The 144179-nt window shown below is 37.4% G+C and overlaps 1 protein-coding gene across 2 annotated transcripts; it reads right to left on the reverse strand.

Moving 5' to 3' along the window:
• Positions 1-4902: 4902 nt before the first annotated feature.
• Positions 4903-61627, reverse strand: FAM3C (FAM3 metabolism regulating signaling molecule C). Of its 2 annotated transcripts, none has more exons than XM_058297287.2 (10): positions 61517-61627; positions 46086-46141; positions 37829-37933; positions 32614-32643; positions 31831-31954; positions 19467-19525; positions 18220-18270; positions 15783-15867; positions 7049-7175; positions 4903-6661 (listed from the first exon to the last, which is right to left on the reverse strand). In XM_058297287.2, the coding sequence occupies exons 2-10, from the start codon at positions 46096-46098 to the stop codon at positions 6572-6574; spliced, it is 684 nt and encodes a 227-aa protein (XP_058153270.1). In that variant the 5' UTR covers positions 46099-46141; positions 61517-61627; the 3' UTR covers positions 4903-6571. The 2 variants fall into 2 exon arrangements, with proteins under 2 accessions (XP_058153270.1, XP_004459281.1); XM_004459224.5 differs by lacking the exon at positions 61517-61627 and adding an exon at positions 60963-61166.
• Positions 61628-144179: the final 82552 nt, after the last annotated feature.

Genomic DNA, 144179 nt, shown 5'->3' on the forward strand with positions numbered 1-144179 from the left:
ATTTACCAATATAAAGCTCTGATCTCAGAAAACAAAATATGATTTCAAATTCTGCTTCAAGATTCCTCCCTTGCCCAGGCAATACTGCTGATAAGCACAAACCTCTAGAGATCCTCTGAACAAGAAGCAAATGCTAATGTGTAAGGAGCCCCAGCAGCTCCTGATCCTTGCCTTATCCTGCTCCACCACAGGAGTTGGGGGGATGGTCAGGAAGTTCTTAGTTACTTGGAGCAGGCAGCGAGTTCTGTTCTGCGCATCAGTAAGAGTGCTTCCCCCATGAGGCTCAAGAGGCTGCTGTCTCAGAAGTCAGCATGCACTCCCTGCCTCTTTGGCTTATGCCACATACTTTCTTGCACAGGCCAGACCAGCGATTTGAATTATCGTATGAGAGTTGCCTGGTGGGATGGTTAGACTAATTTGTCAACTTGGCCAGGTAATGGTATGCAGTTGTTTGGTCAAGCAAGCACTGGGCTAATTGTACTGCAAGGACATTTTCTGGTATTAAATCATCAGTGAGGTGATTGCATCTATGATTGGTTACATCTACAATCAACTGAGGAGCTTGTCTGCAGCAATGAGAGACTGCTCATCCAATTAGCTGAGGGCCTTAAAAAGCATTAGGAGAGAAAATTCCCATCTCTACTTCAGTCAGCTAACTTCTCCTGAGCGACTCATCAAGGACCTTCACCAGAGTCTCTGGCTGGCAGCCTGCCCTATGGAATTTGGACTTGGGCACCCCGACTCATGTAAGATGATTTTATAGGATCTCATATTTGCTGGTATCTCCAGTCAGTTCTGTTTCCCTAGAGAACCCCAACACACTCACACAAAGTTCTTGTGTGTGTGAAAGGTTAATTTCTGTAATGAGTGAAAGGTAGTATGAAAGCCAGAGGCTTGGTGGTGAAGGAGAACCTCAGGTGAATAACTGCATCCTCTTACGTGACCTTACTGGCTGTTGTTTGCATTTCCTTCCAGCTCGGTATGAGGTTTGAAAACTATAAAGGCTGATTTTGCTAAGTTTTCTCTTGGGCTATGTGATGGTTAGGCTAATGTGTCAACTTGGCCAGGTAATTGTGTCCAGTTGTTTGGTCAAGCAAGCACTGGGCTAACTGTAATACAGGGCATTTATGGACTTCAGTCACCATTGATTTTACTGCAGTGGTAAATCATAGATAGCTGATTACATCAATCAGGAAGAGTGCCATCAGCAATGAGTGATGTTTTATCCAATCAGTTGAATGCCTTAAAAGGGGAAGTGATTCCAGGATTGAGTGAGAATTTCCTAGCTCGTCTGCAAGAGACAAGGTCAATAGTAGCAAGAATAGCAATTGCCATTTAATTGAATGCCATTTACTAATAATGTCAGGCACTTTGGTAGGCACCAAGTGTTATCTCTGTTTTATAAGCGAGAATGTTGAGACACAGAAACTCCAATGACTTAATCAAGATCCACGGTTAGTGGAACTGAAGGACAAACTCATGCACACCTCTATTCTTAGCCAGTATGCTCTACTGTCTCATTACAGAATTCTCTCCTCTTTAAGGTTTTAGGTCCCTTTTTCTCTCTGGCTATCAAGCAAAACCAATATTGGATGACTATAATAAGAAGGAATTCCTTAACATCTATACCTTTTATCAATTTCTTTTTTTTTTTTTACGATTTATTTATTTATTTAATTCCCGCCCCTCCCCTGGTTGTCTGTTCTTGGTGTCTATTTGCTGCGTCTTGTTTCTTTGTCCGCTTCTGTTGTCGTCAGAGGCACGGGAAGTGTGGGCGGCGCCATTCCTGGGCAGGCTGCTCTTTCTTTTCACGCTGGGCGGCTCTCCTCACGGGCGCACTCCTTGTGCGTGGGGCTCCCCCACGCGGGGGACACCCTTGCGTGGCAGGGCACTCCTTGCGCGCATCAGCGCTGCGCATGGCCAGCTCCACACGAGTCAAGGAGGCCCGGGGTTTGAACCGCGGACCTCCCATATGGTAGACGGACGCCCTAACCACTGGGCCAAAGTCCGTTTCCCTCAATTTCATCTTTTACACTAGTTCGATATTATTGATGAATTTCAAAAAGAAATATTGGATTATGTTTGTAAACTGGTCTTTTCCTCTGGGCATATTAGAGTGTACTGGATTCAGAGATTTTACTTTTACTTGATTAAATAATGATTAAGGCATTGATTGGGTCACATCAGTAGGATGTTGAGTCCCTACCCCCTTGGTTTGTTGGGACTCACAGAGAAACTGCACCGCAGAGAAGGGAGGTTAGAGTTTTGATGTTGGAGTTTTTAATGCTGGAGTTTTGAGTTGGAACCCTGGGAAGTAAGCACACAGAGGAGATTCATCTTGAGGAAAGAGAAAAGGCCCCAGGAAGAAAGACAAGTTTGCAGCTGCAGAAACCAGAGAATGAACAGCTGAGCCCAGAAAGAGGCAAGCCCCGGGAAGAAAGGAACCCAGAAAGCCTGAACCCATGCAGACATCGGCAGCCATCTTGCTCCAATACATGGCAGTAGACTGGTGAGGGAATTAACTTACACTTTATGGCTTGGTAACTATAAGCTTCTACCCCAAATAAATACTCTTTATAAAAGCCAACAGATTTCTGCTACTTTGCATCAATACCTCTTTGACTAATACATCTTTTAAATGTTCAGTGTGCTTAGGGATTGGCATAACTGGTAAATTAAAATGCAAACTTGTTTAGCAAGTTGTACCTGTGAACCACCTGTCCTGGGAAGATTGTCTTCCATAATAAATTTACTTATATAAGCAATTTACAGGACAAAGAGAAACCTCTCTTTTGTCTCAAATCTAGGGGCTGGCCAGTTACTTTTTTCTTTTTGACCACCCATAAAAGACATCCCAGATCGTGTTGAAAGCGTTTCTTCAATATAGGTGCCCTTTAATTGTCTGTATCCTCACTGGACAGGAGGAATATTTTGAAGAGCCTTGGACAAGCAGGCAGGTTTCCACCATACGGAACCTGGATGGTCCTGTGACCCTCACTCTGTCCAGGTCCATGCCAACTAGCAGGCACTCCTATACTAGGGCTACCTGCTTTTTTCTCTCTCTCTCTATAGCCCTTGACTTGACAAGAAGCTCCAGAAAGAGGCAAGGGTGGGGAGGCAGTAGAGCAAGCAGTGAGATGATCAAAACCTAGTTAAACTGAGTGAACCTTGAGGGGAATGGAGATTAACTAGTCAATGCCATGTGACAATCAAAAACCAAGTATATGGCAGAAAAATCACCTTGGGAAGAGAACAAGAAAAGAATCCTTTCTAACTAATGCTTTAGGAAAGATAAAATCTGTTACTTTATTCTTCAACTCTTAATTTACATGTTCTTGTTGCTGTCCAGGATTTAACTGTGGAGCTTAAGTGGCAAATCTCCTCTATCAACATAAGCAATTATTCCCTTTCATATTCATTTAGAATATATTCTAAATTCACTTACACTTTTAACTGCTCTACTAACTCATAACAAATTTCTCATTCTTTCATTAAGAAATGGGAGTGGGGTGGGGGTTGGGGAGAAAGGTCAACAGAACTGAAAGAAAATGTCAAATTATAATTTGAGTAAACTTTTAAAGTATAATTTAAAGTACAAAATAGGCTAAAAGGATTGGGCTTCATCTGGCAAAAATTGTAAAATATTGGTATATCAGCTTACTCATTTAAAAACAAATACAATAAAATAAAATACAGAAAGAACAATTATAAAGACTCTGGCTCAATTTTTCTTTGATTTCCCCCATATAACTTATTTCCCTACTTTCTTTTGTTCAATTTAATAACTATTATAGCAACATCCTCTGGGAAAACATCTGTGAATTTCAAATTAAAAATAGGCACCCAGAAGCCCTTACACACCATGAAAAATATCAAAATTTCAATCTAAATTTTGGATTTTAAATAGAGAAAATTCTTAATAACTGTGGCAGTTTATTTTTGAGAACCCCAAAAAGAGAGATTATGTTTGTAAACTAATCTATTCCTCTGGGTGTGAGACCCTTTAAATCAATTAGATTGAGCTGGCATATCTTAATTAAATTACTTGTCAAGATTAGGGTTTTGATTCATCAATAGGGCTTGCCTCAGACTGAGTCCTCACCCCATTTGTGGGCTGATGTTAATGGACATTCACTCAAGTAGACACATGGAAGAGGAGAGAACCTAGTCATTTTGGTCCTGTCATGTGTCAGAAAGGAGAAGGCTCAATCAACTAAAACCTCAGGAAGAGAGATGAGCCATTTGCCTGATAGTTTGTAGCTGAAGAAAATAGACAGGTGAGCAGTTGAAAAGGCCCAAAGACCAGGCAGAGATTGCCTGCCATCTTTCTTCAACACGTGGTGACTGACTTTGGTGAGAAAGCAGCCTTGAGTGGGACTCTTTACAGCTTTTTAACTGTAAGCTTTTACCCCAAATAAACACCATTTAAAATGCCAACAGATTTCTGGTACTTTGCGTTAGCACCCCCTTAGTCAATTAAAACAACAAATTTAAATGAGCATTGTTTTACTTATAATACTGTGTTTTTAAAAAGATATTTGAAAATGAAATGTATTAAAATTATTCTTCCAAATTTAAGTTGGCCCTATTACAAGATGGAGTTGAAAGAAAAGCAAACTGTATCAGAGACCACATGACCAATCTTTATCCCTTTTTTTTTGATGTTTCATGCACCTTTACACATTACATAGCCATTATTTTAGTCTTTGTATTCAAAGTGATACCCTGCCATCTAGATACTTTTAAGATATATCCAGAGGATATTAATGTGTTTAAACATAGGAATGATTTAAATTTTGCATACTAAGCGATACAATGAATGCTTAGCAAACCTTAAGGAGTTTTGTAGGTATATTACTTAGCTAGATAATACAAAAAAGATTCACAATGCAAAACCCAGAGTATTTTTATAATTTTTTAATGTAACATTTATTTCATAATCCCTGGAACTGCAAAATCGTTTTCTTTTAATTTGCAGAATCAAGGGAAATATTTTAAACATCAAAATATACATGCTGAATGTGATTTAGCATATAAGCACCAAAAATCTGAAAAGTTTACAAAAATTGTCTGAACATGTAAGATGTATGTATTCATGAATTACATTCAGTTTGGAGGAAGAAACTACCCCAGAAATGTCAGAATATCTTCTAACTTGGTTAGAAGCAAAAAAAAAAAAGCAAAATAACAAATACTGCTTTCAGTGTTTTATATAAGCCAGCTAAAATTTAGATTCAAAATTTAAGTGCTGCCTTATGTTGTGAATGGCAGTTTGATCTTTAAATTTGTCTACATTCCAGTTTAAGATACTTGATATACAATAAGTACACTTAATGCCCTAAAAACAAATTAAAAAACGACAACAACAAAAAAAACACCTTATATCATTTAGTGAACACTTGAAGCTAACAAAAAAACATTAGATCTCACTTCTATATTTTTATGTAGAATTGAGTAATGCCATTTTTGGAGTAAGTAAAATTATATTTTAAATGCCATAATTAGTCCTCTCAGTAATTAACACTTCTCTAATATGCCATTATAACTTCAAGCAAAAAATGCTCTTATGAAGTAACATGAAGTAAATACAGAATTAATTTCTTGGTTTACAAATCAAAATTACTGTGATATTAAAGCACATCCTGACTGCAAATCACTTCATCAATGCTGATAACAAGTAAATGAGGAAAATATATGACACTATTGCTCCAACTGGCATAGCCGCCCTGACTGACCTACTAAGGTCAAGCCGGGGACTTGGCCTGGCTCCCCAGTTCCATGGCATTGCCACCTCCAGCCTTGCTCTGAATAGCTTTTACAAAATCAAGTTAGTCACATTGCTTACGCAAAATCCAGCGAACTGCAGTTCTGAACACCATCTACACTATTATGTATTTTGTACTGTTTATGTGAAAAAAAGATTTCGTTGTGCTTTTCACATATCTGATATAAGTTTTCCTATCAAATATTTTACTTCTAGGTTTCTTGGGATGAGGGGTAGGGAAGGAAAAGACTACAAAAAGAGGTATATCAGGAGAATCAGACTGTAAAGTAATGTTATACATACAATTATTCAAATATCTTTTTAATTGAAAAGACACTATCATCAAAAGGCAATATATATAAAAGAAAATATAGTCGTTTCCCACCCCCCTCCCCAATCCTTATTATTCCATGGTCAATTTTCATAGCAACCAGTACATATATCCATGTTTATGGCTAATATATATATATATATATATATCAATACACTTTTCACAATCTGTTCTGTTCCATTATCTATTGAGTACGCGGTTAGAATTAACGTTATTACCATAGCAGTCTAAGTCTAAACACTGTACTAATATTAGGGAAATGTGCTTAGAAATAGTTGTGATTTATTCATAATGATGACTATTTACAAAGATACCTATTTATGTTAGCAATAAATAATCCTGATATCAAAAGAGATAATGCTCATGCATACACCAAGATGGCTGCATGCTCTTAAAATATTTACACAGAGCTTCTCCGTTACAGCTTTCCCATTAATAGTCAAAGTGCATGTCCTTCGATTTTCTCCACATTTCCTTTAGTCTTGCTTCTGGGGGATGCATCCTTCCATTTCTACGACTTCAGGCCATCCTTCATATTTATTTGTATCCTTATTGTTCTTTATGTGCTATTGAAATACAACAACAGTATAATTTTAATAAACCTTTCTGCACTGTTGATTTTACAAACATGTTTTAGTTGAGCTCATTTCAGTAACATTTGCTATATAACAGGTAAAAGAATAAGACATTGCCGATGATTTTAAAGGATCATTGTTAGTCAAAAAATAAAGTTTGTTTTTTAAGTTCTAAAGTATTTTCAAACTTAACTGATTTTAATAACAAATGCTCAATTTAAATCCTTAACTAATGTTTTCTAAAACGTTTGAAATAAAAGTAATCATGTTCCATTGCATTGTCATGTAGGGGAAAAAAAAATTTCCCACACAGCATTTGACTATTAAGTTTTATACAATTTGCTCGATTATTAAATATGAAAAGTCTAAGACACTAACCTGTTCAAAAGGGCTTTTTGTCTTAATGCCTTTTCCACCACAGAAGACCCAATTGTCTCTGAAACCAAGATTAGTAATAGACGTACTCCCCAATTCAGCAATGAGCCGCCGCGCCTCATCATTGAGTCTTGAAGAGAAAAGAAAACCATGTCTAATGCACTGTATGTTATCTACCTAATATTACTTTCACCTAGAATATTTAACATGACATGCTAAAATGAGAAAATGGCCTAAATAAGAGAACATAAAAATTAGATAAAGAAGTTTTTCTGTGTAACATTCCTATTTTAATTCTCTAGGAACAAAAGACATGAAATCTAGCAATAAATTTTAAGTTTATTCTATTGGGAAGAAGCTTCTAGGTGTCCTTATTTCACAATAATTCACCTCCATTTAATTATTTTCACTACATCCATCAAATAAATGAAAGCCCTGTTAGTAGATGTCTACCCAGGCTAATTCAAGGTCTTAAGCAAACAATACCTTTGTAAAATTAAAAATCACTTTGAATCTCCACTAAACCCTTTGTAAATTATATCTGAAAAGAATAATGGTAAATACTGATAGAAATCTGGATGTTTCCAATGAAATGTCTTATTTAAGATAAATCTAACTTTTAAAATAGGGATATAAATTGTACTTCAGTGATAACTGCCAAGTGATTATTTAATAAAAATGAAAATATTAAACACATAATAGCTAAGTACCTGCCAGCATGAAGGACAGTTACAAAAGTGAACTGCTAGGAAAAGTGACAAATGCCATTAAATAATTTTGTGTAGGTTATTAGGCTAATATTGAATGATTTTTTCTCTCCCCTTTGTCTCAAAGGGGAAGAAATTCAGTAAAAAAAATACAAGCTGTAGAGCTAAAAAAGAACAAAAAGATAATAACTAAAGGCCAGCTATACAAGTTATTTTGGCACTAAGCTTTATACATTACTCAAAAGGCAGTAACTATGGGTCTACGAGAGTGGTCTGTTCTGCTAAAACCAGAGGTAAAGCAAGTTTTATACTTGCAAAGAGCTGGAGAGTCAGTGAGTCTTGTATTTCTATATTCCACAGTGTTCTTTTAAACATGCCATGCTAATATCATTTAGCTTCTTTATTGATAAAAGAAACAACTAAATAAAACAATTCTCATCTGACAACAAAGATAAATGGGAAAATGTATATTTTTTTAAAAATTTAAAGCTTCATAAAAGAGGAAAGAACTACATTTATAATTACATTTCCATATCCACCACATCCGTGGGGAAGTAAAGCTATTTGGATCACAAGCCTGGGCACCACTGTCCACCTGAAGAAGCTTAGTAGATTCAAAGAGAAAATAAGCTATAGCCCTTGAATTATTTAGCCTTTCAGACTCAAATCTATAAAGTGAAATAAAAAGAAAGGAGAAGAAATGTCTCTGTAAAAGAACCAGCTCAAGTCTCAACGTCTGTGAAGATTTGGAGACCTTTACACAAAACCACGTGTAGGTGCTTCTGGCTTTTTTCCCAACGCTCCTCTGTAGCCTTAATTCCTGTGCCAATCCTCTCATGAGTTAGTCATCACTTTTCATTAGTTTGCTCACTTGTTAAGCAACTACTGTGTTAAAGGGAGACTCCCTGAAAGTACTGTCTGAACCCCGTTTTCTTATTTCCAAAGAGTGTTTTGATGCCACAGATCATAAACCACTGGCCAAATTCCACTTATTAGTTTATCCAATCTTTGATTTCCAGGCATGCATTATCAACACGAGTAGATGAATTTCTTCTCAAGACATTTAAGAACTGCTGCTTACATAACAATATGTAAAGAATAAAGTCAGGACTGAGCTGCAGAGCCTGGGCCTTAGATTCCCTGGGCTGCTAAGCAACTGCCTCCTGCAGAGCAGCCTTGAGGTTCCATTCGCATTTATATCTTAGCAAAATCACACATCACAGGCCCTTCGGGTTGCTTACAAATAGCTGAAATAATGAATGTTAAATACACAAGTGCCAAGGGACTGCTTTTATGCAAAAGCTTCCAGCCAAGTAAGCAGTTATCCAAAAGCAGGTCAGGCCTCTGCAAAAAGTAAGTAAAATTTTTCCTAAAAGAGTTTTGTGTCAATTAAGAAATATGTTAAAGGGCAGCCATGATTTACTCCTGCCGTTTTGGATTTCAGAACAGATAATTTAGCCAGAGATTTAGAAGCAACTAAAATTTAGCTTTATGCTTGATTCCATTAATCTCTTTCCTTACCTCCTCATGAGAACACCTTTATGTCCTTCCCAGAAATGAGCTAACATAGCAAGCCTGAGACTGCTATCCTTAGAAAAGACTGCTTGCCTGAGTGGCCCTGGGCTGGGTCTGGGAATTTGGATTTCAGAAGGATGCGCACTAATCCCAGAACTGATAGGCCCTAAACCGTTCAAACAAACGGTATCATTTATGCTGAACACCTGCTTTCCTTCTGGGAGTTTGGAATTTTGTACCTGCTATGCACAGGATGCCAATTAAAATACTGAGGGCTGAGTTTCTAATGAGCAATCCTGGTAGACAACATTTCCCATGTGTTGTCACAACTTGTTGCTGGAAGAATTAAGCACATCCTGTAGGACTCCACTTGCAGAGGACTCTTAGAAGCTCGGGCCTGGTCTCCTTGCCCCATAAACCTTTCCCTTTGCTGATTTTGCTTTGGGTCCTTTTGCTCTAACAAATCATAGCTGTGTGTATGACTACATGCTGAGTCCTGCTGAATCCTTCTGGTGGATCACCATACCTGGAGGTGGTCTTAGGGACCCCCGACACATACCCCGATGCATATCTAAGTGTAGTTTTAAAACAAGATAACTTTCTCAACGACTACTAAAGTTTTCCACCTGTCAATATAGTTGGAAATTATTTATTGCTCCTTTTTTGATATCTTCTGTTTAAATGACTTAATTTCATATCCCCAAAATAAATCTAAAACCATGAAGTATAGTGACTATTTTAGCACCAGAGTAAATCAATTGTAGGTGTCAAAATGCCATATTTCTTTAAAAACCAAGGAAAAACCAGTTGGGAAGTGGAAATGTCAAGAACTTTGCAAGAAAATCACCATTATTCCTCAAGAGTTTGAAAAATATGGAAAGACACGTTGGATATAGGTGACCATGTAGCCTTAATTTTAAAGAGAGCAGTACAGATTAGAAACTCTTATGAGAATTTGACTCTTCTAAAACAAACAAAAACTAACAAGTAAAAAACAGCCATTTTCACTGTGTAATCGCAAACAATCCCAGGAAAAAATAGAGGATCATTTCTTTTTTTTTTTTTTTTAAGATTTTATTTATTTATCCCCACCCCCCTCATTGTTTGCAGTCACTGTCCGCTCTCTGTGTCCATTTGCTGTGAGCTGTGTCTGCTCATCTTCTCTTTAGGAGGCACTAAGAACCAAACCCAGGACTTCCATGCATTCACCCACCTAAGCCACCTCAGCTACCTGGTTTGTTGTGTCTCTCATTGTCTTTCCTCTTTGTGTCTCTTTTGTTGCATCAGCTCGCTGCACCTGCCTGCTGCACCAGCTCGCCTTCTCTAGGATGGACCAGAAACCAAACTTGGGACCTCCCATGTGGTAGGTGGGAGCCCAATCACTTGAACCACATCTGCTTCCCAAAGATCATTTCAAGTTAGTGCTGTCACAGCGTGTTCTGTCATGGGCTCAAACATAAAATGGTGTATGCAAGGCAAACCACATTACTAATGATAAAACTTTTAAAATGACTGCAAGGAAGACCCATAGCACTCAAATGAGGAGAGATTCAGAAAACTATTAAAAGCCACAGAAAGAATGTGTGCTACCAAGTGTGAATAATGAAGGAACCCACACTATTTTAAAAGAAGAATGATACAATATATCATCAATGCATAACTATCTTCTCCAGAGAGGCAAATAATCTTTAATGAAAATAAAAAGGGAACAGTCATTCAAGAATGATCATAAGTGCTTTAAAATAAATTTAAGTCTCCAGGCCCACAGAAGTCACACACTTAGATACTAAAGATGTATTAGTTCTAGTAGAAGAACCATGAAAAACAGAGATAGGCCAGCAAAAGTTAGTAAAATATTCCCGTTATCAAAATAGGGGAGGAAAATCTTAGAAACAGTCCAATAAAACTGACTCTAATTCCTAGCAAAATTCTAGAATGGACTGCAACAAAGAGATTCTCTGAGAAAAGAAAGAAGGAAAGTGAGGGAGAGTGAGAAGGAGGGAGGAATAAGGAAAGCCAAGTTATTTCTACTTCAGTTATTTAGGTTTTTAAATAGGTTTTTGGGCAGTTGATCAGCATTTTATAATTAACATAGTCCTTGAATTTCAAGGGAGCATCTGATAGTCTCAGAAAATACCCTCTATGAATAAATTAATAAAATAATGGAATAGTAGTATTTGCAGTTGATTAACAGATTGAATCCTAAAGCCTGTTGCAGGTTGGCACACTGCTTTTGGTAAGCATTTTTATCAATGACTTAGATTTAGACATAAGAACAACTTTGGAAAGTATACAAAGCCTGGATCAGAAAGCGCTCATAGGACAAATGTCAAAATCAAGACCCAGTAGGACAAAATCAGCAAAATTAAATTTAACTTGGATAAATTAATGTAAAGTCCTTCATTTAGATTCATCAAAATCAAACTCTGAATGAGGAGACCTGACTTGGCAGTGGTTATTAAAAAAAAAAAACTGAGATCAAAGGAAAAGATCTAAGAATTTAACTTGACCAAAACCTCATGAGCCAAAAATGTGATGTGGCTGTTTAAAGAAAACTAATACAATACTAGTCTGCATGAATATTCAGAGGAAACATAATATCTAAAACATGGTGAGCAAGCATCTCCATTGTACCCTGCATTGGCCAGACCACATCTGGAATGCAGTGTTCATTCTGGGGCCACTCATTTTAAGAAACAAAAATCAACAAGAGAGTGCCTAAAGAAAAGCAGCTAGGAGGGTAAAAAGACCTAGGAACCTGACATGGTGAAAAGGTTAAAAGAGCCACATATTGAGCCCGGAAAAGAGAAAACTAAAAGCCAATTAGCTTCCAATACTTGAAGTATCAAATGATTACGGGGAAAATATTTGTTGTTCTTGTATGCCATTAACCCATATTAAGAACAATCAAGCAGAATTTAGAGAAAGAACACGCTAAGAACATAACATTTATTTTAAAAGTGTATTCTGTTTCAAATGACAAGGGTACCAGCACACTTAAGCAGTAAAGAGTTCAGAGCAGCCATTGATAGGGAAGTTCCAAGGGAATCTGACCCTGGCTGGGATGCTGAATCAGGTGACCTTTACAATCCCTTCTTACTCAAACAACCATGTTGATATTGATCACTCAGACATGAAGTTAATACTGTAGAGTGTTCTCTCCAAAAGGAGGAATAGAAAAAGCAAAAATTAGCTTACTCCATCAAGGTATTATTAATATATTCTTTATTAAACGGTTTTAGAGGAGATGGAGGAGAGGGGATGGAGGGAGCAGGCATCATTACAGACCTATTCTCCTCAACGTGGAACTCTCTTAGATATAAATTGTTTTCTCTCTCTCTTTTTAAAAAAAAATTATTTTATTAAATAGGTATCCTATTTAAAATCAAAAGATGCTGGATGAACAAATGTTAAAAGTTTCTTTAGGGCAGAACTCCAGAGCCTTTCATTGTTAATCCCTAAAAGGGACAAAACACAAGGTAGATATAACACATCCATAGGTGAACCACACAAAATGTACAATGTCAATGAAACTGCTTCAGTTTAGAACCATACATAAAGTGGTATTGTTTTCTTAGTACAAATCTAAAATTACGGTGCTGTACACTAAATAAATTTATAAAAATAATTCAATAGAAAGACACACTGCACTCCTTCCAAACTTAAAGTTTTAAATTCTTTTCAATATAAATCTGTAAGAGATTTTTTTTTCATTCTTAATAAAATACATCTGGAAAAAAACTGAGTATCACAAAAAAGGTTTCTTACAAATATTGAGAGGCTCAGCCGCAATCAGATAGGCAAGAAGTACACTTATTTCTATAAAATTTAGTTATAAAATAATTGAAATTCTATCTTATGGAGCAGGAATACACAGACCAACAGAACAGAAATTCCAGAAACAAGTCAAATTTACATAAGAACCTAGTGTTATATAGGCATTAAAAGTCACCATGAAATTATAAATGGATTTTTAAAAACATGCAAAAACCATGAAATCACTGGGAAAAAAATCTAATGAATGTCAGACTTAAGAGAAGGAACAGTACTTAAGAGGATATTTTATAGATATAAGAGAAACTAAAAAAGAAAATCCAGACTTGAGTATATAAGAATTAATCTAAACTTCCAAGAGCCAACAAGCCCCATAAATTAAAATTAAAAACAAATAATGAAAAATACACTTATAACATGAGAAATAGTTAATAACCTTATTATATAAAGGGCTCTTACAAATCAATATAGATGAAACTGAATGGTCAAAAGACAATTTTCAAGAGAAAAGTAAAAAGAAAAAAAAATGGTGAAAAAAATCCCACCTCACCAATAATAAAAGACAGAAGTGTTAAAAAAGATCCCTTTTCGCTTACAGAATTGGGAACTTTTAAAAAATAAAATGCAAGGTGCCATGAAACTTCTGAGAGGAATGTAAAATTAGTAGCAACTTTAAAAATCCTTTTAAAAATATATACAAAGCCTCTAATTCAATAATTTTACTTCAATAACTTTATCTTAAGGATACAGGCATGATTATTCAAATGTTTTAAAGAATATTACATTATTGTTAACTATTAAAAATTGGAAATAGCCCAAGTGTCCACCATCAGGCATTTTATTAAACAGATTATAAATCGTGGCACAAGTTTAAAAATTATAATAGGCCAAAATAAACAATTTTGTTATAAATACTTAATGATATGGGAAAATATTTACCACATAAATAAGTAAAATATATGCTGTAAATGTTACAATTCCAAATGTGTGTTTTTTAAAAATATATATATGTGTGTGTGTGTGCATTAGATAGTCTAGAAATGGAAACTAAAATATCATCAATGGCTATCTCTGGACAGTGGTTTCTGTATTTTCCTTATTTTTACAAAACATACAACTTTAACAAAAAAGTTCTAAAAGCACCAACTATTAAAATTTATGAAAATACGGGAAGTGGATGTGGCTCAAGGAGAGCCACCCTGCATGAAATAAAGTACAGCCCACCCAGGAGTGGTGCCACACACATGGAGAGCTGACGCAATGAAAAAGAGACGCAGTTTCCCGGTGCCACTGAGGGTGCAAGTGGACACAGAAAGCAGACAACAGGGAGTGGGGGAGGAGAGAAATAAATTTAAAAAATAAAATAAAATTTATGAAATATATTATACCTACATTCATTCTGTGACAATGAATTCCATGTCCCGGAATTTACCGTAATGACATAATCAAAGGTACAAAAACTTTATTTAAAAGGATATTTATCATAATGTGATTTATAATAATAATTTAAAAAAAAAGAAACCTGTAATTATACAGGAACATTTAAATAAAGGTAGGTCCATATCATGGAATGTTAGTGATTCATAAAAGTAATGCTACTGGGAAGTGGATTTGGCTCACCTGATAGAGCATCTGCCTACCATATGGGAGGTTCAGGGTTCAAACCCCAGGCCTCCTGAGTAGTGTGGAGCTGGCCCATGCGCAGTGCTGATGCGCTTAAGAAGTGCTGTGCCATGCAGGGGTATCCTCCGTGTAGGGGAGCCCCAAGCCCAAGAAGCGCTCTGTAAGGAGAGATGCCCCACGGGAAAAAAGTGCAGCCTGCCCAGGAGTGGTGCCGTACACACGGAGGGCTGATGCAGCAAGATGGCACAACAAAAAAGAGATGCAGTTTCCCAGTGCCACTGACAAGAATACCAGCGGACAAAGAATAACACACAGTAAATGGACACAGAGAGTGAGGGTGGGGGGAAGGGGAGAGAAATAAATAAATAAATCTTTAAAAAAATTAAAAATTACACTACTGAACAATATTAGTGTCAGGGAAAATGATTAAACGTTGATAAAAACAACATGGAAGAAAGCATAAAAAATTTTATATACAATTTGATCCTAGTTTCATAACAATAAATGCATGATAAATATTTACAGGAAGCAGACTTGGCCCACCGGTTAGGGCATCCGTCTACCACATGGGAGGTCCGCGGTTCAATCCCTGGGCCTCTTTGACCTGCATGCAGCTGGCCCATGCACAGTGCTGATGAGCGCAAGGAATGCCCTACCATGCAGGGGTGCCCCCTGCATAGGGGAACCCCACGTACAAGGAGTGCACCCCGAAAGGAGAGCCGCCCAGCACAAAAGAAAGTTCAGCCCGCCCAAGAATGGTGCCACACACACGGAGAGCTGACACAACAAGATGATGCAACAAGAAGAAACAGATTCCCGTACCGCTGACAACAACAGAAGCAGACAAAGAAGAACACACAGCAGACAGACACAGAGAACAGACAACTGGGGTGGGGGGGGTGAAGAGGAGAGAAATAAAATAAATAAGTCTTAAAAAAAAAATATTTACATAAGAAAGACAGAAAGGAACCAAACGAAACCAAAAAAAAAGTTAACTGTAGTCATCTGATAGTTGGGTTACTTTGCTCCACTTTACAAATATTTTCAATGAAAATGTATTATTTTTATAATTATAAATGTAGCTTTAAAAAGTTACTTAAAGTTTTAAGTTTACATACTTGGTTGCTCCATCATCATATGTTCCCATTAAAACTATTGAACCATCTGGTATGGACTTCAGAAACTCAATAAACGGTGCAACATCTAAAGAAAATAGAAGGGTTGAGGGTTGTTTTTCTTCTACTTAAATGAGTAAACATCACAATAATCTAAAAAAAAATTTAAATATGAAGGACATACAAATCAATACTTTCTAATGTAGAAAAATAATAATAAATGGAGACAAATCTTATGTACAGTTTAGAGAAATAGTCATTTGTCCCTTAATATGATGCCACCATCAACTTCAAATTTTCCAACCCCAATTCATCCTATGCGTCATTTTGTACTGATACTTCAAGGAGTAAATGAAAACAAACAAACAAACCACAACAACAACAACAACACAGCAAAGCAGCATGTCAAAAGTATACTTGCAATTTTAAAGCAAGGAACTCAAGGAATCTCTCAGGCATGACTAATTGAAACTTATGGAAAGCCTTATTCTGGGGTGCATGCGTAAGCTTCCTGGGGCGGGAGAGAGGCTAATGGACAAATTGAGTGCATATTAATCTATTATAAAGAGGATGCATAGCTTTTATCCAATTCTCAAAGGGATCTTAATTTTTAAAAATTATATAAATAGGTATGTATGCATGCATGCACACACATCTGCACTGATTTAAGGGATCTTTGCGTGCATCTACTTGCTATGATCTAGAGGAAGGAACCTAGATTAGGTTATCACTAAAGGTCAAAGGGAACTAATTACAGCAGATATTACAGTCACTACCCTCTTTACGTAGTATATCAACATCCAAAAGGACTTCAAAATAAACCACTTCAGTTCCTACAAACTGGTGATGCCAAATAAGGGCACAGGTCAGTTACTAAAAATCTTTTTACATCTTGAGCTCCTTACAATGCCAGGTTTCCTTACAACCCCCAAATCTAACATTACTTAAAAACTAGGTTAATTTAAATTTACTTTAAATTTAAGTTTCTTGCCACAGCAAGAAAGCCCAAATATTTTCTCTAATTGATTCTATTTTATAACAGAATTTTCAAAAAAGAAAAGATGTATCAAAGCTGACAGCAAAGAAATCAATTCCATTTAAATGCAAAGATGGCAGTATACTACAACTACTACTTAACTGGCAGTGTTTCCAAGCAAGCAATTTAGCCTAACTCGTGATAAGGGGGTGGGGGTTGTATGAAATATCAAAGTTTCCAGTAACATTACTGATTTCAACAACAGGCTTATAAGAACGTTTCTGTGTAATAAATTTTGGTAGGACCAATTATGCTTTTAGCTTTTGAAACTGATGGTAGCATTTTAGTTTACACACCTTTGTTAGCTGTGAAACGTTTTCCTAATCTTATTTAAGAAATAAATAATACATGGTACCTTATTACAAGCTGAAGAAATGTTAGAAAACCTAAACTGTCTGAAAACTCTTAACATAAATCTCAGCAATTCTAATAGCTGCTCGTTTCCAGGGAATACATAAGAGATATAGAGTGGTGCAGGGGCATTCCACATAAGGCAAATTTCTCAAACTAAAAACTTTGTTGGCCTTTCTTCTAAGTTGAGAAAGAAACTCCTTTCTTTCAGGCAGTATTCCTCTTTGATACCAATTCCTTGCCTCTGCATGCTGGTGACTTCTTCCTGCTCCTTGAAGGACTTTTAAATACAGAGGTGAAATTATCTGTAGACTGCCCTAAGTTCAAAGAACTAGGGAAAAAATCCTATTCCTTCTCTCCAATATTCATCTCCTTTGATAATTAGCCATATATCAGATGGTAGAACTGGAATGAAGTTTTTCTAAAATCTTATCTAAAATCTGGTAGTTTATCTTATATATCTAATGCTCCTTGTTATTTATCTTTGAGAGTGAAAAATCATATGTAAAAATAACAATCAACCAGTTTAAAATGTTTAAATTAGTTATTCTAGACTTTAAATCACTTATCCTTTTAAAAATTTCAGACAGAACCCAGAAAACCCAAAGCTTCTTGCTTAGAAATTTAGCTACCTAGTTTTACCAATCTTAGAACTAGTTCTGCAGAAAATGGAATTCAGATTTTTTAAACTTTTAATTCTGATACTATTTGTTTTTGTTTTTTCAGAAGGTACTGGGGATTGAACCCAGGACCTCATACATAGGAAGCAGGTGCGCAACCACTTGAGCTACATCTGCTCCCCCCCTTTTTAAAAAATTGTGATACATTTATACTCAATTACACATCACAAACTATTTTTCTAACAAAAATGAAGTATATACAATAGGACTGATGACTTAAATATAGCCGGATGTTCAGTGAAAAGAAAGTGAGAGAGAGAAAATGTACTAACACATAAGAGTGTTACTCCTTCATTAACGGGCTATATTATTTTGAAGCGATTAAGAAGACAGTGCTAACAGAACAGTCTTTGAATATGGTATTTATACTCACCTCCTCCCCACATGTCAAAATATTTAGTGTCTAATACTTCTCCTGTTTTTCCTGAAAAAAAATAAATTCATATCAAATTTTGCAAATGAAATTTACCATATACTATATAAAACTAACGATGTTACACCATGATCGATGAGAATTCATCAGCAGAAAATAAATAATTCAGAAAGAATTAAAAGTGGAATTACATATATCTGAAATATATTTTAAAGGGTAATGCTTAGATCCCTCCCTTAGGACTCTGTAAGTAATCTTTAAACAAAAAGAGTGGTAAAGAGAAATTCATTACTGACTCCAAACCACTTCAGTTAAAAGTGAGATTTTTTTTTCACCTTATTACTATCTTCCCTTATTCAAGAATTACTTAAAATTACATAAATCTTTTACAAAAAGTAAGTATTTCCTTGACTCGGATGCTATTTTCTATCAAGACCTTCTTTTCTCTATTTTTCAAAAAAATGTTATATTCAAAAACTATAAGAGGTTCCCATATACCCCCTCCCCCCACTCCTTTTAATTAAATTTATCTTTTAAAATACATTTTTTGTTATCAAATAGATTTAACAAGGAAAATGAGGAAATTTAGAAATGCAAAAATTTGCCTTGATTTAAAAAAAGTAAAAAATATTTTCCTGTACTATGAACCAGGCAAAGTGGCTGCTGTTTTCTAACCACCCTCTATAATTCTACAGGGTTACTGTACCAGAATGGGGAGGACCAGCATATAACATACAGGCCTCTTTTCATGGTTTCAGATTTTCAGATTTGATTTTGGTAGAACACCAAAGATTGTTAGTCAATGAACTGATTTAAAATAACGAACATATCAGAAAAATGGAGACAGGATTTAAAAATTAAAATAAATTCCTACTCTCCCTTCCCTTCCTTACTCCATCCAATAATCTACTACCCTTTGTCATTTTACATACCCTCATTCCTATCAAACTATCTTCATATTATGTTAAAATTCCAAAATGTGCAACAAGAAATCATTGATTTAATTTCAGATTGATCATTTCCTAACAGTCTCAGGGGAAGCTCTCCACACAATTCATAGCAAGCTGGGATGCTTCTGAGAAAGCATGGTATCAATATACAGGCACTGAATTTCCATCCATAGTTTTAGGAGACAATGTCAAAAGTGGTACTTTCTGACCTGATCCCTTGATATCAGAGTACATTTTACTTTCAGGGACATAAACACCCAGTGACTATGTCCATAAAGTTAAACAATTAATTCTTACCATTTACCAAGGCAACATTAATCCCTCTTCCAACATTATTCTTAACACCACTCATTAAACTGAAGGGTGAAAAAGTCAAGACAAACTTAGAATTAGTAACTTCACTTGAACAGATCACAGAAATAAAGTCATGCAAAAAAAGTGGGTATATTATATACACATACAATCCTTTTAGGACTGCAATGGATATTAAAAGATCTCTACTAAGTCAGAGAAGACAGATTAATATTGAATAATTTTAAAACACTGTACTTAATATCTCACAAATAGAAATATACATTAAAAAGTTTTAGGGGTCTTGCTGCTCTGCATCAATTATGAAATACTCTCAGAAAATCCTTAAGACACAAATGGATATTACACTCATATGACGCACCATTCACAAGAAATCAAAATTGATATAATCTCTTTTCCACATCATACAATATAAATGTGACATGAAACAAAAGTGAGATGTCAAACAAATCCTTTATATTCAAAAAGCAAGCCATGGGGAAGTACTCTTTCATGAATAAACATTCTTTTAGTGATTATCAATATAAAGTTTCTCTATATGCAGAGTAAAAAATACTATACTCAAATAATTAATGCATCTAAACATAATCACTAACACTGTCTCACCTAGGTAATCAACAGGCACTGGCAGCTCACAGACCAATACATAAAGACAATGATACTAGAGGGAGCAGATGTGGCTCAAGTGATTAAGCTCCTGCCTCCCACATGGGAGGTCCCAGGTTTAGTTCCCAGGGCCTCCTGAAAAAGCAAAGCAAAGCAAAACAAAACAAAACAACAACAAAAAACAAGCAAACAAATGAAAAATAAAAACCAACTCGAGGTAGCAAATTTGGCTCAACTGACAGAGCATCTGCCTACCATATAGGAGGCCCATAGTTCAAACCCAGGGCTCCTGGCTCACGTGGTGAGCTGGCCCATGTACAGTGTTGATGCACACAAGGAGTGCCATGCCATGCAGGGGTGTCCCCCATGTAGGGGAGCCCCACGCCCAAGGAGTGCACCCCACAAGGAGAGCCACCCATGCAAAAAAAAGCACAGCTGCCCAGGAGTGGCACTGCACATGCGGAGAGCTGATGCAGCAAGATGATGCAAAAAAAAGAGACACAGATTCCTGGTGCTGTTGACAAGAATGCAAGTGGAAACAGAAGAACACAAAGTGAATCGACATAGAGAGCAGACAACGGGAGGGGAGTGGGGGGAGAGGAGGAGAAATAAATAAAAATAAATCTTAAAAAAAAAAAAAAAAACAACTCAGAGAAGCCAATGTGACTCAGTGGTTGAGTGCTGGCTTCCCATGTATGAAATTTCAGGTTCAATCCTCAATCCCAGTACTTCAAAAAAAAAAAAAAAAAAAAAGACACTCACTGTGAAATTAAAGACACCAGTGAAACATTTAATACTGAGCTCACCATATAATCAGTAAAGTCTGTACAACTAGACTTATAAAACTAAAATAGTGGGTATCTTAATTTTGAGAGTAACACTCCAGTGGTATATGTTAAATGTATAACAACTGGTTGGATATTGGAGAAGAGGAAAGAATATTTATATGCATATGAATACACAAACATACACACGTATCCAACAAATATATACATATATATGTGCATAAGTTTATTAAAAATTTTACTGATATTAAAGGCTGTATAGCACATAATTTCTCAAAATGTTTTTTATCATAAATCCTACATAGCCAAATGATTCTCCTATCTGTAATCATACCCAGAGTTCCAATTACTAAATGAGTGTAGTTCTAACACAAATGTTGGCTGATATTTTCACTTACATTAAGAATTAGACAAAGGAAAAACTGAAACAATGAAGATGTATGTCAGAAATTTATTTATTTTTGGTCAGTAATGTGAGTGATAGCTTTGTGAATCAGATAATAGATTCTAAATACTGGAAGAATATTTCCTCAACATTTTGTGCTATTCACAATGTAAAAGCTACAGATAGGCCTTTGTAATGATTTACCCTGAATTACTAACATTTTTCCCTTACTCTTAAGTCAAGACCTTTAATCATCAAACTTTTTCATTAAAAATCTGCATAGTAATATCAAGAATAACCAAGAAAAAAAACACATACATATAGACATATATATTTATGTGTACACATAGACATACACAAATAGCTACACTCAGAAATACTTACAAATAAAGAAAAAATATTGGCACATACCCACTAAATAAGTAATTTAAGTATAAATGGTATAAATACACTAATCAAGACAGAAATTAGCATAATGTATTAAAAATATGACCCAACTACATGCTGTCTAAAAGAAACTTCGAATATAATGATATAGGTAGACAAAAAGTAAAAGGCTAGAAAGAAATATTCCATACAAAAATGACTCAAAAGAAAGCAGCATTACAATAATGAAAAGACAACCCAATTAAAAAATAGGCAAATGATCTGAATAGATGTTTCCCCAAAGAAGATATACAAATGCCCAATAATCACATGAAAAGATGTTCAACATCATTAGTCAAAGGGGAATGCAAATCAATAGAAAAAAATATGATTTCACCTCCACTAGGATAACTTTAATAAACAGTCAGATAACAAGAAACATTGAGGAGAATATGGAGAAATTGGAACCCCTAATGATGGGGCGAGTATAAAAATAGTTCAGCCACTATAGGAAAAAACCCTTGCATTTCCTCAAAAAATTAAATACATGGAGTTAACATATGAGCCAACAATTCCACTTCTAGAATATATCCAAGAAAAATAAAAATATTTATGCACATATAAACTTGTACATGAATGTTTCTAGCAGCCTTATTCCTAAATAGCCAAAATGTATAAACAACCTATATGTCCATTAACTGATCAATGGGTAAACAAAATGTGGTCTATCCATACAATGAAATATAATTTGACTATATAAAAGAATGAACTAAGGATATATATTACAATGTGGATGAACCTAGAAAACATACTAAATAAAGGAAATCATTTACACAACCACATATGATTCCATTTATATGAAATGTCCAGAATAGGCAAATCTATAGGGATAGAAAGAAGAATAGTCATTGTTTAGTCCTGTGGAAATGAATTTGGAGAAATGCTGGGATGGGGAAGGTTATAGCTAAAGGGTAAAAGGCTTCTTTTTGAGGTGATGGATATATTCTAAAATTGACAGTTATTATAGTTGCACATAACTTTGGATATACTAAAAACCACTAAACTATACATTTTAAATGGGCAAATTGTATGAAATCTCAATAAATCTGTTTTTAAAAAAGAATGGCTACATTAATATCAATTAATGTAGATTTCAGATCAAAGAAAACTATTAGAGACAGAAAGGGATATTACATAATCATAAAAGGGTCACTCCACTAAGAAGGCATAACAATAATTAAACATATATGCACCAAATAACAAAGCTTGAAAACACATTAAACAAAAACTTATAGAACTGACAGGTGACATAGACAATCCTTCCCCACCTCCCTAAAACTGGTAGAACAAGACAGAAAATTAGCAAGAATATAGACGACCTCAACAAAAGCATCAACCACCAAGGTTTATTGGCATTTAAAGAATATACCACCCAACAACAGACTATACATTCAAATACCCACTGACCGTATACCAAGATAGACAATACCTTTGGCCATAAAAGAAAATTCAACGAATTTAAAGAATTGAAACCATACAAAGTATATTCTTCAATCATAATAAAATCAAACTAGAAATCAATTACAGAACGGTAACAGGAAAGTCTCAGAGAAATTTAAAAATGCACTGAACTTAGTAAGAAGGAAATTAAAATAACAAAACTTGTGGAACACAGGTAAGAGTGCTAATAGAGCAATCCCTGTCATAAGAAAAGAAAAACCTCAAATGAATAATTTAAGTTCCCATCTCAAGAAATTATAAAAAGAGAAGCAAATAAACCAAAAGCAAAGAGGAAAGCAGAAATCAAAAACATTGAAAAAAAAGATGAAATTGACAAACCTCTTCAGAAGACTGACAATGAAGACACAAATCACTAATATCAAGAATGAAATGGGATATCACTACTATACCCTGAAGACATCAAAATAAGAGAATACTATGACTAATTCTACACACAAAATTTGACAACTGAGGTAAAAGGGAGCAATTTCTCAACAAGTACACACTACCAACAACTCATCCATTATGAAATAGATAACTTACACAATCCTATAACGATTAAAGAAATTGAATCTTTAATTTATAAACTCCCATGAAAGAAATCTGCCATACATTAAAAAAAAACAAAAACTTAACAATTCTATTACACAGTCTTGTCTAAAAAATAACAGAGAATGGAACATTTCCCAACTCATTTTACTACTCCAATACCAAAACCAGGATAATACAAGAATACTACGAATCAATGTTCTTTATTAAAATATATGCAAGAACTTTAAAATATTAATGAGTAGGATTCGGCAATATATAAAAAGAACTTTAAACCATAACAAGTGGAGTTTAGTCTAAGAATAAATGATTGTGTCAATATTTTAAAAATCAGTGAATATAATCAACCGATGCAGAAAAAAACACATAATTCAACACCTATTGAGGATAAAAAATCTCAGAAATCTAGGAATAGAAGGGTATTCCTCAGTTTAATAAAATAGCAAAAATAAAAAATAGTGATAATATCAAAAGCTGGTAAATAAATATGAAGACACTGATCTCTCATACACTGCTGGTGGGAATGTAAATTGATACACTCTGAAAAACATTTGGCAGTCTCTTACAAAACTAAACACATTTACCATATAATACAGCAATTGCTCTTCTAGACATTATCCCCAAAAATAATGTATATGTGCAAACAAAAACCTGTATGCGATTGTTCATAGCAGTTTTATTTATAACAGCCTGGAAACAACCAAAATATTTCTCAATTGGTGGATAAACAAATTGGTAAATCCATACTACAGAACATTACTTATCAATAAAAGGGAATTGACTACTAATATGCAACACCTGAATACCTCTCTAGGGCATTATGCAGATTTTTTTTTTTTTTAAAGCCAATCTCAAATGATCACATACCATATGATGATAATTACATATCATTCTCAAAATGTCAAAATTATAGAATGGTAAATAAATTAGGGGTTGCCAGGGATAGTGGGGTAACTATAAAAGGGAAGCATGAAAGAGAGTTTTATCACCACTTTGTGGTGAGGAATAATTCTCTGTACCTTGATTCTGGTGTTAGTTACATGGATCAATGTGATAAAATGACACAAAACTATATACACATATTGTACCCATGTAAATTTCCTGGTTTTAATACTGTACTATAATTACATAAGATATAACCGTGGGGAAAACTGGGTGAAGAGTACACGGGACCTTTGTATCTATCTCTGCAACTCCCTATATGATTTCCACAATTATTTCAAAATAAAAACAAAAGAAAGAACAACAAAACCTCTACTTGAAGGTCCATTACAGAGAAGCTTAAAATTCTCATTTTTAAAAGTTTAGTAGCATTAAATCATATATCAAACAATATTGGTGATATATCTTCCTTCAAAATTTCATTTATCATTCTCTAAAGTTTACATAGAATAAAGCATAGAACTTGTGTTCCTCAAGACTAATTCAGGGAGAGGCAATGAGAGAGCCAAATAAATCTGTCGCAGCCACAGAGGAGGGAGGTTTCAAATAGTAATTTGTTCTGCTCCTTTAAGAAATATATTATAGATAAGTAAATACCTTCATTAATACTAAAACGCAAAAAAAAAAAAGCTATGTTTAACTTGTAAGATTAATAAAGTGCCAGTGTCTTTTCCAAGTAGCGATCAACTCAGAATATGTTGTTTTGTTACAAAACTCCATCTATCGCAGTAACAGGAAAAAATAAAAGTAACATGAAGCACAATGGCACAGGCTTCCCACAAGAGGGCAGCAGGTTATCAACTTTTACACACACATTCAACCCGGGAAAACCTGTACCTAGTAAATGACATACCACTTAAGATTTTAATTTTTAGAAGTTAGTCACTCTTACTAATACAACTTGAAATATCTTCTTTTACCCTTCATGAATATGAGGACTTCCCCACCACCACCACCATCCCATGCCTCTAGGCAAAAGTCTGAAGATAATGACTGTAATCTGTAGATGCATTCCACCTCTAAAATAGTTTCAAAAATCTTCCAGATGTTCTAGTTACTACTTTTTAAAATTACTACTGTAGAGCAAGGACTGGCCATCTAATGAGCATGACCAACTCCAGCCAGTTGGCAGTTTTCTGTTTTATTTTCACTAGTCATGAGCTTAGAATGGTTTTTACTTTCATTAATGGTTATATTTTAAAAATAAGTACCCACAAAAAATCTTTAGTTTTACCTCTTGGTCCTCACAGCCTAAAATACTTACTATCTAGAATCATATGAAAAAGTTTGTTGACCCATTGTTGTTTAAAAAAAAAAAAATGCCTCAAAATAGTCTCCTATATATTCTTGTACCAAATATTAAGATTAAGGGAAGCAGACTTGGCCCAGTGGTTAGGGAGTCCGTCTACCACATGGGAGGTCCGCAGTTCAAACCCCAGGTGGAGCTGGCCCATGCGCAGTACTGATGCGTGCAAGGAGTGCCCAGCCATGCAGGGGTGTCTCCCGCATAGGGGAGCCCCACGTGCAAGGAGTACACCCCATAAGGAGAACCGCCCAGCGCAAAAGAAAGTGCAGTTTGCCCTAGAATGGTGCCACACACACAGAGAGCTGATGCAGCAAGATGACACAACTAAAAGAGACACAGATTCCCGGGCCGCTGATAAGGATAGAAGCTGTCACAGAAGAACTCACAGGGAAGCGGACTTGGCCCAGTGGTTAGGGCCGCCGTCTACCACATGGGAGGTCCGCGATTCAAACCCCAGGCCTCCTTGACCTATGTGGAGGCTGGCCTATGTGCAGTGCTGATGTGTGCAAGGAGTGCCCTGCCACGCAGCAGTGTCCCCCGCGTAGGGGAGCCCCACGTGCAATGAATGCACCCCGTAAGGAAAGCCACCCAGCGCGAAAGGAAGTGCAGCCTGCCCAGGAGTGGCGCCGCCCACACGGAGAGCTGACACAACAAGATGACACAACAAAAAGAAGCACAGATTCCTGTGCCACTGACAACAGAAGTGGACAAAGAAGACACAGAAAATAGACACAGAGAACAGACAACCAGGGTGGGGGAAAAGGGAGAGAAAGAAAGAAATAAATAAATCTTAAAAAAAAAAAAAGCGAATGGACACAGAGAACAGACAACTGGGGGGGGTGGGGAAGGGGAGAGAAATAAATTTTTTAAATCTAAAAATAAATAAATAAATCTTAAAAAAGAAAAATCTTAAAAAAATTAAACCGTGTGGTTAGCTTTCAAAAGAAGTTTTATTACTTAATAGGAAATTCAAGTAAACTCAAATCAAATGAGTATATGCACAAAATTAAAGCTATGAAGCTATGACTTGAATATTAAGTAAACTCTATGGACTCTCTAATACAAAAGAAAAGCTGAAATTCCTATTTTGAATCACACCTGATGCATATATCCAGAATTTTTCATTTCTAACTAACAGGAAGTTTCAAATCCAACTTAATTTCCATAATGTACCTTGATTCCAGCTACTTGTCCTTAAAACCATGGCTACAGTCTAATCTAAACCATCGTGTTTTGTCTGGGTCAGGGTTTCTTCACCTTGGCCCCATCTTAATAATACAATGGGCCCGATAATTCTTTGTTGTGGGGGGCTGTCCTGTGCACGGAAGGATGTTTAGCAGCTTCCCTGGGCTCTACCAGTAGCACTTTCACAGCTGTGAAAGCCCAAAATGTCTCCTGACATTGCCAAATGTCCCTGGGGGAGGGGGGGGAGGGAAGTGAGCAGTTGCCCCCAGTGAACAGTAATGATCTAGACTAACAGTTTCCAAAGTGCGTTTCAGGACCTCGATATATGCAAGAAAATATTTTAGTGGGTGTAAATGCAAAACATCTACTACCAATAGGGAGACAATATCAAAAGCTTTTTCAGCAACTGGCAATGGCCTTCCAATTGTTCTCCCTACTCTACTTCTCTAATTATTTCACACAGTGGCGAGATAAAAAAATTTTTTCACTATAAAATGCCAGAGTTTGAAAACCTTCAACAACTACTTAGTGTACTCAGAAGAAATCTCAACCTACATGGCCTACATGACCTGGCTCTTTATTTACTTCTCCCCAGCTCTTTCCCATCTTAGAGCCTTCAAGAATGCTCTTTCTTCTCTTTGGAATGTTCTTCCTCCAATTTTCACCCAGCTGCATTTCTTCTCAAGAGACTTCAGTTCTCAGACTAAACACCACTTTCTCATTCTCTAATCAACTCACTCTAAAATCAGACACCTCATCTCACCATGTTTCTTCATATTCTGCTGCCCTGCACAGCTTGTGTCATAATTTGTTGTTTAAAAAGTAAATACAAATATATGACATCTATCATCTCTGCTAAACCATAAATTCCACAAGAGCAGGGACCATGCTGAGTTAGTGAATGAATTATGCTAAGAAAATTCAGACTCTTCTGTTGGAAAAACTTTCAATACAGAAACACCAAGAAAGCACTAGATTATGACTTGACTTCTGCCGTGCCTCCACTGGGGAGCTCTTGTCCTAATTCATCCCTTCTGCAGGAACTAGATTTCATGATCTGAGAGCTAAGTATAAAATGCTGGCAATTATTTAATCCTTCATGGGGATGGCAAAGTGACTCCTGAAATGAGGATGGGTTAGCCACCTACCTCACTTTTACTGTGAAAAATCTAAAATACAAGTACTATGTAGCATGCCCATCAGGTTAGAAACAAATTCTCTGGTTCCAAGCCCAGTGTTTATTCTACTAGACCCTCCACTGCACATATGGTTTTGTTTTTAATCTACACAATCTATGAATAGAAAACCTGCTAGTAAAAAGTTTGATTTCTTCTTCTTTGCATTAAAATGTAAATGCTTCAAGGGGCAAGAGTAGGTATCCAAAGATAATCCACTGTGGGCTACCCATTCTAAGGGAACTTCTTGTTAATATTTAAGACTCAAACGTGGAGCCTCCAGCCAGAGAAGGTAAAAAGGAGGAATGAGAACCTTCTAAATTAACAGGAAGGGTATTATTTAAATTAATGGAAAATCTACAAACTTTCAAAACCTACAAACTTCTAAAATCAAGTGTTTTATTATCTAATTCAGTAAAATTTGGGGCTACTATAATGAGAAATCAGATTATTTAACAATGGATTATGATTAGCATGAAGGAAAAGAAAGAAAACGGGATTAGGCATCTTAAAGATAACCTAGTTCAAGCCCTTAGTTTTATGAGAAAACTGTTGTCCCAAGAACCTAAATGATGTCCCTATAGCTAACTGCAAAATGGGCTGGGATAAAAACATAAGAGCATCCATATTAAAAAGAAAAGAAAAGGCGCATTCCATGGTTATTGGTAAGAGTCTGATATTATCTCATAATTTGTAATAAATATTCCACGTTCTGGTGTTTTGGTGAAGGGGCACTGTATGGAAATTCTACACACGTGCATGATTGTTTTGTATGTTCACAACCTCTGAGTAGCAGTTTGATATTGTTTATGAATTCCAAAAATATTGGATTATGTTTGTAAACTGGTTCGCTCCTCTGGGCATATTAGATTAAAGCAGATTCAGAGGTTTCACTTTTACTTGATTAACTTATGATTAAGGCTTTGATTGGGTCACATCAGTAGGATATTAAGTCCCTGCCCACCAAGGGAGAAATGACACCACAGAGAAGGGAGGTGGAGTTTTGAGCTGGAACTCCCACAAACAGGAAAGAGCAGAGCAGCTGAGCCCAGAGAGAATTGAGCCCCACCCTGGGGAGAGAGAGACAAACTCCAGTGAGCCTGATAGTCTACAGTTGACCTTGTGAAGAGAACAAAGCAGCTGAGCCCAGAGAGAAACGAACCCCAGAAGAGAGACAAGACTCATCCCAACCTACAGCTGATATGGGAAGAAGCGGGAACCACCGAGACTTAAGAGGAAGAGGAAGAGGAAGGCTGAACATAGGTAGCCATCTTGCTCCAACAAGTGGCAACAGACTTTAGTGAGGGAAGTAACTTTATGCTTTATGGCCCGGTAACTATAAGCTTCTACCTCAAATAAATACCCTTTATAAAAGCCAACAGATTTCTGGTATTTTGCATCAGCACCCCTTTGCCTGACTAATATACTCCATAATGAAAATATATTTTAAAAATAATAATAGGAAGGATTGGGGGGAAAATACACCAAGTGTAAGAAATGGACTACAGTTAGCAGTAATATTTGAAGATGCTCTTGCATAGTTTGTAACAAATGTTTCACAACAATGCAAGATGGTAGGTGGAGGGGTGATATATGGGACCCCTGTATGTTATGTTTATTTTTTAGGTTTACAACTTTTACTATACACTTATTGTTTATGTATGTTGCTCATGTATGAATGATATACTTCAATACAAATATATATATATTTGTATAAAAGAAAAGAAAAGAAAAGGCACAGAAAGCTGGGAGAAAGTGCCTCCTGTAATACATCTTTCTATTTGCAAAATCACCCCACTCTTTTTTCCTACAAAATCAATGACATATTATTTCACCTGCAGTTGAAGTAAGGTCATGAATCTCATTTTCTAGCCAATAGCAAATTATAAGCAAACAATTTAAAAAAGCAGGCTTTGCAACTTCAGAGACTGGGACTTCAAGTTAAAAGTAACAGCTTACAATGACATAGAAGATTGAAAAATCTAAAAATTATACTTTGCAGAGCATCTCAGTATAGAGAACCATTCAGCTTAATGGCAAGAAGTTTTGTGACCAACAGGCATGAAGTCATCACTGGAATACTTCCCACTTCACTCAAATATTTAAAATCAGAACTGTTGGCTTATGTTTTAGCTTGTTAAAGGCTGTCAATGCAATATATCAGACATGGGTTGACTTTTACAATAGGGATTTATTAGGTTAAAAAGCTTATAGTTCTGAGGTCATGAAAGTGTCCAAATAGAGGCATCATCAAGAGATGCTGTCTCACCAAGTTGCAGCTGTGGACAATCAAGCACATGGCAGTGTCCATTCATATCTCCCCTCTCCTCTAGGCCTCATCTCTTTCAGCTTCTCGCTAAAGAGGCTTCCTCTCAGTCTCCTTGTTCCATGGATTCCAGCTTCTGGTCCCCAGGACCTTCAGCTTCCGGGTTCTTCTCCATCTCTGCAGTTTTTCTCTGTGTCTGTGGCTTTCATTCCTCCATTCATAAAGGACCCCAGTAAGAGGATTAAGACCTTGCCTGAGCTATGTCCTACTGGAACAATCTAATCAAATGGCCTTTAACTTGGGCAGCAGATTTGGCTCAACTGATAGAGCATCGCCCTACCACATGGGAGGTCCATGGTTCAAATCCAGGGCTTCCTGACCTCTGTGGTGAGCTGGCCCACGTGCAGTGCTAATGCGCAGGAGTACCGTGCTACGCAGGGGTGTCCTCCGCATAGGGATGTCCCCTGTGTAGGGGAGCCCCACATACAAGGAGTGAACCCCTGCAAGGAGAGCCTCCCCATGCGAGGAAAGCGCAGCCTGCCCAGGAATGGGGCCACAAACAGAGAGCTGATGCAGCAAGACGATGCAACAAAAAGAGACAGATTCCTAGTGCTGCTGACAAGAACGCAAGTGGACAAAGAAGAACACACAGGGAACAGAGAGAGTAGACATGGGGGGGGGGCAGGGAGAGAAATAAAAAATAAATCTGTAAAAAACAAAACAAAACTTACTACTAAAAAAATAAACAGTGGCCCTTAACTGATCTGGTCTTACCAAAGGTTCATAATATGTTCAATTTAAGAACATGATTATCTGTAGTACACATGAAAAACTCAAATCAACGTAGTCTCTTAAGATAAACCTTTCATTATCTGGGGGGGGTACTGTCTGCAAGGACAGAAATGGTTTCTATTTGTGCTGTTTAGGGTGGTAACCACTAGCCACATGTGACTACTGATCACTCGAAATATGGCTAGTACAACAAAAGAACTGAAATTTTATTTTTAATTAATTTGAATGAATTAACTTTTTCACTATATTGAACAGCCTAGATCTGGAGAATTCACTGAAATGAAATCTTTTATCTCCACATGAAGTTGATAAATGCTGTGTTCTTATTTAAGGACTTGGGGTATATGGGTGGCTAAACAGAATAATGAAAACTGAAATCACTTTCCTTTGGTAAAAGTATGCCCAATACATTTTCAAAAGATTCATTAAACTCAGGTTCAATCTGCTGCTTAATAGCACACATTATAGTTCTAAAACAACAAATATACTTACACATTGTCTTCTAGGCAAATTTTTGGTCCCACCACATTAGCTGCTCCACTTGCCATTTTAAATGCAAAATGCTTCTCAGGGCAAGCTTTTGAGATTCCACATTTATATCTGGGAGGCTTTGTAGCTTTGGGGAAGAAAATAGGCTTTTTTAAAGAATATATTAATAGGTTCTATAGTTTATTTCATATCTCAAACTACACACCATATGTGAAGCATCTGATTTACATATCTTAAAATACATGCTGGGAATTTTTTTCTAAAGATTTCAAAGAACCTCAAAAAAAAAAAAAAATCAGAACCTCCTACGAAACAAATTAATAATTAGCATAAAAGGAGCCAATAATGTGACAATAAGGAGAATAAAGACATTTTACCTAATTATTCTTGAGTTTGTTTTTTAAATTCAGGATGGGGGAAGGCTTTAAACCATTACCATGCATTTCCTATCTGTTTATACACAACAACAAACAAATACCTCTAAGGCCAGTGAAAATCTAAATGCACCACTATCCAACCATTTCCTAGTTCTAAGTAGGAAATCTGCTTTTACTTCTCCATTTCTTTCTGTAAGTACAGTACTAGATCTAAAGACACTAATGAAACAAAAAATCCATTATGAATAAATGCCAAAACTACTGGGCTATCTAGGGTGTTTTAGTTTTAAAAAGAAATTTCTAAGTCAGTTTTTGCTCATACTGAATTATATAGTTTGAATATAAATTCTCATAACTACGATAAGACAGAGTAAATCATCTGCAAAATATTTTGAGATAATATACTTACGACGTCCAACTGTGTCCAGTGCTGACCTTGCTAAGAAAAAGAAAGTTACCTTTGTTAGAAGGAATAAAGCTACTGACAAGTATCTACTTTCAAAACATGTTTAAGAGCTAATAGGCTTATTTTAATAAAAGTGTTTGAATTATTGCTCAGTATACAATCAATAAAGCACGAATATCACCTCAGAGACTAAGTAACTATGTTACACAGTTCACTAGTATAAACAATTATGTAGATGAATTATAGAGGACAGTATTTCATTACTGATAGAACTATTCATTTTTACCAATATCTTTGCTTTTACTTTTAGTTATTACAAATTTAAATCCCAATCAGAAAACTACTCTACAAACTTACCTTCAGTTTAAAACTTTTTGCAGCAGTATATAGTATTGTGTACATATGCATATAAAGCACCAGATAGAATATACATACATATTTTATTGGTTAGTTAGGAGAATGGCATAGGAAGAGGTTAGTTTCTATAAAATAGTGTTGGGTATAATTTTTAAAAATAAAGGTCATTAACCAAGAATTTTATAATTTACCAAGTTTAGGAAGACAGAATCTTCTGGTTAAATCTTCACTTGAATGCACTAGAGCACAGTTATTTTTCAAGCCTTTCAGAAGCACTAACAACCAGTCTTGGCCCAGAAGATTATAATTCAGATCATCAATGTATTGTAGCTATTTCTGTATTTGGCTAACACATATACAGTGTGAAGTTAGCCAGCTGTTAAGACTATAAATAACCACAGTTTTACATTCTGTACTATTTTAGATAATTGCGGATTTCCTGCAAGTCCAATACACAAACTTGAGAACAGAAAGTTAAAACAGAAAGCAATATTCTCTGTTTAAAAAGAAAATGGCCAAGTAAAGCATGGCTTCTTAACTCTTTGGAACACTTAAGTAGAATATTATACACCATTAAAAGTCATGAAGGCAATGTATTAAGTAACATGGAAAAAGTTTAACAAATAGAATAAAGCCAAATTGTACCTACAGTATAACTGTAACTACTAAAATTATTTATGGATAAGGACAAAAACTTGAAGGAAATAAAATAATCATTTGATAAATTAGGGTGCTGTGATTACTGAAGCTTATTCTTTCAATGTCTTTAATTATATCATTTTGTAATAAATAACAGTGAAAATTAATTACAGAGATCGTATAGTCCACTCTTTGGTAAATATATATATATACAACAAATAATTACAGAACTCATACAGTCTCACTTTTATAAATGAGAAAACGAAAACCCAGATAGAATGGACTTGCTCAGATTATGCAACCAACCAGCAATTAGCAGCATGAGGACTAGAAATTCTTAACTTCAATTTGTCCTGAACAAAAGTGTAACATCAGGCTCTTAAGATGGTTACAGAAGAACTTTGTCAAAATTAGGAATTCTGGTATACATAACTTATGGAAGATAGTAGGCTCAGAACAACAAAGCAGCTCATTCATAATGCTGGACACTGCATTTCATTTATTTTTATTGATTATACTGGTTGTACAGATAAAGAAACTGAGGACAGAGGGGTTTAGTGGTTCTGATTATTCTAAGCCATAACTAGAAAATGGCAGAGGTAGTTTTCAAAAGCACACTTCAGCCTAGCACTCAAACTCATATTATACCATTCCAGAAAATGGGACATCTCTGGGGTCTGTGATCATATGTACAAAAACATTTAGTCCTCTTAGGAGAATGAAGCTAGGACAGTGAGCTTTCAGAACAAACCCTCTGAGTGCAGAATGTAGAACAAAGTGCAGAGAGTTCAAGATCAAAGGGCTAACAAACAAACAACAACAGCAACAAAGGACTACGACTAAAGTCCACATGGAGAATGTCACAACTCCACAAAGCACAAGGACCCTAAAAAGGGTAGCAGCCTGAACAAAGACAGTGCCTATGGATACAAAAGAAGGAGAGCGATTCAAAACAACTAAGGAAGCAATACTGGCTAGACTAGGGAATTGACTAAAGGTAGGCAGTGAGGGAAAGGGAGGAATTGAGAACTGGCTTCAGGAGCATTCACTTATTCACTCATATGAGCCAGTGAACAAAAATTTTCATCTCTGCACTCAAGATGTCTCTAATCTAGAGAGGGATGGGGATAGGGGACAGAGGATGAGTTCAGTTGAGGAGCTGTTAATTTCAAGACACTTGGAGAAGATACAAGAGAAATGTCCAGAGGACAGCTCTAAATGAGATTTGGACTGAAAATATAAACTGGAAAATCGGCAAATGGGTAAGGCATCCAGGGAGAGGATTTAAAGGGAGAAGAGGAGAGTGCTGGGAACGCTGATCAGCAATAATGATCAGAGAATAAGGAAACCTGAAGAAAGAGGCTTAGAGAGAAAACCAGGGATGAGCTGCTAAAATGACCAAACTAGTTTGGCTTGTAAAATTTGAGATGTAAAAATGTAAATGCTATTCAAGTCAGAAAAACTTTACTGGGTTACAATTTAGGGAAAACCAGTTTCTTAATCATCAGGCTTTTAAATAAATAACATCACCTCCATTTAATTTGTGTGAAAAAGAGAAGATGCTTGAAAATAAAGCAACTCTTATGAAAAGCCTTTCTTTCCAGATGAAATTTAACTTTTATCCAACAAACCAAAAACCCTTTACTAGCTCTGTATTTCTGGGAATGTTAACACTTTGAGGCCAAACAGGTAAATTAATTTTCTTTAAATAAAATTGGGTGTTTGTCCAAGTGTATAGTAAGGACATAATGTACAAAGATGTAAAAATCCCTCCTCCTCTGCAGCATATAACCCTAAAACTATCCTGAGAAATTCAATCCTTAATTTCTTTCAATATATGCAAATTTCACTTCAAAGAACAGTATTAAACATTTCTGACTTGGATTCATCAATGAATGTTTTTCAACCAGCCACACTAAAGAATTAGAACTATTTTGTACTTCAGTTATAATAATATATCAAGGAATTTATAAAAATACTATTTATCAGTGGTTTAAATCTAAAATGGGAAAAAATAAATCAAGACAATAGGACATTAAGTACTTACTACAGGTTGGTGTCTACAGATTGTGTGCATTTTGGCACAGCAAGTATGAGACAAAGGGATAGAAGAAAAAGCAGGAATAGAAAACAGGTGAAAAAGCAGGTTAAGGATTCTAAGTACCCTCCTAAGGAGTTCAGATTTTTTTCTCTAGCAATGAGAAGTCACTAAAGGGTCAAGAATTTCAGGAGAATCATCTGGTAGAGACAAGATAGGCAAGCAAGCAAAAATGATTTAGATGTAAGGACATCACCATGATGTTTATAAATAAACGGTCCAGACTAGAGATGAAGATCCAAAACAGGGCAAATATAGAGGACCAACAGTGGGAACAGACACAGCAGCACGAGAGGAACAGAATAATGGATGTGTCAAATCCTCAATTCCTTCAAGTGATTTCTGCAGGGGCTTTCTGTTGCATCATTCAACTTAAACCAGCTGGCGCTTTCTCAGGCGACTAGTGATCTTGGCTAATTTAAAGAAATCCCGGGTTGGCCACTTATAACAACAGGAGTACAGACACCAGAACAAGGAAATACAACTCACTGTAAACACTCTACGTTTGATCCCGGATACTTCATTTTACAATGGGTGTTAACAAACAGGCTCAAAAGAATAACCAGAGGAATGGCTGGAGGGGATTCTATAACCTGAAAAGATGAAAACTTGCAAAAAGAAGGCCTGAAAGAACTGAACCATTTGAGAGATCATTAATGTGGGAGAGAGCTCCAGCAGGCAGAAGCAAAACCAGTGGACTGAAATGACTTGGGCTTACAAAGGCAGAATTCAGCATTTAATACAAGAAAATACTTTCAAGTAATTATTGTAAGAAAAGTCACTTGAAAATGTTTACATAAACTGATGACTCCATGTCAGAATTGTTGTCTAAAACCTTGATGTTCAGTATGTGGTCCATCGATAGGAACCTTAGCAGCACCTGGGAGCTTGTGAGAAAGGCAGAATTTCAGGTCCCAACCTAGACCTAGAATCAGAATTTGTATATATCAAGGTGCCCTAGTGATTACTTTGACATTAGTTTGAGAAGCATTGCTTTACGTGATTCTTGCAATTAGGTGTGAAAATAAATTGGGTCTCAGAACAAGTAAGTTTACTTAGGTCCTTGGGATTTTTTCCCAATGCTAATTTATGGGAAGCAAAATTCAAGCTTCCAGAGATCTCAAAGTAGTTTCACCTAAATTTTGCCTTACCAGGTCAAACTAATATTTCTAGGTTTCAGTCTCAACTTTAATGCTTAATTTTTTTAATACTTTAAACAATACTTCGGCCAAAGCTTATTCAGTATATATATGAGGACCTATGAAAAATAGGAAAAACTTCAGGTAGCTTCAAATAATGAAAACCTACAGAAAACCGTCTCCAAGAGAGATTCATAACTAATTTTATGGATTCTTAAATATAAATAATTATTTCCCACTGTCAATATGTAATCAATCCTATTCTTATTCTTATAATGGTATACTTATTAGAGAGAAATGTACATTTGGTACTTAATTACTTGTTGAGATTCAATAAGATATCCACATATCATCACTTAAAATCATTGTATATATAAATGTATGAAAACATTTCAAATTTAATTTGCTTTAGTAACATGAGGATTTTATTAAAAACTGATTTAAGGGACTTAATGGTGTATTCACAATACAGCAAGATTACATAAATGGGTAAAAAGGAAAATGAGGCAAATTGAAAATAAAGGTAGGTAATTAAGATAAACTTCTATGGTTACTATCTAAAAGCATAATTGTGACTCCTAAACACTTACTAATTGAATGTTAGATTTGGTTCTAAGTTTACTAGCAGCCAACTCAAGGAAAGAATTTAAGATTAGGGATGTAATATCCTTTAGAATGCACATTTATTGTGTTGTGATATACCCTTAAACATGCATAATACAAGCCCCTAGAATTGTATAAAATGTTGAATAGAAGAGGCCTGTTTTATACTGAATTCTAAGACCTCCTATTAAGTATTTGAGAATACTATTAAGTACTTGAGAATAGTATGTGATTCTAATGAATCACATATACTAATATAATTTCATTTCCTTTTTTAGAAAGCTTGATCAGCAGAGTGACTCATTGTTGATTACTGATGAAAACTTATGGGTAACAACATCAAAAATCAGAATTTAAAAAAGGGGAAACAAGGGAAACTTACCAAATAGATTTCCTAAACTTGCATCCATTTTTATTTCAAATACTTGAGATATAACATAAAATGTCAGTAAAAATACTGCCACAGCTACCACCAACTTTGCAGCACCTAAAGGGCAGAAATAATTCAGTATGAGCAAATGATCCCAAAGAATGTTTAACAAGCATTTTCATGAGAAATTTATTTTTAATAAAATAAAATTTGACCTACTTATTTCTATTTGGAAACACTTGATTAATACAGAAATGACACAGCAACAAGAAGTTAAAACTACTCGAATAATCAATTCCTCCCTGCCATTTCATTCCTTCTCCCTTCCAAAAACTGTGAATCCAGTTATCAAGAGCAACTGCAAGCTTACAATTTTTTTAAAATTAAAGAAGCTGTGGGCTTACAGAACAATCACGCATGAAATACAGGATTCCCACATACCACCCACCCTATTATTAACACTATGCCTTGCCCTTCCTAACACATTTAAACATATAATTCAGTGCTGTTATTATGTTCAAAATGTGCTACCATTACCACCATCCATTACTAAAACTTTTCCATGGCCCCAACTAGAAACACTACATTTTAAGCCTCAACCTCCTATTCCTCCTATGTGGTAAGGCTAACGCACTGTCCACCTGGTAGCCTATATTCTACATTCTTATACTATACGTTGGTTTATTCTAATTATCTCATATCACTAAGAGCACACATTTGTTCTTTTGTGTCTGGCTTATTTCATTCAACATGATGTCTTCATGGTTCATCCATGTTGTCATATGTATCAGAAATTCATTCCTTTTAACAGCTGAATAACAACCCATTGTGTGTATACCACATATTGTTTATCCATTCATCGGCTGATGGAAAATTGGGTTGCTTCCATCTTTTGACAACTGTAAATAATGATGCTATGGACATTGGTGTGCAATTATCTGTTCAAGTCCCTGCTTTCAATTCATCTTGGAATATACCTAGAAGTAAGATGGCTGGGTCCTATGGTCATTCTGTATTCTATTTCCAGAGGAACTAACAAACTGTTTTCCACAGAGATTCCACCATTTTACACTGTCACCAGCAACAAATGAGTGTTCCTATTTCTTCACTTCCTCTCCAACACCTGTAAGTATCCATTTTTTTCTGAAAGAAGCCATTCCAGTGGGTGTGAAATGGTAACTCTTTGTGGTTTTGATTTGCATTTCCCTAACGAATAATGATGTTGAACATTTTTATCATGTGCTTTTTGACCACTTGTACATCTTCTTTGGAGAAATATCTATTCAAGTAATTTGCTCATTTTTAAAATTGGGTCCTTTATCTTTTTGTTGTTCATCTGAAAGCATTCTTTATATATTCTGGATACAAAACCTTTTTCAGATATGCAGTTTCCAAATATTTTCTCATATGGTTAGGCTGTCATTTTACTTTCATAATAAAGTCATTTGAGGCATAAAAGTTTTTAATTTTAATGAAGTCCCAATCATCGATTTCTTCTTTTGTTGCTTATGCTTTGAGTATAAATTCTAAGAAACCATTGCCCAGCACAAGGTACTGATGATGCTTCCCTACTGTTTCTTCAAGAAGTTTTAGGTTTAGGTTTTGATCCATTTTTAGTTGATTTTTGTATATGGTATGAGATAAGGGTCGCCCTTTTTCTTTCCAAATGAATTGTTTCCCCAACACCATTTGTTGAAGAGAATATTCTTTCCCAATTAAGTGGTCTTTGCCCTCTTGTTAAAAATCAGCTGGTCATAAATACGAGGATTGATTTCTGAGCTCTCAGTTCTATTCCATTGGTTTATATGTTTATCCTTGCACCTATATGTCTATCCTACTACCACGTTGTTTTGGTTACCGTGGCTTTGTAATTATTTTTAATATTGGTGTCTTTGTTTGCCATAGGGCTTCCAATGAAAAGTAGCAGAAACGGGTTGGCTTTTATAATAGGGATTTTAGGTTAAAAGCTTACAATTTTGAGGCCATGAAATGTCCAAATCAAAGCACCATCAGAGACGTTTTCTCACCAAAGTCAGCTATTGGAGATGCTGGTGTCCTGCCACATAACAAAGCAAGATGGCCACCAATCTCTGCCAATTTCCCTGCCTCCACCTCCAGAATCTACCATCTCCCAGAGCTCAGCTGTGTGTAACCAAGCATAGGGCTTGTCTCTTTCCAAGTCTCCTCTCAGTCTCTGCTGCTCTGCTTTCTTCCCAAGTTTAGCTACGGACTATCAAGCGTATGGCTTACCTCTTCTGCCTTGAGTTGCTCCACGGGCCCAGTCTTTTGGGGCCTTCGTGCTCAAGCTTTGGCTGCTAGCGATCCTAGAGTGCTCTTTCACATGGCAGGATCAAAGGTGACAGCTTCCAGGAAGCAGATTTGACTAAACTGACAGCGCGTCCGCCTACCACACAGGAGGTTCAATTTTCAAACCCAGGGCCTCCTGGTTCATGTGGTGAGCTGGCCCATGCGCAATGCTGATGTGTGCAAGGAGTGCCATACCACACAGGAGTGTCTCCTGTATACAGGAGCCCCATGTGCAAAGAGTGCACCCCTCAAGGAGAGCTGCCTCATGTGGAAAAAAGTGCAGCCTGTCCAGGAGTGGTGCCACATGCACAGAGAGCTGAGACAACAAGATGATGCAACAAAAAGAGACACAGATTCCTGGTACCACTGACAAGAATGCAAGTGGACACAGAACATGCAGTGAATGGACAGAGAGAGCAGACAATGGGGCGGGGGAAAGGGAGAGAAATAAATAAAAAATAAATCTTAAAAAAAAAAAGGGATGGCTTTTCTTTTGCGTGTCTCTTTGTGTCTCCATTTATATAAAGCTTCAGTAAAAGGGCAGAGATCTAACCTGAGTCATACCTTACTGATGTAGTCCAGTCAAAACAGCCCCATATCCACAGGAATGGATTAATTCAAGAACATAATCTTTTTCTTTTGGGGATTCATAAAATAACTTCAAACTGTCACAATCAGGAAATGTGAGTCCTCTAATTTTGTTCTTCATTTTCAAGATGGGTTTGGCTATTAGGGGTCCCTTACCCTTCCATATAAATTTGATAATTATATTTTACATTTCTGCAAAGAAAGCTGTTGTAATTTTCACTGGTGTTGGATTGAATCCATAAATCACTTTGGGTAGACTCAACAGCTTAATAACGTATAATCTTCAAATCCATGTACAGAATGCCTTTCCATTTATTTAGATCTTCTTTATTTTAGCAATATTTTTAAGTTTCTGTGTACAAGTCTTTGTATCCTTGGTTAGATTTGTTCCTAGGTATTTGATTATTTTAGTTGCCATTGCAAATGAATTTTTTTTCTTGATTTCTTCAGATTGTTCATTGCTAGTGTATGAAAACACTACAGAGTTGAGGGTGTTGATCTTATACCCTGCCACTTAGCTGAATTCAATCATTAACTCTAGGAGTTTCGCAGTGGATTTTTCAGGATTTTCTGTATAGAGGACCAGGTAATCTACAAATGGGGGAAGTTTTACTTCTTCCTTTGCAATCTGGAAGCCCTTTATTTCTTTTTCTTACCTAATTGTTCTGACCAGAACTTCTAGTATGATATTGAATAAAAGTGGTGACAGTGGACACCCTTGTCCTGTTCCAGATCTTAGAGGAAAAGGTATCAGTCTCTCACCAATAAGTATGATGTTAGATGTAGGTTTTTCATATATGCTCTTTATTATGTTCAGGAAGTTCCCCTCTATTCCTAGTTTTCTAAATGTTTTTATCAAGAAAAGGTACTTGATTTTGTCAAACGCCTTTTCTGCATAAATTGAGATGAATGTGTATTTTTTTTCCCTTTTGTTTTGTTAATGTGGTGTATTACATGAACTGATCTTATGTTGAACCACCCTCGCATACCTGGGATCATTCTTCTAATGCTGTTGAATTCAGTCTGCTAGTATTTTGATAAGGATTTCTACATTTACAGTCATAAGAGATATTGGTCTGTGATTTTTCTTTTCTTGTGGTAGTTTTACTTGGCTTTGGTATATGAGAGTGATGTTGGCCTCATAGAATGAATCAGGTAGGGTGATGATGAAGTTCCTGCGTCAATTTGGCCAGGTTATGGTATCCAGTTTGGTCAAACAAGCACTGGTCTGACTGTTATTGTGAGGACATTTTATGGACTTAAATCATTAGTAAATTGATTCCGTGTTTGGCTGATTAATCTACCATCAATGAGATTTCTTTCAACAATAAGGAAGTTTCATCCATTGAAATGAAGGTCTGATAAGGAAAAGTGATGATTTTTAGTCCAAAGAAAAAATTCCCACCTCTACTTTAGCCAGCCATCTTCTCCTGGAGAATTCATCAAACACTTTCATTGGAGATCCTAGCATGTGCTTTGGACTTGCCCATCCCTACAGTCATGTGATATAATTCTTGTAAAAATCTCATATTTACAGATATCACCTGTCAGTTCTGTTTTCCTGAAGAACCCTGACTAATACAGGTATTACTCCCTCGTCTTCATTTTTTTAAAGGAGATTGAGCAGGGTAAGTGTTAAATCTTCTTGGAATGTTCTGTAAAAATTTCCCTGTAGAGATTAAGGGGAAGATAGCAGAGCAGAGAGCTCCAGGACTCAGATTTCCCAAAAAAACAGCTATTAAACAGGCAGGAACTGTATGAAACAACTGTTGTAGGGTTGCAGAGGCAGAGGAAGAGGAGGAGGAAGAGGCAGATAAACTACAGTAAAGAACAATGAATAGCTCTCTCAGTGTGGCAGCTATCAGTGCCCAACCCCCACTCAGGCGACAGGCTGCTTGGAGTCCAGTCCTTGGTCAACTCCTTGGTATCAGAAAGGGACATAAAAATCCTCTTCTCCAGGAACAGGGGTGGGTACAGCCAGTTACTGATCATGACTTTTGATAAGTGAATTCAAATCGCTGGGTCCTGGCTCTGAGCTACTCTTTCAATCCTGCCAGGACAGGGCCAGAGACAGTGGGGATGTAAAGATTCAGTGCCTCCTCAGGGCTGCAGGGAACAGTATGCTGGACAGGCCAGGAAAGCACAGCTTTGGCAAGCATCAAAGAGGCTTCCTGATCCTCTCCTCAAGGCACTTAGGAGCTGGTCTGTGTCCCTGGCCCTGTTTTCACTGGTAATACTAACTTGGGAAAGTCCTCTCAGGGGTGACCTTCCTGACAAAAGGAGTGTAAAAAAAACAAGTACAGAGGCAAGACAAAAACAAACAGAACAGATCAAGATTTCTGGAGAATGAACAGAAGAAAGGAAGCTATCTCCTGGAGGTGAAACAATTGCACAAGAAGGTAGCAATTCTGAAATCTGTACTGCATATCCAGGGCAAGAATCAGATGAAGAAGAGCTGAAAAATCTGATCATTTAAACACAGGCTATTCTGATGGTCTGGAATAAGTTGAACCAAGTATCAAAGAACCACCTTAAAACAAAGCCAATCGATAATAAAATCCTAGACGAGAGAGAAACTGACCTTCATTGTAAACTCATCAAGATAGTCTGATGCCTAGACATCAACAAAAAAATACAAGCAATACTAAGAAACAGGAAGATATGCCCCAGTCAAGGGACCATTAAATAAAAATAAAAATTTCATAGGAGACCTAAGTCTGACCCCTTAGAAAGCTATACTGAAACCACAGACCAGTCCCTCTCTGGTCTACCTAGAGCAGAGTACCAAACTCATAGAAAACCTATCCTATTGTTGCAGTGGCCCCCAAAACTCTGCCCAAACTGAAAAAAACAAGCTGGATTAATAAAATTTTTATCTCTTAGGAATTTTCATTGGAAATACAAAATCATGTTAAAGGGATGAACAGAGAAGGCCAAGAAGTAGAAAGAATGAGGGCCATATACATAAAGTTAGGATAAAATGAAAACAAGAAAGAAACCAAAAGCCCTAAGGGAGAGAAAAGTTATGGGTAGAGAAACTTAACTGATAATGGAAGAACCTAAAGATCCTTGAGAAGCAGTCAGGTGAAGACTAGGAGAGCCTCTGTAACGGTAACCCTCTAGAACTTCTATTATAGGAGGTCTCCTCCAGAAATGGCCTGAGTCCAGAACCACCATCTGGTTCTGAATTTGGAGGGGCCAAACAATAATACATCACCGTTCCTGTTCTTGACTTTCCACAAGAACCCTTTCCAGCCAGGGAACTAAGTGTCTCCCTGTTTGTCTTTATTTGTCCCAAACCAGAAAACACAAACTTCAGACCTTGATATCAACTTAAGAATATCACTATAAGGATATTTCAAAGTGATCAAGATAAATTTTAATATTAAAAGAGACTAATTATTTAAAAAATAAACGAATAACTAATCTTCCTTATTCTTTCATTAGAGGCAGTCAATCAGGACCTATACCAGCACAAAATAAACACTTAGTGAATAACCATTCATCAATTATCCTCGGTATTTACTGCCATGATCAGAGAAATAGACTAGATGAAAAAGTTCATTTCAACTAGATTGACCCTGGAATTATAGGGGACAGAGAAATGTGCTTAATAATAATGTATTTAAAAACATATATCTGCTTATTGACAGGTAACTGTATTCAAAGATCATCACACACACAAAAGACACGACAGTGTAACATTTTGTTTGCTTGTAAACCACAAACAAGCTTTTGGTTTATGGAATATTTTTCTTCAATAACTGTATAGCTATACTTAACAAAATAGGGATGCTTTTTAATTTCATGACAAAGGGATCCAGATTTTCAAACTGGTTTGTTTCTACTAAAAAAAAAAAAACTTGTGAATAATCCTCAGTTATCTTTGTTTAATAATCACTATGTTTACATCACCTATTCCTGATAGTATATATTTATAACCAAAGAATGAAGGCTTGTTTACCCATCTTCATTACAGGCACTTGTAAGAGGTGCCACCACTGGAAAATAATTCATTTGTTGGTAAGACAATGATACTTAAAAGAAAGACTAATTGTCTCGATTTTGAGACATTGCAGGCTATCTTCTATGTTGCACAATACCTATTAGAAATTTCTATGTAAAGCTTATATTTCTTCTACGGTTGTGGCTATTCACATGGAGGAAAAATTTATTCTCACTGTAAAGCTGTGAAGAGGACATCAGCCTCTCCAGTTATAGATGAATCAGTCTTTTTATAATATTTCAGACTAACTACCTTAATATAAAATAGCAAGTGGTGTGTTTTTCAATTTCCTCAATATGCTGTTTAGGGAATAGATTAATACTCTTAATACACATAACCTTTCTTGTACAGATTGGAGTTTAACTATCAAATATAGATTCACTTGAGCCAAAATATGTAATTTTACTGAATCTTTCACATAGACTAATTTTAAGTACATACATAGGAGAAGCTTGAATTTTTAAACTATATCACTCATTTTTCTTAACACACTAGAACTTAGCAAAAACAAAGAAACAGCCTCCCTATGTTTGCTAAATCCTTCTTTACATGGATGTTTTATACGTATCATTAGGAAGAAAAGTTTAATATGTAAGAACACCAAATATTAAAACCATAAGTTAAAACATTTAAGCAAAACTAACAACAACAAAAATCTGTGTGCAAAAAAACTATGTTAGAAATATTTACTGAATGTCCAATGTGATGGTTAGGCTAATGTGTCAATTTGGCCAGGTAACTGTGCCCAGTTGTTTGGTCAAGCAAGCACTGGGCTAACTATAATACAAGGGCATTTTTGGACTTGAGTTACCATTGACTTTACTGCAGTGGTAAATCATAGATAGCTGATTACAATTACATTAATCAGGGAGATTGCCATCAGCAATGAGTGATGCTTTATCCAATCAGTTCAATGACTTAAAAGGGGAAGTGGTTCCAGGATTAAGTGAGAATTTCCCAGCTCGTCTGTGGACAGCCTATATCTCCCAGAACTTGTCAAGAACCTTCACTGGACTTTGATCAGAGTCCGTGGTTGCAGCCTGCCTGCAGAACCTGGACTTGTGCATCTCCATGGTCACATGAGAGACTCTTAAAAATCATGTACTATTGACATATATCTCTTGCTGATTCTGTTTTCCTAGACAATCCTGACTAATACATCCAATTTGTGCTTTCCCAACTACATAAAAAAGTAAAAAGGCTAAATAATAACATAATTTATTATATTTTAGGTTTGTACTCACTATAAAAATTATTAGTGGTGCTGATATAAAAATTATTAGTGATACTGAATAATTTACACAAAAAGCATCATAAAAAAATAAAAACAAAAAAGCAGCAGCATTTTTACTGAGTTAAATATCTTACCTGCTACTCTCATGTTTGGCTTTTCAGTCTATGGCACTTTATCATTAAATAGGCTCCTAAAATCAAAAGAAAAGGCAAATATCATTAGATACAGAATGAACATTCCTCCTCAAACTGAGTTTGAGTTGGATTTTATATATTAAGCTAATTAAATATGCCATGACATTTCTAATTATTCTACCAATATTGACATTCAATGAAAAAACTCATCACTGAGCTTTTTTCCTATCACTGGACCATAAAAGCTCCTGAGAGGAGTCTGGGTCTTATATTGCTATGTTCCCAAGTCACCTAACTTGATGCACAAATGAGTGAATACCTGCCCTCAACTATGTGAATAGAAGATAATGCACTTTTTACAAAAGTAAAGCCCTCTTCCTTTCCATCTTTTTAATTTTAAGTTTTTAAAATAATATACTAGAAAGCATAGATAGCAATTTTAAATATTCCAGCAGTTATCATTGAATATATAATGTTATACACGAGATGAAGAATTGTTTTTCAATATTGTTGAATATTAATAAGAAACAGATCCTGGAAAAATATCTGTGTGTGTATGCTTCCCTCCCAAAAAAGAACCTAGGGTAGGTGAAATTTAAAAAGAAAATGGATTAACAAATAAATGAGTTTGGTAGGAAATCCATGCCCAAGTTTAGATGGACAACTTCTACAACTCTTAGACACCTACTGGACAGGAAAGGATGTCAAAGAAAATTTTGATTAATGAATCACATTAAACAAAACTACATAGGTCTTTATTTTTAGAATGTATTTTGATGCTTATGTTTCAGTGTGGATGTCTAATGTTGTAATTCATTGAATGTTTCAAATAAAAACAATGATGCTCCTGTAAATGCCAATGAAAGGATATGAGACATTCAGTTTCTTATTTACCAGTAAAAAGTAAGAGGAGGGAAAGAGAGATGGCCAGGACCCAAAGCTCCAATGCTCTTACGCTAATTCATTTTCTTCTACCCAATCTACCTTGAGGGAAATATCAAAATATAATCTAATATTAAGTTGGGCACTATTGATTTCTTTTTCTTTGTTTTGTTAACTGAACATCATAGTATAGAAAATCAGTGTCACATATCTGTTTAAACTAATTACTTGGCCACATGCTAGGAAAATATCAAAAGGAAACAAAAGATACTGAAAAAGTATCCACAAACCATCACATAAAAACACTGACTTCTCAAATGAAAGCCCCAAATGGTTATAAATCCTCTTCCGGCTTCTGGTGAAAAACAGCAAGCGTTTTCAGAAAGCACACATGCCTCTCCTCCCAACTAATATTCTGATAGAACATCAATTTTATCTTAGTGTGGCTTAGGAAAATTTCTTTGAAAGAGTGCTAAGAGTTGGGTAGCAGGCAGCTGCTGTTCTATTCCACTGTTTCCATGACCTGTCAAGGAGACCACACCTGTGCAATTAAAAGCCACTGCCTTATTTACCTGCCACCTGTTTGTACCACCACACACACCTGCTTCTAAACTTACCTAAGACCATAACACAGGCGACTACAATTATCTAACTGAATACAAATGTTTTTCATTAAAATTTCTCAAAAAATAACATTTAGTAAATCTCTAAACAAAAACCTCATTGATTAAAAATGCTTTATGCTTAGATTTAATTTGCTTTAAAAGCAAATTAGTAATGCAAAAATGTAAATCAGAACAAAGAAAGAATATTGAATATATCTGATAGCAAGTCCAGTGGCATCTAAGAAATGTTAATTCCAAGTCATTCTTAACTTGTCTTTTTAGCAGGGCATTTAAAGAAAAACAAAATCTTCCCTTATCTTTGAGGGGAAAAAAAAAATCAAGCGAAATCTTAATGGAATCTAGTATAAACCTTGGGCTGAACCTCCACCTACCAAGTGGGACCTAGACAGGCACACAAAAAATGAACACAACAGTCAAGAGTAAAGGCCTCTGCTAGAAAAGTATTCAGACCTTACTGATCCAGAGGTAACAGGTGAAAGGTTTTATAATTCAATCTCGTATATTCATTAAAAGGTAGAGATATAGAAATTAGAGTCATCTACCAAACACCACAATGTTGGTGGGTATGGGGCAGGATATTTTTAAGATAAAAATAAAAACAACCAGATAGCATATTTATGAAACACAATTTGCCCCCAAAAGTGTAGTATAAGCTAAAACAACAGTTACAGTATTTTAGATAAATACGTAAATGACTAAACCATATCGGGTTGTTAATATGCAAAGTGCGTAGCCATCTAAGAGTCTACAGGAAAGAGGGGAACCACGATGCACTGGGTGATGAAATCTAGAACGGATAAACACCAAATACGTGAGCTTACTGGAAAACGGGGTCTTTAGGACCTCAGATTGGCATATTGAATTTCTTGAATGTTTTCTAATTTAAACATTTCCCTAGATCAACTATGCACTTTAGGCTAATTTAGTGATGTTTTGTTACTCAAGTAAAGATCAGGCCATCATATGAATATTATAGAAAGGCATCATCTTATACTCAATCAACCTCAAGAACAGAGAGAAACATAGGGCAAAGCTTGAAGACATAATGCTGAGTGAAAGAAGCCAGACACAAAATCGCACATTTTGTATGATTCCACTTACATGAAATATCTAGAATAAGTAAATTCATAGAAACAGAAAATAGACTGGAGGTTCCCAGGGGCAGGGAGAAGTGAGGAATATGGAGTTATTGCTTAATGGCTACAGAGATTAAGATGATGAAAAGGAAAAAAAAAAAAAAAAGATGATGAAAAGGTTTTGGTAATGGATGGTGGTGATAATAGCACAAGACTGAGAATGTTAACAATACCACCAAATTGTATACTTTTAAATAAATAGTTAAAACGGTAAATTTTATAGTATAGATATATAATTGCAGTCTTTTCCCCCACTATGTAATTTTGAAAAACATACACAGGTCAAGTGGGCCAAGTGATACTTCCATTCTCTCCTTGAGAATTGGACTCAAGATACATCAGGTCAATTACTAGGACATCATTCTATATCAATAAAATAAACCATAAAAAGATTTACTAGGAGGGCAAAATCTTGGCAGTTACCATAAATTAAATAATAATGTATACAGAGGTATAATTCAGGCACATTATTTAGTGTAATCTTCCAAACAGCCCTCTGGTTGTTATGAGTACTACGACGGCATTATGGATGAGGTCAAGGGATTTGCTAAAGTGACACGAAAGGTAAGTAAAAAGGTGACACTTCAAAAACATCCACTTCCCTGGCACTAGAACTGCACATGGACATCCTCTAATATAAAAGGATTGCTGACAAAATGCCATGTCAATTTGGCTTTTGCAAATTGCTCTGGGAATTTTTAATCTCCGCTGCAAACTAGCCACTCCAGAGATCTGACACCTTGTCGAAATGACTAAAGTATTGTGTTAAGATCCCTCCCCCCAAAACAGTAATGGTAGGAAAGAATAGTGGTACACACACACACACACTGATGTGTTAATATTAACAAACAACAATCATTTAAATACTTCATAACAAATGTAAAGAAACTAGCACTCAAATCTATCACACTTTAACTCAGTGCTGGCCAAATAATTTGAACTAAACCAAATAAGTCAAGTACAGATGATTCTAATATTCACCTGAATTGGGGCTTTTCAAGAGGATTAAGAAAAATTTTAAAGACAAGCAGACAGATTTAAAGTACATTTAAGCCCCCTCAAAAACAGAATGTTAAAGGCTATATTTTTAGCCCTGGAGCAGTTAAAGCAAAAAAACAGGAAAATGAGATAATGCTGAAATCAAAAGGATGCAGCAGAAACTAGAAGAGTTATCAGGGAATTATTGGAGGTTATATTTACAAACAAAAGCATGGTATTAAAAAAACAAAATTCTACTTACAATAAAAACCTGCTCTTAAGTGAATAAAACACAGCAAGTGCTGGGCAAAGTTTTTCTGTAAAGGGCCAGACAGTAAATATTTTAGGTTTGTCTGTCACAACCACTCAGCTCAGCCATTTTAGCTCAGAAGAAGCCACAGACAATTCATGAATGAACAAGCATGATTGTATTCTATCTACTAAAACTTTACTTATGGAAACTGAAAATTGAATTTCATAGAATTTTCACATATCACAAAATCACCTTCTTTTTCCCAACCATTTGAAAATATAAAAACCAATCTTTGCTCAAGGGACATACGAAATCAGGCCCACACAAGTTGTAGTCTGTCAACCCCAGAAAAAGAGGAATAAAAAACTTTCCAAACCAAGCTCTCATATTTTAACATTTCTTGCTGGACTATTTGCAGGAAATACAACTCCCATGTGACTTTTACTGCTCCTCTTAGGACTTCTGATACAGAAGTAAAGGCATCCAAACAATTCTACCTGTGCTCTATCATACAGGCGTATCAGACCATCTATGCCTGGATTTGTAACTGTTATCTCAAAATCACATGGCTTTTCTTATTTTCTTAAGTAGCACCATACATTTTCATAATCAACTGCTCTCCATAAAGAAATATATATCCCACAGGAAACAACAGGATGGATCCTACACAAAGGGAACGAAAAAAAATCCTTTCCTTCCCTTATTATGGATGATATCCACCTGCGGCAGGTTGAGATTATTTATGAATCCCCAAAAGAGAAAGATTATGTTTGTAAACTAATCTGTTCCTCTAGGTATGATACCTTTTGATTGTATAATTCAAAGGATTAATTGATAAAATCAATTTAGGGCTTCTGATTTGACAAAGACAGGCATGACTCAGGCTGACTCAGATTGAGTCCCATCCCCTTACTGGGCTGATATAAACACTCAATCAAGAAGACACACGGAAGAGGAGATGGGCCATTTGCCTGACAGCTTACAGCTGACCCTGGGAAGACAGCTGAGACTGATATAGGAAGCCCTGAGAGATGAGCCCTAACCAGGAGAAAGAACTGGAAGCCCAGAGGGAAAGGAGAGATGAGGCAGAGATTAGGGATCATCTTGCTTCAATGAATGGCAACTGACTTTGGTGAGAAAGCGACCTTGAGTTGGAATCTTTAAGGTCTTGTAACTTTAAGCTTTTACCCAAATAAATACCCTTTTTAAAGCCAACATATTTCTGGTACTTTGCATCAGCACCCCTTTGGCAAAACTAATACACCACCTGTAACAAGGAAGAGGACAGAGACTCTGGAATCATTTCCAAAGCAATCCCAGGAGAGAGGAAAATAAAAATTAATCGTATTATATCCCCTTTCAATAACTGCAAAATCACACTAATGCGAGGAAATGGACATCACTGTTTCTTTTGTGTAGGCATTTGTATGAGATTATTTTTCAACTGAGCTTAAAAAAGAGGGGGATAACTACATCTGTTGTTTGAACAACTTTTAAAATGTCAAATATTTACCTTGAAAAATATTTTCTTTAATAAAAAGTTAATTGTTTAGTTGCAGACTGCCTTTAAGTACCAAGGTGTTACCCCCACACACATCTAGCTTTGCCAGACTAGCTGAATTTTTTAACTAAATTGATGAGAAGTGCAATGGGGCTTAGAGCTATGTACCCCAGAAAAACATGTTCTTATACTTCATTCCTTCCTGTATGTGTGAACCTATTATAAATTGGCTGTTTTGATGAGGTTACTTCAGATACCCAAGTGAATCAGGATTAGTCTTTATCCTATTACAGGAGTCCTTTAAAAGCAGAATGAAATTCAGATGCAGGGAGAGTGAAAGCATGGAAAGGAACCCACAGAAGCCAGGACAGACAGCCATGTGCACTGCCATGCCATAGAAAAGCCAAGAACCAAGGACCACCAACACCCAGCCCCTGAGTGCCACAGTCTTCTGGAAGAAAGCATCACCTTGATGACACCTTGATTTTAGACTCTGGACTCAAAACCGTAAGCCAACAAATTCCCATTGCTTAAACCAACCTATTACATAGTATTTGTTTTAACATTCAAAAGAAAAACTAAAACAAAGAGACTGCATTCATCTGAAAGAAAATATATTAACATTCAAAAATTTAGTAAGGTGTCTGAGCCACCATCATGTTATAATATTTTGAATTTAATAGAATTTGGTGTTAAAACTAAAGAACTTAAAAAAATAAAACTAAAAAAGGCATGCAAAAGAAAAATCCAATTACTAACTTCAGAAAATATTTCAGTACTAGTAGGACACACAGATACTGAGCCTTAGAAGATGCATACTTTTAAAAAAGAATCTAGTTTTTACATGCACACGCAAATATGACACAACTTTTAAAAATGAGCATGACTTGGTAATTAGAAAGTTTTGTAAGCACTATCTAACAACTAGAAAATGTCCCAGGTTTTTAAAAGACCAAACTAATCTTATACTTTGACTACTAAATAAAAGGAGCCTTTTTTTTTTATTTGGGGAGGGAGAAGAGATTTGCATGAATTCTAGAATGCTTCAATTTTTCAAAAGATCACTGAGGAAAATTATATAAATGATAAATGCATCTGTTCATTCTGAGATATGACAAACAAAATATGAGCCTGCAAAGGACCAGGACAAAAACTCTTAAACAATGGGCCAATAGAACTAATAAATCTTTTAGAATGATTTAATATTCTATGGAAAATCTTAGAAAGAGAGGGATATTGGACTATCTATGCCTGAGATTTTTAATTGTTATCTGAATAAGTATTACATGACTTTTCTTATTTTAAGTAGCATCATACTGAAATTACATTAAAAAGAGAATTGGGGAGTGGGTGTAGTTCAGTGGTTGAATGCCTGTTTCCCATGTACGAGGTCCCAGGTTCAATCATGGGTGCCTCCTCAAAAAAAAAAGGATTAATATCTAAATGAGGATAATAAACAGAAACTGAATTAAAAGTACACTATTAGAAAGTACAAATAAGCCAGAAAGGGCTTCACTTCTCCCAAAATGTTATCCAATGCTAATACAGAGTAGTTTGGATTATACTGGGTAGATTTAGCTCTCCTCCAAAATTCACATAAATTGATATCCTTGTTTTCCTGTTCTCCTGACAGTAAAAAGAGTAAACTTCAAGAAACTTCTGACTAATCTACTAATAGATAAAACTCCATTCTCCTAAGAATGAAAAAATATACATATATGTATATATACAGCTATTAATACCACCTTGTATGTCCAGTTTAAAATAGGTAAGGGAAGGTGTTCTGCTAAATCATGCAAGTGCCCAACCAAGCCTGACTTCGCCCCAAGGACCTGAAAATCGAAGATGACACACCCTACATACTATGCTCTGAGAGCAATTCAACATGATTTCATCTCAATATTAAGTATTCCATGTAGAACACCTTCAACGAATGTGAATTAGCTAAGCAAAACTGAAATTCCTTCCCCTTCAGAAATGAGGCAGATCAACCTTCTCATATACTGAAGTTGGTCAATTTCATCATGTTTCTGTAAGTACTTGAAGGGATTTTTTTTTTAAATGGACACACGTTCTGTTCCTCCTCCTTCAAATCTAACATAGCTAAGAAACTTTTTCCTGGCAAAGATATTTCAGTTTCCAAGATGACACCACTGAGGGAAGCACCATAATCAGGTAGACCGGTTCTTAGCTGAATTCTCATTAGTAGGTAAAGGTTTGTTCTGATCTACAGATATTCTCTCATCTACTACACAGTAAGCACGCAATAGCATTTCTCTGAGTTGGCAGCCAAACTGAAATAAATTTGGTACCTACCCATTACTACTATAGACTAGAGTTGGCTAGCATATATGTGTGTAATCAGCTAGCTGGCATTAATGAGGGTATGGACTCTAACAGAAAAAGAGTGGTAGTAAAATAGATAGAAAGCAAATGATCATGCCATACCTGATGTCCATGTGACATTAAGTAAATATCTGTAGACTGTAATTACACAATGGAAATCACTGAAGTGCAAAGAATAAATAAAACTTCTGAACACAATCTTCAAATACAAGTTATTTGTATTCTGAACCACCAATACAAATAACTTGAAAAGGTGCAGGATGAAAAGAATTTGGGACCAAATTAAAGCACATCACACTCTAAAACATACCCAAGTTGCACAAGAAAACAAAGCCATCACTACTATGTTCACTACAAATAAATACCAAGAAAGCTCACCTTATATTAAACTATTTTTTACAAATGTTTTATGTGGTCAAGGTCTGAAGAAACTAGTTCTAATTCTTTTATCTGATAGCCCCAATGTCTTACAACCTTTCAACACAAAAAGAGTTTTGTAGGGTTCCTCAGGAACCTAATACCTTATTTTATTGACTCTAAGGTGCACACTGCTTCCCTTATTTTAACTTGTTTGAAATCAGGATGAAACTTACAAACACACTTTTGTTTCTTAATAATATATAAAACAATGGTGTACTTTAAAAGCTATAGCATCTTAGATCCAATGAAACATCTTATCTAGTTCTTTACAGTTTTAAATACAATGTCACCTCCAGCAGGGAGACCAGAATCACAAATACGTTGATGTGTTTTTTCAGATGCAAATTCCTGAGCCTTACTGCAGAATAAGAATCCCAAGGAGTGGGGATTAAAAGGCTTGCATAGGCGGGGACCGGGAGGGAGTGAGGGTTCAACAGTGAGCCCATAACACTAATGACTATGCTTGGGAGCTGATAAGCCTAAAATAAGAACAAGGCCTAGAGCAGCATTGTGCCTGGGAATTTCCTCCTGTCAGCCTTCATGTTACTCAAATGTGGCCAGTCTCGAAGCCAAACTCAGCATGTAAATGCAATGCCTTCCCCCCAGCGTGGGACATGACACCCGGGGATGAGCCTCCCTGGCAACAAGGGATCACTATCAACTACCAACTGATGATGCAACTGGAAAATGACCTTATACGGAAGGTTCAATGCGGATCAGCAGAATATCCATGTCTACATAAAATAACATGACTTTAAAATGCTGTTTGACCTAAAGTAAGGGGGAAATGGAAAGGAGAAATGAGTTTATATGGCTACGAGTTTCTAAAAAAGAGTCTGGAGGCTGGCAGAAGGATTGCCCTCATGCACAACTGAGCAGAGTCAGAGAGACAGATAAAGCAGATACAACCCCCAGATATTGGTTCCTCTGAGGGCTAAAGAGACCTATGGGAGTTATGGTCATGGCCGATGGGGTTAACTACCAGGGCAGATGGCCCCTCTTTGGAAATGGTGTTTATGTGTGATGAATCTGGACTCAGATGGGATCTCCCTTCATAAGACTTTCATGCTAATGTGCTGGAGGTGCAGTTAATGTTGGGGTTTAAGATATATTTAGGGGATTTGAATCTCTGGACTGACAATGTGATAGCCAGGTCCTGAGCCTCAACAGACTCCAGCACCTACAATCTGATCTATTGGACTTACCACACTCAGCTAAGATGGAGTTGAAGAAGGACAACCACCACACCATGGAGCCTAGAGTGATTACAACTGAAAATGGGAGGATTGCATCCAGCATCCATGTGGAATCTGAGCCTCCTCTTGACATAGAGGTGCAATGGACACAACCAATCCAATGTCCACATAGAAGAGGTGGCACTGGATTGGGAAAAGTGGACATGGTGGACGATGGGTATGGGGATAGGCAGGAAGAGATGAGAGGTGGAGGCGTCTTTGGGACATGGAGCTGCCCTGGATGGTGCTTCAGAGGTAATCACCGGACATTGTAAATCCTCACAGGGCCCACTGGATGGAATGGAGGAGAGTATGGGCCATGATGTGGACCATTGTCTATGAGGTGCAGAGGTGCCCAAAGATGTACTTACCAAATCCAATGGATGTGTCATGATGATGGGAACGAATGTTGTTGGGGGGGGAGAGGGGGGTGGGGGGGTGGGGTTGAATGGGACCTCACATATATATTTTTAATGTAATATTATTACAAAGTCAATAAAAAAAACGCTTGCATATTTAATGAGCTCCCCAGCTGATTCTCATTTATGCTTAGATCTGAGCCTTTAGATCTATACTACACCAATCCTAACACACAGATAAGTTTGCGAGAAAAGTAAGGCAGATCTAGGCCAAAAAAGGCTGAAGATAAAATTCAAATGATAAGAATTTTTATTTTTCTTGAACAATGAATGGAAATCAGCCTGCCTCTGGGCCAGGTCTCTTGAGGGGTTGAGGAGTGGGAGGCCAGGAGTGATAAGACTGGAGACACTAGCCAGGAATGGGACAAAGGGAACTCCTGCTTGCAAGAGGTATATACCAAGAAGAACTGAAGCAGTGACACAAATAGGCAAATGCACACTGATGTTCATAGCAGCCATTATTCACAACGGAAAAAACCCAAGTGTCCACAACTAATGAATGGATAAACAAACTGTGGCATATACACACAATGGAATATTATGCGGCAATAAAAAGAAATGAAGTTGTAAAACATATGACAAGATGGATGAACCTGGAAGACACTATTTGAGGGAAGCAAGCCAGACACCTGATCCCATACTACTACAAAAGGACAAATACTGTATGATTGTGCTATTGTGAATTAAACATATTTTGCAAACTCATGGAGCTAATAATTAGAATATGGGTCACCAGAAATTAGAAGGAGGGTAGAGAATGGAAAGCTGAGGATTAATCTGTGCAGAACTGGTAAAAAGGTTGTTTTTAAATCTTTGGAAATGAATGGAAATGGTGAGAGCATATCATGGTGTTTGTGACCAGCAGAGCTATTACATGGGTATGACAGTGGTTGAAAGGGAAAGTCTAAGGACATGTATATTACTAGAAGAAAAGCTTAAAAATGTAACGTGGGACTGTATAACAGAGGGAAACCTCATGTGAAATACAAATATGGGTAATATTACATATATAATACTGTTTTTACAAATTAAACACAAATTAGAGATGGAAAGCTATGTATGGCAGGGGAAACAAAGATTGAGAGGTGTGAGGTTCTTTTTGTCTTTTTTATTACTATTGGAATAAGGAAAATGCTCTAATAATGATTGAAATGATGAATGAACTATGTGATTATATCAAATACCAATAAGTGTATGTTTTAGATGGATTTATGCTTTATTATTATCAATAAATTGAGTTGTTAAGAACAAAAGTACTATATTTTAAATCACCCAAATGTTTTCTTGCATTTCTTCTTCTGCATCAAGCAGAATTTTGCTTAAGAAGTTATAACCCAGTTGAAGAAAGGAAATGATGGTCAGATTTCTGTAACTGAGGGCACAGACATACCAAAAAAAACCGAACACACCTAAAAAGTGGTATTTAGTTCTGCCTGTTCCTTCAGAGTTCTATAATAATGTGTTTAAACATTGGTAATCTAAACGACCTTTCTCTACACTGTCCAGAGAAAGAGAGGAGAGAAAGAAATAGATATTTATTATTGGGGAAAATGGGAAAAAATAAAACAAAAGATTTTAGCAATTAGAAGTTGAACGTAAGGAAGAGTCCACTTCATATTCTGCAAAAGAGAACAGAGAAGCACAAATTTAGTCTAACTCATTATCTTCATAACAGTTTTACAATATATAAAATAAAAAGCTACAGGTTCCAGTTTTGAATAAATGTACAGAATACCCCATATCCACTCCACTTATACTGTCTTTAACCAGTCTGCAAACTTGAAGTGTACCAGGGCAAATATAATCTTGTCAGTCAAACCAATGTGAAGAAAGAGAGGTACAGCGTGTTTCCACCTGCCCTAGGTTTCTGGAATGAACGTAATAGTATCACACCTTTCTACAAAAACAAAAAACAAAAACAAAACCCTGAATCCAAGTTAGTAGCCATTTCCAAATAACAGGTAGTTAGAAACTTCGAGAGTTAAATTTTGAAATGTAAAAAATTCATTTCTACTGACCATAGATCCTTCAAAAGTCATTTTTAATGACCACTTACTGCAGGTAATTAATGGTATTATTAGCTAGCTTAGTACACCTGATATGTACCACCTTAACAAGCCTTGTAGAACATACCACCATAATTGAACCAAAGCATTACTAGAGAGGTCCATATAACTTTCTCTCACTAGCACATGAAAAATCACCAGAGTGTATTAAGGGATGAATGAATACAAAAGAGGTATTCATAATAGCCAAAAAGTGGAAAAAAACCAAACATCTGTCAAATGAAGAATGGATAAACATACAGTGGCATACTATTCAACCAGAAATAGGAATGAAGTACTGATACATGCTACAAAGTGGACAAAACTAAAAAACATGATGCTAAGTGAAAAAAAAGCCAGACATAAAAGATCATATATTGTGTGATCCAATTTATATGAAATATCCAGAATTAGTAAATCTATCGAGACAGCAGATTAGTGGTTGTCAAGGGTTCAGGAAAGCAGAACAGGGAGTAACTGTTTAATGGATATGGGGCTGCCTTTTAGGTTACAAAAATGTTGTGGAACTGGACAGAGGTGATGGTTACACAACATTGTGACTGCACTAAATGCCAATGAATTGTATACTTTAAAAGGGTTAATTTGATACTAGATGAATATTGGCTTTGGAGGGAAAAAAGGAAATTGAATGAAAAAGCTCACCAGAGCAAACCAGAAAAATCAACAATGGCAGATGATGAAATTAACTATATTATTAAAAAGGACATATAAGTAATATAAGAATAACGGAGCAAGCCAATGAAGAGAATTAAAGAATACTGATGGGGTAAACACTGGAGACTGGGAGGTATGGCTACAATTTCCTCCTTTGAGAAAAAGTCAATAGATGATAATCCAGGCACTGCATGAAATCACAAAGTCTTTTGAAGTTTGAAGATCTTGGGAATGAGAATAAGAAAATAAGGCACTGTGTGATAGTAAGTAATTTAATTTAAGGAATGGTAAATGCAGAACTACTGCTTAAAACCCAAATTATCTGACCTCAGGCCAGGAATCTTTCTGGATTAAGTTCGAAACAAATTGTGGCTATTGTATTAAGCTCTGAGAATTTTTTATGAGACCCAAGACCTCTTTTGCTTTTTATATCTTTCAGTTTTAAGAAATATTTTAAAAATGAAAAAAAAAAAAAAGACTCACTACCTTAGAGAAAGTGAGTAACTTTGTGAGGGCTCACGCTGTCTAATTTACAGTATCTAAAATACCTATGATTACCAGGACATGGCAGACACCCTAATTTGTTTTGTTTCATAATCTAGCATTCTATCTTTTCATGAATAAGTTTTTTTAAGAAGATAATTTAAAACCTAAAATATGTGATAGAAAATATGATATCCTTATGAATTCCCACAAGGAACACTCCTTTTTGCCATTTATCTGTGTCCTAGCCCTTTGGCCCTCTCTCCAATTACTTTTTCCTTTTAAATGCAGCTTCATAAATTATGAAAAAATTAATTAGGTACCAATGCCCAAGGAATTACAACTTTCTAATTGTAATAAATCATCCACTAAGTATATTTTAAAAGTCACTTTAACCCAGTGGCTCTTAATCTTATTCTGACTTCCTTTTGAAAAGGAAGTTCCTACAATAGAAATTTTCAGGGAACCTGGCCGTGTCCTTTTCAAAAGCCTCATTGATTATTCTGAGGTCCCCAGGTTGAGAATCCCTGGGTCAATATTTTTAAAAGTCTAACTACTAAGAAATGCTAGTATTCAATGAACTGAGAAAATATTACACAGAATCTGTGAAACAAAGCTTCTCACACCTGTAGAAAACTGAAAGTATTTTGTCAGTCAGAGAACTAGGCAGCCCCTGGAAGAGGTAGTTAAAGTGATGGAAACTGGATGCTGATTTTGTCAACTTCTTACTGAATGGCACTAGGTGAGTTGTTAACTTTTATTTTCTAAGTATAACTGAAACCTCTTTGTATTCCACTAATGAACTAGATGAATAACAGTAATGGTTCCAAAAACTTGGAAAATGTTACTGTATACCACTAGTCCGGCAAGATGATCAAGGATCCAAAGGGTCTGAGATCTGCTGTCAGCACCAACATTTACTTAACCTCTCTGAGCTTCATATTTTCAACTGTAAAATTGGAAAGAGAAATTGGGTTGCTGTGACAATTAAATAAAATGTGTATATGAAAGCACTGAGCACAGAGACTACATAGTAGGCAAGAGAATATTATCTAGTGTTACTGTATCTTTATGCAGGCACTTTAAGTTCCCAGACCTCGGATCCATGTATTTTGACGAAATAAAAGGAAATGAAGAAAAAGTTCTGTCAATTAAATAGCAGATCTCTAAAAATAATTATACTTCATTTTTAAAATGTAGAGGGTGAGGAAAACGCTAATTTTAAAAAAATCACAGCTGCAATCTCAATTTTAAATCATCAATTCATTATTCATAATATTGGATCTAGGGGTACTAGCAATCTTCCAAACATGATACAGAACTGAGACGGGAGTAGCCAACAAATGAAGGAAAAAAAGGAACAGCACATCATCAATGGCTCCGAACACCGAATGGACTGCATAGGTTTTTAAAATAACATGTAGTTTGGGAAATACTAAAATTTAAGTGAGCCAAGACGACACTCCAGAGTTCATATGCAACACCCAACTCCATCCCGTCCCCCGAGAACACTCCGTAGCTCACATTTCAGACCTCGAGCTGGGGCCATCACGTTAGGCGCGCGCTCCAGGTGCGAGCCCCCGGCAGGAGCGGAGACGCAGCGCCAGGTGCAGGCGTCGCGGCGCCCGCCGCGGAGCCTCGAGGACGCCGGCCAGGGGTGCCTGTGCCCGGGCGACGGCCCGGACCCCCAGCCCATCGCGCCCAAGTGCTCCAGTCCTGCTCGTGCCCTCTCCCGAGCGGAATGCGCCACGGAGACCAGGGTGTGCCCCGGGGCCCGCCCCCGACCGCGGACCGCGGGGGTGCGCCCGGGTGGAAAGACGGGTGTCCCGCTCCCTCGCCCGCCCCGGCGGCGTCCCCGTCCGCCTCCCGCAGTCTCACCGGCCTCCCGCCCGCCTCTCCGGTCGCCCAGCGGTCAGTCCTGCGGGAGGACCACGGGACCAGCCACTGCCGCCTCCCGCTCGCTCCTCCGCTCCCTCCTCCGCCGCCGCCTCCGCTTCCTCCCGGGCTCCTCCGGCTTCCCCTCACCCCCGCGAGTGGCCTGGAGGAAGCCAGCTCGCCGCGGGGCCTCCTCCCCGACTCCCCGCGGCGACCAATGGGTCCCTGCCACCGGGAAGCCGCTCCCGCCCCCTGGCGGTGGAGGACCGATCCCGCGCCCAGGAAGGCCGGAGGACAGGACCAGAGACCGAGGGCGAGGGCTGCAGCCCCGCCTCCGCCCACCCACCCATCTCCCGACGCTGCGCAATCTGAACTTGCCACGTGGGAGCCGCCGCTGCCTGCGCCTAAGGCGCACCTCCGCGGATGGGAAAAAGTGTCACAACCCCCCCGCCCCCCCGCCGGCCGCCCGTAAACACATTTTTATAATCCCAACTTTAAACGCAGGAATTTTTAAATGACCGGCCATATCCCAGGGATCCACGTAGCTCCGTAGTTACCGTAGGTCTGGTCAACCAGTTAGGAAACAGGGAAATGGCCCGATCAACCTAGGACTTCAGGTAATTTACTCTTGACTTCTTAAGAGCTGTGTAACCGCTCAAGAAAATCTTTTGGGGAGGGGCCCTAGACGTTACGTAACCTTATACGCGAGACGCAAGGGAAAAAAATAGTGGTTGTATGGTCCCACTAATATGAAACAAACAGGATGAGTAAACTCAAGGAGGTAAACTCTAGGTTTAGGTTACTAGGAAATAGAATGTGGGTTGAAAATGGGAGCTGATGCTCAATGTATGTAGAATTTTTAATATAGTTTATTGTAAAAGTGGAAATGACTGGAGTTGATGGTAACACATTATAGCGAATATAACTAACACGTCTGATTTATAAATGTGTGACTGAAAGAGGTAGTCTGGAAGTAGATATCAATTGAAAGGAAACTAGAGAAAAATCTAGAGTATGTAAAACAGTGATTTTAGTGGTGGTTGAAGATTGAGGTTAATAGTGTAAGAATGTTCTAATACAAAGTGTTATGAATATGGTGATAACATGGGGAAAATTACAACTATGTAACTAATGGACCATAGTTAGCAGTAATATTGTAACTTTTTGCAGCCATGGTAAAAAAGATACACTGTACATTGATTTTAAAATTCAACTGTAGGAGGTTATAAGGGGACGTGGGATTTTTCCTTTTGGAGTAATGAAAGCATTCTAAAACTGAGTGAGGTGATGATAGAACAACTCTCTGATGGATAATGAGAGCCACTTATAGTACGTTTTGAATGGGTTGTACAAAACATGGGGCTGTATAATACAGGGAATCCAGGGGTGGAAGATGGCCTATGGTTAATAGAATATGCGAATGTTCTCCCATGAGTGATAACAAGTGTATAGTACTAATACAGGGTGTTAATAATCAGGTGAGTTGGAGGAATAATACAGCACATGTAAAATATGGACTATAGTTACTAATATTTTGAAGATACGCTTTCATAGTTTGTAACAAAAATGTCACAACAATGCAAAGTGTTGTGCTGGGGTGATGTATGGGAGCCCTGTATGTTTGTTTTGTAAGTTCACAACTTTTACTATACATTTATTATGAATGTTCATGTATAAATGATATACTTCAATAAAATCTTATTTAAAAAATAGTGCTTCTAGTTTTGTACATCATTTTGTTGGTTTCAACTTAGCAGTTAAAATGTTTTTCTCCACTGTTAAGACATTTTTCCCACTATCATGTGGATATCTACAGAAGACCTGTGAGAACAAAATTTATTTCATAATTCAGACCCATACCCAAGATCCTAGTTTATAACTATTACAAGTTAGAATATTGGGACACTCCATGGTTGTAGAAATTAAATGCATTAAGAAATAATAAGGTTTGACCACAATAGGTATTCTGCTAAATCTTAGCTTTCCTCCAGCAATATAAAACACAAAACATAAATAGTAACTACAAATTTTGGAGTTTGTGATACACGGCAGGGGGAAGAAGCAAGAAACACATTGTGAGTATCTTCTAATGTGCCAAACACCCTTCTGGACCTTTGTGTATATGTTCTCATTTAATTCTCACAACTCAATTGAGGTAAATATGATTTGTGCATTACTTTAACAAATCCCAAAACCAAGAAACTGAGTTTAAATAACTTACTTGAAAATACAATGTAGGAAAATTGAAATTCCAGCCTAACTCTCTCTAGTACCAAACAAGAAGGCACTTGTTTATTATCATACCCCAAATACAATACTTACTGTACATTCCATATTTAGTCCACCATGTCCAAATGAAAGAATTTATGAAGCCTCCTAAATAGGAAATTCAGACCATAGTTGCAAAAGAGGTTTTTACTCCACTGACCTGTACACAATGGCCTATATGGACATTACACATGCCTTATTCTTACAGCACCACTCCTGAAACAAGTGCATTTGTGCAATTCCTGGGCAGAAAGTGTGTTTAATATCCTATTCTCCACTGACCGTGATATGTTGCTTAGAACCCTTTCATGAGTAACAAAATTAATATAAAGGATCACAGTAGCATACTGTTATTGATTCACTGACAAGGACAAAAACATCAGAGTTTACAGCACAACTTGCCTAAGTATTGTGTCTTGACTCTTTGTGATAGTATTACCTGTGGATGAGTTTCTGTATGTATAGTGCTGGGTTGCAATTTCTTGATATGGGTTACAGTAAAAAAAGAAGTTGGTAAGTCACTTGTTCCACCTGTGAAAGAATAAAGATAATAATCATGCTTTTTTTTTTTTTTTTAACTAGGCAAGCAATGGAGGAAGCAGGAGAAGTAATCAGGATTAATGGATAAGATTAATAAGACTACAAAGAACTTGGCAGCTTCAGGAGGTTAAATCCAAATAGGTGTTGCTATGTTACATAATAATAGCTAATGAGAATTTATATTTTTAAAGCTAATGTTTATTCTATACTTACTGTGTGCCAGGCACTTTTCCAAGCTTTTTACATATATTGACTCATTTAATCCTTAAAATAATCCTATAAACACAGAGGAGAACAGTGAGGAACTGAAAGGTTTACTTGAGGTCCTATTGTCAGTACCTGACAGGGCCAAGATTAAACCCACATGACCAACTGCAAAGCCTTCTTTTACATATTTGAACATAATATTCACTCCATCCTGAGTGCTGGGTTTTATATAAAACTACATACTATAATAGCTCCCATGTAAAAATTACATTATATAGTTAAACATAAAATGTATGAATAGCCTCAGATTTTATTGGATCCACTCTCAACCAGACTACTCCATTTGGCATCATTTTTCTGCATGTGGAGTTGCAGATAGTTTTCAAATATGGCCCCCAACAATTCCTCTCAGTCCTGTAAATTCATGCATCTCCTCTCCTTCCTCTTGAATGTAGGGTGGCCCCAGGCATGCTTTGTCCTAGAATGCTGTGGCAGTGTTGCTGTGTGACCCTGAATTTGACCTTAAAGAGGTCTTACAGCTTCCATTTCACTGTCGTGGGATCCTGTCACCATGTAAAGAAGCTCAGACTAGGCTCCTGAAGGATGAGAAACAATATGGAGGAGGCCAAGCTAGCCCCAAATGCTTCAGGCCATCAGGCATGTTCTGGTCCCAGCTAAACTCGAGTGCACCACGTGACTGATCCCAGACCACATGCAGCAGGAGGACCGCCCAGCTATGATGAGCCAACCCACAGATTCATGGGAAAAAAATTGCTAAATGTGTGGCAGTTTGTTGCATAGCAATAAATAACAGAACATGGAGGAAAAGGTTTGTTAGCCAAAAAGCAAAACAAGCTAACCAGCTCTAGGCATAGGATTAATTCAAAACATTAAATTGCATTTATACTGGATTATAAACTCACCTGTTAAGAGATGACCAAAAACTCTCCTGGCATTTAAATAATAGCAGAAAATAGGAGGTAGGGTAATTAAAACAAAGTAAAAGGAGCAATTATGATATCTATGCTTGATAAAACACTACTCCTAGATGTGGTTTTTAGAATTTTCACTAAAAAAATGTACATTTGGAATTCTCAAACATCATCGAACATGTTGGTATAAACCATGAGACATTAGTGTTGCTTCTCTTGTCTCACCAAGCCCTTTCCTGCTCTCCGGGCCAGGAATCACTTCAGCCAAGTTGAAACCTAGATGTCCATTTAGACTCCAAATTTCCAGACATTTTCACAGCTTGGTTAGCAGGTTGGAACTCTGCCAAATGTCTCGCCCAAAATTCTACTCCTTTTCTCTCATGCTCTGTTTTTGCAAGGGGTATGCTCAATATCCAAGTCCATTTCCCCATGCTCATCCCCGTTCCTATTCTCCTTGATGCTGGAATCCTATCAGTTATCCTACTTTGCCCAAGTTGTTGCAGAAGGCATTATGGATCATCAAGAAAAAATCTCATGATAACTCAGCTGAGTACCTGAACCCAAACTCAGTTATGCTATAAAGACTTTGTACTGAGTGTCCCTTGAATAACCATGTAACAATTACTGTAATTTAAATAGCAAATTCGGCAAGAAAATACTTTGTAGCAAGGGTACATCAGTGGGTTATAATGCTAATAGTTATGGCAAAAGATTAGGTCATTGGAAGAGAAATCATCATTGCTGACATCCCAACATTAGCTTTTGATGTAGGGATCCTCAGTTCAGAGGCCATCCTTCCCATTTTTTGACATGTTCTTCTTTAGCTCAGCTAAAAATATGACCTGCTTAGTTTGTTAGTAATTAAATTTTTTAATTTCTAGGCTCTTCTAAGGGCAAAAATAGTCAAGTCAAAGAGGGTAGAGGGCCTACAGATTTCATGGCAATGTATATGATACATTAACAATAGCATGTACAAAATAAATACTTTAATTTACTCTGAAACATAGATAAATTACAATGAAGTCATATTATAACAAATGTATTTTTGCATAAAATGAACACATTTTTAATCTATTATAACTTTTCTAGCAATATACAGGACACTATAAAAATTTGGATAAATGATACCTATTTTTTTCTACTCCCTAGAGGATTCTGATTTGGATTAGTTAGTGCTTTTTTTATTCCAAGATTTATTTATTTATTTCATCCCCCTCCCTCCATTGCCTGCTCTCTGTGTCCATTTGCTGTGTGTTCTTCTGTGTCTGCTTGTATTCTCATTAGGGAGTTCCAGGAACAGACCCTACAACCTTCCAGAGTGGGAGAGACGCAATCATTTTCTGGCACCACCTCAGCTCTGTTCTGTCTCTTATTCTCTCTCCTCTGTGTCTCTTTTTGTTGCATGCATCATCTTGCTGTGCCAGCTCTCCGTGTGGGTCAGCTCTCCTGCATGGGGCAGCACTCCTGCGTGTGGCAGCACTCCACATGGGCCAACTTGCCACACGGGCCAGCTTGCCTTCACCAGGAGGCCCTGGGCTTTGAACCCCAGACCTTCTATATGGTAGATGGGAGCCCAATTGCTTGAGCTACATCTGCTTCCAGATTAGATCTTTTAGTAGGTTTTTCTTTGTGGGGAAATTTGCCATTTTTGTTAGTTTAAATTATTAAGTGATATACTGCATAAGGTAAACAACATTTTAAAAATGTATTGAAACCTTGACTACAAAATAAGTTCCCTTTCCCTGAAATTATATACAAATGTGTATCATAAACAATTAAGATTACTCTAGCTTCCTCAGAACAGTTTATAATTGTTTTATAAAATATTACCTACCAGAAAAATTTCTCGTTCAGTACCATAGTCTTTAAAAAATACCTTTTAGAAGTCTTAAATGCAATATGATATGTTTATAATGCCAATCAAAGATACAGAAATCATGGATTAGCCTGAACACGGTTACACAGACACACATATGTGCACTCGCACATGCTTTGCATGTGCATAATATTCACATAGTCTATAAGATATCTCAAAATTTTTGTTTATCAGAGCTTGGGAGAAAATGCTTTATGTTACCCACTGCCACAGAGCAAATGGGAAAATGTGACCACACCCCTTAAGAGCAAAGAATTCATAGAATATGTATAATTCTAATAAACATAATGAATAAGACTCATTTTGCCATCTAAAATCACTTCTTTCCAAACTCCACTTAAAAAGAAAGCCTACCAGAAAGCCGTTTGTCAAGGATTAAAGGAACTAATATTGAACGTTTGTGTTTTTCTAAAACATAATTAGGTTGTAACTTCAGATATTGATTAAACACTGAGGCCACAAACCTTTAGTCTAAGCAAAAAAAAAGAAAAAGAAAAAGAAAAGGAAAAAAGGAAAAAGACTATCCCTGTGGTTGTATTCTTAAACATTAAGATCTCTAGTTATATTAAATTGAAATGAATTTTTGTTTGAAAGGCAAAAGGTAGGAATATTGGTAACAATATATCATTCAATTGTTAGCATCACATTAAGAGCTGTTCCCCAGTGAGTTTCCTAGTCACTAAAGATAGTTTAGCAACTCCAGGAGACTGAAACCCATGTGGTCGCAACATGTCTAAGAAATATACAAATAGCAAAACAAACAGATAAAACCAAACCTACCAAATGCTTGTTTCCATCTTCCAGTATTCTTTTCATGTAGTATAATATATGTAGTTAAAATTCGTTGGGACTTTTCCTAATATTATTTACTTCAATATCACCTTCCTCAAGGAATTAGATGGAAGCATTAGAATCTCTGACAATGTCCTGACTTTCAAATCTTGCACTGGCAGTATTTCATATGCAAGAATTCTTTTCCATGGGAGGAAGAGTTGGCCCAATGGATAGGGCGTCCCCCTACCACATGGGAGGTCCAAGGTTCAAACCCAGGGCCTCCTGACCCGTGTGATGAGCTGGGCCCCACAGTGCTGATGCGTGCAAGGAGTTCTGTGCTACGCAGGGGTGTCCCCCACATAGGGGAACCCCACGTGCAAGGAGTGCGCCCTGTAAGGAGAGCCGCCCAGCACGAAAAAAGTGCAGTCTGCCCAGGAATGACACCACGCACATGGAGAGCTGATGCAGCAAGATGACACAACAAAACGCGACATAGATTCTAGGTGCTGCTGACAAGAATACAAGCAAACACAGAAAAACACACAGCAAATGGACACAGAGAGCAGACAACTGGGGTGGGAAGGGCGGGGAAGGGGAGAGAAATAAATAAAAAATAAATCTTTAAAAAAAAAAAGAAGAATTCCTTTCCTTGAGATACCTAGGACCTAGAAACAGGAACTGGGATTAGCTATCCATTTGTTTCCTTAGCTGCATTTTCGGTTTTAGGTTAATTTCTAGTACAGCCTCTTCACTCCTCTCCAAAAAAGTTACCATGTCTTAGCTATTCAGTACTGGTATCCTGATTAAATATGAAAGGTTATTTATGAATCCCTAAACTGTTCATTTTTTTTTTTTTTTTTGCACTTTCATTTTGAAATGCTCCTGTATTAATGCGTTAGCCTCGCTGAGGCTTGATACATATTTTAAAATGTACATGTATCTACCCAGAGAATGTCTGCTTAAATATAGCATCTGGTATTTCACAGAATCCTCTCCAATAGTCAAATTTTCCATCTCTATTCATGAAGCAAAGCCAGGGAAAGTGCTGACTTTACTTTGAAAAACCACGAGTGGGAAATTTAACCTACAGATGCAATAGATTCCAAAATAATCTTAACTGTCCTAAATTCTCCTTTTCTTCCACACTTCCAGACCACCATTGCTGTCCCCATCCTTGTCAGGGAGAGGGGTGGATTTGGAGTCAGACAAGTGAATTTAGATTCTGGCTGAGTCTGTTATTACTTGCTACAAAGTGCCCTCAGGCAAGTTGCTTAGTCTCTCCAAGCCAGTTTCCACTCTGTAAATGGAAACAATAACAATTCCTCCGAAGTTTTATTTTTTTGTTTTTTAGGGCTTGAGATTGTTTTGTAATTTTTTGGATTTGGAGATGAAACATATTTGCCATATCAAATATGTCTCAGAATTCTTAAGTGCCCTTACCCACTTTTCCCTGATTTACATGCAAAATTTGGTGGGCTTCTTGTTGTCCTGGGTCTCAATGAAGGTCTTACTTAGTTGTACCAAAGATCCAGTCTGGACTCCTTTTTGCAGAGCTTTGCTCTTCATCTCATCTCCAGGCTCTTCACAAACAACATGCACTGATTCCTGCGGGTTGGCTCCTCCCACTTTTCACCCCTCTTACCTCCACTTACTCTTGCCATCTCTCCATTGCCAGTAGCATGTAGACCTACTGTGTGCTCATGCTCATAACTTGTCCATTTACTTCTTCCAGGAAGCCAGAAGTTATACTGCCTATCACTACTGTCTGTACCTGTATCTTAACATCCCAAGCTACCTAACTCTCCCAAATCTTTAATTTGTGTGGTCGTTCGAAGCTGTATGGACCCCAGAAAATCCATTGCTGTGGATGTAAACCTGTTGTAAGTAGTACCCTTTGATTAGGTTACTTCAGTTGAGAATGAAATAGCCACAGAAGTGGGAGGCTGAAAGCAACAAAACCTGAAAGAGAAGAGAGAGACCAGCAGACACTGGCATGAACTTTGCTGTATGACAGAGGAGTCCAGGATCACCAGCAGCCAGTCTTTGGGAAGAAAGCTTCACTTTGATGATGGCTTGATTTGGACTTTCTCATGGCCTTGAAACTGTATCCTTACAAACTAATAATTCCCACTGTAAAAGCCAATCCATTTTATGGTATCTGCATTTCAGCAGCTTTATCAAATTAAAACAACTCAATATCAAATCCTCTCACAGTTCCTTAAGTGGCACAGAACTTTAACTTATTTCAACTTATTCCTTGTGTGATCACTATTATTTCACTTCCTCAATTCCACACCCTCCCCCCACTTCGTTCTCTTCTATTCAGTCAATTTCATATCACTCTCATACATGGTAGGTTATTTAGCCCAAAGGGCTTAACCTATAATTCCATTGTGGGGTGTCTCATTTTGTATCTCAGTGTATTTCCTGAGGCAGGGGTTGAATACTACCAGTATCAAAATAGTGTCTAATAAATTAACTAGCTGTGTATAAGGACACTGAGGCATATATGACCCCTGAAATATTTTAGTAAGTTTCACTTTGAAGAGAATACACACACACCCCCACCCCTGCCCTGGCAACCACTAATTCTGTTACCCAATTTTTATAATTCTATCATTTCTAGAATATTATATAAATGGAATCAGTCACACAGTAACTTTTTGGGGTTGGCTTTTTCCATTAAGCATAAATCCCTTGAGATTTCATCCAAATTGTTATCCTCAAGGATTAGGTGGGGGAGGGGAGAAGTGGGCATAATTATAAAAGGGCAACATGAGGGATCTAATGGAGAAGGAACTGTTCTCTCTCTTGCCTGTGGTGCCCAATACACAAACCCACACAGGTGATCCAATTATATACACTAAATGCACACACATGATAACAATTAAACTGGAGCAATCTGAAGGGGATTGCATCTATGTCAGTATTCTGGTTGTGACATTGCACTATAGTTTTCAAGATTTCATTCATGATCTTTCATATGAGGAAACTGGGTACTCTCTTAGTTCTTACGACTGCATGTAAATCTAATGATATCAAAATAAAAAGTTTAATTAAAAAAAGAAGGCACACTACAGGGAGTTATGACTATTAGCTTAACAAAGCGTTCTTGAAAAATTGTGTAATTTGAATGTCAGTATTTGACAGAGCTTGAAGGACTTGATAATTGACATCTTGAAGAATTCAAATAGTACATATTATGCAAGGGCCCTGAGGCAATTTCTCTTTAGCTTCTTAGACAAAAACAGCTCTAGTTTTCACACAGAAGTGACTGAGACTGATTCTCCATACAGCCTAGGGAATGACGAGTGTACTTGTTTCTCAGGGCTGCCTTAACAAATTACCACAAATTCACTGGCTTATAACAACAGGAATGTATTCTCTTGCAGTTTTAGAGACTAGATGTCTGTGATCATTACGTCGGAAGGGCCATGATGCCTCTGAAGGCTCTGAGAATCCTTTACCTCTTCCAACTTTTGGTGACTCTAAGGTTTCTTGGCTTGTGGCCATCTTCACAAGATCTCTTCTTCTCTCTGTGTTTTCTCCTTTTCTGTCTGTATAAGGACACTAGTCTGTTATTGGATTTAGGGCCCCCTGGAAAATACAAGATAATCTCATATGGAGATCCCTATCTTAACTACATCTGCAAAGATTCTTTTTACAAATAAGGTCACATTCTCAGGTTCTGGGGTTTAGGACATGGATATATCCTTTAGGGGGACCACCATTCAACACACTGCAATGAGAAATAATGAGTTCTTCAAGTCATTTATTCAGGAAATATTCTTGTTCTCTTAATAGGAACATAACACCATCCTAGGAAAGATGGCCCATGTACCACGGCACCTGAATATAGTAGCTTGAAGTTATATTGTGGGGATGACAGGAGAAGCAAGAAATGCACAAATAGTGAGGGCAGTGGCCAAGTGTGGGAGATGAGAGCAGGCTGGTCCCGTTGTAAACTGATTTTAGGTAGATTTTTCGTGAAGTCTTTATGAAGAGAAAATAGTTCCAAATGGGCCGTGAAAGATGGTGGATTTTATTTCAGGCTTGATAAATGCTAAGGCAAAGGAATAGGAATGACCACTGTGCCCAAATGCAAGTGTGCAAGAAATAAAGCTGGCCAGGACAATGGATGCTATTGAGGTATATGAGTGGAAAATTCACACTGGGACTAAGTCCCAGGGGACCACTAATGCAACAAAGGAAGCTTAAGATAAGGGAGTGTCCTGGACGGTTTCTTAACAGGGGTGGCACTAAGTACTTTTATCTTGCACGGCGGGGGAAGGACCCAAAGGAAGCCATCAACTAAGAAGCTTGGGCAAAGAGCAGAGAGAAGAGATAAAGCTCTGAGCTTATCTGGCAACAGTGGGAATGGAAAGAACTGAAGGGTGTGAGAGATAGCAGGGCAGGCCTGGTGGTTGCAAAACCAGCACAGCTGCACCTGAGAACTCACCCTTACTCAGAAACATCCCGCAGCTTACTTTTAAAGTTCCATGGCCATAGGCTTGAAATTCCTAATAATTTCATCCTTCAAACGTGTGTTATGTAAGTGAGACATAGAAAGTGAATCATGCATCCCAGCCATGGAGCCACACCTCATACATAGGCCAACCTCCCGCTGCCTCCAAACTATTCAGGAAATCTCTCTGCTGCCAGTTCCACCATTCTCTAGCACCCTGGACTGGACCTGATTTCCTCGGCCCTACCTCAGCCAAGTGACTTTTGTTGCCTTCTGCCCCAATTAGAGGCCAGTGTGCAGACACTGAGGAGGAGCTAGGCAGGACCTAGCGGCTCCATGGGTGGTCAGTGGGCAATTCGGGTACTAAGCACATCATAGTGTGGAAGCTGCAATGCCTTGTGGGTCACCACCTGCCTTTCATTGGGCCTGAGATTTTCCCCAGTCCTGGCAAGAAGCTTGGAGGGTAGATCCAGCAGCTGTGTGTGTGTGTGGGGGGGTGCGGATCGGGAGCCCATCGTCATTGGGCAAGGCCTATGAGAGTGTCTACAGTGGCACTTTGAGTGTCCCTGTACCCGAGAGAGAGGCATTAAATAGCAAGTAAAAAAAGATGACAGAGAAGAAAGAGAACATGAAACCACTGCTTAGTATTGTTCACGGAACTGTTTTCTGCTTTTTTGAACAAGGGTCTTGCGTTTTCATTTTGCACTAAGCTCCACAAAGTATGTAGTCCCTGTGGGAAGTGCCACAGGGGAAGAATACACAGGCTTGTTATTGAATGGCTGTGAAAACTGCAGAGGCAAAATTTATCAGGATTATGACCCTAGATGGCAGAGAAAGTGAAGGCAGGAATGCCAGGAATGGCAAGTCCAAAAAGGGACCTAATCTCCCAGGTAGATGACCAGTCATTTTACGTGAGTTAAATGGCAAAATTGTGTGTACATTAAATTGCCAGGAGTGACATTCCCATCTCTGCTTGTCAAGTGTACCCCAATACTCTTAAAAATTTTTATTTTCAAGCTGTGGAGCTGCTACTTCAACTCTAGGTAGTCAGTCCTCTTTCCACTAAACATTCTACTGTATCCACTCCCCAAATGCTACTCTTTTCATGAAGACCATAGAAGCTGATCTATCTTAGAAGGATCAAGTGGAGAGGTCTCAAGAACGCAGGACTAGTTTAAGAGACTGTTGTGATGTTTGTTTTTTTACTGTGAAGTACTTCAGTCTTGGCATTGTGATAATACTTTTTTTTTTTTGAGTTTGCGTTAAACTCTAGTAGTCAGTAGCCCTAATCAAAATTACATTTGTGCAGTTGTCAGTTCATATTTAAGAAAGGCTGCCTCCCAGAAGCAGGTACTACAAGTACTTTGGATATCTTTATCTTCCATTAACACCAAAGAATTGTCTGCTAATCAGTATAACAAAGGTTAGAAATGACTCATTGGTGAAATTACTGTTCTTTTGATATATGTATTAGAAAAAATATTTTAGAACACTCCCTGCCATTGCATGAAAAAGGCATAAGACCGTATTAAGCCTGTGCCATTAAGGGTGATCCTTGAAGACACTGCCTCTAGAATATTCTTGCCTCCAAAATACTGTGTCAAGACCAAATGAAACTTTTAGACAGATTGTGTTCATCTCTTCAGGTAAAGATTTCCTGCCTCACAGTGACTGGGCTTTCATACAGTTTATAGAAGAGGTGTAAGTGATTTTATGCTGTTTAGTGCCCACATGATAATAAATATTTAATAAATGTTTCTGTATGTGGCAGATTTTGGTCAGAGACTCATTTTCATTATATACTGTTAGTAAGTCTGTAGAAATTTTTAACTCTCAACCACTGAGTCAGATTAGTATAGGTAAAGAGAGAAGATGCCTGGGACGCAGCAGAGAATATGGCCATGAGACCCTGCCTGGAAAAGTAGAAAAGACCCCACCTACACCCTGGCCATGAGGTCTCATCTGGAAATCTTTCTGGGGTCAAGGGGAAGCCCCAGATAACTCCAAACAGGCCTCCCACTGGTGCTGAGAGCTAACATGTGGGGTTGTAACCAAAACAGCAAACAGCTGGGGCCTCTCCCCAAAATTAGGAGGGGAAGGAGGAAAGTTCTTAAAAAGGCCTAACCTGGGGCCCTACATGCCCAGCTCACCCTGTAGCATGCCTGCAACTCATGTCTTGGGTTGGGTACTTATCTCTTTTATTTTTTCTTAATAAACTTTTTACTCCCTTGCCTACCCTATGATGTCCTTAAATTCTTTTACTCAATATAACCAAGAACCTAGAAGCCCAGAACCCAGAGTGTTCCACCTCCATTAACTATCAAATAATCTAACAATTGTAATGGTTAAGCCAGTCATGAGCTCACATACCAGCTATATGCTAGCACTAAAGTGACAGAAAATCTTCATCTGGGTTTGTTGCAAGTCCAGAGCTAAAGGAAATTTGTAAGATGAATTCCAAAAAGAATTTGCCTTTGATATTTGAAAGGAAAATCAAGGAAAGGAATGGGTCACCTTGCCTCTGAAAAGTATAAATACATAGAAAGAAGGAGGAAATATCAAAAAGGAAGCTTAATTACCTGGAGATATTAACATGTCTGTGTAAAAAGAGACAAAAGAGAGGCACACTGAGTTTTAAAAGAATACAAATAAAATCCAGAAACATACAATGTAAAATTACTTTTAAAAGTTCTGATCTCTTAACGCCTTTCTTTTTCTATTCCTTTGCACCTTATATATGTTGCTAATTAATTCAGCCATTAAATGGTGGGCCTGTTGAATTCCAGGCATGCCAGGCATTGTAGATGCAAAACAGTCCCCACCCTCAGGAGCCTCACTGTTACACATTTTTCCTGCAGACCCTTTTGAGTATCTGATGAAAACACTGGGATTGTGGTATTAGTCAGCCAAAAGGGTGCTGATGAAAGTCCAGTGAAGGTCCTTGATGAGTTTCTGGGAGAGGATGACTGTCCAAATATCAAGCTGGGAAATTCTCTTACATGACCGTGAGGATCCACAGGTCCAGTTCACACATGCAGGCTGCAAACCAGGGGCTCCGACATTAAAACTCCAACTAAGTCCTCTGTCTTGTCCTACTGATGTGACCCAATCAAAGCCTTAATCATAATTTAATCAAGTAAGAGTGAAATCTCTGAATCCAATACAATCTAATATATCCAGAGAAATGGACCAATTTACAAACATAATCCAATATCTATTTTTGGAATTCATAAATAATACCAAACTGCTACAATTGTCTTCCTAGGAAAACATTTGAAGAAAGAATCAATGTGCTCAGCCCAACAAAGGGGCCATCTGCTCTGTTGCTAGCATCAAGCCTTTTCAGAGATCTCTGGCTTTACTTTCCTTAGAAAAAAGTTATGGTTCAAAGTAGCATTTTTGCTCTTTGATATGCTTATATCTCAGAAGCTATATGGACCTTCTGAATCCTATCCCTGGATCACATCAAAATCACCTGAACTACTTTTCCAGTTACCAAATGGCTGCTATTTGCCATGTCTTCTATTTATATAAATAGCTTCCTTTATGTAAAATGAATTTACTGGACTGGGAGAAAGACTGTTTCTTGTGTACTGTTGTTCAAGTACTTCTCTACATCACACAATGCAAAGGATATAATTGTGTTCCAAATCTCATCTTATAGGGTTAGCATTTCATTATCTTTATGATATCTTTCGTAACAGCCACACTGGAAAGCCTAAGTCATTGGTTATTTGTGCACATTTGACCAACTGTGCTGAAAAAAAAAAGTATGCTGAAGCATACTTGATATGGATTAATTTAGGATCTTTACAAGCATCCCTTAAGATGCCTTTCTATACTTTTTACAAAGTCCCAGTAACTTTAAATGGACACCCCAATGATATTTAATATGTAGCACCACCATTTGCTTTGGCTTTTAACATGTTCTTTATATAAAAAGTGAATAGTGCAGGCAGGAATAAAATTATCTGAACCATCCCTTCAGGTCTAGTTCCTGAGGTTCATTCTATCACAACTAACTGCTACTTCCTTCATAGGGGTCTGGTCCCCCTCATCACTTTCCTTGCTGGATTCCACTGGTTACTACCACCACCATAAACTAAGCTTTAGGCTATTTGACTCCCTATTTCTCCCGGTCTAAGTAAGAGAAGAAAAGCCCCTTCATTTGGTTACTGTTGAACAAGCTATGATTTGATGAATTATATTCATTAAGAGGCTAAGCAAAAACAAATAATCCAGAAACATAGCAAGGGAAGATATGGTAGAGCAAAATGGTGTATATTAAATTAAGTGAGATCAGCCTACACTTTGACATGGCTGAAAAAGATTTACAGGCTGGAGTGGGTTGAATTGTGGCTCCCAAGAAGATATGTCCATGCCCTAATCCCTGGAACCTATGAATGGGACCTTATTGGGAAAGAAGGTTTTTACAGATATAATTAAGGATCTTGAGATGAGATCACTTTGGATTATCCAGGTGGGTTCTAAATCTAATGACAGTAAAGTGTTCCTATAAGAGAGAAAAGAGGAGAGTGCATAGAGACACAGAAGGCAATGTGTAGATGGAGGTAGAGATTGAAATGATGTGACCACAAGCCAAGGAAGGAACACCTGGAGTCAACAGAAGCTGGAAGAGGCAAGAAAAGGTTCTCTTCTAGATCCTTCAAAGGGAAGCCTGCCCTACCAATACCTTGATTTTGGACTTCTGGCCTCCAGAACTGGGCAAGAATGAGTTTATTGTTTTTAGCCGTTGTGTTTGTGGTAACTTGTTATGGCAGCCTTAAGAGACTAATACAGGAGAGTGGATGTAGCTCAAGGGGCTGCTTCCCATGTACAAGGTCCTGCATTCAATCCCGTACCTCCTAAGAAAAAAAAGAGAGACAGAGACAGAGACTAATACATAGAACAAACAAGCCAGAGACACTTCCTAGTCTCCGAGCCACTGAGAAACCCAAACTCTGATATCTCCTTGTTGGTGCCACAGTTAGATAAAGTGGGTGGGTTGGCAGGAATATCTGTCTCTCCAGGACCCTGGGTTTTAGTTTTCTTTATATATAAATATTTCTTTATATCCTTGACTTTATATATATTTATATCCTTGACTGTCATCCCCTTGTCCTGGGGTGGTCTATACTTGTGTGTGACTCCCGTCCTTTCTTTTTACTTTTTAAATTTCTTATCCCCTCCCACCTTGTGGCGTGCTTGTGACTATTCACTGTGCGTTCTTCTGTGTGTCTGTATTTTATTTTTACTTATTTCCCCCCCCCCCCCCTTTGCAGCTTGCTTGTTGGCTGCTCTCTATGTCCATTTGCTGTGTACTCTTCTGTGTGATTTTTTAACTTGTCTCCTTTTTCCTGCGTCACCTTGCTGAGTTGGCTCTCTGTGGTGCTGCAGGCCAGCAGCTCTCTATGACGTGCGGGTGAGCCTGCCTTCACATATGGTAGATGGGAGCCCATCTGATTGAGCCACAGCTGCTTCCCCTCTGCCTTGCTTTCTTGATAGTTACTTGCTCAATCTGGTTAGGAAAGTGAATATCAGATGACTTTAGGTCACATTGTTTTTTCATTTCTCCTTTCTTACAACTACATTTTAATATTTCAATCTATTTACTTAATGATTTCTCCCTCTCACTACTGAAATGCTTTTCCTACATGCAAATTATTTCTGAGTCTGAAAAGGAGTTTCCCTCTATTGAGGAAAACTGTCTAGTTCTCATCCAAACCCTTTTTTAAAAATCATCTGTGCCTCCCTTAAAGCACATTCTACACTTCAGTAGTACTCAATTTAATGTACACTTGAATGACTTGGCCTACTTTATCTGCAGATTTTGGGCTTCCCTGTTTTGAAAGGCCTGTGGTCAGATCTTGGAATCTATATTTTATAATACACACAGCACACCAGGAGATGCTGGTGTAGATGATCCACATGCAACACCTTGGGAAGGACTGCTGACATTGGAAATTACTGTGATCTAACCTTTCCATGACTCGACTTCTTCATCGCTGGTGTAGGTTAATACCTTGGCCTAATCTCAGTGGCAGCCACATGGCCTCTGATAATGGTACCATCTTTTTGAAAGTCTTCATCTCATGTCTGTCCTGCTCTCTGCCCATCATAAAATTACTTTTTTTTTCTTTTCATTGTCCATCCCCTAAAGTATTCTCCGTTGAATTCTGGTTTCAGATATATAACATCATCTTTATAGTGCAGATATAATCCATGCACCCATGCTCAATAATCACCCAATCCATTTCCCAACTACTGGCTAATGCCTGCCTTCTTAGAAATGATTTATTAGTCTAGCAGGCTGGGATTTTCTTCCCCTTTGTCTCTTTTGTCTTTTCCATTCAGATCCACTGTAGTTTTTAAGCAAAGAGTTAATCATTATTAACAGGAGATGTTTGTCTTTTAGTTACTCCAACCTAATGATAATGAGAATTCATTCACTGAAAAAATATATATTGAATATCTATGTGCCAGGCACAGGAATTGGGGATTTAGAGAGGAGTATGTAAAGTCCATGTCCTCAAGGAGTTTATATTATGGTAGGGAAGAATTTGGAATAAAAGAAAACTTGAGATGGGAAGTTTCAGGGCAGAAATCTTTGACTAACTTTGTAAGCTCAGGAACAGAGACCAAGGTGTTTACCTGGAGGAAATCTAATAGAAAATGAAGGAGAAAGGGAGGTTCAGGGAGAGAGGGGACTTCTGTGCACTCAAGGCAAACTTGGCATTGACTAAAGTGTGTCCTAAGAGAAGAATAAATACAAGTTTATATTAATCTCTGAACTTTAAGTATTGGTCTCTGAACTATAAGACTATACGTGGTTGGCCATGGTTGGATATTATTTTTTTTTAAAGGTGATGGATTAGACTAATTGTGTACAGGTCTATTTTATTATGAACTTGCTTATTTATTAGAATTGTTTAAAGTGGTTTCTATAGCTTTGTTTTCATAGTTTCCATAGGAAAGAAGTGAGAAAAGGGGTGTGGGGGGGGCGGGGGGGGGGGGAGGGAGTTAATGCCTATATTTTCCTTTCAGTTATAATTCATTTCAGACTTTCAATTCATTGTTCAAATAATAATAGATATATTGGACTCCTGAACCTATAATTTATGAGGAAGTAAGCAAGCTAAATTCAGCTTTGACAATACAATTTAGAAAATAGACAAGTTTAGCCTAATTCATTCATAAAACCTTTATAAAATTAGTGATTAAACATTTACTTTATTACCAAGATTTTAAACAAAGATGGGATATTTATGTGGAATGTTTCTTACATCTGAACAAATTTTACTTTCAATTATATGTGTGAAGTGTATTGATTTCCTGGCTGCTAAAACAAATACCATATAATGGTATGGCTTCAGCAAAGGGAATTTGACTCTCTAAGGCTAGGAAAAGTCCAAAATAGAAGGTTCTAGGGGAGAATCCTTTTCCAGCTTCTGGTGACTGTTGACCCCTTGGCTTCCTTGGCTTATGGCCACATGACTCCACTCTGTGCCTCCATCTTCACATCACCTTCTCTGTGTCTGTCCTCTCTTCTATTTCTTATAAGGAAACTTGAAATTGTTCTCAGGACCACCTGTATAATCCAGGATGCTCTTATCTCATCTACAATTCATTTTCCCCAAATAAGGTAATAAAAACAGGTTCAAGGATTAATAGGTAGACGTAATTTTGGGGGGTCACCACTCAACCCACTACCCTTTAATATCCATTCACATTTTTGTTTAATAAACTCTGCTTTTCCATCAAGCATCTCTGAGTTGGACTTTTAAGGTTAAAAAGCTTCCAAACTACTGTCAAGATCTACTTTTCATATAGACCTATCAGCAGCTAATCCTCACCTTGGACCTTTGATAAGTTATCTTTCCCTTAAGCAACAATCCTTTAAACAATCTTTTGTTTTTGCTTAAAAAGCACAGATCCAGATCTGTAATTTCTTTAAAAGGCTACCCTCAGTGCTCACAGTGTTCACTTCAGTTTTTAGGCTGCTTGTCCCATGATCCTAGATTTTCATTTTGTCAGAAAAACTTTGTGGCAAAACTGGCAAAGCCTAAGAATTTAAATACAATAAATAGTAATAAATTTCTCAAAAATATTATGATTAGTTTTAAAATTTAATTGTTTTAGGCATTTCTTCTGGTATTACCATCCCCTCCCTCATTCTGAACAAACCACACACAGACACACACTCACTTCATTTCCCCATATCGTTCTTGTGCAGTAGTAGCAGTTTAAGATTTTTTTGTTTAGAATCAATTTTTCCAGTTTATCAAGGAAGAGCTTATTTAAATACAGGACACTTCCTACAATACTAAGAGAAATTAAAAATCAGTATTCAGTTTTTATATTAAGACTATGTAAAGGTTGTTTGAAGCTGGGCTAAATATTTTTTAATTTTTTTTTCCTAGATAACAATTGCCCTGTTTTTTATTTGCTTCACTTTCTATGTATTTATCACTAATTTACTGCCTAACTTTGCTAGAGAAGTGTAAACCTCTGATCAATATCGCATAATATGTCAGATAATGTATCAGTTCCGTGTTTTCACTGGAGTGTCCATTCCTCATTCCCTTGTATCCTCTGCTTCAGGCAGATGTACAGTTTTGTCTTTGGACTTTACTTCACCACCATCCTGAAGACCAATTATAGATTCTAAATAATAACATTGCTCATGCTTCTGCATGGTCCTCTTCTTTGTTTTGATCTCGGCCTTTGAACTGGGCTTTTCTCAGGTGCCTGGTGAATCTTGGCTGTCAGCTTGTGTTAGGGTAGGCCATGGAAAAGCAGACTATAAGCCCCAAGTATAGTTTTAGAGCCCCAGGTTAAGAAACTCTGTTCTAGGTTGACCTGCCAACTGAGATTTCAACGACAAAAGTATTTCTCTTCCATAATCTACAGATAACTCACTTTCATTCTATCCAAACTCCTGTCCAAGGTTGACGCAGGTGAATCTAATCAGCCACTTTCCTTTCTCCCTTATCTCTTTCCTTCCTCTCCCCTGTTCACTCTGCTCCAGCCATATGGGCCTTCTTTCTGTTTTTCACCCTGGCATGCTTGTTCCTGCCTCATGGACTTGGTACTTGCTGATCCCACTACCTGGAATTTCTCTTTCCCCAGATGCTTGCATGATTGCTTTACCTTATCATTCCATTCTTTGATGAGTTCTCATTAGGGAGGCTTTCCCTGACAACCCTTAGAAGCTCTTTGCCCTACTGTTTCTTCATAGTACTAATAATAAGTTTATATTACTTGTTTACTTGTCTCTCTGCCATGAGAATTTAAGTCATGGGAGCAAGGACTTTATCTTGTTCAATCACTCTCTCCTTGGAACACAACAGTGATTCCTGCCCAGGAGCACCCAGTAATTTTTATTCAAACAATGAATTAAAAAAAGATGCCTGTGACTTACATAACATCTTCCCTGGAGACATATTTCGACATAGAAAATACAATTGGTGATGACAGCACAATTACTTCTCAAAAACCATATTCTAATCTTTCTTTACCGTATAAAATAAGTATACCAAATTAAAATTATACAAAATATATCGTACCCTTGAGAGTGATCTTTTCCCATGAGAGGCTTTCTCATGAGGCAAAGGTTTTCTTGCTTTCTGTTCTTGTTTTTCCCAGCTTTCTTTTTATGGTACCCCTTCTTATCCCACACCAGGATTCATTTCAAGGCCTAAAGTCCATCTTCCTTGCCACTTTCTTCCTATGCTGATCTGTTTTTCTTACCCTTGCTTTTATGTCATTTTATTAAGACCTTAAATTCCTACATGAGCTTCCCCACCAAGCTCACTCTTCCAGTACCCCTTAACAAATTCTGCATGCTAGTCAGTCTAATCTCACCATGTTTCCCTCACATGCTATGCTTTTTCCTGCTTTATTGCATTTTCTTATTGATGGTAGTGCCTTAAACAATTCCTGTTTCTCACTTTTTTCACCTTATCTATATTTCGAGACCTTTGTCTTTTTCTGTCAAATTAATTAGTATTGATGTCTATACTTAAGTAACATTTAGTAGTCCTGATTATTACTTTGGTGTTTGTTTTTCTTCTGGCTATATTATAATTGTAGAGAAAGGACCTTCTATTCCTATATTGCCTCCACAAAATTAGATACAACAAATGGGATGTTGAATAGTGCTTGTATTCTACTAATGTGTGGGCTAGAGGGTATACAGATTTATTTCTCTCACTTAGCAGGTTGGAGAAAGTGGTAGTTTAGGGCAGTGGACAGCTCTGCTCCATGAGATCATACAGGGACTGGGGTTCCTTCCAGCTAATTGCTCTGTCATCTTCTAAACTTCATTTGATCTGCATGGCCCAGATTACAGTATAGGAACACAAAAAAAGTGGAAGGGAAATACTTTTCTTTAAGCAAACTGAACACGTTACGTCTGCTCACATTCCAAAGAGAATACAGTCACTTGGTCGTATCCAGCTGCAGGGCAGTCTGACTTTTCTAGCTGAATGAGATGTACCAGACAAAACTCTGCTGTAGAAGTAGGGAGAACAGATTTAGGTATACAATTAGTTGTCAACCTCAGTATCTTAAATACTATGCAAAGAAATTTAGTTTGATTTTCAGTGTGGCTTTAAGAAAAGTAAGCAAAATGGGAAGTTTAATAAAATTCATTTAATACAGAAACTGTCCTCTATTAATCAAACCTTATAATTAGATGTTTTTAAAAACTCAATTATGTTTTAAGGGTCTTAAACTATCCAGTTACAAAATCCAAAATAAAACATTATAGTTGATGTCATTAAAATATAAAGCAAAAACTTGTCTAGCAAAGGATTATTTTGCTAAAATAAAGGCATTTACCTATTGAATCCAGTCAACTCTGAGCTGATTATTTTCACTGCTTGGAAAGAAGCAGCAAGCAATTCTTGCCAAATGGGAAGACCTATGTTTTCTTTATCCTACACTCTATTTTTGTCCCATGGGAGCTGTTAGCAATCATTCTGCAGTTATAAGACTGAAGAATTTCATCTTTATCAACTTTTACCACCTTCTGTTGAAGAAGAGATAATACATCCAGTGACAAAACTGGTGCAAAGCAGATGAATTGCATTACTTTCATCTGCACTGCATTGCAGGTGAAGAGTTAAATGATAATCCTGCTGCAAGGGAGGATTTAGTTGTTTTACAAATAAAGCATTATAGTCCTGCATTCCATTTTCAGCCTAGAACTAAATAAGGAAGTGATGTTTTCTACCAAAGGGAGCCAATTATAACTTACCCTGACTCAGTGAAGGGGTAGAGAATTCTACTCAGAGGGGTGAGGTAGAGATGTAGAAGAGAGATCATTTAAAAAAAAAAGAGACAGAAAGCCTTGTGACTGAGCCAGGAGAAGACATGTGAGTGCCAGTTTCTAGCCCTACATACTTGGAAAAGTTATTAACTTCTCTGAACTCTGACCTTCAGCTTCCTCCTCAGTAAAATGGGGATAATACTACTGACCATATAATGTTGTCAGGATTAAATGAGAGTGTATTTGTAATGGACAATATTAGCACCAAGGGTCTTGTCTTTTGAGGACCTGCTTCTCCACTACTGTGAGTCTAGAGATCTTCTAATCATGGCATCCTACCCCCTCTTCAAGTATGGACAAATGATCAAGATGAACATAAGTAGAATTTTTTTCCATAAATTTGAATCTTGAATGGAGACATGTTGGATGGTTGCTTTTTATGAGATTTGCTGCTATTGATATCTTGGGATCAATTCTGGCTCCTGTCCTTTCTAAGACTTGATTGTTTCATTTTTTCTTTGATTCTATTAGTCTCATTAAGTTGGCAAAGCTCATTGTCTGTTGGCTTACAACAGAGAACTCATAATACAAAATGTAAACCGGTTAACACATTTGTTTAGCAACCACTTAAATTGTATTTATTGTTAAAGCAAAAGTTTTGGTGCTCAAAGTGGGAAAACTCCACAAAGCAGTCCTATGTGTGACATGACAAGAACCTACAGTGCAACTCTGACAGTGATATGGAGAAGGATTATTTATGAGATTCATTCTGTCTTTGAAATAAACTGGTCTAATAGGTAAATGAAAGGTGAAGTTTAAAAGTTCCAGAATTATCACTCAAGAGTCTGGGATATTTATAACATTTTTGACAGAGAAAAGGTAGCTGGAAGAGAGGCAGGTTTTTGGAAGATGTTGAGGGCATTTTGAGGTTGAGGCAGTAATATAACACCCAAATAAGCCATCTTCAGGCATTTGGATATATGGTGCTAGATTATAGGTAGAAGGAATGGACTAGAAATGTTGAATTGGGCTTATCCAAATAGAGTTGTTAATTGAGACTCTGAGACAGGGACAGCTCACTGAAAGACTAAGACAAGCCATATGACAGGCCCTCATGTTTTGAGGTCAGGTGTAAGAAGAAGTGTAGTGGAAAATTAAATGATTGGAAAAAGAAGAATGAAACAAACAAATAGAAACTCCAGATAAGAGCAACTTAGTGTTCAACACAGTGGAATTCTAAAGGATTAGAAGTGATAGAAAGGGATTTTGGGGGATTTAATGGGAAGCAAAGAAGATCATAATATTTGAGAGGGTAGTTTTGGCAGGTTATAAAAATGGTATATGTATTCCAGAGTGGAAAGTGGAAATCTGCAGGCACAAGTCATTCATTTCATAAGTTTGACAATGGGAGAAAATTTGGTAAATAATAGAGATGATAGAGTCAATCTTGTTTAATCTGTAATTTTGAAAAGTGTAATGCTGTTTATTGGAGCTGGGATATGGGAGCATGTTTTTAAAAAGAAATCCATAGAGAATGATAACATGAAAGTGTTAAAAATTGAAAATCATTGTAAATAGGAAGGATTGGCTTTCACAGCTTAGATGAAAAGGTAGAGGGATTGTGTTTTAGAAATAAAGAGGGATATGTCTTCCTTTGAAACTTAAGGAGGGTACTAAATAGACTGTGGAAAGAGATACTCTGGGGTAAAATGAGGATGACTGCCTAAATCTTCTTGTGATGTAGGAGGCAAGATCATCTACTCAACAATCAAGGAGGAATCAGGACCAAAGCAACATAGAGAAAATAAGGAACCTGACTGTGGATCAAATTGCTATACACTACATCTTGGGGACACAGGCTCAGGTACAACAGAAACTCCCAGTAAGTGACTGCTTTATTGCTTGCACAGCACAAAGATAAAAAAACAAAACAAAAAAGGGAACCTTTGTTGGTGCCATGAGGAGGAAACTGCTCTGGGTCTGTAAATAGCAGCTTTGCATGAGAGATGAGGGACACCTGCACTGAGTGATGAGCTTTTATATACCCCAGGTGTTGAAGCTAAGCCAATGAGCAACTGTCGTGCCCTGGCCAGCAGCTGGGACTGGTTAAGCATTAACATCTCCCCTCACTACTGCCTGCAGTCCCTTGCTAAATAGAAACATACGGAACACCTAGATGCAAAGAACACAAATGGAAACATAACTAACACCTGCACACAAACAAGCATGAGGGGACAAGGAGAGGGACATGCAAATTCTGGGAGATGGCCACTAAGTATGTCCTTGGCTTCCCCAACACTGACTGGAATGCATAAGTTGCGAGAGGAAGTTTAATATATGCGATCTTATTTCCTGCAATGTAAAGGAATTGAACTCAACCTCTAAATTCCATGATTCTATGTTTGATTCTGTGATTGGGAGCTAAAAAATCTTCTATAAAGGGAGGGTTTCCTGAGTTAATGAGAAAATAACGAAAGAATCAAGCAACAGCATGAAAGTCTGATTGAAACTGACAAATGTCCGGCGGCAGACTTGGCCCAGTGGTTAGGGCGTGCGTCTACCCCATGGGAGGTCTGCCGTTGAAACCCCGGGCCTCCTTGACCCGTGTGGAGCTGGCCCATGCGCAGTGCTGATGCGTGCTAGGAGTGTAATACCACGCCACGCAGGAGTGCCACACCACGCGGGGTCCCCCGCGTAGGGGAGCCCCACACGCAAGGAGTGTGCCCTGTAAGGAGAGCCGCCCAGCCTGAAAGAAAGTGCAGCCTGCTCAGGAATGGCGCTGCCCACACGGAGTGCTGACACAACAAGATAATGCAACCAAAAGAAACACAGATTCCCGTGCGGCTGACAACAACAAGAGCAAACGAAGAAGACGCAGCAAATAGACACAGAGAACACACAACAGCGGTGGGGGCAGGGAGGGGAGAGAATTAAATAAAAAAAGTAAATCTTAAAAAAAAAAAGAAACGGACAAATGTTGACTTAAGTTTGAACAGCTAAGAATCCTCAGAGGCCAGGAAACAGCAGAATAGAAAGTAAGCAGCAGTAACAGCCCTATCAAAAGACCGTGATGTCAGGTTTTGCAGAATAACAGGGTTAAGGGCTAGATAGGCCTAATGGAGAGGAGAGTATTGTGCCAAGTGTTTGGAGAGGTCTACATAGTCAGAATGCTGGTTGTGGGGAATGGAAAAGGTGCTAAAAAGGGCATGAAGGAATTTGGTAGACAATAGGTAAGGAGTCTGTGGTTGAACCTCAGAAGAGGAGCAATGCCTAATAAAGATGAGATCTGATATGTTGCCGTGCTGCTATATAAATGATGTCAAATAGAAATGCAGAGCAGATAAGACAACAAACAGGAAATGTGGTATTGAGTGGTCTCATTTCCCTCAGCTATAAAATGTAGGGCTTGGCTCAGATGACACTTAAGGACCTTTTCAATTCTTATCTTCTACAAAGATAGCAAAAAGAAAGAAAAAACAAAACTTTAACAGGTGTTTCCAATTATAATATACTGGAGTGCACAGAACAAGAGAAGAGGCAATTTGGTGACTAATTTGATCACAGTAGACAGCCAAATAGGATAATTAGGTCCCAACGTGGTTTTTTTGGCCTAATTTTCCTGTTTAGCTGCCTAACACTATCAAAATAGCTGCTAATTGCCAAATCTCTCTCTTTTTTGTAGACTTAGCCAGGATTGCTTCAGTGTGTTCAAAAAAATGCACCATTGCTTATTCTGTGAATATCAGTTAATTAAATATGTATGCGTAGCAGATTTTCACATAGGCAGTTGTCATAGTGTGTAACTTAATGTCTGGCTCCAGAACCTGCAACACAATGGGTTCATTAGGATTATAAGACCAGCTTTAGACTGAGACCTTCAAAATCAGCCTTGGTCAGTGGTTCCCAAACTTTGCTGCACATTGCAATCACCTGAGGATCTTCGACAGTACTGATGCTTTGCTCCCACTCCTTCCCCTCTCCTACCCCATGATTCAATTGGCATGGGATGAGACCTGGGCTTTGGGAGTCTTAAAAGATCCCCAGGTGATTCTAATGAGGAGACAATTTTGGGAGCCACAGATCTTTAATCAATATAATTAAGTTAGAAAAATTATCAGACTTCCTTAGAGTCTATTTCTTGCATTGGATAAGCATACAATAGTGTAGTCAAGATCCTAGGCACTCGAATTGGACTGCCAAATTTCTTAATCTTGTTGTATATCTTCTGGCTCTATGTATGTTCTTGGACTAGCCAATTAATTGTTTGGTCTCAGCATTCTTGTTTATATGTGATGATAAATAAACCCAGCATAGGGTTGTTCTGAGTAGTTGAAATCAAGTTAGGAAAGTAATTGGTGTAAACTCTGACACTCAATGCTGATACATTCTACTCATTGTTATATTTTGTTAGAATTTTGAGTCTATGCTTCATATTTGTAAGAAAAATGTCTTTGAATAAATCATGAAAGTTACCATAGGCCTTCCTCTTGTTACTTTTTAAAATACTTTTATTAGCATACACCTATTCAATAACTTCAAATTTAAAACACTTTTTTTTGTGGATTTGATCATGAATCTGTATTTCTTCTTTATCACAAAGTTAATTTCTGAAAAAGGTAAATAAATATGCCTTTCTTTCTCCATTGTCACTCTCCTTCATTATTCTTTTTTTCCTTCCGCAAAATGGAAATCATTTTATAATAGAAACGTACAACATAATCACAAACTGGCATCTAGTTTATTTTATAACATTTTTTTCCCTAATCTAAATCAGGAGGAGGTCATGAGCAGAAAATTTAAGGAGTTTTCTTAATTTCCTGAGAAATAGTATATACCTTTTCCTTGAATTCATAATACCTCAGTAGGCTTTTGATTAGATGTGCAACTCAAGACACCTAGATGATAGATAACACAGTGAAAACTAATTTGTATTTCTGATGGTCGATGTGATCACTAAATAATGAATATAAAGGTCAACAATTTTATTGCCAATTCCTCATAACAGGTCTACCTCTAAAATCATAATATATAATGCGCCGATCTTACCCTAATGTAAAATATTAAAATTTCATTTTCATTTATTTTGATTTTTCATTATTAAACCAATGTAAATAAATAAAATTACATATGTTTAGCCCACCTTCAGCAAAACTGCTGTTTTTTTTCTGGGGTGAATTCTGGTGGGATGATGTGGTGGTGATAGGCATACTGGTTTGGGAAAAAGATGGCAAGGCCTTTCAGGCAACTCCTTTACCAAAGTCCATGCTGTACACCAAAGCTTTGCAACCGGGGTGCCTTGATGTGTAACCAGAGTGCTGAAATTTAGTCTCCTGACCACCACTGGTTGCTTCTGGCTGAGAGTAGCTTCAACAACGTACTCCAGTAGGCCATGCAAACATTATTTTCTCCCATAGCGCTGTTTTTACAGTGAATTTTATATTATTAAAATTGAAGTTTCTTTGGCCAAAAATTTGGATAATTCTAATATAAGAACAAAAACAACTATTTCAAAAAGTTATCCAATTTTAAGATGTCCTCTTTAATTACATAGGAAAATAAAATTGGAGATTGTTGTCCAAATTAGATTACAGAGAGATGACTCTGCACTACATTATAGTATTACAAAACCTGGGTTTTTCAGCTTTGGAGGGTTATTATTATCATAAACTTGGATGATTCATTTAGGTCAGGAAAAGAAATCCCACTTCAGGCTATTTTTGAAAAAAAAATATAATATCATTCTACTCATGCATTTGGGGGCATTTGGTATCTTTCTAGTTAAACATAATATCTTCTCATCAAAAAAACCACACACACACAACAACAAAACAAAAACCCACAAAACTGTTTCCTCCTTTCTCTTTTCTAGGTTTGTGTTTTGCTAGGTGTCACTTGAACCTTACAACAACCTTAAAAATAAATTGGAAAAAATAAAAAAATAAATTGGAAAGAAAAAAATATGTTTAGGGTGGGGACTGTAATTAGTAATGTAGAATTCCAAGTCAAGATTTAAAGCAAACAATTCAATAGCTCAGAAACAGGATGTGGGATAAAATCGGAAGACTGCCAGAAGCTAGAATTTGGGTTCAAATAGTAGAATTTTAGAACTGGAAACAACCTTAGAAATTTTAAATGAGAAATTAAGGGTCATAAAAGAGTGTAGATTATAGCAAAAAAATAGAGTGAAATGATGTATTTTAACAATTGTCCCTTCATCAGGCCAGTTCTCCCACCCTGAAATCTGGGTCTGTCCAATATCAATCCTGCTACTGAGATGGAATTTTAAAGCAGCATCTGGAAACACCAGTGTTCCAATTTGGCAGGAATGGGCTGACAACTTTCAAACACTTTGTTTCCTTGAATGTTACTACTGTCCCACCCACTCATCTCCTTCCCTGCCCTGCCCTCCTCTTGAAAAAATACTCATGTTGATTTATTCTCTTGTCTTTTTTTATATTTACAGACTGCTTTTCTCCAAAAGATTGAAAGATCTTTTGAAGCAGGATTTGAGTCTTAATCTTTGTATTTTAGAAAATAATATAGTGCTTTGTTCCTATTAGTTGCTTATTAAAAATTTGTTAAGTAAACAAAAATTGCATAATGGAAAAGACCTGGAATCAATCCAAAAGCTGATAAAAACAAAAGAACCAAATAAACTGAAGCATACATCACTCTCACTGAGTCAGGGAAAATTGCAATTGCAAACATCTACAGACTGGGTCTCTGCCAGGACTTAGAAGGATTCTATCTCCAACCTCACTGAAGCATTAACTGTTATTCAGAGGATTTGCAAGCACACACAGGGTTTCCAGACCCACTTGATGAAGAGTGTCCCAGCCTCTGCGAATTTGTTCATGACAACAGTGAGTAGAAATTGTGCTGTTTTAATTCTTCTTTCCTTTTTTTCCCCTCCACCATGGTTTGTTCTTACCGTGATGGTACTTCAAAGACACTGGATTGACCAAGTACATTTATATCTTTTCCTTTCTACGATCCCACTAAAATGAAGGTAAAGGTAAAAAAAACTTCAAAGGTTATTAAAAACAGAAGGGAGGATATAAGTGGCTGAGAAATGTCACTCAGTTTCTGGAAGAGGGAAAGCATGGAGCAATAGTAACAGAATTAAGGGGCAGAGGAAGTTGTTTACAAGAAGAGTGCTCATTTGTCCTAAAGAACTGCAAAGAGGCCAGGAACTATGGGAGGTGGAATAATATGGTGCTGAAAAGAGAGGGATGACTTGAAAGTCTATTACTGAATAATTGCCCCTTGCCTCTTCCTTCTTTTCCCTTCCCTAGCTCTGAAGGAATGGGGGTTACTCAGCATCTCTGGCTGCTTTGAGTATTGAATGGAAGGGTATATAAAGTGCCCAGCATTCCTGTACTTTCCATGTTGAAGCAACTTACCCCGCATCATTAGATCCAGGTTTATAATTTCATATAATCAAGTCCATCACTAATCTCTGTTCTTAACAGCTTGAAAAAAGTCATGTAGTTAACATTCCTTATAATTGACTTCGGTTAGCTGTTGTTTCTGAGTCTGGTCACTGTGGCTAGGGAGAACTGAAGCTCTGATTAGGCAGACATAGATTATATGGGAGGGAGAGAGAGAGAAATAATGGGTTATGTTATCAGAAAAGGAGAACTGGGCTCCAGGAGGCAACAAACTTATCCTTTATAATCACTTTCCAGTATAAAGGGCCCCTTTTGAATGGGGCTCTCATGGTGGCCACTAGTCTGTCTACAGATGGCTTAAGAGGTGCCAAAACCAACCCATGGGCCAACCAGCTGGGCCAGGTTTTATCATGGTACAAAACATGGAAATATATGCACAATGAATTCTGACTGCTTTCTTCAGAAGGGGGTGGTGACTGAAAAATATTTTGCAAGGAATTTTTCTGCTTTCAAGTGCTTCTAGAGAAGACTCTTAAACTCCCTTCACAGCCATCATTGTCAGGAAATTCTCCTTTTTTGCTGTTAATTTAATCTAATTCTTCTATCCACAATATCTCTCAGTGTTGCTGGACATAATTCTCTGTATAATGTACAGGAATACACTTGAAGGTAGTTTTAAAATTGTCCTCTATAATGAATAACATTTGTTTCTTTAACTACATGCATTATATTCCACAAACCTTTCATCATCTTTGTGTTTCTCCTCTTATCTGCCTCCAAATATTCTGCATTTATCTTAAGTTGTAGAGTCCAATAACTCAATATAATAATCTAGGGAGATTACCACAACAAAGTAAAGGCAAATGTTAAGGCAAATAGAATATTTTATTTTTGCATAACACTTCATAGTTTAAAAAGGTCCTTCTCAAGTCTTATTATGTCATTTTAGTTAAGTGTTAACCTCATTTTTCTCCGAAATTTCTGATGGTTGATGTGGGTCTACACTGAGTCAGGTCCAGATTGGGAAAGCTCAGAGCTCCAGCTTGAGGTCACTTTGAAATCCAAGATGGTTCTGGGACTGCATCAGCGGTTTTTATTTCTTTATTTCCTTGGACCTGTAACAATCTTGAGTATGGGATAAATCACTGGAGCTTTCTCTGTTCTGGACCAGTGCTGTCTAGTAGAACTTTCTGCATGATAAAATGTTCCATATCTGTACTGTCCACTGTAGTAGCCACTAAGCACACGTGGCCATTCAGTACTTAAAATTTGGCTAGTGTAATTGAGAAACAAAAATTTTACTTTAATTTTAATTAATTTAAATTTAAATAGTCACATGTGGTTAGTGGTTCAGGAGCTCAACCATACCTAAATCTGGGTCTAAGCTGAACTGGTTTTGAGGACTGACAAATAAGATACTTTGGTATATCATCATACTTTAGGAAGAACTTGATGGATGAGAAACATCATGGCTGAATCCCAGTGACTCCCCTTCATATTCCTAATTATACATCTCACTGTTATTTGATCAAAAATATTTTGCCCCTAGAAACGCTTGTACTGCATGACTGATTTATGATTTTCATTAGAAACAGATTAAAAGGAACCCAGATCTTTGCTTCAGACAGTAAATACATTCTTAAGTAAATTTACATGGGGGCAAGAACAAAGCCATGGGGTACTTAGACAGTGAATCTGCCTACCTGGGCAAATAAGTTAAGTCTTAAGAAAGGCTGAGTTCTAACTGCCTATCTGAGACCCAAACCAATACTGCCAAGTGCTAAGACAGTGTAGCATTTCATTTATGCATGAAAAACTTATTGGCATAAAAAGGCTATATTAATAGCAATATATAATATGAAACTTGACCAGTTCAACTCAACATCTGCCACATATTTGGGTTGAAATTTTTGCTGAGTTTAGTTTTTAAGAATCTTAAAAGCCAAAAGTGATTATTAGGTCAGCAAGGAAGTTAGTAAGAAATCACTCTTCTATTCTTACAGATATAAACTATCAAAATTATAATTCTCTAGAGAGTTTTGTCTTTCAGACTTCTGTTAAGTGTAAATAAATATAGTTTTCTTTCCTCTTCAAAGTAATATAGCTTCATGGGTTTATATATATAAGTGTGTTAACTTTATTGTTGCTTTCTTTCTCTGACCTTTTCTTTCTTATAGTTATGCTTTTTTTTGAAGATATCTAATTTTCCAACACTTCTTTTTCCTCTTTTCAATTTTAGCTAATGACATTGCTTTTAATTTTACTAAGAAGATAGAAGTAGTTAGAAAAGCACTTCTCTTCCCCCTAATATCAAATACTAGTAAAGTACTTGAATTTACTACCCAGGATATTCTGCTTTACTCCCATTACGGCAGATGAACGGTACTTGCTGTGATTTAAGACCAAGTCCTCACATATGCACCAAAACACATTCCTGCTTGGCTGTTCATGTATTTTGCTTTGGGAATTATCTCTTTCCCATAAGCCATTTACTTGCACTTCTCAGTTGGAGTATTCCCATCTCCATTATATACGTGCTTTAATATCACATATTCAGACAACAATAATACCAGTAAACCTTCTTAATTCCAACATCTCCAACTCCTGGCTCATATTGTTGCTTCATTTCACAGCAAAATTCCTCAACAGAGTTCTCTGTACTCAATGACTTCACCTTCTCACCTCGCATTATCTCCTTTTTTAAAAATTAACTTTTTATTTGGAAATAATTCCAAACTTACAGAAAAGTTGCAAGAGTAGTGTAAAAACTCCCATATGGGAAGCGGATGTGGCTCAAGCAATTGGGCTCCCTTCTACCATTTGGAGGATCCTGGGTTTGATTCCCAGGCCTCCTTGTGAAAAGCAAGCTGGCCTGTGGGGTGCATAGAGCTGGTGCAAAAAGTTGACACAACCAAAAGAGACATGGAGGAAAATGGTGAGAGACACAACGGGTCAGGTAGCTGAGGTGGCTCGGATGACTGTCTCTCTCCTATGTCAGAGGGTCCCAGGATCACTTCCTGGTGCCTCTTAAAGAGAAGACGAGAAGAGAGAACTAGCAGACACAGAAGAACGCACAACAAATGGACACAGAGCAGAGAGCAAGTGCAAGCGGTGGGTGTGGGGTGGGGTGTAATAAATAAATCTTTAAAAAAAACAACAACTCCCATATGTCTCCAATGATTTTTTTAAAAACCATATTTGCTTTATCATTCATTCTTTTTTTCTCTTAAGGATGCTGTTTTGCCCTTAATACTTCAGTGTCCTATGAACAAGGACATTTTCTTACCAAATCCCAGTATAATAATCAAAATTGTGAAATTATCAAAGATAACAAGCATTGGTATAATAATATTATTTAATTTGAAGATTTTATGTAAGTTTTGTCAATTTTTACCTTTAACACATTTTTTTTTAAATCATGTTTTTCTGGCCCAGGATCCAATTCAGGATCCTGCTATTCCTGCCCCTGAATAATCCCCTCCATTTGAGTGTGGGCTAGCCTAGTGACTTGCTTTTAACCAGTAGGATATGGCAAAGTTAATAGGATGTCACTTCTATGATTAGGTTAAATAAAATAGTTCCTTTCACCTTACAGGCAGACTCTTTCCTTTCTAAATTTGATGGAGCAAGTTGCCATGTTGGGGAGACCCATGTGACATGAAAGTGATAGCTATCTCCAGCCCATAGCCCGCTAAGAACCAAGGCCCTTAGGCTAATGACCTGTGAGGGGCTAAAATTCTGCCAGTAACAATGTGAGCTTAGAAGTAGATCCTTTCCCAATCAAACCTTCAGATGAAACCCCAGCCTTGGCCAATATATTATAGCTTTATGAGAGACCCTGAAGCAGAGAACCCATTTGTGTTAGTCAGCCAAAGGGGAGCTGATGCAAAGTAGAAATCTGTTGACTTTTATGAAGGGTATTTATTTGGGGTAAAAGTTTACAGTTACAAGGCCCTAAAGAGTCCAACTCAAGGCTACTTTCTTGCCAAAGTCTGATGCCACAAATTGAAGCAAGATGGTAGGTGATCTCTGCCTGGTCTCTCCTCCTTTCTTCCTCTTAAGGCTCCATGGGCCCAGCTTCTTCTGATCTCATCTGTAGCCTGGCATAGGGCTCTTCTCTCTTTCTGGGGCTTTAGCTGTTTGAGCCTTCTCCTTTCTGTCACATGGCAGGAATGGCAGGACCAAGTTTTCTCCTCTTCTGTGTCTATGGAGCTCTCTCTTCCTGTGTGTCTTCTTGAGTGAGTGTCCATTTAGATCAGCCCACCAAGGGGCTGGGGACTCAACTCCTGAGTCACTGATGTGGACTACTGATGTGGTCGAATCAAAGCCCTAATCTTAACAGGTAATTTAATCATGACATGTCAGCCGAATCTAATGCATTCAAAGGATAGCATACCCAGAGGAACAGACGAGTTTACAAACATAATCCTTCTCTTTCTGGGGGCTAATAAATATCAAACTGCCACACCATCTACGCCATGCCTGGATTCCTGACCCACGGAAACTAGAAGTTGCTAAATCTATGTTAGTTAAAGCTGCTATGCTTCTTATGTAGCAAGAGACAACTAATTTCTCCTTTTGTCTTGAACCCAGTTTAATCAGGATTTCTTCCTGTTTATTCCACAGAATCCATTCTTGTCAAGCTTAACGTTGGCATCAAATGTGCTAAATATGAGGTCAATTCTTGGTATTCAGTCTTCCAGCTGATTGTCCCCTTTATTGAAGTTTGCTTTTTGTTTGTTTTTTGCCTGGCATCTAAACTCTTCTGAGTTTTCTTCTACTTCTTTTGAACTTCTTTACAGTCTCCTGTGCTAGATCCTTCTCTTGTTCCTAACCTCAAAGGCTTAGTCCTTGGATCCTTTTTTATCTTCATAACAGATACTGGCTCCCTAGGATCTCATCAGTCTTATGGCTTTAAATTCCATCTATAAATGAATGAATCACAAATTTATATTTACAACTTCCCTGAGCTTCATACTCCCATATCCAACAACACTATCAGCTTCTTTACTTGGGTACTTAATATGTACATAACCTACCTCTTGATCCTCCTTTCCCTTCTCCCCAGTATCCATCCTCCTCCTTCTCAGTAGGCAGCACTCTCCTCCATCCAGTTACTCAGGGGTCATTTATTATTTAATTTACTCCCACCCCATATCATCAGGCCATCCCATTGGTTCTTCTATTTTGAGATGCATTCTAAATCTGACCTCTTTTTACCCCTCCTTGCTACCTCATAAGTAGAAGCCACAGCCATTTGTCAATACTAGTGCAGTGGTGAAATATGTCACTTTGCCTAACATGTAATTAGCCAAAGTAAGCCATATAGTCATGCCTAACTTCAAAGGAGTGGGAGAAATTACAAATCTCCCTTTGGCCCAAAAGTTGAAGAACAGGAAATATTGGTGAACAAGATTAATATCGATCACTTGTGTCCAACCCAATGATTTGGTAATCCTGGCAATCTCCTTAGTTCCTGCTCTGTTCTTCAGTTAATGCTCCTAATTGTTTTGAAAGGCCTTTAGGTATCACTTTGATCTTGTAACCTCACGCTTATGGAAACTCAGTTTTTAAAAAACATTTTTTTGCACATTATTCAGATATTGTCTATTTTAACTCTTATATTCTAAACATATAGATAGGTGTAACTGCCCTATGATATGATTTCTGGAACTCTTAAAATCATGGCTTCCTCTTTCAAAGTCTATTCTTTATAGCCCAGCTTAAATGGGGTGCTCATAAGTAAAGCAAATAAGTAAGGAAATTATGATAAGAAAGATACTTTCTGAAATCTGTACACTTTTTTTTGTATTAATATAGGCCATCATTTTCAGGACTTTTTAGAATGGTAGCTGATTGTTACCTTACATGGAAGGAGAGTATAATTAATCCTCCAAGGAGTTACAACTGATGCCAAGTCAAATAGAGCATTTGGGAGGGTAGGAGCTGTATTTCTCTCTCTCTCTCTCTCTCTCTCTTTTAACCCTCAGTGCTTCTTGTGGTATGCTTGTTGATATTTTTATTTCATGACTAGATGCTTGTCATCCAGCACTTGAGGTTATTAATTAAAATTTTAACTTTCTCCTGGTTGATTTGGTTGCACAGGTTGCTGGATGAGTTTCCAGGTTCTTGGCCATGTCATGAGAAAGAATTCAAGGACATGCCACAGTTTAAGCAAGCAAGCAGGGAGTTTATTGCAAAGTAAAAGTATACACTTGAGACATGAGTGCGGGCAAGCTGGAGAATGAGACAAGCCCAGTGACTTAGGGCTGGAGTTTATGTAGTGATGAAACCAGAGTGTGTTCTTGCCTTGTGGCTTCGGTTGATGGGGAAGTGGTTAGGGCCAGTTTGTTTTGTCCATACCGGTTGGGCGGAACTAGATGTTATCATTTATTTCTTAGTTTTACATGCAATAGCTTGCCTGCCCACAGTGCTTTCTGTCACCCCGGAGATGTTGTGCTCACTGTCACAACCGTCTTCCCCTTCTCCCAGTTCTCCATTCTGACCTGCTGAGAATTTATTAAGAAAAAGCAAAGAGGGATGTTCTCCACTTTGTTTCCGGGTATGATTTCCAGGTTCTTGGTCATGTTGCAGGAAAGAATTCAAAGACACCACAGGTAAAGCCAGCAAGGGAGTATATTGCAAAGTGAAAGTAAAAGTGAAAGCCCACACCCAAGATGTGGGTATGTGCGTGATCAAGAGAGATGTGGAATGGGGCTGGGGCCTTATTAAGACTGTCCTCCCTCCACCCTCTTCCACATAAATGAAGTCTTGTGAGTTGCAACATTCTCATTGGTTCAGAGTATGCAAAAGATGGATTGGAAACACAACTTTTTCATTGGTTCTGAGTGTTTACTGGCTTGAGTGGGGGTCAGGGGAGGGGGTTAGTAAGGAGGATTGTTATCTATTGTATTCAGATATTTGGCCTTGGCAGTTGACTCCTCCCTTGTTGGTGGGACTTTCCACTGTCAGACTCAAGCAAAGATGGTGCCCTTGTGCAGGAATTTTGCACAGAACTGTTTTGTCCTTATTGTCCTAGTGCTTTCCTATAGCACCCTCTTTTCCCCTCAGGTCCCTGTTCTAGCTTGCCTCATTTCCTTTAGTTCTCTGGTTTCCTCCCAGAACACACCAACTCTCAGCACCCCTCTGATTAACATCTCTCGTCACTATTTTGGATTGTGAAGTGGAGAAATAGGATGAATGGAAGCAAGAGAAAGAGAAGAGGAGGCCAGAACAGGCTGTTGGGGGACTTAAGGTTTGTATAACCTTGAAGTAGAGAAGTGCACTTAAACTCTGTGGAAGAATATAGTACATATTGACTTTTCCCTGCAGTGTATTTCCTTTGCCTTGCAAACACTTGGAAAAGTTTAAATATCTCTAATACTAATTCAGATATTAAAACCACTAGACTAATGAGTCCTTATGTTTTAGAGAGAGATACTGAACAGTTACAGATGGAGTTAGGCAGGTTAGTTTAGGGAAAGGGAAAGGTGGCTGGCTTGGCAGACAACATGGCCAATAGACCACTTGGCTGTGAGACCCCACCTGGAAACTCCTTGGAGGAAGGCTGCCAGGAAAGACTCTGTGAGTCCCGTTGGCTCAAGGGAAAGCCTGGATACCATTAAAAGGCCTCACTACTGGCTCCCTGAAAACTAACAGATAGGACAACCAATCAAAACAGCAAGCAGTGGGGACCCTGCCCCAACATTATAAAGTGGGGAGGAAGAAAGACTTTAAAAAGCCCTGACCTGGGTTTCCAAACGCACAACTCACCACTGTGCTGATGGTCCACGCCTTCAGCTGTGTACCTTTCTTGTTTAATAAACTCTTTACTCCTTTGCCTTTGTATGGGGTATCCTTAACTAGTTTTATGTGACATAAGCCTGGAACCTAGAAGCCCAGAAACCAGAGCCATCTGGTAACAGAATGATCTAATGTCTCAGACTTGTTTCATAATAATTCGGTGGGGGAAAGCATGAAATGAGGGACTGTGGATTGATGATCCTGATAGTGGGGTAGGGTATGTAAAAGTAGATATTGTGCTTATTTCTACTTGTGTGTCTTTGAAGTTTTCCCAATAAAGTTTTAAAAAAATACTCTAAACCTAGAAAATGTGATGGAAACTTCTAAAATCTTTTCTTGGATGTTCTCATTCAGATGAATTTTGCCTAGATTTGTTTTCTACTTTGTATGTGTTATACCTGTACCTAAGGAGAACCAGCTTATGTTTCTCCTTGTCATTTTCTTAAAGATTGTTGGTTACTTTTCACAAAAGAAAAGTGATTAATATTACACAAGGGTTTTTATTTTAATTTTTGTTAATATTTGAAATCCTGGATATTATTATATTTTTCTGTATAGCCTTCTTCTCGCATTTATGAGTAGCATTTGTAGGGAATTCCCCTAATATTGGAAATAATTTCCACACTCTTTTTAAGAGGCTTTACCATGTCAGTTCAATGTGCCACAGACCTGAAACCACCCTGGCAATATTTCAGGCTCTTTCGTAACAATGTTCTGTAATTCTCTCTAAGATTTACAGACCAGAAAGTCAAGGTTCATTAATGATCCAAGAGGGTAATTTTTTTCTTTTCAATTGCTCACCATATTAGGGTAAAGATATATACAATGTGTAGAATATTTTTTCAATATTTTTTAAGCTTTTTCCCCAAAGAGAAGAGCATCAAGGTTTATCATGTTGGATATCATTTAAATTATACCTAACCCTAAAATTATTTTGCTAAAAATTTGAATCAGAAATTTTCACTTGGAAAATTGATTTTTGCATTTTTTTTTCAGAAATGAAACATTATGTAACGCACAAGAATCATTCAGCAGCTTTCTTCTTGTTGCTCATCTTGATCATTTATTTTTAATCAGGAATGTGCAATGACTCTAAGGCATAATAGCAGGAAGAAATCAAAACATAAGCCTTCTGGGGAAACGGACTTTGGCCCAGTGGTTGGGGCGTCTGTCTGCCACGTGGGAGGTCCGCGGTTCGGGGGCCCCGGGCCTCCTTGACCCGTGTGGAGCTGGCCCATGCGCGGTGCTGGTGCGCGCAGGGAGTGCCCGGCCGCCCAGGGGTGTCCCCCACGTGGGGGAGCCCCATGTGCGGGGAGTGCGCCCGTGGGGAGAGCCGCCCAGCGCGAAGGAGGGAGCAGCCTGCTGAGGAGTGGCGCCGCCCACACTTCCCGTGCCGCTGAGGACAACAGAAGCGGACAAGGAAACAGGACGCAGCAAAAAGACACAGAAAACAGACAACCGGGGTAGGGGAGGGGAATTAAATAAATAAAAATAAATCTTTAAAAAACAAACAAACAAAAAAAAAACATAAGCCTTCTGCACAGGAAGCTGTGGTAAAGTTTGGCCTTAAACAAGTTAGATAAATTTAGGCCTGTCTATGTATATTAGTTAGCCAAAGGGGTGCTGATGCAAAATACCAGAAATCGGTTGGTTTTTATAAAGGGTATTTATTTGGGGTAGGAGCTTACAGATACCAGGCCATAAAACATAAATTACTTCTTTCAGCAAAGTCTATTTTCACGCGTTGGAGCAAGATGGCTGCCAAAATCTGTGGGGGTTCAGGCTTATTCTGGGCCCAGGGTTCCTCTCTTCCCAGGGCTTGCTCATCTCCAGGCTCAAGGTTCCTCTCTTCCTGGGGCTTGCTTCTCTTTCCTCTGTGAGCTTACTTCCTGGGGCTCTAGCTTCTTAAGATTTCAGCATCAAACTCCAACATCAAAAAATCCTCAACTCCATCCTTGACCATGCCTTTTATCTGTAAGTCCCCACCCACTAAGGGGCGGGGACTCAATGCTCTAATGATGTGGCCCAATCAAAGTCCTAAGCATAGCTTAATCACACCCAGGTACAGACCAGATTACAAACATTATCCAGTATCTATTTTTGGAATTCTTAATCATATCAAACTGTTACACTATGTCTCTGTATAAGGGCCACTTAGATCCTCCCATGGCCTCCATGCTGCTTAAGAGAAAGATTGTCTGCTCCTGCGCCACACTGGGCTCCTCCTCCTTGCTTTATAGTCTTTACTGCTGAATTTTAGATGAGTACCCTTATTCAAAGTTTGCTGTTTTTGTTGTTATTTTTAAATGTTTTTAAAGTTTATTTCTTCCTTTATGTGTTTATGGGCTTATCATCTCCTCAAAATCTATTAAGTTATAATAAAAGTAATTTGACATATATTTTCATCATTTTTTTAATGCTCATATACCCATATACAAGTACATACACATTTGTATAGGATAGGTTTATTTTCACATTGGGATCATTTTAGTTTTAAACCAGAGGATCTCTCTGCATGATGCTATTTTCATTTAAGTGGAAATATAACAGAAGTTGACATGCTTCTAATTTAGTTTTTTGAACAACTATATAATAATCCATGATATGGATATAACTTATGTTTTGGATCATTACCCTAATGATGTACATTATTTTCTTTATTTCCCAGTTTTTAACACCACAAACAATGCTGCAATGGATCTATTACTATTATAGTGAATTTTTCAAAATCTGTTTCAATTTTTGTTTTATATATTTGAAAGTTATGCTTCAAGTTACATGCAAGTGTAGTATTGTAATAAATTCTTGGGGTGATTTTCCTTCTGTTATTGTACAATTGTCTTCTGGAATCTATTGCAGTGCTGGAAAGTCTTCTGTCAGCCTAATTAGTGTTCTTTGTAAGTTATCTGTTTTTTCTCTTTGGATAAGATTTTCTCTCTTTCCTTGATGCTCAGCAGTTACATTAGAAAATGCCTAGAAGTATATTTATTTTTATTTGTCCTCCTTTGATACTCAGAGACACTTTTAATCTGACTCATGTTTTTCCTCAGTTTAGGAAAATCCCCAGCCATCTCTTCACATATTGCTTCTCTGCTACTTGTTCCTTTTCTTCTTCTGTAACACCTATTAGACAAATGCTGGAGCTTCTCCATTTCTAATCAAGCTCTTCTCTGTTTTTTAATCTCTTGGTTTCTGTGTTCTCTTTTATGGATGGGCTCCTCAATACAGTCATCTAAATTACTAGGCTCTGTTCATTCTAGAGTTTTTCTCAGCTCTTGTACGCTCCATTTCCATGACTATTACTTTCATTTCCAAGATTTCTGATTGATTTTTTTCTTTCTATTCAGTTCTCATTTCATTTATATCTATTTTTGTTACATGATTTCTTATGTTAAATATATTGCTTACAATAAAAATAAATTCTAAATTAGTATATGATAAATAAATGGTAGACTTTTAGCTCTAACCCTGATACACAGATGCAACATTGTATCAGAGAATGTCTCATTTACTGGGAACCCACCTTCTAGCAAGTCTAGCCCTTTAGAACACAGCCTTGAAAACTTCAGAAATCTCATTCTCCTTAGCAGTATGAAATTTCAATTCAAGTTCTTTCTGCTAGAGTTATTGTTCAGTTCACCTTATACATCTAAAAGCTTTGTCTTTGTTAAAAATTGTAATATATATGGTTGATCCAGCATTTTCCAAATCAATTCATAAACTACAATACTCTGAGAATGTTTTATGCTCATTTGCAAATTTTTGCTGAACTGTCATATTTATTCAAATATAACTTAATTCTCTAGGCTTAAGTTCTGCTTTTTTCCATCATTTTATTTTTGACCGTTATGATTTAATAATGGTAAATCATGGTTTTATTAATTAAACACAAACATCCCCCATTTTTCTACAACAGCATTAGATCCAGATTCTAAGTAATAGAATTATGCTGCTTCCCAAGAAGTTTAACAGGTTTTGGATCTAATCTTGACTATGTTCAATTAATGAGAACACAATCAAGTAATAAAAATAGTGTAGTGAGCTTTGCTTCTTCAAAGTTGAAAAACTAACATGAGAAATCTCTATCAAACCAGGTGTTCTATATGTTATCTCACCACACAGATGAAAAGACATTCTCAGGAAATTGTTTCCTTGTTGGTTTTCGTGCCAAGAGACTATATTACCCTTTTTCATGAAATGATGAAAAACCTAATACAGTTTAGGGAATCTAGTCATTTTGCTTCAAAAGCTCTTCAAATCTCCAGGGTTGTTGAAAGACATTATATGGATTCTGGAGAACAAAATAAATAGAATGGAATCTTTCAGGGTTTGATCATTGTCAGGTTACTGATCACCAGAAAAACTCAATTTCCTACTGTTTACAATAGTTAGCTACTGCTTTCTGATAACTTTCCACAATCATTTTCAGGATTCAGGGAGTACATAAAAAAAGATAAGATCAAATGACAGAGATTTATTTATAATTTTTAGAGCTCATAAAAAGGGGCCGGCCAATAATGAGCATGTTTCTTTTACACAGAGCCCACTCTTAAAGCCACTTGGTTATGGTAAAACTAGACCCCAAGTTCATTTGGAACACAGAGCGAGGAGCCTAGCTTTGCTTAAGGGTGGAGCCAGTTTGAGCCTCAGTTTTCAAAAGAGTAACAGGACAGAGAAAAATGTATCTGAAGAGAGGGTAAATAGACCGAGAGCCAAAGGCAGGTAGATGCCCAGCAAAGGTCAACAGAGGGCCTGAAAGGTCAATGGCTAGATATCAAAAAGGAGTGTTTGGGAGTCATCAAGGATAATGCCTTTCTTTCTCAGGTTCTATAGACCATGCCACAACCTAAGAGGAGTGACTTACCAAAGGCTGCAGATGGAGTGTCCCCACCCTCCTATTGTCATTGTTTAGAATAGCAAATACATGGTAATAATATAAAACAGACTTTTAGTTGCCTTTATTATTTCTTTTAATGTCTCTACATAATGTAGTCCCCCTGGGTGGAGGACTCTTACCAACTCACTTGGATACACTCCAAGTGTTTAGTGTGACCATGGAGCAGTAGGATAAGCTATCTTTGGACTTATGTGTCAATTAAAAAGCAAAGATGCCTTTGGAAGGGAACTGTGTGGAGGTGCAATGTGAGTAATTTATGCTCCCACCCAATCCAGGTAAACTAGAATGACTTGTTTCAGTAGGACGACTGGAAGGATTACCAGAGCAATATTTGGTAAAGAGTATGAGGAGAAAAGAACCAGAGAAATTAATAAGTAAGCACAATGAAAAAGGCAGGCAGCCAAATCCAAGGAACATATAGAAAGAAATAGCAAAATATTGGTAAACCTCTTACAGTTCGCTAGATTTGTATTTAATGGATGTCTTCCTATACTTAAATCTGGAAACCAGAAGCACAGGCTGCAGCATCCTACTTTATAGATAGGTGTTTTAGATTGAATCTTTGCCCCTACAAAAATATGTTCAGGTCCTAAGCCCTGGTCCTATGGGTGTGGACTAATTTGTGAATAGGATCTTTGAAGATTCTATTAAGCTGAAACCAAACTCTATCAGGGTGGGCCTTAATCCAATATAACAAAAGTCCTTATATGCAAAGGAAATTTGCACACAGAGTACGAATGAAGAGACAGAAGGATACAGTTGGCCACATAGTGGAGGTTGAGCTTGAGTTATAGATTGCCATTAAGCCACCACCAGACTCCAGAGAGAAAGTATGATACTACTGACACCTTGATTTTAGACTGCTAGTCTCCCAAACTAGGATTCAGGAGCCCAGTAATGTTTGGCACTACTCCAACTCCCTTCCTATGTCTAGTTCTGTGTGGGCCTTGATGAGACTGAGTGGGGATATGACCTCTCTTTAAAATTAAGAAATAGTAAACTTTATTTTCCACTGCAGGCCATGTGAGTCTACTGGAAATTATACTGAAGGAAATTTGTGCAGAGCCTGAAGTGAGTGTGAGCACAGAAGACCTGAGAGATGTATATAAGAGCTTTAGCACATTCAGAAGCTGCTTCAGAGAGAGCAGCTCTGCCTTCCCAGGATGATATCCCAAGGGGCCCTGGTAGTGCATATGCTCATTGCATCATGGATCTGGATTAGTAAGACAAAGTATATGCTACATTGAATTAATGATATAAAATAGTGTTCTAGACAAAAATTTACAAAACAGAGAATGAAGCTATTCTAATGGTCTATGAATTATTTTATGAAAAGGCTAAGTCATGAAAATTGACTTTTGTTTCTTTTAGTCCCTGGTTTGCCTTACCAATACATCATTTACATTGGTGGGGTGGAGGTGGAGGAGATGGTGTGGGTTGGTAGAGAAAGGTGGAAGAGATTGATAACTGTGACAGTTTGAAGCTGGGTAGATCCCAGAAAATCTTGTCCTTGGGGCTAATCCATTCCTGTGGGTTATTACCCTTTAGACTGGATTGCTCTGGTTGAGGGCCAGTGATTGGATTGCAGGATCCAGGGTGGGTCTTGGCTCTTTGGCTGGAGCACTTTAATAATGGAGGCCTGAAAGCAGAGACCTTAGAAAAAGCTGCAGTGACAGAGAGAAGCTACAGATGAAGCTGCCCAAAACACAACTAGCCACAGGAGAAGAGGGGAGAGACGAACCTGCCATCATCATGCCCTGCCAAGTTCTGATCACTGACACTGGGCTCAGAGAGAAAGCGTCTTGAGATAATGCCACCATGTGCCTGATTGTCAATAGCTGCAACTTGGTGAGATAGCCTCACTTGATGATGCCTTGATTTGGACACTTTCACAGCCTCAGAACTGTAAGCTTTTACCCTTATAAATTTCAATTATAAAAGCCACCCTTTTTCTGGAATCTTGCACTGGCAGCCTTTAGCAAACTAAGAAGTTGGTACCAGGAAAGTGGGGTGCTGTAAATGCAAATACTAAAAATTTGGAAATGATTCTTTAAATGAATAAAGGGTAAATTCTGGGAGAATTGTGAGATGCTTGATAGAAAAGGCCTCGGTTGCTTTGAAGAGACTGTTGGTAAAAATATAGATCCTAAAGTTATTTCCATTGAGGACTTAGAAATGGTGAATGTGTCATTGCAAACAAATGGAAGGCAATCCTTGCTTTAAAGTGACAGAGACCTTGGTAAAATTGACTCCTGATGTTAGATGGAAAGCAGAATTTGAAAGTGACAAGCTTGGATATTTAGCTGAGGAGATTTCCAAATTAAATGTAGAAAGCATGGTCTGGCTTCACCTTGAAGTTTATAGCAAAATGAGAGAGGAAAGGGGCAAGCTGAGAACTGAACTCTTGTGTACAAAGAAACCAGAAATTGATCGTTTGGGAAATTCTGAGCTTATAGAAAGCAAGTCCCAGAGAATAGTGCCCCATGTGAGGGCTTAACTAAATTTGGAACCAGCCAGTCATGCCAGTGTAAGTCAAAATTGATAATGCAGTTCTCCAGGAAATATCTATGGAAGGTTTTACTCTGACAGCTTGGACCCCTGTTTCCTGCATGCTAAACCAACAAGTTTTTGCAAGATCAGTATGAACAGAACCACTGTTAGCCTGGACTGAAAGAGACAGAAAAGGTAGAGATTGAAGAAAAACAAATTCAAGGGCAGAACCATGGAAGCTGAGGTCTGTATTAAAAACATCTTGGGCCAGAGAGGTACCCCACCCATGTGTGTGGAGGGGTTTGGAGAAGGTAAGCCTACCACCCTGTTGTTCAGGAAGAGTGCTGCGGCCCCATTGTTTTCAGGGGGGTGTGGGCTGGAGTTCAGCTGTCACACCACTGTTCTGAAGGGATTGAGCCTGTGCTGCAGAGGTTGGGGAGAGAGTGACTGTCACCCAGATGTTCTTGGAGGAGGAAGTCTAGAGCATGGCTGCCACCCAGATGCTTGATGAGGGAGTTGCTGAGAAGATGGCCACTGGGCAAGCCCTTGGAGCAGGGGTGGACAGCCACTCCAAGCCCCGAGGGGAAGAAACCATGTTCTATAGATGACTCTCAGACTTTGAAACCTAATGGAGTATGTCCTGCAGGTTTTTGGAACTGTTTGGGCCTTATTACCCCTGTTTTCCTTTCAATTTCTCCCAGTGGCAATGGAAACATTTATTTATAACTGTCCCTCTTTTGTATATTGGAAGCAGATAACTTGTTTTCTAAGTTTCACAGGTCTACATCTGGAGGGAAAAAAGATTGCATGCTTACAATTGATTTTGATGAGATTTTGTACTTGGCATTGTTCCTGAAATGAGTTAAGGCTTTTTGAAATATTGTGATGGAATGAATGTATTTTGTACATGTCTTTCTGGGATCCAGAGGGTCAAATGTGACAGTTTGAAGCTAGGTGGACAATACTTATACCAGCTTTTTTGGTCACAGGAATGTCTAGTGTTCCCATAGGTCAACATCTTAAGTGGTGATCTGAGTATCCTATATCTACTTCTACCTTTGCTAGTACCCAAGCCTTTTAGAGACAACATTTATTTTCCTCTGTTGGCAGTTGTCTGAAGTATTCATTTACTTTCCTGGTAATGGTTTTCAGTTTTCTTTGAATCTTAACTAAATGAAAAAGTGAAATGATTTTTAAATTACAATTAACATCAACTTCATGGGTTATTTGAGAGTGAAAACATATACAATTCTCTGGTTTCCCTTTTTGATGGATGGTAATCCTAAAGTTGAGTGATGTTTGCTTTTTTTATTTTATAGCCAGGGGATGCTTAATCACTTTAGAGGCAGCCTGGTCTTTCCCTTAATCCCATCAATGTTCCTTGCCACTTTAGCTGCTTTGACTTTCAATTCTTTAATCTAGTGTTAGTGCTTCTTAATACCTATTTCTCTCTTCCAACCAATTGGGTGCCAGGGCAATGAGGGAAACAGAAACCTGGCAAATCCTTCCTCTCATATAGCAGGCTTAGGTAGGAGAAAGACAATCACATAATTTCTCCCTTTTTGGAAGGATATGATTATGAACATAAACCATATGTCAATCAGAGTAGGATTGTTCTGAAACAAGATCAACATCTCTAGTCAATCCAGGGAAGGTACTGGTCAAGCCCAAGAAACTTGGAACTTGAAAAGTATGTTTTTCACTTCTGATGGAAACATACTCATGTAAGTCATAATTAAAAGCTGCTATAAACTATGGGACTTGAAGAAGTCATGATGTTCAATTTGGGAATAATAAGCAAAAGGCTCAGGAGATAAATTTAAAACCGTCCACTGATATTCCACTGTACTCAGCTTTACTATTATGGAATAAAATTCCTTTTGAGGTAGTACATCTCCCATTGCAGTTTTAGCTCAAGCACAGTGTGGGATTTTGAAGAAAAAAACTAAGGCCTGAGCTATATTATAATTAATGTACTTGTGGACACAAAAATTCCTTATCTCCTATTGAGGGGCAAATGTGGTTTCATATGCTTTAAATAGATGTGTGGATATGATATTCCTGGTTACTTTTATTGGAGGAAGTATATTAGAAGGTATTAAAGAATTAGGGCTGCTTCCATATCTCATAATAAGGACAAATCCCTTAAAATTATTAAGTGTTTGGCTCACATTAGTGGAAGCTTCTCTTCTGGATGCACTTTCTATGTCATAGAGAGTAAATCAGGTTTCCCCCCAAAGGGTCTCAGGCAGGAAATCATTTATTCATTTAATAAGCATTAATTGAGTATGTACTCTGTGCTACACACTCTTACTAGATGATAAAGATACAGAGATGGATAAGACAAAACTTTTTCTGTGGTCTGGTTGTAGAAATAGACTTGCAAGCAGCAAATGACTACTCAATGTGAGATGTGTTACAATAGAAGATTGCACAAAAGGTTAAGGGCCACAGTTACTATAAGAACATAGCAAATAAATTAGTGTAGTTGGGGAATAGTATCTTGAGAGGCAGTATTTGAGATGGTACATTTTTGAGTTCATGAAGCATACAAGGGAGGAGACACTGTTCGAGGCAGAAAGAACAGCTACTTTCAGGCACAGGCATAATTAAAGTCAGATAATGTGGCTGGATGAGAGATTGGGTGAGGGAACCAATGGAAAGTTGGAAAAGTAAAGTTAAATCATAAAGGTCTCACATGCCTGTCAAAGGACTTACAAATTGATTTCATCGACCATGGAAAGCCTTTAGGACATTTAAAACAAAGGAGGGGCATAATTATGCTTGTGTTTTGGGAAGATACCCATGGCAGTATGGAAGAGGAAGCAGAGTCTAGGATCAGGGAGACCATTTAGGAGATCTGAATGGCTATCCAGGCAAGACATGAAGAAGGTCTGGATTACAATAGTGGTAAAAGTTGGAAAGAGTAGCATATGGTTTTAATGCACAGTAGGAATGAAAGCACTTGGTCACAACTTAGAAATGAAAAGGAAGAAGAGGGATGGAATGAGTGATTCCTACAGTCGAGCTTTATGCCTTCAATCATTATAGAAGAGATAAAGAATAATGAAGGCTATGCATTTTTATTAGGGCAAGAAAATAAGTTCATTAAAAGAGAATATGTGGGGCCCTAAGTTTCAGGGTTCCATCCCCCAACAGAAGCTTTGAACAAACTGCAAGAACTGGCAGAAGCATCTTTCTCAAAGTTCCAGAAAACAGTGGACTAGAGTAAAAGGGTGGGCGCCAAATCAAGAAAAAGGTTACTTAAAGGTGATAGGATCTCCTGGCATCCAGGCTGGCCCTCCCCTACTTCTCATCAGCTCAGTATGGAGCTGGTCTGTGCTTCCAGTGTGGATCCCTGGTCTTGGTACCAGAAGAAGCAGAATAACCCTTGTGTACATACAGTCTGGTCCAGTCTGTCTGGTGGTGGCCTGAGGGACTTGCTGTCCCAGAATTTGTGATGTATGTAGAACGTGGCTCTGGACTGTGAGGAAAATGTTTCTTAGAGAAAAGAGGACATTCATATCCATGAAAATGGGGAATTGCTAGGGCCAGAACAGGCATGCCCAAGGCAAGATGCATGCATAGAAAGAACAGGGAGACTCTTATGCTTTGGCCTGGAGCTTTATCTAAATTCATTGTATGGATAAGCCCTGAAAGAGAGCACTCACTCAAGTCAATCTGCAAAGACTGGGAAAGGTGTTTTCTGATTTGCCTTCATTTTTTCTTTTGTTAGCTCAAGAAAGAATCAATGAAGTTGATAAGTTAAGACAAAATCATCTGGGTTGAGGAACAGAAAGAAGAAAGAAAGAAGAAAAGTGAACAGAATCTGAGGAACCTGTGGTAGACTATCAAGTACACTAATACCCACATTGTGGGAATCCCAGAGGGAGAAAAAAGAGAGAAAGGAGCTGGCAGAATATTCAAAGAAATAATGGCTCAAAATTTCCTATATTTAATGAAAGATATAAATATATACATCTAAGATGCTCAATGAATTCCAAACAGGGTAAGCCCAAATAGACCCAAAGGCTAAAAAACAAAATGCCAAGCACTTCCACATTCCAGAATGAGAGACTAGACCACTTATGCAAGGCATAATGAGAGATTGTGAGATGTCTCTCAGCTTCCATAAGAGTTAGAAGAATGTGCTGTGCATTACTCTCCTCCTTGCCTCATTTCCATCCTTAATGGGAAACAGGCCAAAGATCAAAGATCTCCCAACATAGGAGGAACCATAAAATTTTCTGATGAGAGAAATAGTCAATGTTGAACTTTCAACTAACTTAGACAGATTACACAGCTAGACAAATGTTGCCCGTTTGTTGGGGGGGGAGGGGTGGTATGACTATAATGATGGAATAGTTCTGTATCTTGATTCTGGCATTAGTAACAAGAATCCATGTGTGTGATAAAATGGTATAGAACTATACATACACATTGTACCAATACCAATTTCCTGGTTTTGATATTGTACTATAGTAATATATATATATAAAATGATCAGTCTGATCTTGGTGATTGAATGAAACAGTGGCAATTGGAGAACAGGCAGAGCTAAGAAAGGACAAGATGCCTAATCCCTCTCCTCCACCCAGGGCTTCCAAGCCCAACACTGGCCCAAGCCGAGGGAGAAGAGGAGCTACAATCTTAACTGATAAGATTTGGATATTTGACCAACACACTGAATTTGGCTGCAATTATGGAATCATTGAATACAATGATCTTTTAATTCCAAAATAAGAATATTACTTTAAGAATGACAGGGCTCTGTCCCCAGGTTTTTTCCAGATGCAAGAACTGGTCTTTGGGAGGGTTTGTATTGAAGCAATCTAGTAAGATAGGGAATCAGTAGATGGATCTAGAACCTGGCAAGAAGTCTACTTGGATATCGATAACCCCAACATGGCTGCTGGAAGACCCTCCCCAAGACTCTGCCACTCAGAAGAAGACTTCCTCTGGAAGCCAGGAGAAGCCCCAGATATTCCTGAAGAACTTCATCATTGGGCCATCCTGGGAGATTGATGGGGGAAATAAGCAATCAAAATAGTGAACAGCTAGAACTCCTCCCTGCCATTAGCAAAGGGGTTAATTAATAGTCAAAATGTGGCACCAGGCCTGAATTTTCTCTCTTGCCTCTGGACCCTGACTTTGGCTGCCTTCTCCCCTGCTTGGATCACTATGAAAGTAAACCTGGGGATTTATAATCTATAATGGGGAATTGTAGCCTGTAAATCAGTCCGCTTTATCATTTTTCAATCCCTTCCTCTCTATCTGGGACCCCTGATCTGTTATTTTCTCTCATTTCTCTTCCTTCCCTACCTGAATAAATTACAGGCCTAACTCACCTGAGGTGCTCTTGAAGCTCATTTCTGCAGCATAGTCAAGAACCTAAAATAAAATCAGGTAACAGTATGGACTTGGAAAAAAGAATAAATTAGTGTTGTTTAAAAGGATGGATAAAACAAATGAAGTAGAGAACTACACCAATTAAAAAATCGAGGTAGAAGCATAATTGCATTACTGAAGCCTGACTGCTAATTTGGTTCTGATTTTCTAGCAGCTGACGTATGATCACTTAAAAGATTTATTAACTAATTGCTTAGAAATACAAAACTTTTTTCCTAAACCTTAGGGGGAAATTCTCCCTTTCTTTGCTGAATAGGATATACTGTCTGAAGGTTATTTCATGCATTTTAATAGTAGGTCATAAGTGAGAAAACCCTATATATAGACATTACTAATTTTTGTACTAAGGAAAAACGTAATAATTTGAGAAAACACACACACACACACATCCACAGTTCTCTGGCATTCAGCTGCATGCCACCTTCAGGTTTTTGGGATAATCACAATTCAGGAAGTTAATCTTTAAAATTATCCCAAGAATGAGCAGCAGGGAAAATATCTGAGAAAAGCAAAGTCCACAAGCAGTTTTCAGAAGAGATAAGATTAGTCAGTGTTATCAAAGCTGAAAAAGACCAGGAAGAAAAGGAAAAGGCAATGAAGATAAGAAAATATCTAAGAGAAGACTTTCACCCTCTCTGGATCTCAGAGATTTTTAATTTCATTAAAGAAAATAATGGGAAGAGCTCTGAGCTCACATTCCTGGGGAACAATGTTTGATTTTATGCATCTTTGAGGATAGTGATGAATTGCAGAAGCCATGGAGAAGATTTGGAAGAGCCACAGGCATAGCAAGCACCTTCCTGAGTGTGAAAAGCAGAAAGGAAAGAAATTAATTCCACCATGGCAGCCATCTGTGGACCTTGCTGCAGTTTTAGTTCTATAGCAAAGCACTGAGTTTATGCAGTGGCCCCCAGAAGACATGTAGTCCAGTCAGAACAGTCATTATAAGGAGGCATTCCTAAGCACAATGGTGAGCCAAATGCCTCTATAATAGAACATTTAAATCTGCATTTAGTTAACAAAATGTAAGGTACAACTATTTGTCTGGCATTATGCTAGATGAGAGGTATACAGGTATATAAAGTCAATTTCTTTATAGAGCTCTCAGTTTAATGGGTAAATAAAAAACCGGAATAATCAGCTGCAATACAAACTTGTACATGCCAATGTAACTGGAAAAATAAACCCCTTTTCACCTTCACTCACTAGTCAGAACAGAGAATAGAGAATAGGATGATAACTGCCTACGATATTAGTCATTAGGCATTTCCAAGTCGGAATTTCAAAGTTTCAGCTGAGTCCCTGGCTATGCAAAGGAAGGCAATAAACTGAACTTGGGAGAGAACTAGAAAGAGCTGAATCACTCTGCATTGATAGATGGGGAACTTATGGTTAAACATTATTGATGAAATATAGACATTTTTCTTTGCTCCCTGCTAAAATGATAATAAATATTTTTCAAATGGCATAAATCCACAAAGGCCAAAAGAATATGGACTAAAAGTAATAGAAGACAAAGGATGACAACAAATTTGGGGAAGAAAGAAACCAGTTGGGTCCAAGAGAACTGACAGCAGAGCTTAGACAGTGGACACCTAACAGCTCGGGGGAGAAGCTTGGAGGGTGAGAATCTGGGAAGAGACAATAAGGAACCACTAGTTCCATATGAGGAGCCCTTAAAGGCATCTCTGAAGGTTGGAGTACATGAATGAGGCTTTAAACAAAAAGGGGTTGAAATTCTGTATAAAGGATGGTTAAACTCCTCAATCATTTCACCTGCTAGACTCCCAAGTAAGTTGCCTCTCTCCAATCCCAGCAAAAATAGGAGTAAGGAGCCAGAAGTTTCCAACTGGATGGAACAAATTGAAACAAGAGATTATATGATAAATAGATTATTAAACTGAGAGCACTTTTATTACTTTCCTGCAAACTGTGGATCTAAATTAGTAATAGTTTCATAGAAAACTATTAACTTAAGGAAAAACAAAAATAGTGTAAGAAAAAATATAGCCATTATTAAGCAAATGACATTTACCTAGTTATAATAATGTAAACCCTGAATATTAATCTCATAAAAGTTGTTGAGTAAATTGAAAGGTGGTAGAGGGCAAGAAAATATTTGAAAGTAATAAAGGAGGTGATGTAAGAGAGATAAATTCTCATTTTCTCTTTTTTTAAAAAAATTTTTTATTTATTTAATTCCCCTCCCCTCCCCCGGTTGTCCGTCTTCTGTGTCTTTTTGCTGTGTCTTGTTTCTTTGTCCGCTTCTGTTGTCGTCAGCGGCACGGGAAGTGTGGGTGGCGCCATTCCTGGGCAGGCTGCTCCCTCCTTCGCGCTGGGCGGCTCTCCTTATGGGTGCACTCCTTGCGCGTGGGGCTCCCCTACGCGGGGGACACCCCTGTGTGGCAGGGCACTCCTTGCGCGCAGACGGGCCAGCTCCACACAGGTCAAGGAGGCCCGGGGCTTGAACCGCGGACCTCCCATGTGGTAGACGGACGCCCTAACCACTGGGCCAAAGTCCGTTTCCCTCATTTTTTCATAGTTGCAAGTCATTAGATGGTCTATAGGAAATCATAAAATAGAAATGTAAGCGTTATTTACATATTCTAAATGAATTAAACATGAATTCCTCTTATGACTTTAAAAGGTTATACTTGTATTGCTTTGCTTTGATTATATTGAATATTAATTACAGAAAGGAAATTGGAGGAATATGTTTAGTACTCTTGACAAAGGCAAGGAAGAGGAGGAAGGATTGAGAATGGGAGTAGAGAGAGATGGGAGTGAGAACTGAGGAACAAGGTGAGAGGCTAGTACCTGGGTCACAGAAATGTCTCTAGAACCTCCTAGGAACCAGATGTTTGAAATTCACTTTTAAATTTGAGAACAAAATCACCTAACCACATACTCAGCTTGGACACTGAGCACTGAAACTACCTACTCCTCATTATAAGTATACTGTATACACTATACTTACTGTATACAATGTAGACTTCACATGAACATGATTTTATTATTCCATTGTCTTCATGAAAATGATTTTACTATTTCAGGGCAATTTTGCCCATGCAAATAGTTTGGCTGTTCATTACAAGAACTTGTTGAGAAAGACTGGTCAACATGATATGTAGCAGAGACACCATGTGTGAGATAATAAAATGAGGCTAAATTGAACTAATCCAGTCAAAGAAGAGCTTGGACACAAAATAACTATGAAAAGCCTGCCTGTATATCACAGAAACCTTCAAGAGGATATTGGACTTTTCACAAGTAGTCAAATAAGGGATGGATAATTCTCATCTTGGACTAGGGTGAATACAGCTAATATCTGAGGAGCATGAAACTATCCCAGGAACATAAAGGAAAGGTACCAATCCAGGGCCAAGCAAGTTTCCCACAAAGCTGTGATGCTCTAATTGCATCTCAGTGAGCAATAGGAGTGTACCAAGGCTGTCAAACTCCGTTCCAGTGTGCAGCAATCAGTGAAAAGAGATAGTTAAATGGTAGACATTCTACTGCATGTTTTCTAAATTGAACTGGTAGAAGGCATGGGGGAAATCATTTAAAAGCCTTGTTTATTTTAAAAGACAAAATAGAAACACAGATTATTGGCTTGAAAGAGAGATCAAAGATAGCCTGGCATAATTCCCTCATCTTAAATTCACTGAAGCCATGAAAGCAAATTATTGGGTAATGGCAGAATCAGTTTGAACAAAATCTGGTTCCAGATCTAGTTGTCTTTCCACAACACTTATGATCTTCTTATTAATTGTTCTAGAATAGTTCCTTATGTATTATTCTCACAAATAGACAAGATATTTCTTTAAAGATAAGATCTGATTCTTATACTTGTTTAAGTGGATAATATTGCCTACCACTATGCTAAGTGCATAGAGAAATTCACTAATTGCTTTTCAATTATGGCAGCTGCCTGCACTAACTTTGGTAGATCTAGAATGAATGGCAAAAGGACTGGGATGGATAATGTGATGTACATTATTGTTTCTTGCTCATTAAAACATCACCCAATGACTTAAGAAAAAAAGGAAAATAGAATGTAATTAGAGGGCAAATGATGAAAATGCACAGTATATTTTTCATTCAGGGTATATGAAATAGAAGGAAAAAAACCCTAAAACACGGATTTCTCTTCTAGAGTTGTTAGGGTTTTCTGATCAACTCATATGCCTTCTCTGGAAACTACCACATTTGGCTCTTGCAGAATGGTTAGTGGCATTTTGTGGGGGAACTATCTGACTTTCTTTCCTTTTCCTAGGCACCACTGATTAAAAAAAATTAAGTTAACCAATTGTAGGTGTGATAAGGAACCAAAAATCAATGTCTAGCCTGAAAAAAAAATTATGTCAAATAGATAATAATTCTTTAAAATTGGAGTTAAAATATAAATGGGAGTGACATCAGCAAGAACAAACAGGAATTCAATGAAGAGAGAAATTTTAAAATGAAACCAATTAAGTTCTGAAACTGAGAAGTATAATAAATGAAATAAAATAGTCACTATAGGTATACGACAGCAAATTTGAAAAAGCATAAAAAAGAGTCAGTTAACTTGAAAACAGAACAATTGAAATGATTCAATCCAAGGAGCAGAAAGGCAAAAGAATAAAAATTTTTAAAATGAAGGAACTTATGCAGCACCAGAATAAGAAGAAAAAGAGAAAGAACAAAAAGAATATTTGAAGATATAATGGCTGAAATCTTCCCAAGTAGACATGGATATACACAATCAAGAAGCTCAATGAACTCCATATGGGATAATCTCAATGAGAATCATACTGAGAAATATAATAGTCAAACTGTTGAAGGCCAAAGACAAAGAGAATTCTAAAAGTAGAAAGCAAAAAACAACTTGTTATGTACAAGGGATACACATAAGATTAAGTGTTGATTTCTCATCAGAGACTATGATGTCAATAAAACAATGATGTGGCATAATTAAATTACTGGGGAAAAAAGCCTGTCAAGCAAGAATTCTATATCCTATAAAACTGTCCTTCAAAAATGAGGAAGAAATCAAGACATTTCCAGACAAGCAAAAACCTTTTAAAGTTCATTACCAGTAGATCTGCCCTATAAGAAATGCTAAAGGAAGTCCTTTAGGACGAAATTCTTTTTATAAAGAAATAAAAATACATGATAATAGTAACTACATGAGTAAATATAAAGGCAAGTATTATTGTTTTCTTGGTGTGTTTGTAACTCCACTTTTTAAATTTTATTTTTTTTTAATTTTTAAAAAGATACTTAGATTATACAAATGTCACATAAAAATATAGAGGATTCCCATATACCCTGCTTCCCACATATCCCTCATTTCCCATATTAACAACATGCTTCATTAGTGATGTACATTCATTGCAATTGAGGAACACATTTTGGAGCATTGTCACTAAGTGTGGATAAATGTTCACATTACAGTATACACTCTCTTTCACCCAATTCTGTAGGTTATGGCAAGATTTCTAATGGTCTGTATCTGTCATTATAATGACATTCAGGACAATTTCCAAGTCCCCTCTGTATTACACCTGTTTTTTCCTCTCCCTGCCCTCAGAACCTCCAGTGGCCACTGCCTCCACATCAATTATGTAAGTTCTTACATTGCTAGAATCACAATAAGTCTATTGTAGAATGCCACTAAGTCTATTTTAGTCTATAATTGATTCCCAAATCCTGAGGATTTTGGGAAGGTGATGTCCACTCCACCTCTGATTGAGAGGGGGCTGTTTTATTTCTTAAATGTTCTAAAATGCATGAAAATCATAAATATGTATTGTTTGACCCACAAAATATAAAGATGCAATTTGTGATAAGAACAAAAAAGAGAGGGTGGAGGGATATAGGAATTGAAGCTAGGTTGGTATTAGTCCAAATCGATTGTTACAGATTGAGAATGTAAAATATAAATCCCATGTTAAACTCAAAGAAAATACCTTTAAAATAAACAGAAGAGATTATGAGAAGGGAATCTAAAATGTTTGGTTACAAAAGATCAACTAAACACAAAAGATGGCACCAATGGAGGAAATAAGAGACAAAAGTATAAGATTTACAAAAATGACAAAATGGTTGAAGTAAGATATGTTTAATCAGTAATTACTTTGAATGGAAGTGGATTAAAATCTCAATCAAAAGGCAGAGACTGGAGAATAGATTTAAAAAATGACCAACTGATGAACTGTTTAAAAGAGACTACTTTGGATCCAAAGACAAAAATAGATTGAAAATGAAAGGATAGAAAAAATATTACATACAAATAATAGTCTAAAGAGAGCTAGGGTAGTTATACTAATATCAGAAAAAATAGACTTTAGTCAAAAACTGTTACAAGAGACAAAGAGAGGTCCAAAACACATGAAGCAAATATTGATAGAATTGAAAGGAGAAATATTCTACAATAATAGTTGGAGACATGAGTATAATACTTTCAATAATGGATAAAACAACTGGAAAAAAAAATCAATGAGGGAAGTGGATGCGGCTCAAGGGATAGGGCTTCCACCTCCCATATGGGAGAACCTGGGTTCAATCCCTGGGTCCTCCTGATGAAAAAGAAGAAGAAAAAGCATGCCTGCATTGTGGTCAGTGCCCAAGTGAGTGCCCATGTGGTGAGCCAAGTGCCCACACAGTGAGCTGAGTGCCCGAGTGAGTGCCCACATGACAAGCCAAGTGCCTGCACGAGTGCCCACATGGTGAACTTAGTGCCCATGTGGCAAGCCGAGTGTTCACACAGTGAGCCAAGTGCCTGCATAAGTGCCCACGTGGTGAGCTTAGTACCCATGTGGTGAGCCAAGTGCTCCCATGAGTGCCCGCGCAAGTGCCTGCCTGGTGAGTGCGTGCACAGTGAGCTGTGCCCATGCAAGTGAGTCACGCAGCAAAATTATGGTGCAACAAAAGAGAGACAAAGGGGAGAGTCAAGGTGAAGTGCAGCAGAAACTAGGAACTGAGGTGGCACAGCAGACAGGGAACTTCTCTCCACATCAGAGGTTCTCAGGATCAAATCCTAATGAATCCTAGAGGAGAAAAAAAATGAGAAGACCAAAAGAGAAATAGATACAGAAGATCACACAGTGAATGGGCACAGACAGCAAACATAGCAGGGTGGGGGGAAGGGGAGAATAAATAAATAAATAAATAAATAAATAAATAAATTTAAAAAAAAAAATCAGTGAAAAAACAGGATTTGAACAACACTGCAAACCAACTAGACTCAACCGACACACATAGAACCTTACATCCAACAACAGCACAATGCACATTCTTCTCAAGGGAACATGGATCATTCTCCAGGGTAGACCATATGATAGGACACAAAACACATCTCAATCAATTTACAATATTTAAGTCATACAGCCTCTTATCCCACCACGATGGAATTAAGCTAGAAATCAGTAAGAGAAGAAAAATGGGGACATTCACAAATGCATGGAAATTAAACAACACATTCTTAAAAAACCAACTAATAAGTCAGAGAAGAAGTCACAAGTGGAATTGGAATTAGAAAAATTTTAGAGACAAATTAAAATGAACACAAAATATGAAAACTTACAGGGTACAGCAAAGGCTGTACTCAGAGGGAAATTTATAGCTATAAAAGCCTCTGTTAAAAAAGAAGAAGGATCTCATTTCAGTAACCTAATCTCACACCTAGAGGAGCAAAATTAAATAATAAACAAACTAAACCCAAAGCAAACAGAAGGAAGGAAATAATAAAGATTACAGCAGAGATATGTGAAATAGAGGATGGAAAAACAATTGTAAGAATCAATGAATCAAAAAATTAGTTATTTAAAAAGATTAAAAAGATACTCGGCAAACCCTTAGCTAGACTGACAAAGAAAAACAGAAGATGTAAATAACAAAAATCAGAAATGAATTATCAATAATCTTACAGAAATAAAAAGGATTATAAGACAATATGATGAAAAAGTGTACACAAAATAGATAACCTCATCAAAATGAACAAATTACTAGACATACAAATTATCTAAACTGATTCAAGGAGACATAGAAGATCTCAACAGACCTATAACAAGTTAGGAGATTGATCGATAATTGAAAATCTCTCAACATAGAAAAGTCAAGGATGAGATGGTAGACTCTAGCGAACATTAAAATAAGAATCCTTCTCAAACTCTCCCAAAGAACTCAATGGAAGGGAATACTTCCTAACTCATTCAATGAGGCCAGCATTACTCTTATACCATATCTGGATAAAATATCTCAAAAAAGGGAAATCACAGACCAATTTCTTATATGAATATAGGTACAAAACTCCTTTAAAAATTACTGTTTGGAAGGGAATACTTCCTAACTCATTCAATGAGGCCAGCATTACTCTTATACCATATCTGGATAAAATATCTCAAAAAAGGGAAATCACAGACCAATTTCTTATATGAATATAGGTACAAAACTCCTTTAAAAATTACTGTTTGGAAGGGAATACTTCCTAACTCATTCAATGAGGCCAGCATTACTCTTATACCATATCTGGATAAAATATCTCAAAAAAGGGAAATCACAGACCAATTTCTTATATGAATATAGGTACACTTGCCATGACCAAGTGGAATTTTTCCCAGGAATGAAAGACTAGTTCAACATAAGAAAATTAATTAATATAATATACTACATTAATAGAATTAAAGAAAACACATGATCATCTGAATTGAATCAGAAAAGGCATTTTACAAAATTCAACATTGTTTCATAAAAAAAATCACTCAGAAAAATATAGAAGGAAACATCCTCAATATGATGAAGGACATATATGAAAAACCAATAGTTAATATTATAGTTGATGAAAGAATGAAAACTTTTCTCCAAAGATCAGGAATAAGACAAAGTTGCTGCTTTCACCATGGTATTCAACATTTCACAGGAAGTACTAACCAGAGCAATTAAGCAAGAAAAAGAAATAAAAGGCATCCTAATTGGATAGGAAGAAGTAAATTTATCTTTATTCACAGATGCATGATCCTTTATATGGAAAATTCCACAGAATCGACATGAAAGCAGTTAGATCTAAAAAATGAATTCAGCAAAATTGTAGGGTATAAGATTAATATGCAAAAATCAGTTGTGTTTCTATATACCAGCAATGGGCAATGCATAATGGAAATTAAGAAAACAATTATGTTGCTATTTACAGTAGCAATTAAATGAATAAAATATCCAAGAATAAATTTAAGCAAGGAGATGAAGGGCTTGTACACTGAAAACTACAAAAAACTGCTGAAAGAAATTAGAGAACACTTAAATAAATCGCAAGACAACCCATCTTCATGGATTGGAACACTTAAGTTGTTAAGATGGTAATATTACCCAAAGCAGTGTACAGATTCAATGTAATCCCTATTATGATTCATGATTTAAATAGCCTTTTTTTTTTACAGAAATGTAAAGCTGATCCTCAAATTCACATGGAATCACAAGAGGCCCCAGATAGCCAAAATGATCTTGAAAAAAGCATAACAAACTTGGAAGCCTCACATTTCCCAATTTCAAAACTTATTACAATGCCATAGTAATTAAAACAGTATATTCCTGGCCTAAGAATAGACAAATAGACTAACAGAATAGAACCATGATCCAGAAATGAACCCACAGATCTATAGCTGGCTGATTTTTGACAAGGGTGCCAAGTACATTAAATGTGGGAAAGAATCTCTTTAGCAAATGGTGCTATGAAAACTGGATATCCACATGCAAAAGAATTTAGTTGGACTTGTACCTCACACCATATTTTTAAAAAACCTCAAAATGGATCACGGGCCTAAACATAAAAGCCAAAACCATGAAACTCTTAGAAGAAAACATAGTGGAAAACCTTCATGTCTAATGAGTGTTATTGCTGAAAATCAAGCCCATGGCTGCCTGGCTTATAAGTGCCAAAGCTCTTATTTTACTATGTATATGTATTTTTAAATTTTTTAAATTTTTATTTCTTTCCACTTTTTAAATTTTTTAAATTGTCTTTTCTAAAAAAAGATACACAGATCACAAAAAATGTTACATTAAAAATATTAGAGGTTCCCATATACCCCACCCCCCACCCCCTCACTCCTCTGACATCAACAACCTTTTTCATCATTGTGGCATATTCATTGAATTTGGTGAATACATTTTGGAGCACTGTGGCACTGCATGGGATTATAGTTTACATTTTAGTTTACACTCTCCCCCAGTCCATTCAGTGGGTCATGGCAGGATATATAATGTCCAGCATCTGTCCCTGCAATATCATTTAGGGCAACTCTAAGTCCTAAAAATCAGTGCCTTGTCAGTGGGTCCTACTTTGGAATTTATGTTCCTGAGTGTGATGGAATTGGACTCAGATGTGACCTTTCTACACATGACTCTTCTGTCACTTTTACTGAACCTGTGGTTGGTGCTGGGGTTGGTGTATACTCAGGAGACTTGAATATCTGGACTGGCCATGTGCCATCTGGGCCCTCAGCCTCAACAGAGTTGCATCTCCTACTCTCCAGTTCATTGGACTTACCCAGGTCAGCTAACAGGGAGGTGAAGATGGTCAACCACCACACCAGGGAACCAAGAGTGACTACAACTACAAGCAGGAGAATTGCATCCATCAGCCATGTGGAATCTAAGCCCCCTCTCGATTTAGAGGTGGAGTGTACATCATCATCCTAGGGTCCACAGGATGGATCAATAAAATATGGTTTAGAGTGGACTTACGTATTTCTACTATAGAACTATTGTGACTCTAGCAATGGAAAAAAATGTATCATTGATGTGGGGACAGTGGCCACAGGAGTTACTATATTATTTTTATCATAAAGATATGAAACAAAAAAACCAAAAGCGAAACTAAAGAAAAACTAAACCTCTTTAGTTAAAGTTGGTAAATACCATCATGTCCCACATACAAAAAGGTAGTACATCTAGGCAGTGTTTTTCTAGATTGGAATCTAAATAAAATAAAGAAAAATTCCTGCAGTATTCTTAGCTTGACCCAAAACAAATTTGAAAAGTCAAGTACTTCAATAAGAAAAATGTATTTAACTGGTCCAAGTGCATTTTCTGAAATATGGTTTGACATTTCAATGTAAATGTACAATTTTAAAGATCAATGTGATGTATGGAAAACAATAAGGCTTGATTTACAGGATAACTTTCAAAGTGATATAACTGATCTGAGACTACTACTTGAATGCTTATTAAGCCTGTCAATTTTGGCAGAATGTATAAATTTATACTTAAGCAATGGCAGTGGGTCACATAAGTTTCTTTTATTGTAGGAGAATGTGGACTTTGAAATTAGTCCTGGCATGGCTCCTGTACCCATCATTTTCTAGCTGTATATGACACTAAGCACGTTTCTTAAACTTTTGAGGAGGGTTCCTCCTCCATTGAAACGTTCATGATTATACAATAGACCTATCCCAAAGGATGTCTTGAAAGCCAAGGAGAAAGCAACGGTTTGGTGATGGGCACACAACGAACACTTGGGAAGTACTAGTTTATTTTTGTCTTTACGAATATAAAAGTATTTGAATAGAAAATTTAGACAATAGTTTTTCAATACAACACACATTAATTATTTCCTACAGAAATAAACTCTAATGCTTGAAAGGTCAAAGAAATTCTTATGCAATAGAAAATAATTTTAAAGTAATTGTCTTAACTGAAGTATGTTATTTCTAAATAATGTATAACTGAGACTAGTAAAGAAAGTCAATGTCAAAGAGTTTTTAGAAAATTTCCTGCCTGTTGATATTCCTTATTGATTCTCCCCTCTAAATGCCTTCTGAAATGACAGGAAAGAAAAAAGAAAGGTATAAGAAAGAAATTTTCTTCTGGAAGAAAATAAGGTTCACCTGATTGTGGAGAAGAAAAGAATTTATCCTTAATCTTGCAAGAAGGGGTGCACAACCAGAAAACGTGGCTGGTGGCTCAAACGAAGAAGAATGACACAATTTATACCTCTAAGCCTAGCACACAAGCCCTTCCTCTGTTTCTCCATAGACTGGATACTTCAGAGGTTACAGCTTATCCGAGAAGATCTCACTTTCCCATGCAAAAGTTCATTATTAACCACTTCCCCCATCACATTCCAACCATTTTAGTTTTTACCTGCTTCCCTTTGCCAAATAAGGAATGGAATTTAGTGCTGAATTGGTATTGACTTAGCTCTTTTTTGGGCATCTTTTCCACTGCCTGTAGGACTGGCTTAAGCTGGTTTCCTTTGTTCCTGCTTAACCCAGGAGTGGGAGACTGAGGCAGTAAGGTGCCAGGTTACATTAATTTGTATTTTCTTCCTTTATGTGAAAACTAAACTAATCTTCATTTCTTACAAAAGGTTAGACTGCAAAGAAAAAAAGGGACAATAGAAGGAAAAGAGAAAAAATTGGACAAGAAATGTAAACATATTTTGGAGGGATAGAAAATGGAGAGAAGAATGGTTACTGATGTAGAAGATAAGACAAAACTACCACGTAATGGTCATACAGAAGGATTGCCAACAGGAAGCAAGACCCAGAAAAAAATCCCAGGATTTAGAGCAACAGGTACTGAAGGGATGGAGAAGAGGTGGAACTGAAAACCAGACTGGGGTAGAGTCTGCATACAGAGCTGTGGGGGCCTAGATCCCCTCACTTCCATAACCAGGAACTACGCTTACCTCTGCCCTGAAGGAGAAGGTTTGTTTCCTGGACAAATTGAACCTGAAAGATTACAAATTCAGGCAAATGGAGAACCTGAAAAACAGAATAGAATGGAAATCAGCAAATGGAATTGAAAGCTCTACCCCTTTCACTTCCTCTCCCTGAGCTCTAGGAGTCAAACATAAACTTCCCAGGCAAGAGAGAAGAGAACTGACACCCATAGAGAAAATACATTCAGTTATTGACATTTATGGGTCTGATGTGGGTTATGGGTGGGAGGCTCTTTGTCTCTTCGGAGATAACCTTAACCTAAGCTGTCTGTCCTGACTCGTGGGTGTGGGATGGTGAGAGGCTGCAGCCCTGCCCTTGGTAACCATGGCAACGACTCCAGTCTCAGGAAACAGTTTATCAATGCAAACTCTATAAACTGTAAATATTCCGGTAAAATGCAAACCAAATGTGCTAAAAGCTTATCTAGAATGTATGAAGTCCATGCTAAAAGCTTACCTCGGATGTGGAAGATATATGCTAATTCAAACCTATTGAACACTGAAACAATGAACGATTTAGCCCTTCCTCTGTATAAAAGGAACTCAAAATTCTTGTTCAGGGCTCGGGTTTGAAACAGAAAGCTCCCGAGTCCCACCGGCGGTCAATAAACCATTTTTCCTTCTCAAAATCATTCCTGAGTCCTGGCCTTTCTATATGCAAATAATTGAACCTCTCACAACTGCTACAACAGGTCACCAAATGAAAAATCCCGCTCATTGCTGATTGTCTTTTAGAGATGGCCACTAATTAACAAGCTCTGCCTATGCACACAGAACTTCCAATCAAGTTGCTTTTTTTAAAATTAGAGAAGTTGTAGATTTACAGAAATTTTTTTCAGAAAATAGAGGTCTAATAAACCTCACTCACACACAGTCCACTTAACTTTTTAACTGACTTAAATTTAAATAAGAATGGATAGCCAAGAATTGAACATTTGAGAGAAGCCTCCACCAAAATCAGACTCAAATCAGAAAATGGGAAGGGCCGGGGGGAGGGAGGAAAGAAATGCCGAGTAAACAGAGACTATAGAGAAGGTAGAAGACAATTTTGAAAAATGATTAACTTAACAGCATCAGAGTTTGTGATGGTTAATGTCAGGTGTCTGGCTGGGTTATGGTGCCCAGTTGTCTGGTCAAGGTGCCCACTTTTCTGGTCAAGGCCTGATTGTTACTGTGAGGGTGTTTTGTAGAAAGAGTTGAATCATTAATCAATTGATGGCCTCTAAGACTGATTACATCTGCAGTCAACAAAGGAAATTGCCTTCAGTAGTGAGAGGAGTCTCTTTAACCAATCATTTGAAAGTCTTAAAGGGAGAACTGACGATTTCAGCAGTCAGAGAAAGACAGAGAGAAAGGAAGGAAGAATTCTATTAGTACTTCAGCCAGCCAGCTTCTCCTGGGGATTTCATTGTCACCTTCATCTGATTTCCCAATTTGTGGCTTATCCTGCGGAATTCATCACCTTCACCAATTTCCAGTTTGTGGCCTGCCAATTCTCATGCTCACATGAGGCAATTCTTATAATTAATCTTTTAATATTTGCACACATATATTTATATATCCTGTTGATTCTTTTCTCTGGAGAACCCTTACTATTAGATGTAAATCATGATTCTGCATAATAGAACAAGAATAAAGTGGAAACATCAGAAAACTGGAAAAGGTGATTGGAAATTAAAATTAGGAAAACAGAATCAAAATTTTCAATTGAAGTTTAAGGATGAAGGGGAACTTTTATAAAATTACATAAGAATTAGAAGAAAAAGAAAAATGAAAGAAAATATAAGAAAACAAGAGAAGTAGTACAGAAGAAGCAGTGACAGACTAGCTAGCAGAAGTTACCAGAAGTGATGAGCAAACTATCAATTAAAACATACCAGAAAACTTCCCAGTAATAAATAAAATGCATGCGGTTATATACTGAAAGTGTCATTGGAAGCCTTGGAAAATGATTTGAAAAGAACCACTCTAAAGGAAAGGATTGAGAAGTTTTACCACACTGGGCCAAGAATATACTATATTGAAAGCTTCCAAAGAGGGAAAAAGAGGTCATCTACAAAAGATTAGGCATTAGAGGTGTGGTAGGGAACATTCCTAGCACAGCCTGCTGCCTTTCCCTGAGAGCCACAAATACATCCTATGTTGAGGACCAGGTAGGATAAACAATTTCCTAGTAGATGAGAGAACTGCAGGTACATACCTTCCCCTATCATCTCAAGCATATATAAACATTCGCTGGAAGCAGTATGATTCTGGTAAGCATGTTTTGTGGCATCCAGCTCATACCCCTGTATCTGTCCCTAGCAGAGAGGGAGAGGGGATTCCTCATCTGTGGCGTGCAAACGTAAGAGATAGATGCTATGAGGAGAACATCTCCCAGCATCAGCCACAGATTGAAACCAGCTGGCTGTGAGGAACTTAACGCCCACTAGTGAAGCTGGCCTCGCTGTCTCTTCTCTATGTGAGGAAAATGTTATTCCATTCAGTGCTATGTGAGTTGTGCTTTATTGGCATCTCTTTAGGTGTCGCTCCTCCTGACGGATAGAATATCACTAGACCCTCTGAATGGTGGATGACAGTGAATGAAGCAATGCCTTTAACATTCTCAGGGAAATCATGTTCAACTTGGAAATTTTAGCCTAAACTATTAATCAAGTATGAAGGTAGAATAAAGGTAGTTTTATAGAATGGAAGGTCACATTAAATTCCCTTCTCCAGCCCCTTTTCTTAAAATGCTACTGGAAGTAAAATTTTTTGAAAAAGGGAACCAGGAAACAGGTATTCAACCCAAAAAAGATAAGAAAGAAAGCAGCAGGGTGGCAACTTTGTGTTGGAGACAGAAGATCAGCAGTTCTGAATAGAGCGGGAAGAGAGCAACCCATTTTATCTGATGGATTACTGACCTTAAAAAACATCACTTGAGTGTATTTTTTAATGGAAAATGAGGTAAATGGGATTTAAAAAAACAACTGTTTTTCAAGGGAACCTGTTCATTGTACATTACTTGAGTCACATTTACATGGTCACAATTTTATGAATAGAGTCATTATTTGGCTCTATGTTATATATAATTCACAGCCTATTCATTAAATAAACAATTATTGAGCTTTTACTATAGGGTACTAGCTTAGGAGTAAGGAATACATACATGAGAAAGATAGGCCCTGCTTTTCTGCCTCCAGGCAGCTCAAAGTCTAAAAAGCAAGACAAACATGATAAATTGTTTCAAAAATTGTAACACTTTTTGTTAGAATAATAAGTGTAAGATTCAGTGTTAAGCAAAAAGGAGAGATCACCTCTGCATGGCAGGGCTCATAAGAGTTATCACTATAGGAGAATATTCTAGCTGATGTTTTTAATAATAACTGGACGTCTAGGGGAAAAAATTGTTTGAAATTTGCAATAATATCATTGAATGTGAATGGATTAAATTCCTCAAACAAAAGATACAGTCTGATAGAATGGATAAAAATATGTGCCATCTATACACTGTCTACAAGAGACTCACCTTAGATCCAGGGATACAAATCAGCTAAAAGTTAAAGATTGGAAAAAGATATTCCATGCAAACAGTAGCAAAAAAAAAGGAGCAGAGTTAGCTATACTGGTGTCAGACAAAACAGACTTTAAATGAAAAAAAAAAATGTTATGAGATGCAGAAGACCATTACATATCAAAAAAAGGGACAATTCACCTGGAGGAAGTAATCATAAATATTTATGCACATAACCAGGGTTTCCCAAAATATATGAGCTCTGGCAAAACTGAAGGGAGAAATAGACATATCTAAAATAATAGTTGGAAACGTCAATATGCCACTTATCTCAATATATAGAACAACTACACAGATGAGAAGATGATAGAGAACTTGAAGAATATGATAAACAAGTTAGACCTAAAAGACATACACAGAACATTGTATCCCAACTCAATGGGTTATACATTTTTCTCAAGTGCTCATGGATCTTTCTCCAGAATAGACCATGTGTTGGGTCACAATCAGGTCTCAGTAAATATAAAAATTTAAAAATTATACAAAACACCTCAGATCATAATGAAATGAAGCTAGAAATCAATAATAGATGGGAAAGAAAAAATTTACAAATGTGTGGAGGCTAAAAAGCATACTACAAAACAATCAGAATATCAAAGAGGAAATTGTAAGAGAAATTAGTAAATATGTCTAGACAAATGAAAATGAGAACACAACTTATCAAAACTTATGGGATACAGAGCACCTGCTTTGCATGTACAAGGTCCCGGGTTCAATCTCTGGTACCACCTAAAAAATTAAAAAGTTAAAAAAAAATTAAATCACATATGTACCTTTAAAAAAACTTATGAGATACAGAAAAGGCAGTGCTGAGGGAAATTTATAGCCCTAAATGCCTATATTTTTCTTGAAAAGGACAAGCTAAAATCAAAGACCTAACTGCGTATCTGGTGGAATTAGAAAAAGAACAGCAAGCCAATCCCACAGCAAGCAGAAGGAAAGACATAATAAAGAACAGAGCAGAAATAAATGAAATTGAGAACAAAAGAACAATAGGGAAAATCAACAAAACCAAGTGCTGGTTCTTTCTGAAGATCATCAAAATCGACAAACCATTAGCTAGATCAACAAAGAAAAAAAGAACAAAGATGCCAATAAATAAAACCATAAATGAAAGGAGGGACAATACAACTTATCCCACAGAAATAAAAAGGAGGATAAGAAGATATTATTAGAAGCTGTATGTCAACAAATTAGACTACTTAGATGAAATGGGCAAATTCCTAGAAATGCACAAACAACTTACACTGACTCTATGAGAAATTCAGGAACTCAGCAAACCAATCACATTTAAAGAGATAGAATCAGTCATCAAAAATCTCCCAACAGGGAAGCAGATTTGGCTCAATGGATAGAGCATCCACCTACCACATGGGAGGTCCAGGGTTCAAACCCAGGACCTTCTGACCCATGTGGTGAGCTGGCCCACTTATAGTGCTGATGCACACAAAGAGTGCCTTGCCACGAAGGGGTGTCCCCTGTATAGGGGAACCCCATGCGCAAGGAGTGTGCCCTGTAAGGAGAGCCACCCTGCGCGAAGAAAATGCAGCCTGCCCAGGTATGGCGCCACATACATGGAGAACTGATGCAGCAAGATGACGCACAAAAAGAGACACAGATTCCCAGTGCCACTGACCAGAATCCAAGTGGACACAGAAGATCACACAGCAAATGGACACAGAGAGAAGATAATGGGATGGGGGGAGAGAAATAAATCTTAAAAAAAAAAAAAAAGTCAATTATCAAACTTATTTGGAAGATAAAGTGCACCAAAATAGCAAAAAAAAACAACCTGAAAAAAAGAAGAACAATGTGGAAGGACTCTAACTACCTGAACTTGAAACAAATTACAAAGCTACAGTGGTGAAAACAGCATGATATTGTCATCAAGATAGATACATTGATCAATGGAATAGAATGGAGAGTCCAGAAATAGACCTTTATCTGTATGACAAACTGGTTTGTGACAAACCTATCAAGTCCATGTTATTGGGACAAAACTGCCTCTTCAATGTTAAAAAATGGTGCTCTGTCAACTAGATAGCCATAAACAAAAAAATAAAAGGGGACCCCTATCTCACTTCTTATGCATGAATCAGCTCAAAATGTATCAAAGACCTAAATATAAAATCTAGGGCCATAAGACTCTTAGAAGATAATGCAGGGAAATATCTTCAAGATCTGGTGGTAGGTGGGGGGCTCTTAACTCTTATGCCCAAAGCTCATTCAACAAAAGAAAAAATGGATACATGGGATATCTTCAAAAGTAAACCCTTTGTCCCTTAAAGGTCTTTGTCAGAAGGGTGAAAAGGCAGCTGACTTAATGGTAGAAAATATTTGGAAATCACATATCTGATAAGGGTTTAATAGCCATGATATATAAGAAGATTCTACAACTCGAAAAAAAAGACAAATGACCTGATTAAAAAATGGGCAAAAGCGTTGAACAGATAGTTGTCCAAGGAAGAAATATAAATGGCGAAAAACACATGAAAAAACATTCAACATTACTAGTGATCAGGGAAATGCAAATCAAATCTACAGTGAGATATCATTTCCCATCTATTAGAATGGCCAGTATCAAAAAGTCAGAAAAATACAAGTGTTGGAGAGGGTGTAATAGGAACACTTATTCAGTTTTGATGGGAATGTAGAATGATACCGTCACTGTGGAGGACCATTTGATGGTTCCTAAGGAAGTTGAATATAGATTTGCCATGTCACCCAGAAATACCACTACTAGGTATATACCCAGAAGAACTGAGAACAGTGACATAAGCAGACATCTGCACACCGATGTTTGCAGTGGCATTATTCACAATTGTCAAAAGATGGAAACAACCCAGGTGTCTATTCAATGACAAATGGATAAACAAATTGTGGTGTATACATATGATGGAATTCATCTTTAAGAAGAAATGAAGTCATGAAGCATATGAAAACATGGACGAACCTGGAGGATATTATGTTGAGCGAAGCAAGCCAGATATAAAAGGACAACTACTGTGTAATTGTGATATTATCAGCTAAATATATTGTGCAAACTCATGGAATTAATAACTAGAATATAGGTCTCCAGAAAACAGAATGAAGTTAGAGAATGGAAAACTGAGGTTAAATCTGTGCAGAATTAGTAAAAAAGGTTGCTCAAAAATATTTGAATCTCTATAGAAATGGTAAAAGGACACCATAGTGTTCATAACTAACAGTGCTAATATTTAGATATGATTATGATTGAAAAGGAAAGTGTAAGGACATGCATATTACTAGAAGAAAGGCCTAAAAATATAAAATGGGACTATATAGCCTAGCAAAACTTCATGTGAAATATGAGTGACGTTGCATATAAAAGACCATTTTTCTTAGAAACAGAACACATATGCACTAATGATATACAATTCAATATCAAGCAAAAATACATCCAAAGCAAACTATGGACAATAATATATAGCAATATATTAACAGTCTTCCATTAAGGGTGAAAATAAAGTAAATATACTAGAAATAAACTAGACAAAAGATCCTATATGTTATTTGACTCCATCTATACAAAATATAATGGAAATAAATGAGAGATGGAAACAGAATAGCAGCTATGTACAGCAGGGGAAGGATAGAGAGATTGAGAGTGATTATTAAGGGGTATAGTATTTTTTGATTTATTATTATTATTGGAGTAATGAAAACACTGTAATATTGATTGAAGTGATGAATGCACAACACTTTGATTATACCAAATACCATTAATTGTACACTTTAGATGGATTGTATGCTTTACGAATATGTATCAATAAAATTGATTTTTTTAAAAAGGTGATGGGTAGTACTGAAGACCCAGCTGAGATTTGGAAGCATTTCAATTTGCCCTACTTTGTGATTTCCCCCTATGTCTCAAACAATACCTGGTTGTAATATTTCAGGGTAGGTACCAAGTAGGAAAGGAAGTGGAAAGAACTGATGACAGGTCGAAGGGTTTAGAGCCAGAGTAAGAGAATTTCAAGTGATAGACAAGAGAGGGAAAATGAGAGTGGTTAGTAGATTGAGGAAAACAAGGAGTAAAGGACCAGAAACTAAGTCAAGTTGAAAGAATAGTAGGGCTCAGAATGGATGTTTTATTAAGAGTGGGGTAATCTAGTTTAAATTTTCTAATGATAGCACAATGTTTTCCTGTCTCCTCTATTACCTAAGTATCAGGATCTATTTTAAATCCTTTTTCTTTTATAAACTTTCCCTAGGTGACTTAAGTCAAAATTACTTTTTTTTTCTAATTTTTCTGAGTCTTACTGTTGCATTAAAAACATCTATTATGTCCCCTTATTTAAGAGTTCCATGTTGCATTTCACTTATCATTTTTACATGTTAATGAATATATAACTAAAATAATCTTCCTTCCTTTTAGTTATTACCTCGATTATTTTGGAGGTGGGGGAGTTCAAGCTGTCTTACTTTACTACTGAGTTGTTTTTTGATCACAGCATCTACTTGTAGAGTGCACGTAGTAGGGTGATAATGGTCCCTGAAGATATCAACATCCTATCCCTGGACCCTGCAGATATTACCTTAGATGGCAAAGCCTTTGCAGATGTCATTAAATATCTTGAAATGGGGTCATTACCCACAATTATCCTCAATATATCCACAGTTGTCCTTGTACAAGGGAGAAAGAGAAAGAGAACACAACAGAAGAAGAGCAGGAAATGCAGCCACAGAGATAAAGGCTGGTGTAAGATGCCACAAGCCAAGCAATACCAGCAGCCACCAGAAGCTAGAAGAGACAAGGAATACATTTTCCTCTAGAGCATCTGGAAGGAATGCCACCCTCCCAACACCTTGCCTTTGCCCTAATGAAACTGATTTCAGACTTCAGGACTCCACAAGTATGAGAGAATACATTTCTGTTGTTTTAAACCATCAAGTTTGTGGTAATTTGTATATAGGACCTATAGGAAACTAATACTGTGGGTAACTATTAAAGTTTTCTCTCTCTCTCCCTCTTTCCAAAACAAACATGCATAAGCAAATGCAAATGGGTACACCTCCCCTCAAGAATAAACATTAATTCTCACAGATAGTTCAATTTAATCTCATAAGATAGGAGGAAAGAAAAATAGGATTGGGGAAGTCATTCAAAAGTGTGATTTCTGAAGTCATAATCACTAACCTCAAATGGATCAGTCCCCTACTACCTAGCATGCTGCGTGATATTGATTGGCTCAAATCAAGCCCAAATTCTTTCTAAACCACCTCTACTCTCTCAAACTTCCAATCTGCCTCACGCTAACATTTCTACCTCACAGAGAAAATCAAAGCATGCTACTAGAACTGCCTGAACTTCTATCAAATGTGCAAAAATATACAAGCTTCCAACCCATCTTCTCTTCCCTCCCTTCTTGCCACCTAAGGCCAGTTCCTGTGCTGTGGCACCTGTTTCTCCTTGCCTTCTCAAGAACTTTTTAATATCAGTTTTTCTTCCTCTATTTTGATTATTCAGTCTCTCCTTTTCAACTTAATCCTTCTCATGGCTATACACAAGCTCAAATCCTCTTTTTAGCAAACAAATACAACAAATAGAACTCCCTTAAGTCCACACCTCAAATCCAGCTAAAGCTTCGTTTCTCTCCTCCCCTTCATAGCTAAACTTCTTGTAAGAGTTTCCTATACTTGTTCTCCCTATTTCCTTACCTCAATTTCAGTCTGGCTTTATCCTCTCTTTGGATACATATCTCTGTAAAATTATACATTACCTCCAGGTTGTTGAGCTCTGCCAACATTTCTTTGTCCTTCTTGTACTTGGTAATCTCAGGAGCATCCATTCCAGTAACCATACCTCATTCTTCCTTAACATCACACTTTTATTTGGCTTCAGTGACTTGACACTCTCCTTTTTATTTCCTACCTCTGTAATTGTTTTTTTTTTTGCTATCTCCTTGTCAGGATTATCCTTCTCTACCCATTCCATTATGTGGTAGGCATCATTAAGATTTGTATCTAGGCTTTTTCTCCTCTCTATATTTTCTCTCTAGGGGAGTTCAGATCAACTTCAATTACCATAATCATGTACAGCAATGGTTCCCAAATTTATTTGTCTGGTTTAGACCTCTCCTCTCAGCTACATACTACACAGTGATGTACTTAATTGCCTATTTGACATCTCCAACTGGATATAAAAACATTTAAAATTTTGTATGTCCACAATAGAAGTTGTGATAGCCTGTCTTGCTTTATCACTTCTAAACCTGGTCTGTTTTGAGTGTTTCCTATCTCGGTGAATGGCATTGCCATCAATTTGTTATGCAAGCCTTGACTTCCCTGTCCATTGCCTTTCCATATCCAAACTACGAACTTCTCCTTGACCACTCAATACTATCTCCTTAATATTGCTTAGTTTCTCGATTTTTCTCCATTTCCATTGAAACTATTCTTACCCAATGATTTCCATTTCATAGTCTGCACACATGTTTAACCATTCTCATTTCATACTTTGAGCTCCTCCTCATTCTCTATGCACCACCCATGCTGCTCTACCTGTCTTCCTTACCACAATTTTCTTTCTGCTTGGAATGGTTTTGCTTCTCCTCCTCTCTAATTTCTACTCATCCTTCAAATCTCAATTCAAAATGACACTTACTGTGAGTGAAGTGGTATCATTCAGGGTTGGTATTTACAATCAAAAGAAGTTTTTTCTGATCTAAGCATAAAAAGTATACATTAAAAAGGAAATTGGTAACTTAAAGAATAGTTGTGCAGACTAGAGAACCAGCCAGGAGTAACTAACCTCCACATCACAAACTGGGGTGGGGAAGAAACCTCTGCCATAGTCATTGACCAGTAGAGTTTATATCACTGCCACTTCTGCACTGGGTACTTATAAAACTTTTCATACAAATTAGGATCTCACAGTTTTATTGAGTCATTCAGGAATTGGGCAGCATCCCATTCAGAAAATAGAAGGGAGCTCTATTGGAGAGTGGGATGGGGAAGCTCATATAAAGCAAATGCCAAAGCAAGTGAGGGAATGTTCTGATTGGCTAATATTGTTTTAATCTTACATTATGGCCTTACAAAGTGGGGAACAGATATTTTTTATTGTGGTATGCTTGTCCAGTTTGAATCTACTGGACTGAAATGAACTTTATCACCAGGTATTGTTTATCAGTAACCCTGTGGAGTATATTCTGTTTTCTCAGAAAACCCTGCAAGTCCATTGTTTGTTATTTCTGCACAAGCCCTTCTTGGAAAGGTGTCTTCTGGCAATGCCTGATGCAGGTGGAAATTTTATTTTACTTATCTGTGTCCACCTTTTTGGTCATTTTTCCAGTAAACTCACTTGAAACTTGACTAAAACACTCCTGTTACCATCATTGATTTATTTTCTTGTCAGGTGGTTGAGTAGGCTCAGTCAGTTCTTCTGTTCCATTTTTCCTTTGCATTTTTTTTTTTTGCATTTATTTCTGCTCTTTAAAATTTTTTTTATTAAAAAAATTCTTTAATTAGAGAAATTGTAGATTTACAGAAGAGTCATGTAAAAAAAAATTACAGCGTTCCCATATACCTCCCTATTGTTGACACTTAGCATTATTGTGGTACCTTTGTTACAACTGATGAAAGTATATTAAAATAGTACTGTTGGATATAGTCCACAGTTTACATTAGTTGCATTTTTCCCCACCAATGGTGAATAAGCATTCCTGTCTCTCCACACCCTCTCCAACACTTGTAGCTTTCTGACTTTTTCTTTCTTTCTTTTTTTTAGATACCAGTGCCAGGAATTAAACCCAAGACCATATATGTGAAAAGCTGACACACAACTAGTGAACCCCATTAGCTCCCCCAAGTTGGTTTTTTTGTTGTTGTTGTTTATTTGCTTGTTATTTCCTTTTTTTGTGTTTTGTTTTGTTTTAGGAGGCACTGGGGATAGAACCCAGGATCTCCCATGTGGGAAGCAGGCATTTAACTGATTGAGCCATATCTGCTCCCTGACTTTTTAATAGTGGCCATTATAATAGGTGTGAAATGATATCTCATTGTAGATTTGATTTGCATTTCCCTGATCACTAGTGATGTTGAATTTTTTTTTCATGTGTTTTTCACCATTTGTATTTCTTCTTTGGGCGAATGTCTATTCAAGTCTTTTGTCCATTTTAAAAATAGGGTTGTTGTCAACTCGGACCAGCAGAATATCCCAGTCTACATATAATACCAGGAGTTAAAAATGCTTTTTGAACTAAATAAAAGGGGGAAATGGAAAGGACAAATGAGTTTATATGGCTATGAGTCTCCAAAAAGAGCTGGAAGGTTATCAGAGGGATTGCCCTTATGCACACCTCAGCGGAGTCCCAGAGACAGATAAAGTAGATACAACCCCGGGGATTGGTTCTTCTGAGGGCTACAGAGACCCACAGGTTCTATGGACATGGCAGATGGAGTTCAGTGCCATGTCAGTTGGCCCTTCTTTGGAGTTTGTGTTTCTGTTGATGGAGATGGACTCAGATGTGATCTTTTTTCACAAGCCTTTCCTGTTACTTTTACCAGAACTGTAGTTGGTGCTGGGGTTTAATATATACCCAGGGGACCTGAATCTCTCGACTGACCATATGATAGCCAGGCCCTGAGCCTCAACAGACTTCAGCTCCTACACTCTGGTTTATTGAACTTACCCCACTCAGCTAACAAGGAGTTGAAGAAGGTCAACCACCACACCATGGAGCCAAGAGTGCCTACAACTGAAAGCAGGAGGATTGCATCCAGCATCCATGTGGAATCTAAGCCCCCTCTTGATATAGATGTGGAATGGACACAATCATTCCAAGGTCCACAGGATGGAGGAATAAAATATGGATTAGAGTGGACTTACTAATATTCTATTCATGAACTATTGTGATTAGTAATCGAAGAAAATGTGGCATTGGTGTGGAGAAAGTGGCCATGGTGGCTGCTGGGTGTGGGGAATGGGAGGAAGAGATGAGATGTGGAGGCATTTTCAGGACTTGGAGTTGTCCTGGGTGATGCTGCAGGGACAGTTACTGGACATTGTATGTCCTCCCATAGCCTCCTAAAGAAACAAAGAAGATGAACAGACACAGCAAGTGCAAACAATGAGGGGGTAGGGAGAAATAAATAAATAAAAATAAATCTTAAAAAAAATCAATTGGCCAGAGACTTCTAGGAGGATTGCATTGGAGTAAGTAGGCAGGGTTCAACTCTCTCAACAACAGTGGAGGAATGGCACAAATCTGTCCAAAGGAGTTACTTTGGGGATCTTCAGAACAGGAGAGTACTGTGCATCATCCAGGAGGGTGAAGGACAGAGCAATGAAGAAACTGAAACAAAAAGTGATTTACTAGCCCCCACAGCTGTGAACAACACCCATTCCCCACCCTCAAGGCACTGGTTCACTGCAGCCAATGGGCAGGGGAACAGATGTCTTCCTTGGAAAGAGGGAGGGTGGGGTAGAGGGTGGAGAGTGGCTTCTCTTCAGTGAGTTTGGCCAACAGAGCCCACTTTTGACTCTTACCTTTAAGCAGACCAGAAACATGGGCAAGTGGAGGTGAAGGAGAAACATCCATGGAAAGATTTGCCAGCAAGCACCATTTACTGGCTGGTTGGGAAACTGCACAGGAAAAAAATGCTTTTTGGAGTCTTAATCTATACCAGTTGGATCAGATCTGCCCCCCATTAGTAAGTCCCTTACTGTACTTTGATAACTTAAGCAGGATGGTTTTAATGACTTAGAATAAGTTGTACTAAAAATCAAATAAGAGCCCTGAAACAAAACCACTAAGCAAGAGAGAGAAATTGACTCTCAGAGTAAATTCAATAACATAATCAGATGCCTAGACATTAGCAAAAAATTACAAACCATAATAAAAAGCAGCAGATGTCACAGCCCAAGGAACAAACCAAAAATTCTCATGAGGCATAGGATTTAAGACAACTAATCAATTATAATCACATAAATCTCCTCAATCAAATCAAGGAGTTGAAGGAGCAAATGACTACAGAGATAAAGGATATTAAGAAAACACTAGGTGAGCATAAAGAAAAATTTGAAGACCTTCAAAGAAAAATAACAAAGCTTATGGGAATGAAAGACAATGGATGAGATTAAAAATACATGAGAGGCATATAACAGCAGATATGAATTGGTGGAAGAGAGAATTAGTGAATAGGAGGAAAAAGCATCTTAATGTGAAAAGGCAGAAGAATGGAAAGAAAAAAGAATGGAAAAAATGAACAAGTTCTCGGAAATTGAATGACAACATGAAACGCACAAACATAGGCATTATAGGTGTTCCAGAAAGAGAACAGAACAGTAAAGGGGAAGAAAGACTATTTGAGGAAATAATGACTGATAACTTCCCAACTCTAATGAAAGACATAAATATTAATATCCAAGAAGGACAATGTACCCCAAACAGAAGAAATCCAAATAGACATACCCTGAGATACCTACTATTTAGAATGGCAAATACCAGAGATAAAGAGAGGGTTCTGAAAGCAGTAAGAGAAAAGCAAAACATCACATACAAGAGAACCTCAGTAAGACTAAGTGCCAATCTCTCATCAGAAACCATGGAGACAAGAAGACAGTGGTATGTAATTATGGTACTGAAAGAGAAAAACTGCCAGCCAAGAATTCTGTATCTGACAAGACTGTCCTTTGACAATGAGGATTAGTTTAAACCTTCACAGAAAAAAAAAAAAAAAAAGAAAAAAAAAGAATAGAATATGTTGTGAAAAGACTGGATTTACAAGAGACACTTAAGGGAGTACTGTACCTGAGAGGAAAAGTCAAGGGCAAGAGACTTGGAGTAGAGTGTAGAAATGAAGATTATTAGGAAGGGTAAATAAAGGGTAAAAAGATGAATAATAGTAAGATATGACAACAGAAAGTCAAAGGATAAAATGAGTGAAGAAATGGCTTTATAGTAACAATATTGATTAATGGATTGAACTCCCTAATCATAAGACATAGACTGATAAAGTGGATTAAAAATATAAGCCATCTATATGCAGTCTAAAAGACACAATTGTGTAATGACACAGGTTTAAAGTGAAAGGTTGGAAAAAGACATTCCAGGCAAATAGTAACCAAGAAAGATCTGGAATAGTGATACTAGTAACAGGCAAAATAGATATTAAATGCAAAACTGTTATAAGGGATGAAGCAGGTAATTAAATTTTAATAAAAGGGGCAATTCAAGAAGAAATGACTATAATAAATATTTATGCACCTAACCTGAGTACCACAAGATACATGAGGCACACAACATAAAACTGAAGGGAGAAATAGATGCCATGACAATATACTTAGAGACTTCAGTACCACCCTCAGCATTAGATAGAACATCTGGACAGAGAGTAAATAAGGAAACAGTTTGAATAATACTATAAATGACCTAGACCTAACAGACTTTTATAGAGCATTAAATCCCAAAACAGCAGGATATGCATTCTTTTCAAGTGCTCATGGATCTTTCTCTCCAGGATAGACCATGTGTCGTGTCACAAGACAGGTCTCAATAAATTTCAAACGATTGAAATTATATGGAGCACTTTCTCTGATTATAATGGAATGAAGCTTGAAATAAATTACAGACAGAAAAATGGAAAATTCACAAACATGGAGATTAAGCAACACACTCAAATAATCAGTGGGTCAAAGAAGAAAGAGAATTCAGCAAATATCTTGAGATGAATGAAAAGGAGAACACAATGTATCAAAACCTATGGGACATTGCAAAGGCTGTGCTGAGAGGGAAATTTATAGCCCTCAATGCTTACATTAAAAAAGAAGAGATAAAATTGAAGACTTAACAGCATACCTGGAGAATCTAAAACAAAACAAAACAAAACAGCAAACTAATCCAAAATCAAGTCAAAGGAAAGAAATAATGAAAATCAGAGCAGGAATAAATGAATTTGAGAACAACAACAAAACAATAGAGATAATCAACAAAGCCAAAACTTTGTTCTTTGAGAAGAGCAACAAAATAAAAAACTTTAACTAGACTGACAAAGAAAAAAAGAGAGAAGATAGAAATAAATAAAATCAGAAATGAGAGGGCGACATTACTATTGACCCTGCAGAAATAAGAGAGAACGTAAGAGGATACTATGAACGATTGTATGCCAACAAACTAGGCAACATAGATGAAATAGACAAATTCCTAGAAATACACAAACTATGTACATTGACTCTAGAAGAAATAGAAGACTTCAACAAACCAATCACAAGTAAAGAGTTTGTAACAGTCGTCAAAAACCTCCCAAAAATGAAAAGCAGAGGACTAGATGGCTTCACAGGTGAATTCTACCAAGTATTCAAAGAGGTTCTAATACCAATCTTGCTCAAGCACTTCTAAGAAATGGAATAGTAAGAAATGCTATGAAATTCATCCTGTGAAGTCAACATCTCCCTAATACCAAAACCAGATAAAGATGATACAAAAAAAGAAAATTACAGGCCAATTTCTCTAATGAGATATGTGCAAAAATCCTCAACAATACAGTTGCAACCCAAACCCAAAAACACATTGTATTTGTCTGCCTAAGAGGTGCTGATAAAAGTACCAGAAATCTATTGACTTTTATAAAGGGTATTTATTTGGAGTAAAGCTTACAGTCCCAGGGCTGCTGTGGAAAGTCCAACTCAAGGTACCATAAAAGGTACTTTCTATTTTTTTCTTTCTTTATTTTCTTTTAAATGTTACATTAAAAAAATATGAGGTCCCCATATATCCTCCATCCACCCATGCCACACCTCTCCCATCAACAAACTCTTCCATCATTGTGGCACATCCACTGCCTGGCGAATACATTCTGGAGAACTGCTGCAGCACATGGACAGTGGTTCACACAGTAGTCCAAACTCTCCCCCAGTCCACCCAGTGGGCCATGACAGGACACACAACATCCAGCATCCATCCCTGCAGCACCACCTAGGACAACTCCAAATCCTGAAAATGCCCCCACACCATATCTCTTCTTCCCTCCTGACCATCAGCAGCCACCATGGCCACCCTTTCCACATCACTACTACAATTTCTCTCCTTACTAGTCACAATAGTTCCCCAGCAGAACACCAGTAAGTCCATTCTAATTCATACTCTTATTCCTCCATCTTGTGGACCTGGGATTGCTATGGCCAGTCCCCCTCTACATCAAGAGGGGGTTTAGATCCAACATGGATGATGGATGGAATTCTCCTGGTTGCAGCTGTAGGCACTCTTGGCTCCCTGGTATGGTTGAGCCTCTTCACTTGCCTGTCAGCTGGCCAGGGTAAGTCCAAGAAACCAGAGGGTAGGAGCTGCAAGTCTGCTGGGGCCCAGGGCCTGGCTGTCACATGAACAGTTCAGAGATTCAGGTCTCCTGAGTATACACCAACCCAAACACCAACCACAGGTCCGGTAAAAGTGACAGAAGATGCATGTGTAGAAAGGTTATATCTGAGTCCAACTTCATCACACTCAGGAACACAAACTCCAAAGTAGGGCCAACTGACATGGCCCTGAACTCCAGAGCCATCTGCCTTGACCATAGAACCTGTGGGTCACTGCAGCTCTCAGGAGAACCAGCACCTGGGTTTCCATCTATCTTGGCTGTCTCTGGTATCCTGCTGAGGCATGCATAAGCATTACCCCCTGATGACCTCCTGACTCTTTTTTGGAGACTCTTAGCCATATAAATTCACTTGTCCTTTCCATTTCCCCCTTTTTATCCAAAGTCAAAAAGCAGTTTTTAACACCTGATATTACATGTAGGTTGAGATATTCTGCAGGTCTAACCTCTTTGTTTATGGTCTTTTTGTAGTTATATCATCAGCTGGTGCTTGGTAGTAATCCCTTGGTGCCAGTGAGGCTCATCCCTGGGAGTCATGTCCCATGCTGACTGGAAGGCAATGCATGTACATGCTGAGTTTGGCTTAAGAGGGCCACATTTGAGCAACATGGAGGCTCTCAGGAGGTAAGTCTTAAGCATCCCACAGCTATAGGCCTACTTCATATTTCAGGCACACAGGCTCATAATTGGAGCCATCAGTATCAAGGGCCCATCATTGGACCATCCATCTTTATTGGTCTTTGCCATTGCACTTGGGGGATTGTTGTTTTTCCATTGGGGAATGTGATAGAGCTCCCCTGGTCAGGAATTCAGCACTCTTTCATTTGTTGTTTCCAACTGAAACCACTATGAATTTATCCAAACCTTTCTATGTACCCTGCATACATGCCCTGGAGAACTCCCTCCCAACCATGTGCATCCCACCAATGACACCCCAAACAAGTGCTCCTCCCCTACCATAGTTGAACCTCTGTAGTCCAAAACTTCTTCAAAAAGGAAGCCCAATATATTGCTAGGTTCCCTTAATAGAAAAATGGAATATAGTGATGGGTTTAAAGTTTAGATATAGAATACATAGAAATTTAGAAAAATTAAATAAAGGAAAAATAAATTGGGGGTATCAAAGAAATGAAAAAATGAAAAAGCTTTGTTTTTGACATTTTGCCTTTCATCACTGCTACAGGTGTTGCCCTGTAAGTACAGTGGCAAGGCAAATTCTTCCATTTCTTCCTCAGTGTCTACCTCCTTTCTTTCTTTTTTTTTTCCTGATTATTAAGTTTCTCTTGACATAAGTTTTAAGTCACAGTAATTCACATATACAATATATGGTACTCCCACATATCCAACATCAAACTCTTTGTCCCTTCCCCAACAGTGATCTTTTTACATGTTCATATTATATTTGCTGCAGCTAATGTATAGATATTGAAATGAAAGCTTTCAAACATGGTTCCATTTAGGTTTACATTATGGTTTATATTTTAGAATGTACAATTTTCTAAATTTTTAGTTATCTTATGTTTTACATTATGATTTACATTTTAGTCTATAGACTTTTATACATTTTTGGTGTAATTTAACATGACCTTTATCCGTCATGGCATGATCTTGTGGAACACTTCCGTTGCCCCACAGTTACCCTGATTCCATGTATTCAACACCATAAGAGGTACTTTCTTACCAAAGTCAGCTGCCATGTATTGAAGCAAATGGTGGGTGATCTCTGCCAGGTTTTAGCTTTTCTCTCTGCATTTCCTCTCTCAGGCCTAAGCTGCTCCGTTTCTTCCAGACGTCAGCTGCAGGTTGGCATATGGCTTGTCTTTCAGGGCTTCCTTTAGCAATATCAGCTCTCTTCCCAAGGTCAGCTGTAAGCTATCAGGCAAATGGTCCATCTACTCCCAGGGCTTTAGCTGTTTGAACCTTCTCCTTTTTGTCACATGGCAGGATGAAAAAAGACAATGCTCTTCCTTTTGTGTCTCAGTGAGTGTTTATTTTAGACCAAGCAAGGGGGCAGAGACCTAACCTGAGTTCTACCTTATTGATGTAGCCCAATCAAGAGCTCTAAATCGATCTTATCAAGTAATCTTAATCAAAGATTCCTTGACTAAATTTAATACAATCGAAAGGTATCACAATCAGAGGTATATATTAGTTTACAAACATAATCTTTCCTTTTGGGGATTCAAAAATAATCTCAAACTGCCATACACATTGAAATAATGACATACCACAATCAAGTGGGTTTTATTCCAGGTATGCGAGGGCGTTTCAACATAAGAAAACCAATTAATGTAATGAATCACGTTAATAAATTGAAGAAGAAAAATCGCATGATCCTCTTTTTTTTTAATTCAAATTTTATTTATTTATTTTTTAAATACAGGTCTTATAATTTTAAAAAAATTTTAAATTAATAGATCACAAGGAATGTTACATTAAAAAACATAAAAAAACAAAAAACATAAGAGGTTCCCACATAACCCACTCCCCACCTCCCACCACATCAATTTTGTAAATTGTATTTTTTTGAAGATATATACATCATAAAAAAAGTTACACTAAAAATATGAGTTTCCTGTATACCCCCCACCTCCCACCCCACTTCTCCCAAACCAATAACCTCCCTCATCATTGCGGCACCCTCATCGCACTCAGGGAACACATTTTGGGGCACTGCTGCACTACACAGATAATAGTTTACCCTGTAGTTCGCACTCTCCCCCAGTACATTCAATGAGTAATGGCAGGATATATAAAGTCCAGCATCTGACCCTGCAATATTACGAAGGACAACTCCAAATCACAAAAATGCCCCCACATCACATCTCTTCTACTCTCTCCCTGCCCTCAGCAACTACTATGGCCACTTTCTCCACTACGATGCTAAAATTTCTTCTATTACTCATCACAATAATTTTATAGTAGAATATCAGTAAGTCAACTCTAGTTCACATTTTATTCCTCCATTCTGTGGATTCTGGGATGGTGATGCCCTTCCACCTCTAGATGAAGAGGGGGCTTAGCTTCCACATGGATGATGGATGCAATTCCTCTGCTTACAGTTGTAGGCACTCCTGATTCCCTGGTGTGGTGGCTGACCATCTTCACCTCCCTGTTAGCTGACCTGGGTAAGACCAACGAACCAGAGAGTAGGAGTCACCACTCTGCTGAGACTCAGGGCCCAGCTGGCACATGGGAAGTCCAGAGATTCAAGTCTCCTGAGTATGGACCATCCCTAGTGCCAATCACAGGTTCAGTAAAAGTGACAGAAGAGGCATGTGTAGAAAAGTCACATATGA

The sequence above is a fragment of the Dasypus novemcinctus genome, chromosome 5 (genome assembly GCF_030445035.2).
Source record: "Dasypus novemcinctus isolate mDasNov1 chromosome 5, mDasNov1.1.hap2, whole genome shotgun sequence".
Taxonomy (NCBI): domain Eukaryota; kingdom Metazoa; phylum Chordata; class Mammalia; order Cingulata; family Dasypodidae; genus Dasypus; species Dasypus novemcinctus.

Coding starts and splice junctions, on each gene's coding strand:
- FAM3C (XM_058297287.2), bottom strand. Junction 32,644..37,828: donor AAGTTTAGGAAATCTATTTG/GTAAGTTTCCCT, acceptor TCTTTTTCTTAG/CAAGGTCAGCACTGGACACA. Junction 18,271..19,466: donor TAATGTTGCCTTGGTAAATG/GTAAGAATTAAT, acceptor ATTTTTTTTCAG/GAAAAACAGGAGAAGTATTA.